The 121896-nt window shown below is 41.0% G+C and overlaps 3 protein-coding genes and 1 non-coding gene across 8 annotated transcripts; all 4 read left to right on the top strand.

The window, feature by feature from the left end:
* Positions 1-1367: 1367 nt before the first annotated feature.
* On the top strand, positions 1368-49223 carry dennd2b (DENN domain containing 2B). The gene is made up of 19 exons (XM_019358367.2): positions 1368-1634; positions 12681-12779; positions 19566-20846; positions 22190-22335; positions 27763-27884; positions 29160-29375; positions 29772-29868; positions 30045-30289; positions 31005-31114; positions 31624-31693; positions 33848-33925; positions 34831-34971; positions 35093-35241; positions 44690-44867; positions 45790-45831; positions 46673-46784; positions 47814-48053; positions 48351-48437; positions 48742-49223. The coding sequence occupies exons 2-19, from the start codon at positions 12706-12708 to the stop codon at positions 48774-48776; spliced, it is 3423 nt and encodes a 1140-aa protein (XP_019213912.1). The 5' UTR covers positions 1368-1634; positions 12681-12705; the 3' UTR covers positions 48777-49223.
* A 2024-nt stretch (positions 49224-51247) lies between these two features.
* On the top strand, positions 51248-68674 carry trim66 (tripartite motif containing 66). Of its 4 annotated transcripts, XM_025906189.1 has the most exons (20): positions 51294-51399; positions 54649-54864; positions 55114-55338; positions 56017-56230; positions 57522-57651; positions 57982-58098; positions 58207-58321; positions 58567-58713; positions 59827-59944; positions 60162-60988; positions 62293-62331; positions 62812-63021; positions 63871-63979; positions 64070-64151; positions 64246-64426; positions 64711-65570; positions 65669-65792; positions 66075-66149; positions 66802-66954; positions 67079-68674. In XM_025906189.1, exons 3-20 carry the CDS (start codon positions 55330-55332, stop codon positions 67313-67315), a joined length of 3747 nt encoding a protein of 1248 aa, XP_025761974.1. In that variant the 5' UTR covers positions 51294-51399; positions 54649-54864; positions 55114-55329; the 3' UTR covers positions 67316-68674. The 4 variants fall into 4 exon arrangements, with proteins under 4 accessions (XP_025761976.1, XP_025761973.1, XP_025761980.1 ...); XM_025906191.1 differs by lacking the exon at positions 54649-54864 and having other exon boundaries at positions 51248-51399; positions 63871-63976; XM_025906188.1 differs by lacking the exon at positions 54649-54864 and having other exon boundaries at positions 51248-51399.
* Positions 68675-71135: 2461 nt separating this feature from the next.
* On the top strand, positions 71136-71206 carry trnag-ccc (transfer RNA glycine (anticodon CCC)). The gene has a single exon. It is a non-coding gene; the product is annotated as a tRNA-Gly (tRNA).
* Positions 71207-75742: 4536 nt separating this feature from the next.
* On the top strand, positions 75743-90459 carry stk33 (serine/threonine kinase 33). 2 transcript variants are annotated; one of them, XM_005466990.3, is made up of 15 exons: positions 75743-75898; positions 79545-79677; positions 80616-80732; positions 81231-81344; positions 81471-81575; positions 81753-81891; positions 83947-84029; positions 84632-84719; positions 86441-86516; positions 86598-86710; positions 86843-86928; positions 87003-87075; positions 87438-87583; positions 88227-88322; positions 88679-90459. In XM_005466990.3, the coding sequence occupies exons 2-15, from the start codon at positions 79669-79671 to the stop codon at positions 88754-88756; spliced, it is 1323 nt and encodes a 440-aa protein (XP_005467047.1). In that variant the 5' UTR covers positions 75743-75898; positions 79545-79668; the 3' UTR covers positions 88757-90459. The 2 variants fall into 2 exon arrangements, with proteins under 2 accessions (XP_005467047.1, XP_025761954.1); XM_025906169.1 differs by lacking the exon at positions 75743-75898 and adding an exon at positions 76081-76586.
* Positions 90460-121896: the final 31437 nt, after the last annotated feature.

Below are 121896 nucleotides of genomic sequence, written 5' to 3'. Positions count from 1 at the left end.
GGGTTTTTTGTGTGTTTTTCTTTTAGAAAAGCACAGTTGTTTTCATCATGAGATGGTCAGAGATGGATGATTAATAGAATCAGTCATCACAAATCTGATGATTTTTTTTATAGGTCTGCATAAGGTTGAAAAAACACCCCATTTTTAGTAAACTGTAACTGCTCTGCTCCAGTAGCATATGGTGCTACCCGATAAGTAAAGCTTGTTAAGTTAAAAGTTGAATTTAACATGTTAGTGTAACTGAAAACTGTTGTTCTGATTAAAAGAAGCAGTAACTTTGGTCAGTTGAGTGTCTGAAGGGGGGACACGTTGGTGAGAAGGTCCCGGATCGGAGTCCAGTCTGGGGGCCTTTATGTGTGATGTTCCCATGGGTTCTGTCCAGCTACTCCAGCTTCCTCTAACAGTCCAAAGTCACATATAGAGTTACGTTAACTGGTGATTCTAAGTTGGATGTAGCTGTAAGTGTGAGTAGCTGTCTGTCTCTTTGTGTGGTAGACTGGCTATCCGGGGTGCACATCCTGCATCTCGCCCTATGATGGACAGGATAGGCTGCAGGGCCTCCTGCAACCCAGAATTTGATAAGCAGAAGAACAAGATGGGTGGATCTGTGCATTTCCTTTTAATGTGAAGGTGACTAAAAAGAGAGGATTTTTGTTCCAAGTCTCATTTCTTGGACATCGTTTCTTCTAAAAATTAGGATTTGACACCCTGGGGTGTACTGCTCCCTTCAGGGAACAGCAGAGTCCTGGTGCACAGAGGGCTTTAGAGGACAACACTGCAGGAACAGATGCCTGGCAGGCTTTATTAAACAGCACCTGTAAGAACCAGATTGTGCTTTGAGTCATCACGAAGCATTTTGAGCTACAAGTTAGAAAAGGTGTCTTAAAAATAAAGCGTGTTTGATTGACTTTGAATGCACTCTGGTGAAGCTGCTGGAGGACAAATGAATAACATGACGAGTCTTCATGTTTGTACGCACTTTAACAGTGAACATGTCATAAGGGATCTTTTTCTATCATTAATGAAACGCTATTATACGGCCAACATGCATTTGCACATGTGGGCAACACTCGGTCAGTGTTTCTCATTCACTTTGGACATATGAATGGCATCTTTGTGTGTGCTGTGAAGCATTTTTCTGCATGACAATGCCCAGCAGCCAGCTCTGGGAGCGCGGATTCGTCCCATCAGCAGCCCTCGGCTCCTGAATATTCATCCACGCTCCTCAACTCGTCCTGACAATAAACAAGAGGCCAGAGGCTTGAATGCCTGGGTGGGGAGGGGAGGAGGGCAAGGGGCAGAAGGAAGGGAGGGGGGCAAATCCCAGCAAAAGTGGGGGGCAAACAACCCGTTTCCAAGGTAACAAGTCCAGCCTCTGTACTGTGCAGCAGTCTGTGAGAGAAAGGAGAGGGGAGGCAGGAGGGCTTTTTCCTTTTTTCCTCCTTTTCGTTTTTTCTTTTTTTTTTCTGGTCGGTTTTAGTTGGAAAGACATGAGTCGCAGTTTATTGAGAAGGGCAGGTATCCGGCAGAGCCAGCCAAAGTTTTTCACCGTGTAGACGAACGGGATCTGTGCGTCGCAAAGGGATTATAATCTCAAAATACCAGCAGCCATGGATGTCAGGGGAAACTCGGAGGTAAAAGCGGTCTGCTTTTTTTTTTAAAACAAACAAAAAGTTACCGACGAGCTACGGCAGGAAGTTTAATTTGTCACAAAGCAGCTAGTGGGACAAAGCAGGGGTGGAAAATAACTTTTTAAAAAGTTGCAAGGTGCGTTAAAGTGTCTCCATGTGACCATATTTGGTCAATGGCATGCTGAACGATGAAGTGCAGTCATCGGCAGACTGCTTTGCTTTCACCCCCCCGACAGCTGACCCTTTGAATGAAGAAAAATGTCCCAGCGGATGCAGGCAGTAACTCTGCGGGCTTTGTAATTAGTTATTATCGGTCAAACATCCCTAAAGTCAAACCAGCAGATAAGTAAGAAAACAGCACAAGACTCCAGATCACACGACTCTGAACTGAGCACCCGGTGTCCTTTTTCCTGCTGGAGTTAAGGTTTATGGTGAGGGGTGTGACTTCTGTTGTTTTGGCCAGGGAATGGTAAAAACCCAAATACTTTTTAAAACATGTATTCTGCGTATTTTAACCTTTACACTCTTGTGCATGTGCAGTTTTATCTGTTAACACTTTTTGCGCCACACATTTGGAGATCATTTGCATGTTGTGTAATGTAATCTATGTAGCAGTCCTTACAAAGTGTCATTAATCACACCTCTGTGGGTTAAAATGATCATTTACATGTTTTCAGCTCTACTTCTTAGTTTGGTGCCTTTAATTTAACTTCGTCTGACCTGGCTTTGGCGCAGATGCAGGTCCAGGTTTGGTTTATTTATTTATTTTGTGATTCACTGAAACATGTGCATTTACTTACTTGGATAAAGGGGGAAAATCTGGCCCATGTATCACAATTGTTTCAGGCAATTTAAACTTCTAAAAGCACCTTTTTTTTTAGAACAACACTGGGAAAAGAGTGTTTTCACTACACTGAGTTTTGTGTAGGTTAAGTATGGAGAGCTGCGTGTCTGTCTTTCTTGAATGTTTTGGTTCCTGAATATGAGTTTTCTTAACAGATTACAGCCTAAATCCTTACGATCTTATCTCACTCACCATAATGCAAACCCTATGGCTGTGAGCGGTTTTCTTTAAGCTTTCTTTTTCCTCCCTTAAAAAAGCCTTTCCATTGTGCAGATCAAACAATGACCTTCCCCTCTCACTGGATGGGACTGTCAACACAAAGCTATTGAGGAAGTTCTTCTCTGTTCTCCATTCACTCTAACAGGAGTGCGTCTAGCCTAAATGGGCCGTTGTTCACTCGACATCACAATCAAGGGTTGTTTTTGTCTTCAGGATAGGTTCATTGGGATTTACTGAGGATTGCGAGGGTCTGAGGTTGTAGTTTTCCTCACCGTCATGCTAAAGGGATCCTCAACCACATTTCTTCAGATCTGGGGGGTGTATTTCTCCAACATGCGGTTTTGACAGATTTCCCAGTCATAAATCTGCAGATCACAAGACCATCTCCCTTAGCTTCCCTCAAACAGCCACAGAAGTCACAAAGCTTCTTTTGAAAGCAAGCTTTTCATTGCCTTTCATGAAAGCATTTAATCTTATGTGACTATATCTACGCAGAAAGGAGACATATGATGCCGGTGCCTTTGGCTCGCCTGTGGCTGATTCAGCTCTCACATTCACGTGGCTTAAAAACACAGCAGATGTCACACCTGTGGAGAGAGCACAGAACAATAATGTGTGTGTTACTTTCTAGGATTATAAACACTGATCTCATCGATCTGCTGTCGCTCAGCTAAGAAACTACATTAACCTTGCTTTACGCCGTGGGATTTTAGCAGTCTGATAAGTTCATTGAAGGTCATGCTATGCTGAATTAGATCTAAAAATCATAGGTAGAAGATTAACTTTCAGGCGTACAGTATTACCCACTGATTTAGGTCTAAGGCACACTCTTAGTCATACTGTTGGTCACCATGCTGCAGCCTCAGTGTGTTCCCATCGCAGTGTTTTACTTCAGTACATTTTACTTCCACCTTCCATCCTTGATATGAGTGTTTGAGAGCCTGCTTGACTTCTCATTAGCTCGTGAAGTAAATCAAAACATATCACTTTCCTTCTGTACCCAACAATAACCCGTGAATTGTGATGGCTCGTGAGTGGGATGAGCTGCTACGTCACTGGTGTTCTGGTTTTCACAAGTGTTGGTGTTAGGTTGTTCAGCACCTCATTTAATGCTCCATTCCTGGTGTTTTGTTAGTAGACTAAAGTCACAGCAGCAGCTCTGTTGTCAAAAATTTGTCTGGCTAACACTGATTGCAAGACCTTCAGAGCTGCCAGCTACGGACCTCTTTTACAGCGTAACGTAGTGGCACTCACCGTTCCAGGTGCCAAACCAAAGATGTCATTGTGATTCTTTTATATTAGTCGTCTTTCCTCTGGGGCTGCCCAGAATTGCACGGTGTAAAACTGCCTTAAGCTTAATCCCTTTTGCATTTACCAAAAGAAATCTACTGGTGTGTCTTAAGGTTTCCTGGGAAGTTTCTCAAGCTCTCTCCGGCTGCAGTGCCAACATGACTCCACTTCCTCTCACCCACTCACAGTGCCTCTGGTTCAATAGTGCTTTTTCTTTTTTCTTATTAAAGATGACAAGTGCAGGATTTCCATAAAGCTTTAGAAAGACTTTGGCTACAGCCTTTTTCTTTTTGTCTTTTAATAAAAATCCCAAATATTTTTCAAGCTATTTCATGTGAAGTAAAAATTAAGCTTCAAGCTACTGTGTAACTTAACCTCTATATGTAACTGTTTATAAGCTCCCCCTGGGCTGTATAGTTAATGGGTCGTAATGTTTTAATAGGCTTTTGCATGCCATGTCAGGGTAACAAAACATCATCATGTAGACGTTATCATGCCGTAAGACGTCCTGACTATTTATTCGAGGGGCTACATTTGTCATGTATCGTTGCGTGCTGAGATACGAGCAGCGCTCGGGTTGGATGTCTGGAGTACACACACTCTCAGCTGTGTTTTCATTTCTTAAACACTTGTCACAACCTGTTGATACTCAGAATAAATGGTGCAAGCGCTGCATTTACAAAGCCTCCTTATAAAGTAGACAGCCTATAATCTGTAATGAATTGCTAGTGAATTTGACTCGAAGCATAATTTTCCCAGTGCCATTAATCAGCACATATTGACTTGAGTTTCCAGATTATTGAACTCAACACAGCTAAAGCCGAGGAATTTCTTTATCTGTCTCAGTCATCACATGCGTAATGACTCCCCTAATGAGATCACGTCCAGTTATATCAATTAACTCACTGGCTACTTTAAGTCAAGAGTGCTAATGCCAGTGTAATCAATGGGAGCCCGGTTGTTTTCTTCAGGATTTGTTCATCAGTGAAGCCTGAAAAAAAAGGGGGTAATTTGATCCACATATTTTAAGTGCTCCACAAACAGCTCATATTTGTTCTGTTTCTAACTAAAACTGTGCGGTGAAGTTCGGGGAAACATCACATTTATGGCCAAAAGAATCCAGTGCCAGCTGTTCTTAAGTTTTTATAACTAGTGATGGGAAAAGAAAGTGTATGAACAGTGGAAACTGGTTATGAATAAGTGGTGATGCTGCTGGCCCTCGTCCAACATGGGAGAAAATAAAGAAATCCATAAAGCTTGTTATGAACGGTTTCATGTAGGAAGTGCTTTCTTTTGGCTGTCTGTTAGTAATTGGGTAACATTACGGTTCAGCCGAGGATGGGCGGCTGATTAGTGATTAGTGTCACGCTGTCACTAGACTGAGTCTCCCGTGGTGGGCAGATGAACATTTGCTCATGCAGAGTGTTAGCCTCGGTGGGTGTGTATTGGTAAAAAACAAGGTTTGTGGATTTATTGAGCAACAGGGCCGTGATTTCTGGAAAGAGACATTGCTGCAGAATATTTTAAATGTACTTTTTTGGTTCTTTGAGTACTACAAGGAAAGAACCCTTGACGTTATACATCTCTACAGCTGATAGCTCCAAAACTGCGCAACACCGTGAAACAGTCTTTAGAAAAATGAGATTTCTAGACTCAACTGTTCCTTTAATCTGCATAGAACTGATAGATTCTGAGAAATGACTCATAGGAGAACAAATGAACCACGCAGGTATTAGTAAAGCTAATCTCTTTCTCTGTTTACTTAAGCTTTAAGAATTTGGCAAACAAGAGCACATTTTGTGTCCTTGGAAAAGTCAAAGACTTTTCTGTCGGAGGTCAGCTTTGTGACAGATTCACCCCCCCACCTCCCCGCTGCAGCTCAGATGGACATAAGCCTGTTTTCCACATGCCTGCCTCTGCAGCTGTGCATGCTCATATCTAGGTTATACAGAAGGGGTTTTCATCTTTTCCACAAGGAGAAAATATGCCATGATTACCCTGAAAAAAAGAGAGATAAAAAAAAGATTCCAAGTATTGGTTCCACCTGGACAATCGAGCTACAGTGGCAGCATGGCAAAACATGTGGTAGTGTAATTATATAGGTATGGGTATGTGCAACTGCCTGTAGCACTGACCTTGGTGGTTTTCTTTTACATAGACAGATAGAGGCCGTCAGAGTCTCAAATGGGTCTCCAGAGAGTCACACTATGAACACAATGCACATATATACTTCAGGTTTTCAGTTTCAGATGGGAACTTTTGCTTTCCCATCATGGTTGGCTTATAAAATGCCTAAAAACAATCTTCATGTGTAGTGAAAATGATTTTATGTGGACCGTATTCACCCTGTTGAACATCAAACCCTGGATGCCCTTCTGAAAATATGTATCTGTACCTCAACTCCCACGCTGCTCTGCTGACATGATACGGCTCAAATTGGCTCAACGGACTTTGTCCGCTGGGGACAAAACTGGTCTTTCAGGAGGTACTGAAACAATGGTGTGGATCAGTGTGTGGGCTTATGCACTCAGGTCTGCCAGCAAGTTGTGACGTCTGGAAAGCGTTGAGAATTTGCAGAGATTTTCACCCTTCCTTTCCCCATTTGTTTTTGGCTGCCTGTGAGCTCTGCAGTGGTTTGAAAAACCTTGAAGTCAGGTTGCTGATCAGCAGAAATAGAGAACCGGGTCAACCAGAAAAGCAGAGAAACAAGAGGCAGGCAGCTCTGTTTATGAAAGCTGTTGTGTCTGCTGCTGCTGCTGCTGCATATTTTTAAAGTTTGCCAGTCTTGATAATAACATGAAAATGTTACGTAAAGTTAAGTGATTCTGTGAAGGTTGCTCATAGCCAGGTGGGTATTTGTGTAGCCTTACACTGAATGAGAACAAAGGTTTTGGCTTTGACTCCAGGTGTTTCTGCCCCTCTGCTGTGCTTCCTTTCACCCTCTGAGATCAGACTTTAATATTTTGAATGCAGCCAAGGTCTGACGGATAATGCAAATATTAGCACATTCCTGCAAGTTGCGGGGAGAACTATGTATCAGATAATATGTCAAAAGTGACAGTGCCAAGGACATGTGGACTCTCTTTAAAAGACACACACACACACATAGACTACAGACTGATAAAAGACTTAACTTTTTAACCATCTCTCTCTCTCAAGGACGCAGTGAGGACAAAGAGCTCTTTTATTCCAGGCCACACAGTCTAATGGAGACACTGTCATGGTCCCATTTCATCAATATGCTCCTGTTGCCGGGGGAACATATGCGTCACTGATATGCCTCTCATGTAATCACATAATACTTCTGGACATGAACATGACAGAACCAGGAAAAACCCTGAAATGGCAAAGCTAGCTAATTAAGATGATGGTGTTGAATATCCAAAAGTGACACGTTGCCTTACAGGATTTGTTTTTATGCCAGAGGCAAAAACATCCAGATAGTTTTTAATCTCTGCATTGAGGTTGAAGTAAAGGGATTAAGAAGTAGCGCTTAAAAAAGAAAATAAGGAAGCAAAACTTTTAACTGACTAAGTCTGGATGTTTTGCTAAGCTAAGATTTGAAAGAAGAGGAAGCAGGCCAGTTGCTTGGAAATGCGGATATGTGTTAGTTGACATGGTTAGGCGAGACAATAGAGTGTAAATAAAGGATGGATGTGCTAGCGACATTTTGGGTGTAGACAAAATGCCAAACTCATAGGACTCGTTTTTTTAAGCAGGACGTGACCATATATAGGATGAACCTGAGGAGTTAGCTTACACTAGCCTAACTAGCTAGAAGAGTGCATTGTGGGTTTAGTGTGTTGTAAAACAGGATGATAAGTTGGCTAGCGACAAACAGACAAAATGTATTGATCACAGAAACCGAACAATGTGACTTTGAGTGCAACCAAAAATTCAAATCAAAATCAATGGTAACTTTATTGTCCCCAATAGGGAAGCATGTCCACTCATTAAAAAAGCCCAAGTTTTATCAAAAGCTTATGGGTTAATGTTATTGAGCATAACAAGAGCAGTAGGTATAAAATAGACTCTATGTCTCTTGATCTTCACTGCAGGCACTATATACATGAAACGAAGAGAGGATGGCCTGAACATAACATGACAGAGGTTGCCTTCCGCAGCACCTGAACAAGCCCCAAACTATCCACCAGTTCAATGGCCATTTACTACTGTTAGTGACTGGAGTTTGTTAGTTTTCAGGGTGTTGATCTTCAAAAATGGCTGATCACACCAAGAAACAAACTCGCCCACAACAGGCCCGTGGGAGTACTCTTCACTATAAAGAAGACTTACAATGATCGTATCATCTGCATATTGGGGATCCAGATGTGGCTGGATAGAATTAAAAGATGAAAAAAAGTCAGTAAATAGGAGTAGAGCATGGGCTTAGGCCCTATCCAGACAACGATACAGGAAATTTAATAAACCATGGTTTCATCTTCAACGCCCCTACAAGGCCTGTATGCAAATTGCAGTGGATCAATACGCTCCATCTCCTGCAAACTCTCCTTTCTGTTGAGCTTTTCAAAAGACTTCTTCACTAGAGATGTTAAAGTCCAGTCCCTGAACTTTTATTAGTCTTAGTCAGTTTATATAATTTTCCACACATGCTTACTTAAGATGGAAAGTTGGCATTTTAAACTGGGAATTACCTAATTGAGGCCTAATATTAAATTAAAAAAAGAAAAAACGACACTGTAACGAGCCCATGATACAGTGTTACAGGAAGAAAAGGACTTCACATTGAAAAGCTGACTGGTAACTTGGTTACAAGTTTCAATTAAAATATTATTACTGTAAAAAAATCTATTTTAGTGGAATATAGCTTTTAAATGAACCTTTATCTTGTCAGTTGTCCAATGTGCACCGCTTCATAGGAAAAATTGGAAAAAAGATGAATAACAGTACAAACTATTGTCTAGTCATCCAGCTCAAGGCTATTTAGCTTAATGGTTAATGCTGCCTCTTACTGGGGTTTGTGAGATTGTTCGGTTTCCCCTCTGCAGAGAGCTCAATTGAGATAGTTTGCAGGCTGATTCAGGCCCATATGTGATCTTTAGACTGCTGCTTTATTCAGCAGTTTCATACTCTCCTTTTGCCTTATGTTTGACACCCCTGATGTAATGCTGTGTTCCAGATAACTCGGAATTCAGATGTTGGAGAACGTTCCAGAAAAGGCACGGGAAAACCGGATTTGTTTTAATTCTTAGCAAGACAGAGGCATTCAAGTGTCGTTAGCAATACAGCATAATACTTATTTTATTGAACTTAAAAAGCATATTAATGGATAGAGCCTGCTCAGTGCTCTGCGTATGGCTTATTTAGTGAGTCACGGATACAGAACAGTGCCATTAGAGAGAAGTTTTACCATTTTACTCCTGTTTACATTCAGTACCGTCATGTTGACTTGCTAACTTGAGATTGCTAGGGCTGCTCTGACGTTTCAGGTTGGAAATCCTAGTTGAGGGGACATTCCAGATTGAAATTCCCAATTGGAACTTGGAAATTCAGAGTTCCACTTATTCAGGAATGCACTATAAACGTCAGGGTTAGTCAAGTCAGCTTTGTTTTGTGTTACGTTGCTTAATGACAAATTTGCCCCATTTTCATTATCAGACTTCCTCCATCCTCTCATATCCAAGTTCCTCCTAACAAACCCTTTAGAAAGAAACATCTGAAAAAGCAAGACAGGGACGTGTGGGTGAAAAGAGTGGACATGGAGGGGAAAAGATGGAGACAGAAGAATTGTGTTTTTACAACAACAGGACAGCAACCTCGGGCTAAAGTGTGCCTTTTTGTGTCCTGCCTCCAAACCCCGTAAAACCCCAAAGATTTTAACACCCTGCGATGTCAAGTGTTTCGTCAGTTGTTGACCGTTAGCTTGCCCTTGGCTCTGACATCTCAAGAGAAAAGTTGTATTGAATGTGGTTGAATGCACTTTAAAGGTACTCTAGAGCTTTCTTAGAAGTGGTTGTTTACAGCCAGTAATTTTGTGTAGAGAGATGGTATCAGACCTCAGGAAGTCAGTTGGCTAACGCCTTGGTGTTTACACTGCAATGTCCATCTTGGGCCTCTGTGACCCATTTCTGTGATTATAGCTTTCTCAGTCCAAAAAAATGAAAACAATAAATTTACACAGATAAAAATTGATTCTAAGTTAGCTACATTAGGTAATCACGTTACTTCAAAGAAATTATTTCTGTGCTTCTTCAAGGTGTTAGAGATCAAATCAGAGAGAAGAGAGTGGAGTGAATATCATCTCCAAACTCACCATATTTTAATCAGGTATAAATCATATTTACACGGCTGCCAGTGTCTCTGGATTCATGTTTCCTAATTTAACTCAGTCAAATTTTGAATAAGATGAAAGATTTTATTTCTTAAGTTCTCCGAATGTTTTTCTCAACGTCCCTTTTTTCCCTGTCAAGCATGATTTGTTATCTTTTTATCGTTGTTTAGTCCATCGTGAGTCAGTCTAGATAGTTACACGCGTATTAGGATAGTCTTCGATGCCAGACATGTGATTTGTAGAAATCATTTGAGAATTTCTCTAATTTTAGATCAAACAGCATGTCGATTGATGACTCTGTCTCGCTCCGAGGCATGTGAGTGGATGCTTATGTTGAATCTTACGTAACTATCTGGATGACAGGAAATAGATGCAACTTTCTACATTTTCCCTCCTATTTTGGGACTAATGTTCTGTTTTTACTTTGAGCTCTGCGGTTCTTTGGTTCACAGAGGAGCAGCAGCACTGGCGGAGTCGTATGCAGGACAAGGCAAAATCGTTCTTTGTGTTGGATGAAAATAATGATGCATGCCTCGTCCTTCTAGCCCAGTCCACAGTCCACAGGAAATAGCTGACAGCAGGAATGCTCCCTCTCTCTTCTCATCTGTCTCTATAGGAATCAGCTCCACTACTGGTTGGCTGGCTTCTTCATACAACAGCTTCCTGTAAACAAGTCATGCTGCCAAGCACCCTCCTATCCTCCAACTCTGATCTCTAGGGATCTCCATTTGACCTCCTCATGCACCAGAACAATTGCTTTGAGCCTTTTTGAAAGGTTCATTGCTGCATTTTCAGGGGCACTGGCCCTCAGTTTGAAGGGAGGCTTTAACTAACTGCTAATTTGACAAACTTGAGTAAATGTTTTAGGAAGAACGACTTCACAGTTTCAGTGCTACATCAGCGTTTCATAGTGTTATAAAGAGAAGGTTGTTTCGCATGAAAACAATTACACGCTCAATAGTATTTTCATTGCTATGTTCTTTTCACTTATTTTAGACGTGAAAGGTGGTAAATATGTTTGTCTGATACCAGACATACTGCTTGAGTATGAGCCATTGATTACAATTAGGCAAAGCATGAAAAGCATAAGGAAAGATTAGGATGTGGGTTAAAATAGCAGACCCTGAATGTCTATTGTGTACTGTAGGTAATCCATAGCCCGAAAGACTATTGCAGAGGCCTTGGTTGGAATCTGCCCAGGCCTATCTGCCGTGTGGCTTCCTCTGCTCTCTCTCACAGCTTTCCTGTCCTAGCATAATAATAACTAAAGAGCCCCACTCCTTCCCCAAAATAGACCTATAGTATTGTGTGTACAATATGGTGAGTAAGCAATTAGCACTTTATTTGCTAAGAGGGTTTGCCTAGCCATCTATCCACCCTGACCTCCACCCTATGCACAAAAGATAGGTTTCAAGAGTTTAAGCATTATGAGAGTCTTTAAATATTAACTTTGTTTTATAAAAATCTGTATTCTTTACAAGTCTAGAAATAAGTAAGCTAAATTAGTTTTCTGGACTTCGCTTGAGTAGCACATGTGTATATATGTATATATATATATATATGTACATATATATGATTCATAATGTTTATAAAGAGCTTGCTAAATAGAGGTTTAGCTTTTTCTTTGGCAGCTCTGTATACCCGTATGCTTTGATCCCGAAAGGCAAATTTTCTAGGCGTAAAAACCCCCCCACAGCTGTGCCAGGAGTTCCGGGGCTTCTCCAGCACAATATTGTCTACATACTCTGTCAGTTATGCCACTTACGTTCAGTTTATTGAAAGTCATCTGCAGTGTTTACACTGGAGATTCAAGATGGCAGATGGGGTGAAATGGAAAACTCTGTAGGATTTCTTTATTAGCCCAAGCTGTGAAAAGTTGTCAGATGCAATAGTAGTAAAGCTACCATTGATGGGGGATAATAGTAACAGCTGCTGTTTCAAAACCCTACATTGACACATTGATACTACAGTTATATAGACTCATAACCACAACAGATGAAAGAACTGCTATGTTGTATCTGTTTATTCATTTATTTTTGGCTGCACATGTACATGAGAGGTGCTGTATCAGTAGAGTTAGTGTTGCCTTCTGTTAGCTTTGTGTTTTGTTATGTGGCTCCTTAGTGTAGTGGTTAATATGCTCACTTAGCAAAAGATCTCTGGCTTGAGACCGGCAGGGGACACAAGTCCCTGGGAGGGTTGCAGCAGGACCAGTACCCGGTATGAAAATTTGCAGAGTCGTCTGCTGTGGCGACTCCTTGCAAATGAGAAAGCAACTAAAATAAGCTTTGTAGCTTATTTATTTATTTTTTAGCTTCTAGCACGACAAATACAAACAATATTGAAATGGTTTAATATTCCGTATAAAACCCATGTTTAAATGTTTGATATCCCTGTGTTTTAGGTGAACGGGTGGTTTGCAGACGAACATGACTGCCAACAAGAGTTCAAAGGCTGCACCTCGTGCAGCAGGAGGTAAAGCTCCTCGGGACGTCCCTGACAGGTCAGTGACATGTTGGACAGCGTGGGCTTGCGTATGTGCATTTCAGGGAGCATTAAGTGGTTTCAAAGTGACCGACTGACTCGACTTGAAAGACAAACAAATCCACTGCTCAACTTTATCCATATTTTCCTGTTTGTTTCACTCATGGAAAAAAACAACTAATGATTGTCAATCATGATAAGGCTCCCAAAGCTTTTGCAAGTATGATCCTGTTTCCTGGACAAGTGCCCCATTCAGCCCTGAACTGAATACTGAGCTGAAACGTGTGTCAGCATGTCGAGAAGTGACAGTGACATACCGCGGGAAAACAAATTTACAAATGCTTTGTAAAATATAATTCTTTATGATCCTGTCAAATTTGTCAGAAGCCCCTCTGAGTCACAGGTTTTCATTCGCATTTCCTGTCACATTGAATAAAATGTGTCGTATTTAAATTGAAATTTCTAGAATTCTAATATTTTCAACATTGCAGCAAATAAATGGCTGCACATGCATACTTTTAACAAACCTAATAAATAATAAATCAGCTTTCTTATCTCCTGATTTGTTGCATTCTTATTTTTCTTCATGTGCTGAAGAGACTGAAGAAATAATATTTTATAAATGCCTTTAAAAATTCCAAAGCAGTAACACAAGTGACAAAAAACCACCACATTTGGTCTTTAAGTAAATGTACAAAAAGAGATAAAAAAAAAACTGTCATGTTGTCATGTCAAGTCATGATTTTTATATAATACTGTGGTATACATTTAAACATTAGAAAAAGAAATAAATTTTTAAGATATCCTGAAAAAATTGACATATTTGAAGAATGACCCTTTTGTCTTTGTTGAAGCTGTTACACGACTCTGCCATAGCTGATTTTAAACAGCAGGTTTTTTTAGCCGTGGTTTCTATTATTCTGATATAGTTAATTATTCCCAGGAATGTTGCTGATTTCTATTCCTTTTCTCATTTTTCATTCTGATGAAGCAAGACACACAGAAGAGAGCATTTCCTGCATGACAAAAAAATAAAATTATAATGTAGCTTACTGGAGCTGGTTTCTGTAGCTGCTCATGTAAATCAGGCCTAATGTAAATGGAAAACCACATAAAGCATAATTTGTGGTACTGCATTGAATCCCCGGTGTAGCGTGTGACATTCCTTATATTTATACTTTTGTGCTGATGTGGTTGCATCCTTAATTCATGGGTGAAACTGAGTAAGTCTTGGACAACAGAGAGGAGAACATTTGCAGACTTTTGAGTGTGAGCACAAATTAAAATGAGAGAAATATCATATGTCTGTACTGGTAAGCTAAATACATTCACAACAGAGGGATTATTCTTGTGCTAATCTAATATACTGAATGTTTATTACTATCAAACAAATCCAGCACAGTTGAGGCGGTGTTGCTGTGATTTCTATGAGGGTACAAGTCTCAGTGGGTACTTAGGATTTAAATCAGTGCCATAAATCTAGTATAACTAATTTTAGGTATTACTGTGTACACACTGTTCTCCATAGTAAACATTTGCAACTAGTCATTGTAAGTAAAACACTGATCGCAGTAGCACAAAGCTCATCATCCCCCTTGCACCCCATTTGTCCATTTAACCTGCGTCTCTTTTAATAAAAGTATTTGTTATTATTGGCAGCTGGTGGTCCTCAGGGACTCGTCTTACACAAGACTCTTTAAGATCATATTTAAAGCTCGTGAGATGCAGCCAGATGTTTTAACAGATGGAGAAGATTTATGTGCTATACAATGGATTCTCACCGACGTATGAAATTAACCAAGGATAAATTTCTAGGACAAATTATGCTTGTGCTTAACTGTGAAGCCCCAGGAGGGAAGCATTGTAATATGCAACAGCACATGGGCAAAGTCTCGATTAAAATGAGTTGAAATTTGAAACTTGTCCAAATACAGGATCTTCGTCTGATGTTGTACTCTGAATAGACATGGACCTCCAAGACTACAATGAAGACTACTACACTGTTTTCATTGATACACATTTGCCATATTTAGGTGTTACGCACCGATAATTGAGAGGGAGCTGGTAAAGTCGGCACATGCAGAGCTATAAGTTTAGGGAACAGGCTGCATTCTCCATCCTGGTCAGTAACGGGAAGTGGCTTGTGGTTGGAATGCCCTGGAAGCCTGAGTAAGAGCCAGAGGCCAGGTTGTGACTGGCATTCAGCTCTTTGTAGAGTACTGTATGTGTGGCCAGTCCATCTGAAGCTGACTAAACTGGGCTTATTTTTACAACTCTTAAAGCACCTAAAGCCTTGAATAGGCAAAAATCTGATAGAAAACATGAAGCTCAGCATAACGTTTTGTCTATCTAATTAAGAGGTCTTCAAAGTCAGACTACAGTTCAGCTGGTTTTCTAATATTATTCTTATACTCATATTATTTTATGTTTACAACTGAACTAATATGAAGCTGTCAAGTGGCGTGTGAAGACAGGAAGTTTTCACAGGATTCTGTGCAGACCTGTGAAAGCTAAGTACACCCTCACTGTTTTGATAGGAATGAAGAGAGTAAATAACAACCAGGTGCTGATAATCAAATGCACTTGAAAAACCGATCATCAGCAAGTGTGAACACCGTTATAAAAGCAGATGTTTCTGCAGCCTCCTGGTCTGGAGCGTCCGGGTGTGTGTTAACCACAATCTCTGGAACAATGTGCTTTGATCAGAAAAGACCAAAGTAGAGATGTTTAGCTATAACACACAGCACCATGTTTGGTGAAAATCCAAACAAAGCACGGTGGGGGATTGGTGATGATTTTGGCTCGTTCTGCAGAGACAGGACTTGGGCACCTTGCAGTCACTGAGTCGTCCATGAACTCCTGTACATACCAAATATGCTAGAGTTAAATGTGAAGCCATCTGTTGGACAGCTAAAGCTTGGCCCAAATTAAGTCATGCAACTGCACAATGATCCCAAACACAGCAGCAAATCGACAACAGAATTGCTGAAAAAGAATAAAATCAAGCGTTACAATGACCCAGTCAAAGTTCAGACCTCAGCCTGAATGAAATGCTCCGGGACCTTAAGAGAGCTGTGCATGCAATGCACACATGATTAATAGTGGGTCAACAAGCACCTCCTGGCACTAGGGTTTAAATACCTGGGACTCTCCACCTTTTCGTGTTAGAACTGAAAAAGCCTCTTGGATGAGGGGTGAAAGTCAGTTCAGACATGTCAGAGTGAAGATATAGCAGTGTGTGCACTTTGTATATATGAATGAAATTTTGCTGTGTTCTCTCATTAAGATGTTCTGAAAGCCCAGCATGAAGCCAGCGTGAGTGTTTTCTCCCAGATCATCTTGTTATTGCTTGTTTACTGTCACATTGTGGAATCATTGTTAGGCATGGAAACACAGCACTAATCCTTCCCAAAGTAAAACCCCAGGGAGAAAATTAATAGTGTCATGATTAAGTCAATAAACTGCACTGCTAGTGGTATTAGGATTGCATTGTTGAGTGTTTGGTCTGGTTGCTGCTAAAACATTCCAGTTGATATTTAGCTTCAGAGATGCTGTTCCCTCGCTAGGTTCCTGTGGCAGACGTAGTCCTTGGCAGAATTTATGATCGGAGTTTTGCCAGGAAAGCAGTAGGAATTTAATTTCCCAGACAAGTTCTTTTCAACAACTCCCCACTGAAACACCGCAACACATGCTGACTGCTGATTAACATCAGTGCTTTAAAAGGATTGTATTCATGAAACCATGGGGTCTATCTGGCTTTTCTTTTTTTGGTTTGGGAAATAGGTGCAGACATAATAGGTGCACAAATGTGCAAGCATACATGGGAATACAATATATATGACAAAAACAGAGATTTTATGTTTCCAACAATCTTGAAAGTCAGTGTTTGGTATGACAACTTTTATTCTTCAACGTAGCCAGACCTTTTTTAGGCAAGGTTTCTTGTAATTTCTTTCAGTTGTCTTCAGGAATAGTTCTCCAGGCTTCTTGAAGGACATTCAAAGCTCTTCTTTGTATTTTGGCTGCCTTTTTTTCTGTTCTCTGTCAAGATGACCCCACATTGCTTCATTAATGTAGAGGTCCGGGCTCTGGGGAGGCCAATTTATCCAGGTATTCTTATACTACACCGGCAGTGGGTTTGGGTTCATTGTCATGCTGAAAAATGGATCCTTTGCCAATCAGATGCTTCCATTTGGTGGCTCAAAATCTGATGGTACTTTTTAGCATTCATTATTCAATCAATTTTGACAAGATCCCCGACCAACACAAATTTGGATTCATCACTCTGTAAGACGTATGGCATACCTCAGCCTTTTCTTGCTGTTTACCTTCATTAAGAATGCTTTAATTGACGGCCATCCCTCCACTGAGACCATTTCTCAGTGGAGGGATGGCCTCCACTCAGGCTTTGCTGAACAGTAGATGAATCAACTGAAGGGCCAGATGTATCACTCAGGTCCTGTGTCAGGCCTTTGATGGATCTTTTCCTTATTTCTTCAGCACGTGACTTTGAGATACTGTTCATCTGTTGTTTTTTAGGACTGCTGCTTATTTTGTCCTCCTGTTGCCCAGTTTCCTCAATTTGTTTTAGGGAAATACAGCTTGCTGAGAAATGCAAGTTTGTGGCTAAAAGCTCTCTGGGAATCCCCTTGTTGGTGTATAAATACTATTTTATATTTGTCAAACTGTAATTGTTGGTATTTTTTGTTGACTCAACTAAAGAAATGGGAACAAATGATGTGTTTTTGTGACAGGCTGCTTGTAACAATGTGCCTAAAGACACAATATAAAATTGGTTCTTTACTAAGTTCTCTGTTAGGTGTAGTCACCATATTCCTTGAGTTAGGTGCGTTCTTTGTGCTTGAATGATTCACAGGTCAGTGTTAAGTAGCTTTACAAAATAAAAGCATTGGTCTGAAAGTTGTCAGGTACAAGGACTGGAAAAAAGTAACCAATGTCCACAGAAAAAATTAAAAAGACCTCAAGGAATCCTGGAGAACTATCACTTAAGACCACTTTAAAAGTTTCTAGAAGGTCTGGATCATTGGAAACAAAATATGAGGCAATAGGGGTGGCTCGAGACTTTTGCACAGCTTGTGGTTCCTAGAGTATTAAAAGTAGAATGGGAGGCAGAGCCTTCAGCTTTCAGGCCCCTCTTCTGTAGAACCAACTTCAAGTTTGGAGACACTACTCTCTACTTTTAAGATTAGGCTTAAAACTTTCCTTTTTGCTAAGGCATATAGTTAAGGCTGGACCAGGTGACCTTGAATCCTCCCTTAGTTATGCTGCAATAGGTGTAGGCTGCTGGGGGATTCCCATGATGCATTAAGTATTTCTTCTTCATTCACCGTTCCCACCCAGTATGTGTTAACAGACCTCTCTGCATTGAATCACACTTGTTATTAATCTGTGGCTCTCTTCCACAGCATGTCTTTTATCCTGTCTTCCTTCTCTCACCCCAACCGGTCGCAGCAGATGGCTCCGCCCCTCCTTGAGCCTGGTTCTGCCGGAGGTTTCTTCCTGTTAAAAGGGAGTTTTTCCTTCCCACTGTCGCCAATGTGCTTGCTCATAGGGGGTCGTACACAACCCCTGTTGTTGTGATTTTAAATAAAATGGAATTGAATTGAATTAAATTACATTGAATAGGGGCTGATTGTGCTCATATATTAAAACATGAGAATTACTGTAAATTGTGAAGGACCAGATGTCAGTGGGATCCTGCTTTTTAAGAACTAGAGAATCATATTTGGTCATATTTGTTTTGTCTCCACTGACATTTCAGCCTTATGATGAAAATAGTGTTAGTGTTATTAATCATTCAGTTTACTCCAGAGAAACTCTGGAAACTACCAATAAAACTCTGCAGATGTGAGGTCATGTCTTCGTTTCTCATACAGTACACCTTCAAAGCAAGTAAGACGAGATGCATCCTTCATGGCTTCAGCAGCCAGGGCCCCAGCTTTTGTATGAGTTTCTCCACCCTGGAGCAGGAAGAGTGAAACCAGGGATGGGCAGATAGGCGTGAAGCCGGATCTGTCCCAACCTGCATTGTTGGATCATAGTCCACAGCCCTCACCTTCCTCCTCCCATAGCTCTTGTTATTCTAACCATGGCTATGACATCAGATCTTCCCAACACTTCACTTTCACAAGAGTTAGTCACCTTCCAGCTCATGACAAAGCTCCCGATGTGCTATGAGTGGTAGGTTAACCTGAAGTTAGGTGGAAAATTTGGCACTCTGTGGAAATCTTAAAGTGGGTGAGCACCGTGAGAAAAGGTGTGTGTGTGTGATAGTGTGTGTGAGGTAAACGGTTGCAGAGTCTGCAGTAAGTGCGAGAACACAGTAGCACCTAGTACCACTTAGCTGCAGGGATCAGCAAAGGCTTTGCGCACCAGAGAGGAGCAGCGAGACTTTCACAGGTAAGATAAATCTCGCTTGGCATGCTCCTTTCTGTGTGAGGTCCACACTGATTCTCCTCAAGTTGTTTTGATTATGTGGAAAAATCCGCAGTGGCGTTTTAATGTAGTCTGTATTTCCTTTGGCCTTTATTTGAATCCCGCGCTGCCAGAGACAGAATACTTTCCTGTGGTTATTCTAAATACGTGGCTCAGGTTTTCATGCTGTCTTTGATCTCGGAAATGATTTCAAATCTTTCAGCTGATTCTTTACAGTTTTCTCCCATCTGTTCCACATTTGCACGCGGACTTGTTGGCACCTTTCATGACACTGGTTTGTTACTATCTGTCAGTCTGAAATATTTTTTAAATGTAAATTTTCTTCACACCTCTCTCCGCCTTGTTTCAGGTGCCAGTCTACATCACCGTGTCCTGCTCTCTCTGCCAGCCAGCGGCAGAGCCAGCAGCTGCTCCTCAGCGACAGTGAGAACTCTGGCAAGCAGAGCAGGTACGTCAGAACTGACGGCAGGTTTCTGCTACGTGGTGGATGGAATAACAAGACAGCTAGCCTGTGCAGCGGTGCATCTCTCACAAGCGAGCCTGACTGCCAGGGGCGTCTAACCAAGTCAAAGAGCATCAGCTGCCTGGAGAACAGGCTTTCCATCTATAAGCCTCCAGCTCAAACCAAGTCCTGTCAGGAAAGTCAGGGCGCCCAGGAGCAGAAGGAGAAACAAGGGGATCTCGCTCCAGGAGATGGACTTAATGGTAGGACACTGAGCTGGAGCACGCTCTCATTGGGACCTTCCTCTTACCAAGGCCACAAACGCGCCCTTTCTCTCACCTCTTCAGCAACAGGTGTCCCCCCTGCCACAATCCGCAAGAAGATCTCAGAATGGGAGTGCAGAAGGGTGTCTCTGCCTAGGATGAGCTTGTGTCTGGACAAAAGAGGAGGAGGAGAGCGCATAGGGAGTAGCGAGGGCTGCCCGAGCCTGCTGTCTTCTCCCTGCAGCGAGAAGACTTTTGACTTTAAGGGGGTTCGCAGGATGAGCACGGCATTCTCTGAATGCTCCTTCACAGAGACGGAGGAGGAGGAAGGATTTCCAGACAAAAATGGACGTTTCCAGAAAAGGATCGGCAAGACAGACTCTACGGGACCGTTCGTGCGCTCCCTGTCTACTCGCAAAGAGACGTCAGCGGTCCTCAACAGGATACAAAAGATCGAGCAAGCCCTGAAGGAGAATCCCAGCCCGCCCCCTCCACGTTACCTGAGTAACTGCTACGCGCCGGATAAGACGAGACAAAAGTCCTTTGTGATAGGGGACGACCTGGACAGCACATGTACCAGTAAGCGCAGCAGCATTTGTTCAGTGAACACTGAACCGGATACCGCTTTGGTCCCCGACAAGCTCTCTAAACTCAGACAAAGGTTTAGTGTGAGCTCAGCCAGGTCCGAGAGCCCAGAACCACCGAGCCAAAAGAACTCTGTTAGCACACCAGTCAACCCCTTACCTAAACCCAAACGCACTTTTGAATACGACGCCAATCGAGACCAGAAGGGTGCATCGTCGACCAATGGACTACCTCCAGACAGAGCCTCCGAGTCTCCGCCGCCGCTGCCCTCAACCCCTGCGCCCAGCACGACACGAACGGCAAAGACCGAAGGAAGCGCCCCCATCAGAATCCAGGACAGGTGAGGCAAAAATGAAACTTGTGATGGCCAGGTATTACATTACCACACAATACGATGCTTTATTATTACAGTCTGGAGTTTTCAGTGAACAGGACGAACCACTTTAAAACAGGAAGTTTTTGAAGGGCTAGGGAGAAAGTATGAAACCTGCATGCACTTACAGTGTAGTAACAACTTAATATTTTATGGATCTTGCTTATTTCAACTACATGCATACCACATGTAACATCCCCCAGAATATATAAAAAAGCCTCTTGGAGCTATACAGGTAGTTTGCAGGTTTTGAATTAACTGCATATTTACCATTCCCAGTCTTTGCACATTAATAAACTCTGCAAAATTGACAGTTTGAATGACAAAGCTTCAGTGTTATGTTATAATTTGGCATTGGACCTAGTTTCTGGCTTCATCTCCTTTAAGAGGATAACTCATCAAACATGTTTGACTGCCTTGTGAGAAATTAGGCTCGTTCATTATGGCTAATTGCTTCGCTGATGATGAAGCTCAACAGGCTTCTCATCAGTGTGTCCGTTTGCAAGGTTACTGCACGTCCTGAGTTTGTTTTAGCTCTTGAATCAACTGTTAAGGTTGCCACTGAAAAATAATACTTTGAAAGAGGATTTGGAATGCCAGATCCTATCCAGAAATTTATGCAGGCCCATAAAAAAGGTCTGCTCCTATAACTCTTTCATAATTCTCTTTATCAGAAGTCCTCAGTTGTTTTTTGTGAGGGTGGGGCCTGTCCAGATCATCCCCGTGTGTGAAATGGGCATGAAATTCTTAAACATTCATCCCTGTGACTCTGTGTTTAACATTCCTGTGGCTCTAGCAATTTCAGACCGAGCTTATAGCCACAAGCTGTCGATGGCGCGACTTGACCGTACTGTAGATCCCTGCGCCGATGTAGCTCCGCTAACAGTTTGTGCAGCGCCTCGACATGTGGCATGTGCTTTACACTGTGCAGACAACACGCAGGAATAGTAAGATATCTGCATGTTTACTTTGGACTTATCTAGAATTTTTCGGTGATCGGAGCACGATCCTTTTATTTGAACATTAATTCTTCTGATTTAGGGTTTTTTTAAAGGACAAACGCTGACTTTAATGCGCTTATCAGCACTAGGAGTGTTTTAACCACCTGTTTCTGTTCTTCCAGATGACAAGTAGTGCATTTTAGAAGTAGGGCCAGCTGTCTGGATTATATTTTAATACGACCTGCACTTTTTCTGTCCTCTATCACGTGTTGACATGCTCTGAGTAAGACACTGGCTCGTGTTGACTTGTCCTCCTTGTAATTTTGCCTCAGCACCTTGGTCTGTTTCAAATTGTTTATCTTCTTCTAGAGAGTCGTGTGAGTCGGAGGATGCTGCCAGCTTGCCGTCTTCATATCCGTCCTCGCCCACGGAGAATGGCGCACTGACCACAGACGCACGGAGCCGACCCAATTCCAAAAGCACTTTAGAGGAGAATGCCTATGAGGACATAGTAGGTAAGCACACTGGCTCAGTACACTGTAAACACGACAAGATTTAAACATTAACTGATCTTCAGATCGATGATCTGTAATTTCTATTACTGTATAAGTCACCTTTCAAAGTAAGACATACAACATTTTTTCTGGTTATTGCGTCTTGAATTTGCATTTATTTTTCATGTTTTCTATTCTTCTGTGATAGTGAACTGAATATTTTTGTATTTTGAACTTGGACTTTTGTGACAACAGAAGGCAATTTATATGCAATCTTGGGCTTTAGGGAAGTTGTTGATGGTAATTTTTTACAGCAGGTGTCCAATATGAAACACTGGTTACATATGAAATATTTAAAGGAAATACAAATTTGTTGTAAGAGTAATGTGACAGCTGAGGCATTAATTATAATCTTCAAATTGGTTTGCTCCAAACAAATATTGATACAGGTACTATAAAGGAAATTAAAGGCAAGGACACCCAAATCATGTGAAAAAGTTTTAGTTCCACTAGTTCCACTTGTTGGCCACTTTATTAGGTACACCTGCTTAACTGCTCATTTATGCGAATATCTAATCAGCCAATCACGTGAGAGCAACTCGATGCATTTAGATCTGTAGACACAGTCAAGACAATCTGCTCAAGTTCAAATTGAGCATCAGAATGGAGGTGAAAGTTGATTTAAGTGACTCTGAACGTGGCGCGGTTGTTGGTGCCAGACGGGCTGGTCTGAGTTTTTGACAAACTGCTGACCTACTGGGATTTTCCCATACAACCATCTCTATGGTTTACAGAGAGTGGTCCGAAAAAGACAAAAATATCCAGCGAGCAGCAGTTCTCTGTGTGAAAAGGCCTTCTTGATGCCAAAAATCGGAGAGACTATCCAGACTGTTTTAATTTGACAGGAAGCTAACAGAAATTCATATGTAACAGCCTCTCTGAATACACAGCACAATGAACCTTGAAGCAGATGGGCTACAGCAGCAGAAGACCAGGCTGGGAACCACTCCTGTCAGCTAATAACAGGAAACTAAGGATACAGTTGGCACAGGCTCACTAAAATTGGGCAATAGAAAAGTGGAAAAATGGTTCCTGGTATAATGATTCTCAATTTCTGCTGCAGCATTCAGATGGTAGGTTCACAATTTGGCATAAACAACATGAAAGCATGGATCCACCCTGCCTTGGATCAACACTTCAGGCTGCTTCTGGTGATGTAATGGTGTGGGGGATATTTTCTTGGCACACTTTGGACCTCTTAGTATCAACAGAGCAAGACAGTCTACTGGAGTATTGTTGCTGACCATGGTTGCTTCCAGCAGGATAACTCACCATGTCGCAAAACTCAGATCCCCTCAATCTGGTTTCTTGAATGGAAAAATGAGTTCACCGTACTCAAATTCCCCTCACACTCACCAGATCTCAATCCAAAAGAGCACCTTTGGGATGGGGTGGAACGGGAGATTCATGTGTAGCCGACAAATTTGCCGCAAATGTGTGACGGAATAAAATCTCAGAGAAATGTTTCCAGCACCTTGTTGACTCTATTACATGAAGAATTAAGGCAAGTCTGAAGGTGAAAGAGGCTCCAAACTCGTACTGGCAAGGTGTACCTAATAAAGTGGGTGTTGAATGCATATCATTAGTCTGATTGTAACAGAAGCCTTGGCAGACAAAGTCGGATGTTTTAGTGACTCTTAAAGATGTAATAAGACTGCGCTTTTGCTTCATGTAGAAATGTGTGAGGTGTGGAAAAAAAATCCCACTGTGGGAGCAGTCAGTGAGCACTGAGCCTGAAAATAAGATTAATGGATAACATGTGGCTGCATGGGTTGGATTTTATTGTAGAGATTGACTGGTTATCTGCATTTTTACTCTGTTATCCGGCATCAGCAGGGCGAAGAGGAGCAATGGAAACTCCCACAGTGAAACGCCTTTATTGATGCAGATAGATGTAATCAGTAATCAGTAAGTGGCAGTTCACCAAATGTTAGAATAAGGATGGAATTTTTTGTGTGGTCATAGATTTGCTTTTAAAAATTGCTGAGCATCATTTTCTTACATTTTCATGAAGCGTTTCTCGCCAGAGAGAAGTCAACTCAATAGTTTGTTGTCTGAGATAATTTGTGTATGAAATGCTGGACGTGTCGAGGAGCCAAAATTCCTTTCCACTAGCAAATGACCCCAGGCCCTTTGCCCAGTTCAGCTGCCAACTCCCTCGGTGCATATTTAATGCAGTGAAAATGTGTCAGTGCGATGTGCAAGCTCATGATGAAACGTGTGCAAAAAAAAAAAACCAACCAAACAAAAAAATCCCCAAACAGTTTACACACTCCGCAATATTTTTATTATAAACACTCAGAGATGACTAAATAAGGGTAGGATTTTTTAAATATACAAGCATAACGAGTCAGTGCACTTCTTCTTCTTCTTCTTCTGTTTTTTTTCTTTTTTTCTTTTTGGCTGAGGATGTGCAAGCGGTCTGAGATAGAGCGTCAAGGCATGACGGATTTTCATGTGACTCGCAACAAAGCTCCCATTGTTCATCCGGCACCGTGAGGGTGAGAGTTTGCAGTTTGGAGACGCACTTTTCCCGATCTTTGCTTGTTCTCGACAGAGACGTTGTCTTCGAGTTGAAGTGCTCAAACAAAAGCTTTAAAAATAAGGTTTCATTTGAGAAGCAGCCACGCTGGTAGGAAATGAGGGTTTTTGTGTATCTTATTACACGGTACAGCCATCTTTTACAAAGAACAACAAGCTCCCGTATATTTTCTGAACTCAACAAGGAAGCGTGTACGGAAAGAAATAGAAAAAAACCCCCTTTTGCTGATGTTTAGATTATATATTTGTAGTTTAGGTCTCCCATAATGTGTTTCATATTTACTCTTGACACGTTTTTCTCTTTGCAATTTTTAATTATAAAAATCAAATGCAAATAAAGCTGACATTAGAGCTGCTTTCAGACAAAACAATTTCTGGGGAGTACCTGTGGGTAAGTACCCACTGGGGATGTCCCTGTGTTCCAGATTCCTTCCAAGCCTTTATTCTGATTGCATTCGCCCCTCAAAGACAAACTCTTGAGGCTGATGTAATGCAGGCCAGTGGTTGGTAGTTCAGCGTCACCTCTTGTTGTGGTCAGCGTCTTCATTTTCTCCCCACATTGCTCCATGGGGTGGATGCCCACTAGGAAACCGAAGGGAACTGTGAGTGCAGAGTTTTATATTTAATCAAGATTGCATCTTATTTGCCTTTATTAAAGCCTGGACTCCGTCTCATCTTTAAGAGCTGCTTCCTAAATAGCTGCATTCAGATTTGTAGCCAATTACAGTATACCTGCATCACTCAAAGTTCCTCTTAACCTGAGGAAGTACCCTGGTAGCGGTGGCTAGAAAAAAGACCCAATAAAACAAAGTGCTGCGATGGTTCCCAGATGTGAGGTCTCTTTTTCATGTCGTATGAAAATACGTGAACACTGACTATGCAAGAAATGAAAAAAATTAAATAAATAAATAAATAAATGTTTTTCTTTCCCATGAGAACTTTGACTTCCTTGACTTTCTTGGAAGGACGCCCACTCACTTGTTGTCAGTTGGCACTTGTGCTTGATGTTAGGTGTTTATCTTAAGATTGCTGGCCTTTCTTGACCTGCGCTACAGTGTTACTATGGTTGCATGATGTATGGTGACATCAGGGAACCGTGTAAGTGCTTTTAACTAGCGTAGCTGATAAATGGTGTGCCGGTGATTGATCTGTTTACAAGCCGATGAATCACACCCTGTGCACCAATGACACCATGATTCAGCTGTCTGCTCTTACCCCACTGCGAATGAATCTGGGCGACTGTGTGCTACGTGTAATGAGCGATTAAACAGATGCACCTTAGACACATAAAGCAAGCTGTAATTTTGTTATGGTGCCTGAAATACTGTACATTCTGCCACAAAACGTCGCCAGCGTGGTCACGGGAGAGACTGTCTTTGTGACGGAGGCGCTGTACGGTTTGCGGTCCTGCCAGAGGTTCTTCTATAGCGTCCATCCCTGATGTAGTTTTGTTTCAGTGGTTGAGCATTGCTACAAGCTTGCCACTTTAGAGGGTAAACTGATCCTGACATTGTTGGTGTAGCTTGTTCTGAGCCTCGCCCTGCCCAGAGCGTCCATTGTGTATACGCAGAAATGTACAATCACAGTGTGCAGCTGAGGTGTGTCCCCTCCCTGCGTAATGCTGCGTGTCTGGGAGTGTGTTAGGGAGAGATCCTGATGTTTGTAATCAGAGGAGCAGATTAGTACCCTCCAGTACATGAGCAGCTATAGAGACATATGATTTTCCCAGCAGGCTCTCATTACAGTATAGCTTTGGTTTAATGGCACAGCGGCACAATGTGGGGTCAGACTGAGCCCTCTGATTCTGCCCCGCAGCTTTAATGATGCACATAAAAATAACTCCACTCAACTAATTGACTGCGTGACACAACATAACGCCCCGAAAGTCCCCATCCAGTGTACATTGTCTGTGCATGGGTGTGTGTGTGTGTGTGTACAGGTTAAATCATTAACCTAAAAATAGGTAACTGAACAAAGCTATGGAAGCATTTTTTTTAAGTTAGGTGCTTAAAAAACTCTCATTGTTGGAGGGTTCACCGGGGTTTTTCTTTCAAACACAGCTACCAGATGCACTTCTGTTGCCAGATAACACTGATTTTCTTTCTTTTAAAAGTTCCCTTCATGCATTTCGACGCCATCTGGCTCTGTTTTTTGTTCTTCGCCGTGGTTTCTTCTCTTTCTCACAACCTTTTTCAGACCCTGCCAAAAAGCTATTCTCAGAGCACATGTCTGAATAGACACGGACTGTGGTGTTACACAAGTTCTCTCTTTATTGAAGTTGGTCCCCTGCCAGGTGACATCAGCGAGAGCCATGCTATGCTCTGTAATGTTCATGCTCTTTGCTTTCCTGCCATCATTTAGTGACTGAAGTACAGCTATGGAGCGGTAGCAAAGTCTGTGCTTATTGCAGGCCTAAAATAATTTGACCAATGAGACCTGAACGCTTGTTTGTCAGCCTCTTTATCAGATTGTCTTATGCAAACAACAAACATATAAATATATACTTAGTGGATGTAAACTTGAAAGAACCAGTGGTTATTGGAAAGGTCATTGTATAACTCATTATCTACTCTTCTTTTGCTCTCTCACTACAGTTTATATATCTGGACAGTGACTCAGTTGGAAATTAACTTGGGTCGGCTGTGAATGTCCTTTGACTTACCTTTCATCACTCATCTCTTTTTGAAATAACCTAGGGAGGCCTTCTTGGACCTCTGACACCTTTAATCGCCCTCTATTTACCCTCTTTGACCCCTCGGCCTCATCTGTCCTCTCTCAGGAACGGCCTGCGTCCACAAACTGTTGCCAGCTGTACTTCTACAGTGAACACTCACTTTATTCCCACAGAGAAGGAGAATCCATATGAGGACGTCGACCTGAAGCGGCGGAGTTTGGGCCGGACGTCTCGTCTTTTGGAGAACAACCGCTCTTGGTCCGTCATGGACAGGAAGCTGAACTCTCCGCCTCAGGTAACCCAGGAGCGCAGATGTGTTTTCTTGTAGTAAATATAACACACATCCCCTTTCGGGGTGTCACGGATGAAACCTGGATAATGTCTTTTAAAGAATCTCACACCTCATTTGTGTCACTCCAGGAAACAGCTTGACGTGTTTAGACCTTGCGATGTTTACAGAAAGGGCCATCTGCTGATTTAGTCTGTTCGCTTCATTGCCAGGCACATGCCTCACACTATGTAAAGTAGGAGGCCGGGGAGAAAAGGGGTACATGTGGTAACAACAAGCACTGTTTAACACTGCTGTAAACACTGTTTGAACTGCTACTTTTGATAGAGAAGTCAATCAGAGAAGTCAGTCATTTCCAGAGTAGTGCTGAGAAGCTGAAGAACGTTTCAAGTTATCACATGTAAAGGAAAAACCCACGCTTTGAAGATGGACATGCTTTTTTGAGTTGTTCCTTTGACTGCCACTCCCTGTGACTGCTTCACAATAAACCTGTATTCTCCTGCTTAAATGCTTTAATGTTTTGTTTGCATTGACACTAACACATTAAAGCATTGTGGCCCACATACGGACCAGTGAAACTGACCTTTCTGTCAGTGCACAGCTATTAAACTACACATTTAAACCCTGGTATATTTTAATAAAAGAAAAATAAGTGCAATTTAAACAATACATGTTATTGTTAACTTATTGTGGGGTCTTCAACTTAAAATATAAAGTGCCTTGAGGGAACTGTTATTGTGATTTGGTGCTATATAAATAAAATTGAATTGAATTACTTGTCAGTTTTTCTACGTAATAAAGAAACGTTGTTATAGTAAATGAAAAAAATCAGTCAGCACCACACTTTGGGTTTAAATTGTAAGAAAACACTGTTAAAATTACAGAAAATGTTTTTGTAGCTCATTGCACAGACTGTCCTGTAATTATTAAACACAAAATAAAACAGAAAATATTTGTTAATTGACAGAATATGTCCTTTTTTTCCTTTTTCCTTTGAAACCACCATTAAAATGACAGATTTCTATGAAAAAAAATGGAAATTTCTGTCCTTGAAGTTCAAAATTCAGGCTCTCTTTCCAAAGCTGTCGAGCAGGCCATATTAGAGGCCAATTCTGGCCCCCGGGCCTTATGTTTGACACCTCTTTATGACAGGAAATGAAAAGCTAGGTAGGCAGATCACTACGCAGTGTAACTGAGATATAAAGATATTGCTTAAAGCTGAGTGTTATTACAAGTGAATGAAAGGTACCAAACCTGCTGCTTTCTTTTCTCTGTATCTAGCTGCCTTCCAAACCCAGTAGTCAGTCCCTTCACTTGCCTGCTCCGAGCGACAGGAAAAGCCATCGGATGTCGCAGCTGACCAAACGCTACAGCCACGACGAAATGCTGCTTCTCCCCCAGATAGGTGTATCACCTTCACCTTGCGGCCTGCTGGATGATAGCCTCTGTAGCACAACCGATACCCTGGCCTCACACAGGCACTGGAGGATCCCCAAGGTACACACTGCGAAACTGTACAAAAACACCTACACTAAGTCCTCGCAGAGCTCCAACCGTGTTCACTCTGTGTTCCTGCTTCACAGATCATCTCAGGTTTCAGTCAGAGTCAGTGGAGCTCTGGATCACTTGTAATTCCACAGTTTGGAATAGATGTTTTTAAGATAGAGTGCCTTGATGCGTGTAATCACTGTTGTAATCACTGTTTAAATTTGCCTTTTTCTCAAGAAGTCCCCTTAATGCCTTTCTGTTGTATTTCTCTGCACCCTTTAACACACATGTACTGTATTTCACACTGTTAGCTTTGGCCGTGCACGTCTCTGCTTCCTATACTTAGGCTCAAGAGAAACAAAACCTTAGGTTCCTGATAGAATTTCCTCCTTCCTCCATCTACAGCTGGTCCAGAGGATCAACTCCATTTACTGCACTAAACGTGGGAAGAAGAGGTTGAAGAAGCTTTCCATGTCCAATGTTGAGACTGCATCTCTGAGAGGTATTGCTTTTCTATATTCCCCTTCATCTTCTGGCCAGATAAGCGAGTAAATATTTGTATCTCAGCCACCCACGTAGCGTTCCCTCTGTGTCCGTTTTGCGACATAAACACATGTTTGTGAAGAAGCACCCTGACCCATAGAAAACCCTCTTCTCTGTGTAATATCTGTCTCTCAGATTTCATTCTCTACAAAAAACTGAAAATTTTGCGTGTATTATGTTTGCCCCGTTTCTCAGCTCACACCCAGAGGTTATTAAAGTTACAGTCCATCCTGCGACGAGCCCCGAGCTATCGAACACTGGAGCTGCAGCTCATCGAGTGGCAGGAGAGGGAACTTTTTGAGTACTTTGTGGTTGTTTCTCTGAAAAAGAAACCCAGCAAGAACTCCTACTCCCCAGAGGTCACCTACCAATTCCCCAAGGTAAAAGCCACAACTGGGTCCTGCTGCTGGTTGCCTCTGACAACTTTTACTTGGGGCGTAACAAGAATGCAGAGCCAGAATTGCTTTGAAACAAAGCAAACATGCAAAAAAAAAAAAAAAAAAGGCGACCATAAAATTCCTTAACCGACGTCACTAGGTTTTTAGAAATCACAAACTGTGCACAGATATGTCACCACTGAATGGTTTCCAAAGCATAAATAGTTCAGAACCTCCTGAGTGTTATTGTTACGTGACTTATAAAGCTGTTACTGCAATGATATTATTCTTACTATTAAAAGATCGTGTAGAGGGTTTCTAAAATTTCCCCCCATTTTGAGCCTTAAAACACTTCTTTCACATTTGACCCTGCAGGCTGTTTGAAGTTGTGTGGGTTATTACAGCTTATAAATTAAAGCCCTGTAGGTCTGTTTATAATTAAAAATAACCAGGATCCATTCACGCCACAGGAAAACCCCCGAAAGGGTATTTTTCTAATTACTGTTCAGCTGACGTGTACACTGGGAGAAGTTAATCTCAGACGGCCAGAGAGCACTCTCTGTGTAGTTGAATTAGAGAGGACATGAGGGAGTTTAACCTTGAACAGGAGAAAAGTTAGTCTGGTCATTTGTAGGTCATCCATGGGGGATTTTAATAAAGGATGACAGAGTTATGTGAAGGAGGATGAGCTGACTGGAATCCTCTCCTCACCTCACAGCTGGATAGGCCCACCAAGCAGATGAGGGAGGCAGAACAGAGGCTCAAAGCCATTCCCCAGTTCTGTTTCCCAGATGCCAAAGACTGGAGTCCGGTCTCAGAGTACAACAGGTACGTCCAGCAGTCTTCCACACAGTGTCAAATTCCTTTCCTTACCGGTCTGTTGGGCAACAGAAAAAAATAGAAACTATAGAAATTTCACATCTACCTCACCCTGTAAGGGTCACCTAAGGGCGACCCTTACAGGGTGAGGTTTAGGTTTTCCTCTGCTGAATAGATGCCAGCTTCTGAAATGACGTCTCATGCATGTTAAAAGTTTTTCCATTTGGCTCCGTTCTGTAAAAGGTGGATTTTTACTAAACCCAAATCCACAGCGGACATTATAACTGATAACAAATGATACTGTACTTTATTTAATCAATAACAATATACTAATGATGGTAATCTTTCACACACCTCCACCCTTTTATCTGTGCACTCCACCTGCTGCACCGTTTGAATGTATAACCATGCCAGGCCCAATACAATCGTGCTCTGTTTTATCACAAGTATCTGCTGTTGTGTTCACGACTGTGTCTTTGCGTTGCTCCTCATGTGCATATATTTGTTTTTGGCCTCAGCGAGACCTTCTCCTTCATGTTGACTGGGGAGGACGGCAGCAGGAGGTTTGGGTACTGCAGGCGCCTGCTGGTAAGCTGCTGTTCATCTCCCTGTCCGCACCCCGCTGAGCCCCTGTTTGTTGTGACAGACGCTTTTATTTGAACACTCGATGTAGTTTTCCTGTCGCGCTGCTGATGTGACCGTGTGCTGTGTCGGAAAAGGAAAGAAATCGCTAAGAATAATAATGTCAAAAAATAAAACATGAAAAACTAAACTGGGTGTGAAACGCTTGAAAAAATAGATGCGGACAAAGATTATCGCACTCACTGTTACAGCAGCTGAGCAGCGTGTGTGTGTGCCCAGTAAATACTTTAAATAGTGTTAGCAGAGCAACAAACACCCAAACTACACACGTGAGATTTCAGTGGCTACAAAATACATAAACTGAAAAAAAATATGTTTAATGAAATGTGCAGCTCTGTTGCATTTTAAATTGAATACACTTGGGAAGAAATATTGCCTTAAAAGATAGAACGCGGTCATAAAAAGCCCATAAAAATGTTGTAAAATATAATAATTGAAGATAAAAACCCAGTTAGGACTGACTCATTGAATTCAACAACGGTTTCTCGGGCGAGGCAAGACAAAAAGAAACCATGAAAAATCCAAACATTGTCATTCTGGAGCATTTCCTCTCCGTAATTAGGCTGGCGAATGCTTTGAAGTGTTTCGTTGAGCCTCCCATTTAGCTTGCGGGTGGAGAGCATGACTGTGTGGGATTCTGCTAATGTGCTGGCGATTTTTGTTTGCCGTTTGCCTTTGCAAAAAAAAAAAAGCGTGCACGCAGAATGCACGGTCTCAGACGCTTACCAGGAGCGTGTGTGCTGTTTAACAATCAGATTTCTTGGTATTCTTTAGATCAGCAAAGTGTTTTCTTATGCATGATCCGCTTTGTTGATCTGAGATTCTTTTTGATGGAAGCAGATTTTAATGACGGTAGACAGAGACAGATAGGGAGATGGGGAGAGAGGTGAGCTGCTCTCCTCCAGTAACTTTGTTTCCTCCCCGCTGTCTGTCCAGCAGTTGGCAGCAGCCGAACATTCCTGAGGACTTGAATCAAGCTCCACATAGTTGATTTAATCATCCATTTGGAAAGGCAGAGGAGAAACTAGAGGAGAAAATTGTATTCCTAATATGGACAAGTGGATTTGTCTGTGTGGCCTGTGTTCATTTGTGTCTGTGTTTTTAAGTGTCTGTGCCCCCGGTGTTTCTATTTGAGCGCACAAAGGACAGCAGATAGGATCAGACAGAGCAGATAAACCACCTATGTTTATCCGCATGAAAGACTTTCACCTCAGATGACAGATTGACTCAAAGACTTCACATTTAAGCATCTTATCTTCACGTTATCATCCGTGTAGTTTCATGGTCCCTTTATATATTTGTAATTATATACAATAGTGTTTGGAAGTCTTGAATCGCCCCTTGTTGGATTACTCTTCAATAACGTAGAGGTTCGTCCTCAGGGGAGGCCAATCGTGACTGATTGTGTTCAGTCGTGTGTTTTTTCTATCCAGGTATGCTTTTACTGCACGGGCAGCGTGTTTAGGATCATTGCTTGATAGATCAAAATCTGATGGTACTTTTCTGTACTTTTGTTAATAATTCCAACAACACCACTGGCTGAAGTGCAGCCCAAAACCATGACAGAGCCACGGCTGCTTTTTAAATTTAGTTATTTTTGGCATTTTCTTTAATAGAATGAACTAAAGAAATGTGAACAAATGATGTGTTTTTGTGACAGGCTGGTAGTAACAAAATGTCTAAAGTTGATTCTTTGTTTTCTATGTTGTGAGGATACAACACTGGTGCATCCCTTGAGTTTAGGTTCCTTGTTTATGCTTGAATGATTCATAGGTCAGTGTTAAGTGTCTTAACAAGCAAAAACAAATATTCCTGTGAAGATCATCAGGTACAAGGACTGGGCTGAAAATAAGCAAAATAACAGCCAAGAAACCCTCGAGAACTATTGCTCAAGACCACTTTAAAAAATTACAAAAAAATGTGTTTCCTTGGAAGTAAAATATAAAGAAAAGAGGTGTGACTCCAGACTTTTGGACAGCACTGGATATAGGGCTACCTTGTTAATCCCTTCCTTCAAGTGCATTTATAGTTATTATTTTTTTAAGGATATCTCTGAATGGGTCTCTTCTGGTAAAGAGTTTATTCTTTTTTCTCTTACAGCCGACTGGGAAAGGACCTCGCCTTCCTGAGGTGTACTGTGTCATCAGCAGGCTGGGCTGTTTTGACTTGTTCTCTACAGTGAGTTCAGTCTTGTCCTCTAGCCACACATACAGTCAATGCACACAGACACACACACACATAAAAAGCCAAATTTCTGCATGCGGTACTGTAGCTGTGGTTAACCTGTCTCACAGCTGAAGGAAAAGACTTTCAGCAGACCTTGTGCCGAACGCCTGTTCGTCAGTAAGGCTTGTTTCAGCTTCTTTTCCCTTTTTTTGTAACCCTCTGATTTCCCAGAGTAATTGTTTCTCTTGCTTTTTTCTCACTGGTGCTAACGCAGAACAGAGCAGTCACTCTGTGTGACTCTTTCAGCCTTATCTGATTCCTTTATTATTTCAGCCCAGACTGTTGAATGTTGAATGTTTTAAGGATATGGTGCATATAGATATAGAGACTGCAGTAACTGAGTAAAAGTAGAATAAGTTCCCCATATTGATGAAGTATTCACACACTGTCAGTATGGGTGTGTGCCTTTATTTGTACTGGTGTTTACTTCCTAGAACCAAACTAGTTTTGGATCCTGTGATATTTAAGCACCCTTAGCAGATGCCCAAAGAGAGCAAGAGAATGGCTGCGATGTTTCAAATGTAAATTAGATTTATAAAAAAAAAAAAAAAGCTATCATGATAAAGAAGGAGGTCAGTGTTTGATTTCAGAGGAAGCTGTATGTGTGTGAAGAGAGAGCAACAGGGGTGATATCATATGACCTCCAAAATGAGCAATTCCCCCAATCAACTTTCCAGACAGGAGGCAGCTCGGACCAAAACAGGCAGACAGGGACACTGGGTGGAATTTTCCTCACACAAAGGCATGGAAATAGATGCTTTTGCTATTTTTCAAAACAGAAACTGAGAGCTAGACAACTATGAGCGCTTAAAGCCACAACAGTATGTTTCCATTAATTGTCAACACCCTCTTTTCAGATCCTGGATGAGGTAGAGAGACGGAGAGGCATCTCAGCAGCTCTGGTCTATCCCTTCATGAGGAGTCTGATGGAGTCCCCCTTTCCCGCTCCAGGGAAGATCATCAAAGTAAAAACCTTCCTTCCCGGTGCAGGAAATGAGGTCAGAGCTACAGGCACAGGCACAACACAACACAACTGCTTTTTGTTTACGACCGTTAGCTCAGTACACTTTGGCAAAGTGCACTCAGTAAATCAGACTCACGCTTTCTGTGATCACTCAGGTCATTGAGTTGAGGCGGCCCACCGATTCCCGACTGGAGCACGTGGACTTTGAAAGTCTGTTCAAATGTCTCAGCGTGCGGCAGGTGATTCGCGTCTTTGCCTCGCTGCTGCTGGAGCGGAGAGTCATCTTTGTGGCTGATAAACTCAGGTAAGTGTTAGAGTTAAAAAATTGGTCTGCAAAGTTCACTGGTGCAACCATTTGTGCATACTTTATATTTGTATATCAAAAAAAATATCTCATTGGATACGTAATTTCAGACATTTTTTGTGATAAATTCTCCTGGGAATTTTTGAAAAGAACACCAAAATTTCAGACTTCAGCCTCAAGACTCAGACTTCAGCCTTCATTTTATATATAGATGCATCTCTGTGGGGTAGCGTTTAACAAATTTGCCTCACGCACACAAACATGATCCGTGGTTTGAGACCAGACACAAAGTTCTGATGAAAAATAAGGGAGCTGCTGAAAGAAGTTTTACTTATACTGTGATTATATTGGCAACTGAAATGGGAGCACACTTGTGTTCTTTCAGTGTGGGCTATAACAGGCATTTTCCCTCTGTGCCTTTACAAAAGGCTGTATATAAAAGAAAGAGTGCCTTAAACAAACAGCCGTCTGGGTACATTGAAATCTGTGGGAAAAGACAAGTCAGCTCCTGTGCTTCGTGACCTCAGCAAAAACTGTTCCTGAGTTTATGGTCTAGTTTCAAATCTTTTTTTATACAATATGATGCTTATTTTCCAAGTTGTTCTCCCTGTTAAAGTCAAAAGGGATATAGCAAGGTATGCTATATTGTGATTGATGGGTTGCTATCCACTACAGTAAAGTAGTGTGACCATATAGATAATAGAGGACATATTTAGATTTATTAATCTGGCTCAAGATGGACATGTGCATGGAGGGATAGTGGATATATTGGATAAAGGATGGAGCTGCCAGGCAGAAGGGAAAGTGGAAGACCACAGAGGAGGTTCATGGATGTAATGATGGAGGACATGCAGAGAGTTGGTGTGACAGAGGAGGATGCTAGGGACGAAATCATCCACTGTGGCGACCCCTAAAGGGGAGCAGCCGAAAGGAAAAAAGTTTGGCTTAAGAGGCCCTGACAGACTGGTTTGGTTTCCTACGCCTCCTTGTCATCTCAAATCAAAAAGTAGTTTAAGGATAGTTGGAAAGAAGCTTGCGTCCCTGAGTGCAGCGCACAACAAGAGATCACTTACATCAGCCGCGTGACCACTCAGTAAGCTGAGAATCTATATTAAATTAAATTCTCAATTTGTTCCAATCTGTGCGATGACACATCACACTCACTCTGTAGAGGAACTAGCAGGATAAGTGCTGTTTAGTGTCCAATCTGTTGTATCTAGAAAATTTCAGGGCTGCCTTAGTCTCATGCGGCCTATTGGAATCCCTCTTGTAAACACAGAGACGCGTAATAGCAGGGTTATGCTGTGGATTTGCCAACTGAAGCCTGACAGATGCATGTGTAACAGTTTCACTCTGATGTCTGATGTTTGGTAAGTATAAGAAAAAGTCAAGCAGCAGTGGAGTTTTGATATCAGAGGTGTAACGGGTCGCTTTCAAAGGAGAGGTAAAATGTGAAGTCTCCAAGGACTCAGTGTCCTCTTCTTACACAAAAGAGGGGGGTACTTTTAGAGCATTGGAGTCAAGGGTGGAGTGGGAGGAGATTTGAGTGGAGAAGTAATCTCTTCATGTATCAGAGCCCAGTTTAAACAAACATCAGTGGGGGCAGTGACTGTGAGGGGAAGGAATGCACTTCCTGTGTGTGCAACTCTGCCCTCTGTGATCTGTGGCTCAACTGTCACCATTTGACTTACGATGTCACGTTCACTCCCTACGTACAAGTGACCTCGCGCTCTGCGTCCCTGGAGAAAATTTGTCTGAGCTGCTCATTAGCAGAGCTGATAGCATCGAGGAGTCATAGGGTGGGAATCACAAAGTGACTCGAGATAGAGTATTATTATGATATGTTAGCAAATAGCAGCCAGTTCTGCACGGCACTCATTGTTGATAGATCTTTGTAATATCTAGCTCAAGTGATAAACAAAGCATACTGATGGCTTCCAGAGAATACAGTCTTATACCTTCTGGTGATCCTCAGACATTTCCAAACATCAAGTTTACATTTATAATTTTTGACAACTCTTAGATGGATTGTCATGAAATTTTTTGAAGCTGCTCTTGTCCCCTCAGGGTCATTTGAACTTTGGTGACCCCGTGTCTTTTTATTTACCACCGTCTTAAGTTTAAATTTCCAGATTTCTTCTTGTTTTTCTTTTTCTCACACTTATATGTTTCAGTTCATTAGACAAAGTTTAATATTAGTCAGCAATAACCAGATAAATACAAAATACAGTTTTTAAATCATGATTGAATTTATTAATGGAAAAAAAGCTATCCAAAACTACCTGGCCCTATATGTAAAAGTAATTACCCTACTAAATCTAATAACTGGTTGCGCCACCTTTGGCAGCAAGAACTGGCAATGAGTTTTACACACTGCTGTGGAGAAATTTTGGCCCACTCTTTTTTTGGACAATTGTTCTAATTCAGCCACATTGGAGGGATTTTGAGCATGAACGGCTTGTTTAAGGTCATACCGAAGCATGTAAATCCCAATAAAGTCGGGGTTTTGGAGTGACCACTCCAAAACCTTTGTTGTTGTTTTTTTGGGTTTTTTTTTGAGTCATTCAGAGGTGAACTTGCTGGTGTGTTTTAGATTATTGTTCTGCATAAACTGAGTGTGCTTGAGCTTCAAGACACAAACTGATGGCCGGACATTCTCCTTCAGGATTTTCTGTTAGAGCGCAGAATTCATGGTTCCATTAAAACGGAAAGTCGTCCAGGTCCTGAAGCAGCAAAGCGGCTCCATCACACTACCACCACCATGTTTGACTGTTGATAATCTTTTTATCAAGTGCTGTTGGTTTTACAGCAGATGTAATGCAATTCAAGATCATTGAGGATGATCCAGAAGATTTGTTTTTGAGACAAGTCTTTTCTTTTTCGGTCAGCAGTGGTTTTTACCTGGGAACTCTCTCATAGATGCCATTTTTGTCCAGTCTCTTTCTTATTGTTGAATCATGAACTCTGACCTTAACTGAAGCAAGTGAGGCCTGCAGTTCTTTAGATGTTCCTCTGGTTCTTTTGTGACCTCCTGGATGAGTCGTCAATGCGTTCTTGGACTAACTTCAGTAGGACAGCCGCTCCTGGGAAGGTTCATCTCTGTTCCAGGTTTTCTCCATTTGTGGATAATGGCTCTCACTGTGATTTGTTGGAAATCCCTTTTGTCTGATTTATTGCTTTTTGAGATCTTTTAGCTGCCTAAAAGATCTCTCAGTTATCAAGCCTGGACAAGGCAAGTGAAATTTAACTCAAACAAGGATGCAAAAAACTAAGAAAATAACTTTTATGACACTGTACCTAATTATTAAAAACTCTGAAATATAAACTGAAATATAATACCCGCTTCAGATTTAGTCCCAAATTTAAATAACTGAGAAGCAGAAGGTTAGTTAAAATGTAACGAAAGAAGACATAAAACTGAAAATCAAGTTCCACAAAACAAAAATAACATACACAACGTTTAAGGCAGCGTTCTCGACAGATACCTCTTAATGTTTGATCAGCTCAAACCAGTCCATGTTTAATGTCTATGGTTCTATGCATGTGTATATGCAGTACTGTCTTTTGATTTCATTTGAAAACATGATCTCTGTGCAGCTTTAATGACTCATGTGATAAAAGAGCTACTCCCTCTCCTTCTCTGGAACATAATCCATAGCAGACCGTGATATATGTTTCTTCCCCCTCAAATGTATACCCAACACCCGAAGGAACCGAGAGGAAAAGCTATTTTAGGCAATAGCTGCGTTCAATCAAGTCTCGTAAAAATGAACCGAGAGCTTTGCTGCTATTTCCAGAAGTTTTGCTGCTTCTACACAAAAGTCTGCAAAGACAAAGTCATTCACCCTCTGATGCCTGTAAAAACTAGTTGGATGTCTAATCACAGACACTCAGCATTAGCTGTACTGCTCTGTAATTGCTTTACTCAAGTGACCTGCAGATGTTGAATGAATTTTGTCAGTCCTGCAGGCTTATGTAAACAGTCACTGTCAGTCCTCAGGGTAGAGCTGAGAACGGTTACCAAATTAAATGTCTGGATTTATTGCTAAACATAAGCAGAGAAATACTCCTGCTGTATATTAGATTACCGATATTAATAATATGGTAATATGATTCTGTCCAACTGTGCATAAATATATTTAATTAAAATAGCTAACAATGCATTTTTGTGAAAATGAAAAAATTACATTAAACCTGCCAGCTTTAATCGCCAGTTTTTAGATACACCAGGCACGAATTTCTCTCCATGCACTGATAAAAAACATGAGGGCAAATTCCAAATCGTCCTTGTATCTTTTTAATTTGATTTATCACTTTATACACTTACCAGTGTATGTCTGAAAGAGCTGCGTAAGAGTGATTGAGTGGGCAACGAAGAAGAGAAAAGAATTTAATGAAATGTGAGAAGTCTGGCTTTTTGAGGAAAGAGTGAAAAGAGGAGGGAACTGTGAAGGGAAACAAAACAATAGCTGAAAGCCTTTCTCACAGCCATGGCGAATTAATCAAGCTCACTTTTCTGTGGTGCAGCAGGCTGTTTGTGTTTCTGCATAGAGCCGTTCCTGTGTCCTCTTATAGTAAAACTACATGATTGAAAAAAATATTAAAAAAGCACGTATGAGGCGTCGTGTTCTTGGTTTTGCACTAAATTGCCTAAAAGTGAACTGCAGCTGTGGAGCTCGCCAACATGTTTTGCAGCTGCAGATCTGCAATATTATGATCAATGTGGTGACTGTAGCGCTCAGACAGGTAGAATTATTGCTGTTGCTGTAGGCATTTTCAAATCAGCAGGTACTGCAGCGTGCTTGTTTCATTTAGTCCACGGTTGCTCTCAGACACTTTCTCTGGCGTGTTCTGCAGAGCTGGTACAAAGCCAAAACCACTTTTAGCAACTCATACACTTTCCCATGTGGTATTCAACTCATCGACCCGCTGTAAATATGTGAAATGTTTCAGTGGAGAAAGATGTGGCTATTACATGAGTCTGAGCAGCTGATTTTCACATCAGTGAGCATATGTAACGGTAGACACCTGCACACTTCCATTTGCTCTCCAGACAGCCTTGATTAAACTCGGACGTTATTGTGGTTTTAATAAGAACATGTATGGAGTTTTCCATCAGGGGGCCATTTCTCAGTGTAAAATAGTTTGTGCTGTTTGACTGAGACCCAGTGACTGGAGACCCTAATGCACAGGAAGTGAGGGAAAACCATTTGTGGGGCTAAAGGAGCAAGCAGAGAACATTCTGCTAAAAGGATAAAAATACACCACTGGGAGCTTTCCCTAGCTATACAGTTCTGCATGTACTCTGCTGCCACTTCGTGTGACTTCTAGGTGTTATTAGGGGCTTTGAAGGAGGCCCAACACTGAGGAGTGGTTTTGTGGATCAGCTGGCATGTGACAGCTGTGGTTTGGTCTTCTCTAGACCCGTCTGTGGAATTCGTCTTGCCAATCTAACCGTCCTAAGACTGGTTGATACAACACAGAGCTGCAAAGCATGTGATGATACAGCCTTGCCTCTCTTTTTCTTGAATACTGAAATTTATCCTACTCTTCTTCTGGGCTTCACAGACTAAGCCTCCCGATCCCATGTTTCCTGGAGTATCTGCCAATTCATCGTCACACGCATTAAACCAGGCCCAGCAGACCCATGAGAGCTAATATGTGAGGATTAGCTCCCAAACCTCAACACACAACAGCTCCGAACAGACGTCACCTCTGTTGAACTCTCAGGATCTTTGTTTTCTCTTCTTTTCTTGAGAGTGGCATCATAAATTGAAACATAGATGTATTCCATCAAATTAAATGAGTCAAATTAATTTCCGTGGTGTAGTTTTTTATTAGTAAAAAGGTATTAAAGCATTGAAACTCATGTATATTTACATATGTTTAAGTCAGCAAGTTTATTGACACACACTTTGTTGCTTAGGGTGTCATTGAATGGCAAAAACAGATTTTTTGTGCTCTTGTATCTACGTTAGGGTAACTCATTTAATTTCTAACATGTTCTCAATAATGATAAATACTAACATTTGCCATCTTACTTCGTACATAGCCTGCATATAAAAGCTGGACGTGCCTACTGTGATGTCACCCACGCGTTTCTGGACTGGAATCAAGGGTGGATCAGCAAAGCAAGCTAGCAAGCATGGTTAGGCCTCAGTCACCATATGGTAACGATCAGTCATGACAGAAAAAACAAGTGTGTCACAGTAAAATAGACCCCGTTTACACAGGCCTACAGAGTGGTCGGTTTCCCTAGCAACCAGTGAAGTGTGTATTCTGTCACTGGTTGGTGAGTGGTTTCTGGAGGTTGCTGGGAATCGCTGAGAGGGCTATGGTACTTCAGTGAAAAACCTCCTTGCAGTTACCTCGGTCACTAGCAGACTGCCCTTATTGCAGTTTGCATGGTAGATGCCAAATTGTCCGCAAACACTAGGAAACTATTTTCAAGCAAGAGTGAAACTGAATAGTGTTACACAAACCAGAAATGGTTAGTGTCCTGAGGGCGGCCAAGGCAAATTGTTTGCAACCAAATCTACCACAAGGAGGTTTTTGGTGCACCACGCTCCTTGTAACCAGTTTCACCTAGACTCAGCCTGAAGCCTCTAGCAGTCACTTACTGTCCGAGGCCTTAGAAAGCTGCATCTATAAACTGTAGAGATGAAACGCTAAGACACGGGTACTTGCTAGTTAGCGCTAACAGATAAATAAAATACTACAATTATACTCCTCAAAACTGAAGCACTAAACTTCTTGAATGATCTGGAATGAACACATAGTAGTATTAGTCATGATATTTAATTCAAAATGGTCCAAAAGTCACCTGCAACACAAACACGGGCAGGAAGTCCAGTTCAGTGACCCAAATTTGTGAGCGAAGCCTAGCAGGAGTGCTAGAGCTATATCGCCAGAGTATGATTCAAATAGGCTGCAACTAACTTTAACAAAGTCCAAATGGAGTACAGTTGTTATGAAGGGGAAAACTATCCACAGAGACCAAAAATATTTTTGTATAAAGCTGTAAAATTGCTTCTGAATGCAGTTTAGTTGGGGATTTTACCACAAGTGTCTATCACGACTTGTCTCAAGTGGCCACTCTAAGAACTGCAGTTTTTGTCACCTCCGACTTGGATTCTTTGTGAGTTGCTTTATTTTGATTTGTAGGGTTAAATTTCCCAATTAGCACTAGAAAGTACAGAAAGTACATCTAAGACAGAAGTACTGCTAGTTTTATAATTATGATGGTCACAAACCAAAGAATTTTAATTCATTCAGTGGTTTTGAAAAGATTTCCTCCTCTTCCCGATCTTCCTCCCCTCAACCCCAACCAGTCACAGCAGATGACTGAGGTTTTTTCCTGTTATAAGGGAGTTTTTCCTTCCCACTATCAACAAGTAGTTGCTCAAAGAGGGTTGTTTGTTTTCTCTCTATTATTGAAAGATGTTACCTTGACATGACTTTCTGTGATTTGGTGCCACATAAATGAAATTGAATTCAGTGGAATTTCACATTTAGAATAAAGTGGCACTGACTGACTTTGTGGCAATGTTGATGTCATGGCTAAAAAAAAGCCATATAATGGCCTATAATCCTTTCTGGTACCACCAATTTTGAGTGGCTAAAATCCAGCTTCTGTACTTATCTATACTGTACCAAGGAAAAAATATGGCTTTACCGTTTATTTAAAGTAACTCAAACGGTTTTATTTTAGTGTTTTACTGTTCTTTACCAATCAATGAATAAGGAGGCCAAAAAGCATTTTTCTTCTTATTTTATGACCTGTGTATGCCTGAAGCTTTGGTCTAGATCAAACGGGAATGTCCCACTCGCTCTCCAAAGTTGAGTGGCAACCTCTGGTAGTGCGGAGTGTTTTCGTTGCAAGTTCATTTTCTCCCAGGAGTATGCGGTCGGGGAGTGAGTGTAATTGATCCTTTTTGGTATCAGTGGTGTGCAGGGCTGTGTGTAGCCTGTGGCGAAGGTTTTCAGAGATCTGTGCCCCATCACTCCCTGTTGGAACTCGTCAAACCCAGGAGACGGGATCTGTTAGGAATTATCAAGCCCTCCTCAGGCAAATGGAAATCAGACTGGCCAAAGCAAAGCTGCAAGTGCTTCATGTTGTGAGTGAAATGTAAAAAAAAAAAGAAGGTTGTATGCTGTGGTTATTGTAGCCTTTGGGTTTCGCTGTTGTAATTTTATTTTACTCTGTCTAGAAAACATTTTAATCTTGTCAATTTGACTCATGGGAAGTTCAGAAAAAAAACTCTGGAAGACATGTAGCTGGACTGGATATTGTGGAAAAAAAAAGCTTTGGGAGTTTGTCAGTTTTCTCTGTATATTGGTCAGTAAAGTTCCTCTGCGCTGAAACAGAAATAGGTCACATAAAAGGGAGGAATTTTTGTTTGCTGTTCTGCTGTTGATGAAATGTATATATCTCAGATAACGTGCGTCATATACCATGTTTGATCCCTGGTCTCGGTCTTGAGCTATACTGATTTAGTGGTTTGTGTGTGTGTGTGTGTGTGTGTGTGTGTGTGTGTGTGTGTGTGTGTGTGTGAGAGAGAGAGATTGGACCCACAGTTTATTTTCACTCTCTTTGTGTACATGGACTGGACAGTATGTAGAAGACTGAGGGGAGTCTGGAGGGGGGGCGGGGTCAGCCACTGTCAACAAGCGACGGATCGTGAGAAAGACGTGCTGCTATTTGTGAGCTTCATGTTATACCACAGCTGTCGAAGTTAAACCGAGTTGCTGCTTTTTGTTATTGCGTCAACAAGACTCCAGCTTAACCATAGCAACATGTCAGAGTCACGCCACCCCTGCAGACAGAGTGGGGCAATCTCAAAATAATGCCGTTTATGGGGTTACGTTTCCTCGTTGTGGTCTATAGTAAATGGCGTTAACTGTTGGCACGAGAAGTGGAAGTGCAATAAATTAAGGCATTAATTTTTCCAGAAGCTGTGATAATAAGCTGCGATAACGTAAAAACTTTTGGGGGAAAGAAAAGAAAAACAAGTGTATTTGTGGAAGCTCAAGAACAGTCTGTTGGATCTGGCTGCACCTCAGATGAGCTGCAGGAAGAACAAAGAGTCCGAATACTTAGCTGTACTGTTATGGCTCATTTAAAGGCAACAGTTTCAGGGAAAAGAGGATCAAATAGTCATTTAACTTGGAGAATTGGAGTGTAGTGATGGAAATACATCGGCTGTGCTCCAATAGTTTGGAATGTGGCCCCAGTTAGTGATTTAGTAGTAATGATTTTCCAAACATTGCATTTTAAAGAAGAATATAACGTTCAACTTAGCATGACCGCAGCAGGTGGTGCTTTCTGAGTAAATGCTTGACTGCACAACCCTTTCAGTGTTTTTTTCTCCCTGTTTCAAGCTTGTCTGAATTAATCTGGTTAAACATGACTGATGTGTTTGCCTTCCTCTTTGTCTCCCATCATCAGCACCCTGTCCAGCTGCATGCATGCTGTGGTGGCGCTCCTCTACCCCTTCTCCTGGCAACACACCTTCATCCCGGTGCTGCCAGGGTCCATGCTGGATATCGTCTGCTGTCCCACTCCCTTCCTGGTGGGGCTGCTATCCAGCTCGATGCCTAAACTCAAAGAGCTGCCTGTAGAAGAGGCGAGTAGATTGTATTTAGACCATCAACTTTTCAATTTTCATGTTGATGTCAGCGATGTGTAAATGTTGCTGCGTAGAGTCCTGAATCTAAGGGATTTGGATGATAAGCTAAAACAGTGCAGATCCACAGTAATTCCATTATGACCTGGCAACTGTGGCTGTTTCTCTTTCTGCCTCTGTTTTTATTATACTAGGGAACTAGCCAGGTGACGTCCAAATGATAAAAAAAAAGGAAAACTGAGGTCTCATTTTTAGACCGCAGCTTTCAGACCTTATTAAACAACTTTGTGTGCCTGCTTCTCAAGTATGAATACTTTTTTTGACTTAAAATGAGTATTTAGGGTTTTTTGGGCATCTACCAGCTGAGCGAGATGTGCACTCCAGCCGGGGTAAATTAGTTGATCAGTAAAAATAATGGTTACAGGTTTAAGACCAAGTCTTTCTACAAAACAGAATCTGGGTGAAGTAAAGTGTAGCAAGACTTCACTACACTGGTCTGTATCACACATGGCTCAATGTGGATGGACGGATGGCATCTGTGCTCTCCATCTGATTCTTTCTTTCGTATAAAATAAATATTTTGGCAGGGGAAGCCGCGTGAAATGAAATGGCCATTAGTTTGTTACAAAAGTGTTACTACACCCAGTTTTTTTCCCAGCATTGGCTGCATTAATGTATCAAACTGAGAAGCGACCATGTTAATCAGAGTTAACACCGACCCAATAACGAGTTGTTCGCGATGCCAGAAACCTGTTTCTGTCACTCTTCCAGTTTGTGATTCATTCATTATGACATTTCCAAAGTATGTTTACATCTAACATTGAGCCATTTTATGCAGAGTGCACTTTAAAGTTATATAATTCACCAAAGAGTTCTCATGTGTGCTGATCAAATAATGATATCCTTCTTTTCTCTTTTTTAGGCTTTATTGGTCGACCTGGAAACTGACCGCTTCATTAGACAGGTTGGTCTATGCATTTAAAAAGAAAACCATTAGCATTAGCATGAGCAGTGACCACTGTGCCCCAAGTGGTAATGTAAAGATAATGGCAAATTTCCATGTTCTTCACTCTTTTGCTCAAAAACATTAATTGACATTTCTTTTATCTGGAACAATATATTAATAGGTAAAAGCAGCTTTAATTGTGACTTAACTCAGAAAAATTCAACAATTTTAAGTTCAAGTCCAAAACTCAGGATAGGAGTGTAATGACTAGATGAAGTAACGAAGCACACAGAGGTGATCTGGCCCAAGGGAAAAAGCCAATAAGGCATAGGTGAACTACATCAGACAACAACGAGGGTGGGAAAAGAACAAAGGCAGGAAGTAAAAATATAGCCACATTATGGAGAAAAAAAGCTACAAAATAACACAGGAAGTGACGGAAAGAAAGACATAGAACACACCTTCCTAGGCAAACAGGAAGACAGTGAGGAATGCAGAAAGCAGGAAAACAGTAAAGAAAAAGAGAAAAAAACCTAAGAGGAACCGCAGAGATCATTCCTGGGTGTCCTGGTTTTCTGTGGCAACATGTAATTGTGGTGTAACAGCTGTCACAGCAAAATGTCTCAATAATGTGTGTTACACAGCAGTAACTAACTAAAGTTAGCAGACAAGAGCGATCATGAGTAAGGAACAAAAACAAACAAACCAAAAAAACCTGACTGTATTAGGCCGAGTAGGAAGACTGAAACATTTCTTATTCCAAAAATTAGACAGTCATGCTCGTAAAAGGTTGCAGAGCATCTTCTCCACGTCATTGTTGTCGATCTGTAGTAACTCCAGCGCTTTCAACTGTCTGTAGATGGATGACGAGGCATCGCTGTTGCCGCGGAAACTTCAAGCAGCTCTCGAGCAAGCGCTGGAGCAGCGGAATGACATCATCAATCAGGACTCAGACAGTGAGTCAGACGAAGGTGAATAAGTGACTGAACATTCTCGGTAACACGGCAGATGTTCTTCTTGTTAATTAGGGCGACAGCGTGCGCGGTCTACAAGTCTGTGAAACTGGCTAGGAAATGACGTGTTCTGTTCTGCTGACAGTGAGTCATGAAAGGCTCATCTTTGAGATGAGCTAATGCTGTTTCTGGTGGTAGTAGTGTACATTTCAAGCTGACTGGAGCATAAGTGCAGTTGTTTCTAATTCGTCAATGTCTCTATGTGTAGTTCCCATGTGCCCTCGCAGTCAGGATTCCCAGTTTTCACCCAGGAGGCCAGGGTTTGACTCCTGGTGTGGAAATGAGGCTTTTATCAAGGAATCATGAATGGCTTACCTGTAATGGGCTGTCACAACATGCTTTACGGCACAGAAACAAAGAGAATTTTGACATAATAAGGCCAAATCATTTGTGTTTTTTTAAGGCTACTTCAGACAGTCTTATCTCTGCTTTCCAAATTCCCCTCCAAGACCAACAGCTAACACTCTGTGTGGTTATGTTACATGTGCCAAGTGCCACTCATAACCAGTTCTCACTAGTCCAGAAAGCCAACACACTTGTGCAACCCACAGTATAGTCCCATTGGACTGTAGGTGAAGGGAAAAATGAAACTACAACTACAACAATTAGCTTTCTTGTGCTAATATTAGTGGAAAGTAATAAAAAACAACAACAACATGATTAATCAAGAAAAGAAATAAGTAAAAAATATTGACCTGTGGTAAACTAGCCTTGGATGACAGTTGTAGCTCTGGGTGCTCTGATGGGCAGGATTTCAGGTTTTTCCTGCAGTGTCATTGTGCTTCACTTGACATCTTGTGACATGGGATAAACACAAAGCTGTCACATCATTACTGTTATGTCTCAATTTTGTGGTTAACATGACTGAGGTTTGGTCTTTATTCAACAACTTTACTTTGCAAGCACAGCAAAATTCTTGATCTTCAAGGTTTAACAAAAGCTGTGGGCACATTTTATCGATTAACGCCTTCGCTTTTATCCCCGCAGAGTATAACTCCCTGAACAGCCTGGTGTCAGAGGCGTTCATCCGCTTCTTCCTGGAGACCATTGGACATTACTCCCTGTTTATCACTCAGAATGAGCGCGGGGAGCGCATTTTCCAAAGAGAGGCCTTCCGCAAATCAGTGGCATCGAAGAGCATCCGCCGTTTCCTGGGAGTCTTCATGGAGTCTCAGATGTTTGCAGGGTTCATCCAAGACCGGGAGCTCAGAAAGACACGAGCTAAAGGTAGACTGTTGGTCTCTGAGTGTCAGCTGGGTCTATGAACGCTCTTTCTTCCTTAAAACATTTCATGAGAAAGCTGTTTGCTTTTCTTTGTGGATTTCCACCCCTGCATTCCTGGTGCTCTCTGTGCAGAAGAAAGCATTGCACTTGCACTGACCTCTAGTGGCTGAAAGTTTTTCATCAGCATGCTTTCTCACTGAATCACAGCAGCTCCCTGAAGTATTGATGTTTCATATTCTCGTTCTTTTTCCTTCCTTTTTCTTTTTTTTTGAAGAAAAATCTCTGCTGTTGTGTTGACAGGTCTGTTTGAGCAGCGGGTAGATCAATATTTGGAGGAGCTGCCAGACACAGAGCAGAGTGGAGTCAACAAGTTCCTCAGAGGCCTTGGTGAGTTCAGAAGCAGACATATTTTAGGAGCTGGAAAGTTATAAACAGAAATATCAAATATTTATTCTGCGTATGCTAATGTCATCTGAACAGGCAGAGCTACACAGCAGCTTTTACTAAACCTCTGCACACTTTCACTCTCACTTTTTATTGTAAATATCTCACATGACATGAGCTAGCTGTGATAGGCTTCACCAATAAGAACTTAAACATGGATGTTTGCCAGTAATCAGATTTTTGTTTATACTGAATATTCGTGGCTTCGTTTCACACCGCTTAATAGATTCATGTATTTTATTTCCAGGAAGTAAAATGAAGTTTCTCCACAAAAAGAACTGAGGAGAAGACCTGATCTTTCAAGTCTCTGCGTCAAGACGACTCCCATTTTCCTCCTTTGTTTTGTTTTAAATGTTCTAAAAGCATGTACATATTATTTCACTGTAAGCTGTGATACTCTTCAGCCTATGTTTATAGTATGAGATAGCAATAGCAGGACGGTACACAGCAAGTGAGTCGTAGAGTAACCACTGATGTCTAGTCGTGCTTGTGAAGAGTGTTATCGGAGTGTGTGAGTGTATGTGACTTGAAATGGGTTGCAGGTGGGCGTAGATGTACAGATATGTTTTACTTTTTGCATTATTTTACGACAGTGTTTTTCTCTGTTTGACCTAAAGCTTATTCAAAAACTGTACATGCAATACAATGAAGAAAATGGTTTGAACTCTTCCTGGAGATTTTTACAGTCTTTTATTAAAAGTGATCATTAAAATTGTTTCAGTGCCCGAGTGTAAGCGTTGAGCTTAAACTTTACTCTATTCTTTATTCTTATTAAGCTTTATTCATTCATTTTATTATCAAAACAAGGCCCAAAGCAGTACAGACTTCCCAGTCAGACACAGACATATATTTCACATTTTGCCTGATGATGAAAACTCACCTCCTTTTACCGCTGACATCTCAATGACAGCCGCTCCCAAAGCTGTGCATTAGGTTGGTAAGATCCCAAAAGGCGCAGTAGTCTAACACCGGCTACCACATGCTGCTGGTAACCTAATTACGTCTGTGCACATCACTCCGGTGGCTGTCGCTGCCACGCTGTTATTAGCTCTCCTAACTGAGCGGCTCGCTGTTGATTCCAGGTGCCATGGTGCTTTTCTCCTGCCAGTGTCTTTATCGCAGTTAAGAGTGACATTTGATGTGAAGTGGTCGTGCAGAGACTTTCGGATAAAGAACTGAGAAGAAGAATTTTTTTGCTTGAGCAAAAGTTGTGAAATCAAGTTATAATAACAGTGAACCTACAATTATGCTTTCAGAATGTAGTAAACACACACAAGTACTAGTATTTAATATTTTACTGTGGAATATTATCATTCATAGATGTAATAACTGAGAGTTTTACAATCCCCCAGTCCACCTGACATTACAGTGTCTCACCACTTTAACTTCCTGTGACCTGAGATTGTATTTTGATTTCTTCTAGTTATTTGTGATTAGAACCTCAGTATGTAAACCAAACTTCCTCTTTGAACAGGAAGTTTACGAAAAAAAAGAAAGAAGAAGAAGCATCTCCTCATATGAGGATATTGGTTTTCTTTTGCAGCGCAGCACAATAAAGTCAAAGCTGCTTAACACAGCATGCAACACTTAATAAACAGAATGAAACCCGAAATATCTTCATGTAACAACAAAGGGTGACAGGAAGTTAAATGTCGCAGCTGAATCCAACTCTTATGTTGGTGGCTCTGTTATTTAAACATATTTTTATTTTTAAACAGATTTTTTTTATATTCATCTGAAATATGTTTAGGAAAAAAGTAAAAAGTGCAATAATTCCCTTTAAAATTGATTGCAGCTACAGTGGCATAAAGACATACTCAAAAAGTATCTCATTTAAAAATTAAGTAAATGTAAGCTCCTAAAACCACCAACATACTGCTAAAATTATGGCTGTACTTTAACTTGTGGACTTGTGCGGATATGTGCTGCTACACAGCAGCAGGGCAAATGGGGTAAACTGGCCAAGTGGCTGCATTAAAACTGGTCCTGCAGATTATAGTATCAATAATTCAAGACCAGGAAAGGATGAGTGTGTAGAGTGAGGGCCTTAAATTGGGAATATTTACCTGCTACTTCTTTAATATGTCTAAGAAAATGTTTTAATGTTCTATTTGTGACCACTATGAACGACGGCTTCACTCGCTTGACTGATTTAAAAAAGAAATCTTTGAATGTTTTCACTGCTTTAATAATAAAGTATCCCATATCTTTATTTTATTTTAACTAGATGACACTTTTAAAGTCATACATGCTATTCATGTTGTTTGATTTGAGTGTTGAGATTTTAAATGGACCATTCACATGTCCGCTGAATTTCTGTACATTTAGTCAGGCACTAAAGTCATCTATGATTTTCAGATGCTTGCTTGATCAAGCAAGCATCTAAACATAATTTAAAAAACATAATTACAAAACGCTTTAGAGACCAAACACAGTTAAACTATGTATTTTAGCTAATCTCCGAAATTTAACAGGTGAAATGATGCTGCAGTAATAACTCGGCGATAAAATGCGTAATATTTTAACACTATGGCACTTTTTTTTTTTTACTCAGAAATTGATACATGATTCCCGTTTTCAGAAAAATGTGGAGTTTTAAATTTTGGTCACGTTGTTGAGTTGTTTGTAATTTTGTAACCACGTGTTTAAAATACATAATTTTGCATTTAAGTTTCGAAAGGTATTACACGTTAAGATTTTGTATCGCTCAGTGACGATAGGCTCTGATTGTAAACTTGCAGTCTTCTCGCCAAGTGTCACACTTCAGCCTTGAGAAACGTCAGAAGTATTGCAGGACTATAAAATCTCACGATTAACTGCGAGACTTGGAATCTCCAAAATTTTGTCCGGGCCAAAGAGCGACATCCGATGGGGGGGATCAACACTCGGAGATGCTCGGGTCAAGGTAAAGGAAAAAAAAAGAAAAAGAAAGGAAAAACTCTCTTTGTGCAGACGCAGGGCACAAGATGTGATGGGCAGGCTGACAGAAGCGGAGTTTCTCGGCAGACAGTCTCGTTTCCTCCGGACCAAAAACAACACTGTGACATCCTCACACGCGCGCACACTCATGTTTACCTGACAGGATGTTTTGCACGAGCCGTGCGCTTCGTGAGGGGATTTAATTTGTACACAGGCACAGTTTGTAGATGCTTAAATAGTGGAAAGTATCCGTGTGCTGACTTTGTGTTTGCGTGCTGTCTTTCTCTGTGTTGTGGATTGCACCATGATGCCATGATAGGGGCGGAATCTCATGCGCACTTTCTAAAAAATAATATCACGCTCAGTGATGCGCTGGCTGCTGATGCAGAGGCAGGCTGTGGATGAAGGGGCAGGTACTCTGCGATGTCTCTGACGTGCTCGTGGTTGGTATTTGAAGAAGCTTTAATAAGGTACTGACAGCACATCAATAAACAGATGGAACAGGTAGCCGAACGCGTAATACAGAAGGAAAATCACAGGAAATCCCGAATTCCCACAGCCTTATGCAGTGGGCCAATACAAAAACTACACATTAGTGTTCACACTTAATGTAAGTTTCCCACGAGGGGTGGTGTGATATTCAGATACGTATGTGCTGTTTTATATTGTTTACAGTTCAGTCATAATGTAGCCTAAACACTAAACAGATATTCATTGCAATAATTTGATGAACTTGTATTTATTATTAAGCTAAAGCTAATTTTTTAACGCCTCGATAAGATAAAAAGGGTAAAAATAGATTCTTTCGTAATTATACATCCCATGACTTAGTGGTGTGCAGAAACTTTTTGTTTGTTTAGTTTGTGACATGTGCTGTGACTTGACTCACATAAAATAACTCCTGCACGGCGCTGGATTTCATATAGGCCAATTTCGTGTTCAAGGCCACCCGCTGTGATGAACTTCTTGATATGTTTTTCCTCTTATTTATTGCGTGAATTGAGCTCCACCTATTCTGTAAGTTTTGCTATGAATATTATACTAATATTATACTTTTTTCAGTGAAGTTTCATTTCAAATGTTTTCTTTTGCTTCAATGTAAAGAAATGTAGTTTAATGTAAATCCAAATCAGCATTTGACTACTACACCCACTTAGTGTTGTTCCTTTTTAAGAAGCCTACCAGAGGACCGCAGCTCCCAGCATCCTTAGTGTTGCAGAGTAGCTGCAACCCTCTTAGCTAACAAATTGTAATAAAATATTGTTTTAGGTTTTGCATATATATTATTATATATTAATGTTGTAGCATGTACTACTATAAATGAAATGCAGTGGTTAACCTATCGTGCTGTGCAAAATTCTCAAGCTACCCTTCATTTCTTTATATTTTGGTGGGAAAATGGAAAATAGGTGCAATGATTTATTGAAACACATGCATCAGATGGTACTGCACGGTGGATCAAAATCTGATGGTACTTTTCTGCATTCGTAATCCCATCAAATCTGACAGAGCCTCCACTGTGTTTTACAGATGGCTGTAGACACTCACTGTAGTATGTCTCTCTTGATTTCCGCTATGCCTATTGACAGTATTTGGACTATAAATTTCAAATTTCATCACTCCATAAGACCTGATTTTCAGCACAATTTTGTAGAATTTGGTATACCTCAGTCTTTTCTCCCTGTTTTCCTTTCTTAAAAATGACATGCTTCCACTGAGCTTATTTCTGATGAGGCTTCGCTTTGCTGGATATTTTCCTGTTTCTTAAGGACATGACTTTCAGATACTGTTCATCTACTGTAGATTTTATGGTTTTTGCCAATTTTTCGGCTAATAGCTGTTTGAGAATCACCTTGTTGGTTCTTTGCTAAGTTGCCTGTTATGTAAACACAACACAGGTTCACCCCTTGAGGGGTGGTTCAGGAGTTTTGCACAGAACACTTAATTACAGACTACCCGTAATATCAACAGTATTGCCAGTGTAATGACTAACTGGGAATTTTTACTGTGCAGCTTTATGAGTCTTTTGCTAGTTCAGTGTTTTTGGATTTATGGCTTTCATGCTGAGGCTGAACCGATGTCAGTAATATTAAATTGAATATTAAATTGTGTTGTTGGCATATGTGGAAAGTAATTTATTAAGGAGGTAGCCATTGCAGCTTTAAAGAGCAATAATATGTGAGAGTTGTTCGTCTGCCTGCTAATTCCGCCCCCTGGTGACAAAAAAATTATAAACGCCCCTTTAAAATAAATAATACTGAAAATTAATGTCATGTTATTTTATAGCCTATCAGCTATACCGGTTCAACTACCCCACATTCAAAAGATAAACATGATGTGGAAAATATGTTTTTAAGACTTGTTTCTATCTTTAAATTAAATTGAGTAAGAAGGTCGGGATGTTTTTGTCACATGTGATGCCTTTCCTGAAGGAAGACTTTCCATTTGATTAATATCTGGTGAGTGAAATGTGAAGACGTTTCTTTCCTTTTCATGGATTTGGTAACAGTGAGTTGTTTGAGGGGAGGAATAGTAAAATAGCACGATAATTTCAGAGTGGTTGAAGATAATCCCGCTTTCTCTGTGACCTCATCACCTCAGTGTTAATAGATGTTACTTGGGAGGTGCTTTCAAGGGAGAGATCATAGCGCAGGTTTCTATAATTGTGACGTCTCCGGAGATGGTATGCGTATCTAGTGCCAGCTTAGCAGAGCAGGGAAGCTGGCGGGAGGTTTCAACGTGAGCGATAAACGCTGTGCAGGTTGCAGAGAAAGCGAGTGCGCAGTTTGAAAATGCTACAGAGCTGAGTGAACGAGACACAGGGTGCACTACGACTGGCTAATTGTGTTTCAAATTGGGTCTTTGAGTTCACAATGGGGAATGGGATTGCTCTGAGCTCCCCCGCTGAAGTATCCAAGGATGAGAAAGTTGTCAGATTTTTAGGTCAGGCTGTAAAGGGTTGTTGTTAGGCAGATTTTCTCATAGGTCCAGATGCCACATTGGTTTAATTCAAAGCTTCTGGGTATTTGACGTGGACTATTTTAAGTTTTGGTTGGTTTAAGCAGTAACCTCTTCTTTGGTTTCGTTTCTCGGCTTTTACACTATCTTGCAACTGTATCTTTGAAGGACATGCAAGTGTTATATTTATATTTATCTTTTCTGTGTTCACATCTGTACCTCTTTACTTTCATTGTACACTGCTATGTTCATTTTAACGTCCTGATTGATTTTGTAGTTTTAGAAGGAATAGCAGGAGTGTATCCTAGTCCCATCAGAGCCTGACCCCGTTTCCGTGAGCTACGTTAGAGTGGAGCCCCTCTGGGACTTGTCCCTTCCTCGTGCTGACGAAGGGAAGAAGGCCACAGCTGGCCCATCCTAGCCCAGCTCAACTTAGCCTGACAAAACCTCAGCCTTGCATCACCTAATCCTGCATGCTGCAAAGAACCTAAAGGTGCTTGCATTACAATTTCTCCTTCCCTGCTCATTGTAGGTCACTTGGTCTTCCTTCCTTTAATTTGGAAAGGCTTCCGGGGATATTTTGCCCTACAAAAAATAATTATGTTATCTCCCTAATTCCCAATTATTATGCACAGGCTTATTTAAGAAAAAGGATTAGATTTTCCCTCCCTTTTTTTTTTTGTTGGCTGCACCAGCGAGCAGTGAATGAATATGAACATGACACTTCTCTCCTCGTCTGCAGTGAGGGGTCCTACACTTGGATGAACTGGGGGAGGAGAGCACAGTGAGCCTGTCATGTAAGCCGCCTCCTCTGGGGCCACCTCTCGGTGCACACTGCTTCCTGCCTCAGGTAGACGCTTCAGTGTTTCTGCTGCTGAGGCGTCAGGCAGTTCTCTCTCTCTCTCCTCTTCACTCCCTCCCGCTGAGAAGGCAACACATCCCCTCGCAAAGCACGGAAATGGAGAAGGTAAGTTGTCGCATTTTTGCATCTTGTTTCCTATCTTTAATTTCTTTTTTGACACAACAGGAAATTATATTTCTTTCATGTGGCACTTTATGCACCGTGCACTTTCTGTATAAAGCTGGCATGTTTCTTATGTTTGTGTTGTCCTCTTCTCAACCCAAAAGTCTTGTTAGATGTTTGGAATACTGCTACTGTTGTCTCTGGACTAAACAGAGTTTCAAAAGTGGATTTTATCCCAGAGGTGCTGTTCACAGCTCCAAAATTAGGCAGGATCAACGATAGATGACAAATGTCTCGGCAAGGATAAATTAATAAAAGTGAAAGTGCTTTGTTCTTATAGCTTCTGTGCTTTTATTTTGAAACTAAAGATGATGTAAACAAGAGAGAGCATTTGAACATTTTATTGATGAAAACCAGCTTTTTTAGGTTTCAGTGTTAGATATTTTATTGTGTTAGATAAACTCTTGGTTGGTTACTTAGATTTATCCACACGAGTCGCTCTACAAAGACTCTCTGAGGCATTTGCAAGCATGCAAACGCATAACAGCTCCTTAAAGTGTGATTCCACCCGAAATGAAGTAGCAGCACAAATTTTTCTGACATGTGCCACCCCATCTTTTTAACACATTGTCATGTGTTTGTGTATTCGTTGTTTGACTTAAGGCAAAGTTTCTCTTTCAGAGCTGCTCAGAGTGCACAGAGCCGACTCTTGCACAGAGTCTGTGTACGCTCTGCAACAAGTGGTTGTGTTACCAGTGCACAGATGTGCACCAGCATCTGAGAACCCCCAACACTTCCCAGTACATGGAATCACACCAGCAACAGAGGCCCAGTGCCACCCAGTTCCCAGAACTGCACCAGAGGGGCTCCAGCTCCCTGCCTCCTACTGGACAAGGCAAGACATTAGCTTGATTTGCTCGCTTTACAGACTTGTATGACACATTATTATATAGTTAGCAGGGCTGATATCTCTTTGCAATGATTAATGCATGATAGCTGCATGTATTTTTATGCACCTGTCTTTAACACGTGTCTCAGTGCTCGGATGATTTCATTTTTGCTAATATTAGTGTTTTGCTATTTTAAGCCCATCGCGTATGTTTGGCAGCTTTGTTGCCAGCTGCTTTTGCACAAGTTGTCAAATCATAATGAGCACGTTCCAGACAGCATTATTGTGATGTGGGAGGGTTAGCGTTTGGTTTGTGTACTTGTGAGAAAAACCGTGTGACAGCGCTGATAGACAGGATGTGGTCAGTCAGATCAGGCTGATGCACACAAGGTGATGCTCAGCTCTCTACCACAGAGATCTCTGATGATCTGCAGGCAGGAGGGGGGTTGGCTGAGGTGAGCCGGCCAGCAGAGAGCAGTAGGGTACGTTTATTAGCATTATCCAGCTAATGTTAGATGGATTTCCTGTGCGCCAAAAAGCTTCTTTTATATAGAGAGAGATACAGGTGAGAAGCACTTTAGAGTGTGTGTATTAGAGGTGTGTGGTGGCTAATGGTACTTCAAAAGCCAGTTGGACAGCAGCTGAAACACTTACATCTTTGTCACTAAGCACTCTTTAACACATACCATTGCAACCTCAGCTTCCTTCGGGTGCCACAACTGTATGCTGTCATTATTTTGGTGTTAAAGTGTAGCGCTGGGTCAGCTTTAATAATGCTTGTCAACAACCCTGGTAACAGTTTTCTTCAGTTTCTTTTCAAGTATGTTTAATGCAACAGTAAGTGCACTGACTGACTTTCAACTTTGAAAAAAATAAAGAATCCAGGTAAAAGGTACAAGTAGAATTTACATTCAGACCATTAGCTAGCAGGAGAATAAACAACTTAAAGAACCGAGGCTTGGTCTGGTCAGCATGGCACTTTAGAGGCGACTTCTAAGGATTTGCAGCTCTTTAAGTATTTCACATCAGCATATCTGTCCTATACTGATGACATTAAAAGACACTTTGGAATAATGAAAAGTGTGCATAACTTATCAAGAAGACAGTTAGAGGCTATCATGTGATCCTGCATGCCATTTGAGCAAACTTTGAGCAAACAGGCTGATGACACTGCAAGTCTTTCTTTTCTTCTAATGCGTTTACTTTAATGCTGCGTGCTGTGGGCCTGACTGTGAACTGCCTGTTGACTGCTGCTCTGCCCCCCTCTCCCTCCCTCCCCTCTCTGTATGTCGTTCAGGCCCGGGGTCGTATCCTTGGTCCCTCCTCATGTGCCACTCTCACAGACAGGAGCCCTTGGAGCTTTTTTGCGAGTCATGTGACCTTCTGTGCTGTAGCAGCTGTCACCTGTCCTCCCACAAAAACCACAGGTCAGTCCTCAAATGCACAGCACAAGGACACTGCAGAGAAGGGCTAACCACAGGTTAAAAAAAACTTCCTGTGAGCAGTAACACTCTTTAACTGCCTTGTCAGTTTTATCATCTATATCTGCATACACTACCCTTGGCCAGCCTAACATTCATTAAGTATTCATACCTTTTTGTTTTCTGTGATGTTAGAAAGCAGGAGGTGCCGCGAAGGTCACCTGCATAATGCCTTGTCCTCGGGGGAAACAAAATCAATTCTGGTGTTCGTCATGCTCAAAGAATAAATTAGTGAACTTTCTGCCTGGTGGATGCTGTGGTCTCTCATGTGTTTAGGGTGGTGCAGATCGGAAAGGCCCTACAGGATCAGCAGTGGCTGTTTGAGAGTCTGATGGTTCAGGTGGAGGAGAAGAGGTCTGCAGTGGAGAACAGCGCTAAACAAATAGAGGAGAGGTTGGTTTTCACCCACACTGTCATTAAAGTCCAATTTCTGAGCAACTTTGGCCACAAATGGTGGGTTAGGGAGGGACTGAGACATTTGCCCCCTTTCTGTCTTTCCAGGCTTCACGGAGTGAAGATTACACACAGGAAGGCAGAGAACCAGATTAAAATGGCAAAGATGATTATGATGAACGAGCTTAACAAACGAGCCAACCTATTAATAGAGCAACTGGAGGTAATTACTTTCTCTTTCCATCTAATCATCTCGCCGGCCACGAATCTACACGCAAAGAATCTGTAACTGCCACGATGTCGTCGCTGGCTCGTGATAAGCTGTCGCAGCTGCTTAAACCAACATCCCAGCACCTACATCTGTCAAAAGCTGTCTGTTGATTAACCCGCAGTCCAAGCACAAGGCTTGCCTTCTGCAAGTAAGTACACAAAACTTCATGTTTACATTTGTTTTTTTATTTTCTACAGAAGATTGCAGAGGGCTTCCAGCAGCGTCTGGAGGACCAGCTGCAAGGGGCAATAGAGATATGTGGCCAGCTGGACCATATTCAGAAGTTCATCACCTGGGCCATGACCCATCACTGCACAAGCCCGGTGCTCTTCAGCAGAGCTCTGGTATGCATATGAGACAGTTAACAGACGTCGTCCCGCACACGCACATGCACACACACACACACACACACAAAGTCTAGTCCTGTGAGAGAGGTGATAATTAATTTCTTGCAAAGTAGAACAACAAGTGTGAAGTCTCTTTTTATCATCTTTGAAAAAGTAGCCACGCATTTACATTTAAAGGGGAACTCCAATTGTACTTGTGAAGGTCAGTTTGCTAGAGATTACTGCTCGGTCTGTGAAAACCGTTGTGCTGTACAATGCCCTCTGTGTTTTTGAAGGAGCAGCCTGAGAAAATTGCTGAAGTTGTGTTGCTGGCTTTAGTTCAGCATGAGAAAGAAAGAAGGCTCCGTGTGCTCTGTACTGACAGCCTGGAGTTTGACATTTACCCGTTAGGTGGGGTTTAAAAATAGAAAAGCTGCATGATAAGCAGTGCAGGATCCACTGTTTTGGGAGATTCGCCCATGGATGGAAGGTCTCTTTGTGGAAGTCCAAACCAAATCACTTAAGTGTTCTTTTAAACTTAAGTTACATCCATTTGTCTTTCTGGTCTCATGATTTGTATGGAGACACATCTGTCCACTGACTCTTTTGTGATGCAGTGGTGTAGTGGGCAGCTTGGGGCCTTGTGCGTGCCCACCACATCACTTTTTTGCATTTGTCCCAGTCCAAAAGCATGCTCTTTGGGTTAACTGGTACCTCTAAATCAGACAGCTCATGGATGTGAATCAACTGGAAATCTGTCTTGAGTGTACTCCACCTCTTGCCCTATGATAAAAACCTTTATATGAAGTCCACTTTAACAAGCATTTGTTGTCCCTTGTGTTTATTTAGTTTATTATAAAAAACTGAATGACATATTTTTAGTGAAAGGAACAAAGGAAATGCGTAATCATCTACAAATATATGCTGGAATTTTCTTCCTGTTAAAAGGGAGTTTTTTCTTCCCACTGTCGCCGAGTTCTTGCCCATAGCGGGTTGTCTGATTGTTGGGGTTTCCTCACTATCATTTAATGGTCTTTACAATATAAAGTGCCTTGAGGTGGCCGTTGTTGTGATTTGACCCTAAATGAATAAAATTGATCTTTCATCTTTTTCATATTTGCTTTCCTGCAGATTTCACTCCAGATGCAGCAGCTCCTTGAGGCTTCACACCACTCAGATTCTTGGAGTCCTGTGAAGATAAAATTCAACTGGGATGCCAGTTACTGGACGAAACAAATTTCCTGTTTAGGTAAAAATCAATACGTTAATGCAAGAAGACTTTTAAGAACATGTTTTTCTAGGAGAAACCTCCTCACTCAAAAAGAAGAAAAAAAGTGTTAAGTAGACACAAAAGGAACCGTAACCATGTATATCTGTGTGATAATTAATCAGCATTATTTTGATGCATGACATGTGAAGTACTATCTCTGAAACCGAGCTTTCACTGTGACTCTGTTACTCTGCAGGTCAGCTGACTGTTGAGGGGGGAAACTGCGCTTATCCCCCAGGGTTGGCCTGCTCCAGTATTATGAGACCCCAGCCCATTACCTGCTTGACTCTGCCACCAGTGTTTCACAGAGGACGAGAGCCGGGCTGTGGGTACCAAGCCTGCTGTGAGCCTCAGATGTGCTGCCTTCATGGCATTCATTCGCAGCCAGATCTTCCCAGTCTGGACAAAAGCCAGCTGGACACCACACTTTATAACTCCAGCTGTGCTCAGCCGGCTCATATTTCTGCTTCCCAGCACCAGAACCAGCAGATCCAGAGGTTCTGGGACCAGGAGAGTTCCTTGCAGCGTCCTCCCCCTGCATCACCTGTCCCAAACAGAAGGCACAATCAGCTCAGCCGCAGCCGAGCATCTGCATCTCAGCCACAAGCTGCTGACTCACAACCACATTCTCAGTCCTATCTTTCTCATCATCAACACCGCAAAGATGTTCTTCCAAATACCCAGGCCCGGCTAAGTGCAGAGCGTGGGAGACCAAGCCGGCGTCGGGGGAAGCTATCGACCAGCAGATCTCTGCAACAGGAGGTCAGCTACACTGTTCTGGAAAGGGATCCGATGAGTGAAGAGAGCCGGGTGGAAACGCATCGTGTGGAGGAGACCTGTGGACAAATAGCGGTGGCTGAAAGGAGGGAGATGTTGGATCAAGAGCTACAGCAGGGCAGGAGGGTGCAGAGTCCTGTCCAACAGCAGCAACAGCAGCAGCTGCTCCTGTGTTTATCAGGTGTGAGAAAAGAGCAGCAGAGGACCAACTCTGCACTGACCGTCAGAGACCACAGAGATGCCAGGGTGAGAAATTAAGCTAAAAATGGAACCTCACCAACAGAGGATATTGCAATATAATACATACCCATATGCACATGCATTAAAAAAAGAGCTGAAGCTACAGTATATTAAAAAAACAAGATGAAGAAGACAACAAACAAAAAATGCGTGCTAAAGCAAAAGCAAAAGATTATACAAATGAAACAGAAATCTCTTTGCTGTCGTGTCAGGAAGGGCGACCAGCATAAAAATCTGCCAAATCAAACATGGCGACACCTTGAGAATAACCGACCAGCTGAAAATAGCATTTTATATACACATGTATTCGTGTACGCTCCTCGTTGTAACAACAAAATTCTGCTTAAATCCAGCTTCATAAAGCGTCTTAAAAGCAGCAAAGTTGCGAACATTGTTTGACAGTTGGCCCTCAGATCAAAGTGAGCCATGCGGTGGGATTTTTGTGCACCTCAGCCTTCGGTTTTTCACTTCACACGTGGTTCTGCAAAGTTTCTAGAGGCTCAAGCGAAGTTTTTAACCCTGCTATGGTAAACCACACAAAGCTGTTTATATGTGCCTCTCAGAACCCGCTACTGTTTGGTCAAGCCTATTTCCTGTGAAAACAAAGACGTTCAAACACTTGCTTACACAAAGGCACCAAAGCCTGCATTAGAAATTGCTTAATGACGGGACGTTTAAGTCGAATGAAAAGCTCGGAGAGCCACGATTTACGCGTTTTGAAAGGGCTATTGTATATTTTTAAAATATTGACATGTAGACGAGTGTTGGAGCGTTTGAGGCGGCATTCAGTTTTAATTAATATCCATTAACAATTGAAACCAAAAGCAACACTTTATATTAATGCCAGAACGATCACTTCCCACAGCTGACAGCTAGCCTCAAAAACAGATGGCGCAACAGAAAGCTGCTCTTGCTTTCAAAAAGAAGGGATGATGGGAAAACAAAAGAGCTGCACTGACAGTTATAGCCGAGCACTTCAATGCATGCTTAAATCCAGGAGCTCGCTGTTCATCATAATCACTCGAGATGCCAGAGGTTTTAGCAGCTGCATAATCGCCCTTCTTTAAAAATTCTCAAGATGGGTGATTACTACCACAAAGATATGTTATTTTTACATTTTCAAGTCACAGCATCTGAAAGTGATATAAAGCCACTTGGGCACAGTCATTTGTGTACTTAACCTGTCATTAATGAGTCGCTGAGGGAATAGTGCGAGCTGCCAGTTTTTTAGCTCTGGTTTGCACCGAGATAAATTCCCATACCCCTCCGTGATTCCAGAGAGAAGGATTATAGTCTATTTTCCTCTACAGCCTGAATCCTGCATACGTTTCCCAGGGGGCATAGATCAGGTGAGTGTTTTAATCGCATGATACTAAGGAGCACGTGCTTGGTGTGAGCCTGGCCTGAAAATGTGTGATGGTGTACCGGAAAAAGAGACACAAACCGAAGTGTTTAAAAAAGCCTTTTGGAAGACTTGGATCAGGTAAACTGTAATATATGAGAGAAACTGTGAGAGTGGTGGCTTAATCAAAGGGCCACACTGTAGCTCTCGGGTTGAATTTACATATGATAATTGGTGTGATATCCAAAGCTTTCATTGCTCCAACAATAACACTAATATATTCAACATGTTTGTAAGGATTGAGGTGTTCCCTGAATAGGCTCTGAGTGATGTTTTTGTTCATTTGGTGTGTGCCCGTGTGTGTCCATCCACTTTTTTTTTGTCTCCTTTCAGTTTTTAATGGCATGAACAGGTGCACCTGTGCATGCAATGCTGCTTGAAACCCCAGCTCAGTTGTGTGTGTGTATATATTTATGTTTTTTGACAGAGATCCACATCCCTGGAGGTGTCAGTGACAGCCCACGAGTGTGTATCTGATGTGCAGCAGAGCAGCAGGCTGAGCCCTGGCTCGGTGTGTTCGAGGAGGAAGAGGCGCTCCCAGAGCATCCCGACAGAACTGGCAGCCCCGTCCGCCAACCCTTACGCCGAAAGGCCCACAGGATGGGCTCGTAGCCTAGAAGCGGGAGCTGCAAATAAGGTAACCCCGCATCAGAATATGATTGCACGTGGGGAGGCTGAGCTGTCAGAGAGAATAGGACTGATCACAGTTAGGAGGTACACTCGCCACATGTGTGTTCAGCACTGTCATCTCTGGTGATACACAGTTCCACAATAAAAACTGTAACTACAAAACTAACTAGAGGAGAAAACAATACCAAGATCCACTTTGCATCGATGGACTGAGATGCTCAGTTGTCACTAGGTTGCTGTTTTTCAAGCGCTTTTAAGAATTCATCTGCCACGTGAAGAAAGACCAAAGCCTTCTGGAGGTGCAGAAAGAGCAGAATAAAAGGAATGCAGAGTTAGAAAGACGTGAGCTTAGCACACCCGTGCACGTGTAAAGCCCACTTCTCATCTCTGCTTGAGCCTAGCAGCTTAGGCGAAATCAGCTGCTCGTGGCACGGCGTACCCACACCTCTGATCTGGTGCTATGCATATATTGGAGGTGCTCAATTTGATAAGGTGGAAGAATGAAAATGAGCGAGGGAGAAAGAATACAAAACGATGGTTCTGCTAAATCAGTTTTAATAGTTAAATTCCCAACGTCTGACAGAGAGTGCGATACTAAATCTGTGCAGTACTCTTGTAAAAAAGGAAAAAATAATAAAATCTGTGAGGCGTTTAGTTGAACAGTTTTCTCAGGAGATAAGCGAAGGAATGAGGAGCCCATTTTTCCAATCATTTTTGACAGTGTCTGTCATTTGAGAAATGGCATGCTTGTAGAAACCTGCAGGATCCTTTCAAGCCGTTATTTGGTTTAACTGCGTATTCTGCTGCTGGAGTTAGTGACTAAAAGAGTTTTACTTAATGCTTATTTTGATTTCAGTATTACGTGCTGGATCCCAGACAGAGGAGAGCATCAGATGGGGTGCTCTGTGTGGCCAAGGAAACTTCAACTGAACCTCCTTTAATGTCCTATAAGACAGAGCCAGGTGGTTGAAAACACTCTGAGATTTTTTTCTTACATAGTCAATTAAAAAAAATAAACACATTTTCAACTGCTTGACTTTCTTTGTACTTTTTAGATCACCCCATCACTTATGTAAATGAAGAGATTGGTTTTGATGCCAACAAGAAATGCAGCTTCTCAAGTAACAGCCACAGCAGGTACGTATTGTCTTTAAAAAAATGAAAGATCAGTCCATGCACAAATCATGAAAACAGATTGTTAACCTATTTTTACATCCCTCTAAATTAATAGTGACGTTCAGAACGACTCAGCAAGGCCCAGGGTTCCAGTGGTTTGCCTCGAGCGTCTCAAAATACTTGTGTCTCAGCTCCCACCGCACGGACGAAGACAGAGTGACCCTCTACCTGCCAGCGGGACGGATAAGAGCGAAACCCTCCCTCAGCAGAAAACCTGGCAGGATGTAATGCCCCAGGTTTGGTGCATTTGTTTCATACAGAACAAGAAGGGAGGTGTTTTAAAAGCACCATACCAGGCATATAATTAGCTGTCACCACACCATTTATTTCATTTGTTTACTTGGTTATGGCATGGAATAAACAAACCATAAAAAAGTGTGTTGGCTAGTAAGCTTTAGGGGTAATTTAGGATGACCCTGGCTAGCTGCTGTCCTCTGTAGTATTTATGCATGAGGGTTTTAAGAGATTAAACTATAATATGAAAAAAAATCCCTTCCTTTCTCTTCTCTTGTAAACACAGGGAATAACAGGAGAATCTGAGACTAGTGGGGCCACCCGTGTGCTTGCAGCACCACAGCGACAAACTTGTAATGAGTCCACCGCACAGTCAGACTGCAGCGACAGCAACATAGGGGTACCTGTTCCTCATAAAGAATCCACACTGCCCTCCGCTGACTCTGAATATGTGGCACCAAGTTTCTATGAACTGGATCTGGATTCTGACTCTGATCCCAGGTCAGTCTCAGAGGAAGCAGTCATCTCTCAGGCTGATTCAGACCCACAGCTTGACTCAGATGCATCACCAGATTCTGACCCGAATGCACCGTCTTCATCTGAGGCTGAACTGGAGTGTCTAGCTGAGCAGAAGTCTGGAGAGATGGGGCTGTGTGGCGACTCAGAGCCAAGTCTGGAGTATGAGGCAGATCCAGAATCAGATGCGGGACCAGACGGCCGAGGGTTGGATGCAGATACAGAATCAGGTGATGCTGAAACGGAGTCCGATATCCAGCCTGAATACGACCCCACTTTTCACGGCGAGACTGATTCTGACGTCGTCTCCGATCAGCCTCCAGAGTCTCAGGGCTCCGTGGCATCTGAGCTCAATGTAGACTCTGAACCCGAGCTGACCACGGATGACCCGCAACCGCTTCGCTCTGACCTGGATGAGGAGATCAGTCCAGGTCAGAGGCCGCTCCTGATTGCAAATCCCGTTGCTCCCGGAGACACAGAGGAAGTCCTGACTGAGCAAGACGGCACAGAGTTGGAGAGTGAGGATTTTTGTGCCGTTTGTCTGATCGGAGGAGACCTGCTGTGCTGCGATCGTTGTCCAAAAGTCTTCCACCTCTCTTGCCACATCCCCCCTTTGCCGACCTTCCCCTCGTAAGCTCACGTGAAATTTCAGCACAGTCCTCACACCTCCTGTTAAACAGTTTACATAAAGCTGGTATTGCTAACCTAATGTGTCTTCCCTCATTCAGAGGTGACTGGGTGTGCACCCTGTGCAGAGATGTTCTACAGCCAGATGTCGAATACAACGGTGACAATGAGAGAGCATCTGGAGAAAACGCATCAGCAAATGTGCTATCGCCATGTGACCAGAAAGTAGGTCAATTCATAAGAACAAACTTATTTACAGCAGTCAATTTAGTGTGTTATAGAGGGTAACACAGCGGTCACTCATATCACCTGAGGGGGTTCATCCAAATGTTAAAAAAATCTCCATAAATATCATGACTAACCAATGGTTACGTAATTTAACATATCAAAATGGCTATAAAAAATGTATGTGACAATGACTAATGTTTTTTTTTAGTTTTTCTTTAACTGTGATCCTTCTCTTTCTGTCACACCAGTTTTCATTCATGTTTGGTTGAATCTTTGCAGAAATGTGAGCGGCTGACACTTCTGATCCTCAGTAACATCCTGAGTGCGCCATTCCAAGAGCCCGTCAGTCCACTTGTAAGCTAATCAACATGTTCTTACAGTAAAGTTAATTTATTTTTGTAGAATATATTTATGTTTTCATTATACTTACAGACACATAGTAGTTAAGAGTTTTACTACCAGTCTAAAGTTTCCCTCATGGGTTTTATATGTAACACAGCTCTGCTCACATTCAGTTTTTGCCAAAGTGAGCGAGTCCTTAGGACCTTAAAATTGTGCTGAATGCATTTTCTTCTTCATAAAGTATTTACAAAGCTCATTTTATATGATATTTGAGGCATCCTATAATTGCCATTCATGCCTAAATTAGCTTACACTTATCTGTTTATGCAACATTTCATTGTGCATTGTGTTTAAGCTGTTTTGTAACCCATAAACAAAACTTCAACAGAGAAACAGGTTACCTCCATGTTACCATATGCTATCAAAGGTAACATGGGTCTTGAGTATCTAACTTAGTTTAAGACTGCAATGCAAGCATGCCCCCTGTGCACAGGTAGAAGCACGTCTGTCACAATGATACATAATGGAGCTCATGCAACATTAATGTGATGCATTTTGAAGAGCAGAGTGCTCCTGAGATAATTAAATTGGAATTGGTTTTAGAGAACTAAAGTGGCTGGGTGGATAATATAAGAGTCTTAAATGCCACTGCTTTCTCACACAGGCACGCCATTACTACCAGATCATCAAGAGGCCAATGGACCTGTCTGTGATCAGGGCCAAGCTCAGCAAGGGGAATACCCAGTGTTACAGCTCGCCCGATGAGTTTGTGGCCGACATGTATCTCATGTTCCACAACTGTGCAAAGTTCAATTACGTAAGTTAAAAATCTAAATTCTGCTTGTTTCTGTGTATATACGGTTTATCAGTCTCGACATCGACACTGGTCACTACTTCACTATAATTAGTGTAATGGCATTTCCCCCCCCCCCTCATTGCAGCCTGACTCTGAGGTGGCCCAAGCAGGCCGCAGCCTCGAGGCCTTCTTCACCTCCAACCTGAAGGAAGTTTTCCCTGGCAGAGTCTTCCCCATGGCTGAGGTGGATTCAGACAGCGATGAGTACGACGAGGCTTACAGGACCACTGAGAGTGGTTTCCCCTGGCCAGAAAGAAGAGAGCAGTGCCACAGGAAGAGGAAGAGGAGGCAGTCTCTCAAGTCGAGGAGGCATCATTTCTAATTAGAGCTTAATAGTGCGCAACCATGGCAGCAAACATGTTATTTCTGTTTATAAATGTGCTGTTTTTTTCATTTAGCAGCCAGAAGGGAATGTACCAGTGTTTCTAAAAGCAAGCCGACCTTGTGGTTTGCAGTGATATGGCAGTGCTGCCATCTGATGGCAGTTAAACATGCGAAAATAGGATTGAGAGTAGTAACTAATGCAGGAGTCATTATTATCCATGCAACTCATCGGAGGAGCTGAGTGCGAAAATGGAAATAAGTGAAGGTCACATTGTATAGGTTACGCAGTCGTACCTCTGTGGATCTCGGTTTGTTGCTTCTACAGCCATGTAGTGAGGTGATGCTGTAATACTTCCTTTATCATGTCATATTTTACCAGCTAAGCATTTGCTCCTGATACACTGCACTGCTTGCTATTTTCTGCTAACATAAAATACCTTACATATCTTTCATCACATGCTTTTTTGTACAGAGGATGCTGTAGTTGAATGCTTATTAATCGCACTTTGCATCTTTATTAAGTGGACTTTTTCAGGTCATCATAGCCCTGATTATACGGGGTACTCTGAAACTTTGTCGGTAAATTCTGTACTTACCATATTCACGAGTTTCCAACACATTTATACACGTGTGACTGTATAAACTTTTATTTTACTATATGAATGATTGCAGGCAATTAACATAGGTTTGATTATTGTTATAATTATGTGTGTCGGTAGCTTTTTTTGAAAAGCAGCAGCAAATTGTTTAGATTAGAGGAAGACGGGATGTGAGAGATCGTGGGCACCGTAAGCACTGTTAGAGCTCACCGGGGCATTTTTATTGTTAGAGGATTTAATATCTGGAGCAAACAGTTCATGAAATGTAAAATTTCACATTTAGCTATCAGATACGTTTGTGTATGTATATTGCATATTATTTCTGTTGGAGCAAAATCTTCCACTCTTCTCTTATCAGGATGTCTCAGGCTTACTGAAAGTCTAAGGTGTTGTTATCTTTGATTACTGATGAGTATAAAAATGTACTTGCTGCTGTGTGTAGAGAATTACTGTCGAAAGGAAATGCGTAATTTTATAAAAACGCTGTAGCACATTTCCTGTTTTTAACTATGCTGTACTTGGTTCCTGCAGCTTAATATACGCTTTGTGTGACTCATGGCGATGGATGTACAAAAGTAGCGAATGTACAGTATATGTAATGCTATTCCTTTTGACATCAGTAGATCTAATAGGCGTAAGGGAAAACTGCCATAGTTGCTGTCACTCTTTCAAGAGAAATGTTTTCTTTTTTTCTTTTTTTTTACTGTAATTATAAATGCACAAATATTAATATCAATAAAAAGCATTCATGAAAAAAAGCATGTTAGCATTCTTATTTAAGATACAGTGCTGCAGAAAAGTCTGCAGTCATTTCTTTATATTTTGCTTCCAAGGAGCCTGACTTTCTTGTAACTCTTATGGTGGTCTTGAGAAATAGTTCTTTTTTGGACACTGGCCGCTTTCCCCCTCATTTTGGATGATTGCTAAGCCACTTAAAACTGACCTATGAATCATTTAAGCATAAAAAGGCACCTAACTCAAGGGTTAATCAGTGTTGTGTCTACACATAACAGATAAAACCCATTTAAATTGTATATTTAAGCACTTTGTTACTAGCAGCCTGTCAGAAAAACACATTTCCCCCCTAATTTTATTTAGTTTGAGCTATAAAAGCAAAAAATAACACAATTTAAAAGGCACAAAATATTACTTTTGCAACAGCAAGGTGATTTCCAAAAACGTTAATAGGCAAAAAATGGGAAAGTGGAGGAAAAAAACATCTACAGCAGATGAAAGTCATGTTGTTAAGAAAAAATCCAGACACGAGACCTGTCTCATCTGAAACAGTCTCAGTCAAGACGCGGTTCTTAAGAAAGGGGAACAGGGAGAAAAGACGTATACAGGGAGTGGACACATTACAAACTGCAAAGCAGGTTAAATGCTGGATCAAAATGAAGCAACGTTAACTTTATATCAAAATCCCGTCACTACCATGTCACATACAGTCTGAGGTTATGGGTATGTTATAGCTTCATTAATGGTGTGTGGAAGGGTGGTAGGATTGCTCAGAATTACACAGCTGAAACTGCAAAAATATTCAGAAAAGACTCTTTTATTACTTCTAAAACCTTCGTGACATTTAAAAAAAAATATTTGGTTTTATTATCTCTCAAAGTGCTTTGATGCAACATAAAGTAGAGAGACTTTTTTTGTGAGCGGACAGAAGTTTTAAGAATTAATCAGATGAGACTAAAGAACTAAACCTTGTGTAATTAGTCACACTTATTTCCTTGAGATTTGACAGCCTTTTTGCTCTGAAGTAGTTTTTTTTTTTAAAGCAGCTACTACCATCAGCCTGTACCTATGATTTTAACCCAAACCTTCAGTGCAATCTGTCAAATGTAAGAAAGCAATCAGTCTAAAGGTTAGCAGCTCCTGGAAGCCCGCGAGCAGGGCAAAATGCACATCAAGATGAGTTTTACGAGTTTCTTTTCACATTTGTTTTTAATATTTAGTCATAAATCAACCAGCATGCATCATTTGAAGTTTTAGCTTTTAGTTTTATGTAATGAAATGCTTCTTAAAGCCCATCGCTTCTTTGCCCTGATGTATGTAGAAGTGAGTCATGCAGACAGCACCACCCACGTAGTCTGCACGGTTCTTAAAAGGCTTTTTCATGGCCACTTCAAACAGAACACCATCAGAACACATCCCATAACATGTAATAATGAATCTGATTGTCTGGAGAGCATTAAAGAGAGAGAGGGAGAAGTAACTTGCTGGACTCTTTCGGCAGCACAGACGTGATGTAACCCTTCTACGTGGCCCAGGAGACATCGCCGGCTCCTGCCTCACGTCACACATGAGAAACTGTGGAGAAAAAAAAGTTTCGATGTTTTAATTGCATGTGAAAAAAAACATTTAAAAAAGTTAAAAACAAAACAAAACAATCCTCATATTTAAAAGTAGAAGTTCAAGAGTTCTAAGTGTCATAAAATTCACTCAACATAGGATTTTCTGCATCCGGATATTTGTTTTAGTTTCAATCAGACAATGGAAGGCGAGATTCATCGTAGGGATTTTAAGGGTTTCCTGGAGAGAGAAGGACATTTAACAGAAGCCCCCTGGTGATGCATTAAAGTGTTAGCGTTGTAAAAATAAAATAACAGCCCCCCTCTTGGTGCAAGTTGCAGTTTGACTTCTGTGACTTTTGGAGTTTGCTGCAAAAAGCCTGTGCTTTAAGAACAAAGAAGAAAATTCTGTTTTTACATTACACTGCTTATCTTCCTCTCGAGATCAGTCTGTTTTCTTATTTTTAACCAACACACACACACAGCAATAATTGTTATATGTACACTATTTTGGTCAGGAGGCCTCTTGCTATGTTTTATTTGTGAACAAGGCTTGTGACCTTTCAGTCTTCAGTCTTCAAGTAAAACATCACATGATAATAATGAGACACTTCTGTGACCTTTGGTGAACAATGAAAAGGGCAGACAGAAATGCAGTGAGAGAAAAACGCGAGCCGGAAAGTGACGCAGGGAAGTTTGGAGTCTTTTAGTGCTGCAGGGGGCAGAGAGGGGATCTAAATTGTGTGCCTCGCTGAGGTTAACTGGCACGTTACACCTGGAAACATCTGCTGACATTTTATAGTCTTGGTAACGTGTCTGTGTGTGTGATAGCCATAGATTCTGTTTATGAGAACTCTGAAATTCAGAGCTGACACTTGCACAGACCTCACATCTACCTTAAGGAGTCTTTAAGGTCGGTGCATCACGAGCATCGCTGGTGTAGTGGTATCATGCAAGATTCCCATTCTTGCGAGCTGGGTTCGATTCCCGGGCGATGCATTTTAAGGATGGCGGTAGCTCAGTTGGCAGAGTGAGTTGTGTACCAATTGGAAAATAAGATCGATCAGTTCTCAACTCCTTTTCTTCATGCTGAAGTATCCTTGGGTAAGATATCGAACTCTAAGCATCCCCTGATGCGTGCGTGTGCATTCACAAGAGTTTCGGAAAACTTGAGGTCGAGGTCACAGAGATTTGAACTCATGTGAGTGTTTTAGTAGCACCTATGGTATTAATTTGAAAATCCTACGTCAGCTTGTTCTTGAGGTAATGTGTTCACAAACCCCTGGGTAAGGGGTCTGGGTAAGGGGTAAAAAGGCGCTTCACGAGAGGCGATGATAGATGTTTCTGAATGGGACGAAGCATAATTACATGTGGTTTTATTGTGTGACACAAGCACATTTATCAAATCAACTGTTGTGCATAATAATCTTAGAGGTATAAATGTCCTTCCTTTGTTTTAGGCTGCTTGTCAGTATTGTGTTTCTTGACTTTTTTGCCAAATCCTTAAATTTTAGCACTAACTGAAGAGTGGTAGAGATTTTCACTGAGTTTTCACAGGGGACACGGTGTTTGTGAGACAACTCACAGCATGTCTGAGCAGCTGGCACAGTGATAGGCTGTGTACACTGGAGAGAGGATGAGGGACAGTTTTAACAGCTCACTTAGCTCTTGTAACATCATCAAGTTGGCTCCGCTGAGGAACAACGGGCCTTAAAAAGCAGATGAGCAAACACCGATCTCAACCTTTCTTTTCTGGAAAATTACTACATCTTTGTGCATTTATCTAATCTATCTGATATGCTTCCCATCACAGATTAAATATATGTAATGAAATATAAATACTGGGAGAGGGGTTTTAGAGCACAGTGATGTGAGAATTATTTAGCCCTCTCTGGAATTAACAGAAAGAGTCTCACCTTCAACTAACAAGAAATGACATTCATGCTTTTGACCGCAAAACCAGCTGCCGTCATTCTATTCTAGAAAAAAGAATAGGAAACAGTCAGTAAGCCTTGAGCTATTTCTTCTACTTCTTCTTCTTCTTTTTGTTTTATAATGAGATATCATACTGTTAAAAAAAGAAAAAAGCGAAATTGTAATCCTTCTGTGAAAAAAACACATGTACACCCACTGCTACTTCATTTTGATCTCGCTAAATCTTGCTAGTATTGGGTTGGACTGACTTTTTGGGTCTTCGTGATATAGATTCAACCAGGTGCTCAAACATTCCTCAGAGATGTTGGTCCATGCTGATATGACAGCATCACGCAGTTGCTGCTCATTTGTCGGCTGTACATTCACGATGCGAATCTCTCGATGCACCACATCCCAAAGGTGCTCTACTGGACTGAAGTATGGCAACTGTGGAGGCCACTTGACCAGACTTTAATAGATGTATACACTATACATGGTCAGCAACAATACCCATGTATGATGTGCTGTTTTAAAAAAACTAGTTCTAAGATGGCCAAAGTGTGTCCTTACACTTTTTACGACAGGACAGACCCATGCTTTCATGTTGCTTCTGACTCAGCCATCTGAATGTCACAGCAGAAGTTTGACTCATCAGAACAGGCAACAATTTTCCAACAACCGTGCCACATTTAGAGTCTCAGGCCTTGTGAAGCAGGGAAATACTGGCTCCCTCTCTCTTGCCATCGTATTCTCCCCAGCTGTTCTACTGTGATTCTCCAACATTTTATTGGAGAGTGTGCTTCCATTGTCGTTATGTAAATATACTCATTAAACCAGTAATATTGTTATAGCATACAAAGATATATAATATATGACTCTCATGGGTTTTCCATATTGTTTCTGTTGGCCCTAAACTAAATACACTATATCAGTTTAATGTGACTCAAGAAAACCTCCTTTACAGTCTGTTTCATATGGGTTTGGAATCAGTGATGTGCACATTTTACCACCACTCAGTGTTTATCTTACAGGCTGTAATAGAATGATGGTTTGCAGAAGGGTATAAAATTTCAATCTTCTTCTCTTCTGGCCTAAATTAATTAGCTTGTTTGCCCTCTCTGAGAAACCATGCACAGTAAATATAGTAATCTTTGTTCCATAATTTGACTAAGCTGGCATCATGCTGTGTTCACTGCCTCTCAGAGAGCTTTTTCATTTACTTTGCTTCACCCTCCACTTGTATTTATGCTACTGGCTAAGATTTGATTACTTTTAAAACAAACACTCATATTTTCGACTTGTTTTTGTTGTAGATTATACTATGAAACAATGGTCACCGCGAGACAGTCTCCATCCAGTCACTTTGCCAAATGATTTACCGAGTTTCTCAGCAGTTTTCACAATTTTTGCAGTTTGTGGACAATAAAGAAATCCATGCTTCTAAAGATTCATCATTTTTGTAGTCAGATCAGTTGGTAGATGATATACTACATTTGATCTCCATGCCTTCTTTTGATGTGTCAAAGAGGAAGCTGCAGGTGTATCCCGAGGGAACCTGTGAAGTGACCAAATGTCCTTCCTGTATGCCAAGAGTGCCCTGTGGCAGATCAGTGAGGCCCAAGAGGAAAGCAGCACTGGGTCAGTGACCATACATGTAGTTGTTGGTGTTAGCTGTTACTGAAGCTGAGCTGGATGACTTACTTTCATGAACTAATGAGCCCCATTTTTTAAATCAGCCCATCAGTGTGAGGATCCATGTGTTATGCTGTCAGCTATGGTCTGCATTCCAACACACTGATTTGGAGATTCCCTGCACAAAGTTCAGTTATGTTTGTGGCCAGAAAGAGTAAATCTGAGCAGGAGCACAGGGATGAAGACACTTCTGACTCATACTGGATCTTAAAGCACTCCATTAACTGGGTAAATCAAATAACCTCTGTGTGCTTCCTTGCTTGTTTATGTAAATTGTAAATGGATAAAGTAAACATATTGGGAATTTTATTTTACTGAATTATTTTGTAAGTTTGCAACAGTTCAGTATATTACACATTTTAAACATCATAGAGGCAGTAAAAAAATAAAACAAAACTGTGAATGTGGACGTACTCAGTCACCTTAAGTGCCTGGGTCACTGGTTACTGTGTAACTGCTTTATTCTTCTGTGGCAGATTAATGGGCGTTCCAGTCTTCTCAGCGAGCAGAACCGCTCAGCAGATATGCACAGGCTCAGAAAGAGTGCTGCCACTTCCAGGAGGTGTTTGGAGCATAGAACTAGTTGGAGATATCCAAGCTTTTTACAAAGCTCATTTATCATGTGATGGTCCTTAAGCTCTGTGTAGACTGCAGAGAATACAGTGGCTCCAAGTCCAAAATGATCAATAATGCCTTAGATAAAAGGCAGAAGTCTGTCTAACGAAGGAAGTCAGTGGTTACTAATTACATGTTACCAAACAAAACTGCTTATTGGATACTTCAAGCCTTTTGCACTCATCACCAGATATGTGGAACTCATCTGCTAAGCATTTCAGAATACCAGCTTTATTCAAACATTTTAAATGACATTTTAAATGTAGGAGAGTTTGTTAAATTTGAGTAAAATTTAAATTTTTAATTATTATTTCCAAACAGGAACAGTATGTGATAGAACTATGATTCCCTATCTTGGTTTGTATTACAGCTGGATGTTAGGGGTATACACACTATTATTTTCTAACTTCTTGTAGCGATATCCTATCAAATACATTATTTCTGTGGGTAGAAAATAGCTGAATTACATCAACATTCTTATATTTCTAAATGCAAGATAAAGTGGGTGAACTTGGATCCAGCACAACTACAAATTATGAGCCTCACAAAGCCATTTGAGATTTCAGTGTAAAAGGAAATTTACACAAACAAACAAACTTCAAATAACATTTAAAAGAGTCAAATGAAAATCAACCGACACCAAAGGAAATGTCAAAAAATAAAACATGACTATAGCTCTGAGTTTGGAGTAGATCTTTCTTTTTTTTCTGATGTGACAGGAACTCTGGCTCTATATATTAGTGTAGAAACCACATTGTGGTTGCAAGGCTGCACTAGTGTCAGGTTGTTGTGCTCGTGTTAACATCTGACTGAGTTAACAAGTCTCACAGTGTAAGAAAAAGAAGTCTGTCTAAAGTTCGCTTTACTCACCACTTGTGTCTTTTAGGATCTTACTCCAAACAATAATTCAAATAAATGTTTTCTAACTTATCTAAAATGATAAAGATAATATGAGATCATTTTCCCAGGGGGCCACACCAATACACCGAACTCAGTTCTGCTCAATTTTATTTCTTTATAAGCCTATTGGTGCGGCCCTCTACAACAGTTCCAGTTTCTCATGCGGCCCCCTGGGAAACATTAATTGCCCATCCCTGAATATTTTTTCCAAAAAGAATCTAAAACTCAAAACCACCATTCTAGACAAACTCTCCATGTGTCCACTAGATGGAGACTAAGAACCAAGAAAAATTCAAGATGCCGCAAAGAAAAAACATGTCTCCTTATGCTTAAATATCCGGGTATGAATTGTTCTTTTGTTCTGTCAGCTTCATTATTAATCGGGTTCTCTTTAAGCATCAGGTTAAAAAAACACACTACAAGCCCCTGAAGCAGTCGCTATTCACTCAGTGGATTTTTAAACACCCTTTCTGTCCCTCTTGGCTTCCCGTAGTCGTTCGCCTGAAAAAAAAAAAAAAAGTTTTCGCGTGAAGCCCAACCTGCTGAATGAAAAATGTCTCATTCCAACAGGTAAGAAACTTTTGGTGAATTTTACAGCCGCAACACTGTACACACGGTACAGCCGTACGTGTATGAGTGGGGTCGCCTTTATTTAACGCTGTCTTCTCAAGAGGAAACGTTTTTGCAACCTCACGTTTCGTTGCCATGACAACGTGTACCGTGGGAGACCTTACGTTATTAAAAAAAGTCACTTTTTTAAGCTTTCTGCGCTGTTTTTATGCTAGAAGTAGCTGATTTTTATTTTACATTACTAGATACCGAATGTCTTCCTGCCGTTTCTGGGATATCACAGTTATTATTATTATTGTTGTAATTATTGTTATTGTAGATTTCAACTAGCTATTGTTATTACCTAACTAGCACAGGTGGTTACAAGCGTCTAGTGTTAGGATTGAGGCTCTGTGTTAGATTAACTGGCAGTATAATGACAGAGGTTACACACCGAGCAGGACAATAATTTAATATTCATTTTAATGACCCGGTTATTCAATACTTTAGGGTAGTCGATGTTGAATGCGTGTTTCGTGCGGTTATAGTGACTATGTTTCTTGGCTCTTAACATTGTCCTCTTATTTTAAACCACCCGGCATTCCCTTTTAACTGCAGCCATTTTGACATGAAATAGTCTTGTGTGCCAAAAAGTGATTACAGACGTTTCTGTATGTTTTTTTTTTTAAATGTCTAATGTCTATTATTGGTAAGTAGTAGTAGTAAACAGCATTTATGAATGGGTTCCATATAAAATAAAGAAGTGTCATGTTTTGTAAGTATCAAGGGCTGCTTAAAATATATTTATAGAACTTTTATGTTATATTTGTTGCAATTTCTGCTGCACTTTTGGTCAGCTCTCTCTTTTAAAAAAGACTTTTTTCGTGTCAACGAGATTTTTAGCTGGATATATAAAGGTCACTTTGCAGTTTCTACCCGGCATCATCCATGTAAATGACCTGCTGAATTCTAATCAAAGAACAATTTAAATGCTAGTACTTTTTTAGCAGGTGACCTGAAACATAGATGCTACTAATAACAAAAGCGGTGCTTTAAATGATGTGATTAATAACACTTGTGTACTATTGTTGTCAAACTGACTTATGTGAAACAGTCTATTGAAAAGGGAGTAGTTTTAAGTGTCCTAAAACTTTATTTGGCCACAAAGAGGCCCACTGCTTCTTTTTTTTTTTTTTTTTGAAACAGATGAATACTGTAGAAGCTGTTATGACATTAGTATTTGACAGGTGGGGCCATTTGTGTATTCCGATATGAATGTGACTTTTCTCTGGCTTCTCATCGATGTAAATTTGAGCTGTTCTTGTTTCTGCACTGGCCTACATTTTCCTACACGTCTGCCACCCTAGCTTCCCAAGGCTGAACCCAGCAAGGGCAGAGATTAGCTTTAACCAGGATTAAACCAATGAGAAAATTTGAATTTGTTGGCCCTTATCTCCTAGCAACATGTGGAGAGCCCTGAGCAAATGGCAGAATTTGATCTTTTGCTTCCTTTTGGCAAAGCGTGTTTTCTTGCCAATAGACACTTATCAAACATGACCATTGAACACAGCAGGATTTTTTTTTGGAGGGGGGGGCTTTAAAATGATTTGTTTATAGGAAAGCTGCATGCATTTCTTGTTTGCAATGTGGGAGCAGCAACTTAGTTGCACCTCCATTTTATTTGTCAGTCTTGTTGTCCATCAGCTGCCAGGTACAGTGTAATTTTACTGCTCTTTAGTTAGTCTGTTGTGTGCTTTAATGGCTTAATGTTGTTGGTGTAGTGCATTTAGACCAGAAGCTTTGATTATCTCTGCATAATATTAGGATTCACTCCATAACTTAGTAGATGGGATATTCGCATTCTAAACATGCAATTTCTTGCCTCATCAGGTAATGTAATTCCACGCTTCATTAGGACTGTGAAGTTTATCATTTGTCATCAAAGCCAAGCTGTCAATAAATGATTAAGTTTCACATGAGTAAAATGTAATATTGGGGCCCGAGCAAAACGGATGGCAGTGTACATTTTAATTGCAGTTAGGAAGATTTTGTTTTTGTTTGATTTTCAGGCGATATTTAAGCAGCTGCTCGTTACAGCTAGAGGCAGTCCCGCAGAGCTTGAGTCCAACTTATTCCTACAGTTTATGCAATTAAAGAAACATGAACTTCTAAAGGCCCAAAACAATAATTGAAATGTGTAATATGTTATTGGTCTGGGCAAACAGAGAGGGCTTTTTGTTTTTCTGTGTGCTTACCAACATTTTTACATGCAATCTAATCAACCTTTAGTATGCTGCAGCTAATCTATACCAACTATTTCCAATATTGACTGACTCCAGTTAATAGATAACAAATGACTAATTCTGTTGTTTAGTCTATAAGATCACAAAAATCATGATGTATATCATTTCCCACAGCAAGGGGCTATTCTTGCTTTTTGTGTTGAGCAGAGTCCTTGCTGCATATGATTGACACTGATGGGGTTAGAAAAACTACATGTACATGATCATGAATAAATGAAAGAAGAGCTGTTTTAAGTAGAGAAAAGTAGGAAAAGGTTTTAAATGAACCCTTATGTGTCTTTTCTCTTTGCTTGTTATAGCATGCTTATATTTGGAAAACATTTGTATATTTAGTTAGTTAGCCATGTAAATAAGCTGAAATTGCTGTCTGACAGAATGATGGAGAGGTGGGACAAGTTCGGGCTTGACCCGGGGCTCTAATTACTACCTCCAGAACCTGGAGATGAGACCAAATTCAATGTAAAAGGGTGTACTGATGTTTGCTCACCCGTCAGTGTGTCTGTGGTTGAAAACAGACTTGTTATTTGTGCCATCACTGCAATTCCTTCCTCACTGGCTCTAGTTAATAATTATGTGTATTTTCTTGGGTCAGTGCTATAGAGATTGGAAAGAAGATCCATACATAGATTTTGGTGGTACTCCAGCACTTTCTTAATCAAGTCAAGAAAAGGAAAATAAGGAGTCTAGCCTTCAGGGAGGTTTCAAAATTTCGCATTTTGTAAGTACTGATGTAGGGGTAGCTGGAAGGAAGACGTGGCCTTAATGGAAAACATTTTAGGTACACAGGTGGCACAGGGGCACACTTCTTCCCCACCACTGCAGAGTGGTTCAAATCCCAATTGTATTTCCAGCAATTTGGTCATGCAACAAACACAAGTGGCCATGCTTTGCAAGCCACTAAATGACCATGTCTTTGCCACTCCATTAGCAATTCTTCAGTGTTGTCAGTGGCTGTTTCACCAAAGAGCCCAACCTCTCAGTGAATTTCCTCAATGGAGGCAATTTGTAGCTTTTGTCAGATGCATTTATGTTTTACATTTAAAAAAAATCTTGATGGGAGAGGTGGCGGTACAGTGCTTATCTTTACTTTAATTCTCTTCTCTTCTTTTCTTTTCTCCTTTAAGGCCTCAGTTTAGGTTTGTGGTGGGGCACAAGCTGAAGAGTAGAATTGTTTTTGTCTTTAAGTTTAAAAAAATAAACAGATTTAAGTAAGTCATGTATTTCAATTGAATTGTTAGAATCACAGGTCTAGATAGGTACACCGGGCTTAAAGCAATTTAAGACCTGTGTCTGTGACCCTTTTAAGGTCAGACCTCTCACCTTAACCTGAACATGAACTTGATATCCTATTTCCTTTGCATCAGAGATCTGGGGCCAAGGACCAGTCACCTCTGTCTGGGAGATACCTGAGGAGCTGAGACCCTCCTCCAGTCTCCTCAAGTCCTCAGTGATACACTCATCACATGCCGCTGTCTCCACAAATGAGCTATGATTGAGGTGATTGGAATTTCCAGAGGCTGTCACAATCATTTTGATTGGAAAATAGACAGGAGAAAATGGGAGAGACAGGCCTGTTATGAGAGCCCTGTCAGGGCTAAAATAATGCATCAGAGTGAAGAGGTTAAAGACACCACTTCCTTGTTAATAATTAATTGCTGTGCGTGTGGTGGATCCACTTCATCGCTCCCAGTCATCACTTGATAATTGCTTTACATTTAATTTGGCTTTAGAGACTGTTTTTCAAGCTGGGTAAATTGTGCTTAAAGTGAATATGGGCTCAGACAGAGACAAGAGTTTGGTCATAACCATAAACCAGAAAAAAAAAGACGACAACTTAGACTGGGAGAAGTAAAGTTTTAGTAATTCTGTACACTATTTGAACACCAGACTTTTGGAATTAAAGTCATTAGGAAACTTTAAAAAATGTCTACAGCATTAGTAGATGAAGCTTAAAAAATAAACGTAATCGTTGACACTTGCTTGAAACTAGCAGTGATAATTTCTTGCATTAGAGAATATTTGTGTCTCTCAGCATTTCCTTATTTTTAAGCCTTCTTACCACGACACATGTAATGCCTTAGGGTTTTAGAAACATGGTTGCCAAGGATTGATTGGGCTGTAATGATTAGGAATGATGGCAAACTGGATCATGAAGGAAAGCTATTACTTTTCTTGACTGACTAGAAGATGAAAAATAATCTTGTTATAATGTTGGGATTTTAAGATAAAACAATATAAAAACCACTTTGCTTTTTTATTTTTTTTAAAAAAACCTGCTGTAATAGCAAAATTTGACAAATTTGACAGATTTTGGTATTTAAAAAAAAAAAATTGATTATCCAAAGGACTACAGGTACTTGTCAGTTAAGAATGAATTTTGTTATACACATGCCAATTCAAGAAAGATTATGACTGCCTTCTCCTTCCTTCTGTAGATGACAAAAGCAGATGTTAGTGGACTAGACATGAACCTGAAGTCTGTGCGGACCAGTAGATGCACGTCGGAGAGGAATGTGCTAGATATACGGCTGAAAAATGATACAGACATCAGGGTATGTTGATCCTCTATGCACGATCCCACTGACAAAGTGTAGTCTTTGATGACGTCTGTTTTACACACTATGTGCAGCATTAGAAGACCAGACTCCACTTTGCTGCTGTATAGCCTCCTTCATTGGTTAATTTCACTGCTCACTTTTCTAAATCCAAAGCAGCCAGTGCTCAGTCTTGCGTGCACACAGATAACAATCAAGTTAATTAGACCTGAGATTGAGCGAACTGCAGCAGCAACTTAATCATTTGTAACTTGATTAAAAATACTATATTCTGTGGCTCCAGAGACTGGTGTGTTTTTTTTTTTTCTTCATAGGGCTTCGCAACTTTGCAATTCAGGTCTTAAGTTAGGACATAATGTTTTTGAAAAACAACAGTGAAATGATCCTGAGGTCTTCAACACCTGCTCGGGGGAAATCCTCTGCTGTATATGACTGACGGTGAACAGATGGATATTACAAATGTATTAATGTTTTCTCGTATTTTTGTGCCCATAGGAAATTTATAAATTTGAAAATAAATTGGGTCAAGGTGCCTTTGGAGTTGTTTATGAAGCCACCCACATAGAGACACAGACAAAATGGGCCATTAAGACGTTTTGCAGACCAGCGGTGAGTGTGTTTGGCATCCCTCGAGGAAGCCTGTTTTTTAATGTGTTTAAAAAGTTGCACTAATAAGGGAAGTTTATGTTTGGAGGGTAACAAATCCAGCTGTGATTTGACTTTCTGTCGCATCAGGCAGGAAGTTCGAAAGTAGAGATGGTGGATAACGAAATAAACCTTCTCAAACAAATGAATCATGCGCACATAATACATCTTGAGGCAGTCTACCGCTCGACCACGGTAAGCGTTGCTATCCTTTAAATCACAAACTCAAAATTAGCATAATTAAGTGAGTGGGTGAATGTAATGCATGTAACATATCACTGTGTCTATTACTGCATGCCGCTCTGCATAAATATTACTGATGAACACACAAATTGACTGTATAGTAAGATGCATTTATCTTCTCATTTCTAGATGATTTATTTGGTTACTGAGCTGTGCAAAGGGGGTGATGTGAGGGAGCTGTTGCAGCGGAAAAAGTTCTTCACAGAGGACGAGACAAGGGATGTAATCTGTAGTTTAGCCGATGCTGTTGTGTACCTTCATAAAAGAGGTAACGTCATTTTCTAGATTGATCTAATCTATGCTAATTATACTGTCGAAAATGTAGTTCAGCCTGTGTTTTGAATGAATTGTGCTTCAGTTAATTTATACTGGTGCTATAATGCCATTATTGTATTCAAATTGTTTTTGCTCTCAATGATGTGATATTCCTTGCCATTAGGGCTTTCAGTCACTGTAGCAAGGTGTCTTATTTTGATAAAATGGCAGTAATGCCCAGCTGCCAGGAAATAAACATTTTAATTAAATCGTTTATTTGGAAATGCTGTTTCCCCTTTGGTAAAATCTGAGGTTAGAGGTAATTTAGGACAGTGCTTGGTAATGAGGCATCATTTCATGTGGCTAATGACTAATGTAGAACAAACTAGGGAACAATACTAATTAACAGGAGTTTTTCACATGGAAAGTCCTTTTGTGGTGGTGTTCTTCGGCTTCATTGTTATTAATGATAGTAATGAGAAAGTGCTTGAATGAGCTCTCCAGAAACCTTTCTTTGTCAAATGACAAGTCGCATAACTTGTCTTAAATTTGTAGATCACATTTTTTCTGACCTTTGTCAGTACCATCGGCACATTAAGGGACGTCCACACAGGAAGTGATTCGCTTGTTGCTAGCGGACATACCAGGCTCTGATTGTCTAGGAAACAATCTAATGCAGGGGTGGGCAATGAGAAACTGGGACTGTTGTGGAGGGCCACGCCAATAAGCTTCTGAAGATTTAAAGTTAATACTGAGCCGAGTTTAGTTCATCTGTCCAAAACAGTCCCTGTTTCTCATGTTGCCCCTTGGAAAAAGTAATTGCCCACTGCCTCCTCGAATGAATTTACCCCTCATATGTCAGTCAGTGGTATGCTTCTCTCTTATTGGTAGTCTGTCAATCGCTCGCTTTGAAGCTGAGAAAATTTAAAAAAAAATAAGCTGCCCACTTCACCTCAGCAGTGGTCTCTGGTTCCCGCATCACTGGTAGTTGCTTGCTGTGTGGATCTGTGAACTGTATTGTTCCTTATTGTTCTTATTCCTTAGTGGAATTAAATGCCCCAAACCTTATGCTGTGTAGTTTATAGTTCTGAATTAATTTCTTTTCATTAGTATTTCATTAAGTAACTAGAAAAAAAAGCAGAACTAAGTAGTGTATTTAACAACTGGTACTTCTGTTTTAGTGTGTGTATAATTGTTACGTAAATGAAAAAAGAAATTGAGAGTTCAGGTGACAGAAAGCACTTTAAAGAAAAATAATTACAATACCAAAAAAAAAGGTTAAATAGACAAAAGAAAAAAAAAACATTTTCAGGTGTTTGTTTCGGGCACATCATTTGTTCTAACTTACCTTTCACACACCATCAGCACTGTTGCATTGTATAATTGGTTGCTTCAAATAGTGCACTGAAAAGGAGTGCCCAGGGCAAATTGTATTTTTCCTCCTGCCTTCCCTCTCTGTGCTAAGTTAACAAGGCCCTTCAGCCTGGTCTGCTGTAAGCAAGAAAAACATAACTGTGTTAGCATGTATGGAACATGCAATTTATTCTAGTGACTGACCATAAAATTATACCTTGATGAAAGGCTACATATGTATTTTTCTCTTGTTCGCTTCTTCAATTCTTGGCTTATAATTCAACACAAGAAGTCAAAATATTAACATAAAGGTTTTGTCATGTTCCACTGGCCCAGCCCATGAATCTGCTTAGTTAAATTAGTATTTATAACCCCCTTTGGGGACATTTGCCCCCTGCTTTACTAGCATTAACTACTTAGAAAAACCTCCAAAATGCAGCCATCTTTTTGTTTCTGCCTTTTGCACAGGTAATATTACAATAATAGGTTGTTTTTATGTTGGGATTGATGTTTTATTTATGACTCATGAAAAGTTAAATAGTTATCACTGGTCTCATCATTAAGCAACCACTGGTCTACTTCTAATTTAAAAAAAAAAAAGATTGAAATATTTATTGCAGCACCTAATCCTGTAAATATAATCCTGTAAATATATATAAAAATATTTGAAGCTTTTATGTCCGTGTAAAATTTCCTGTTTCTTCACATCCTACAGATATTGTGCACAGGGACTTGAAACTTGAGAACATTCTTGTGAAAAATTCTCCCGATGAGGATGGTGGCAAAATCGATGTCAAGGTAAAATGTTGAACCAAACTGAGAGCTTTCCATCAATGCATCTTATCCATTCTCTGCCACACTGAGAAAAAGCCTCAAATAGGCACCTTCTCCTCGCCCACTGTCTCCTCTATAGTTAGTAAAGGCTTTAAATACTATCTCATTATGATAGTCTCCCTCTGGTCTTCCTTTATAGTCCACCTTTACAAATGGAGTCTAAACTGCGTCTTTAAACAGATTACATGCTGAGCACAGCATGTTGCTTGCATTGATGGCGAGCCAGACAAAGCAGATACCTGGTGTATGAGTTAAAACAAGGCCAGGATTGTCTTTGTCTTTTGCTGCACATACACTAACACACACTTATAGTACATGTTGTTAGAAAGTTTTGTCATGGCAGAGCATAAATTGTTTTTCAGAGTAGTTTCTTTTTTTAAAACTTTGCAATTATTGTGATTTGTTTTTCCTCTAGAAAAATTCTGTATAGTGTCGGCCTGTATTGATGTTACTTGCCTAGCTCCTTACTGAAGCACCTTTAACAAAGAATCTAATATGGATTTTGTCAGCATGACTGAATCATGTTTATTTGTGACACCTTTTCTTAAGTGCTATTCTCCACCTAGGTGGCAGACTTTGGATTATCGGTGAAGACAGGTGGTGTCGGGATCGAAAACATAATGACACACGCCTGTGGGACCCTTATCTATATGGGTAAGATATCTGGATCTCCTGCAGCATGCTAGTTCGGATGAACAGAGTAGCAGAAATCACTCCTGTTTTTGATTCTACCACTGAGGGCGCCAAAGTATTTTTATGACATTTTTAATTTTAAATACAGACTGCAAAGTTCATAAAAGGACTGTAAAATGCTGTTTTTGTTTTTATATAAAAAGTATATTGTTAAATGATATGACTACTACTTATATCTACAATGCAGTGTAAAAGCTATAAGCCCTTGTGAAAAAAACAGTAAAGTGGTAATGCTTTCAAAAATAATATTTATCTTTTAACTTAACGAGATATAAACTGTGGTAACCCTATGCCTTTAAAAAGTACCGATTCTTCTAAACACAGATTTTCACTTTAACTGTTTGTAAAGTTGGAATAAAGTTATTGCCAGTCTTTCAGTGAATTTATGCTTCCTCAGCTGCCACTTTCTGTTTGGTAATCCTTGACTGACTCTGTGATACTAAGATCAGCATTTTCTGGGATTGTGGCCCTTTATTCCTTTTATTATCAAAGATATTAGGAGGATTTTTATCTTTAGAACTTTGGTTGTACATTTGAGGTACTCAGTCTGGGACAAATTAAATTTATTCTTGATGATGTGTAATGCCAGGACTTCTCAGGTCCTTGTTAACACTCAGACGACTAAACCGCCTCCTGTTGGAGCCAAATATTTCAGGTTATGACTTGTCCCAAAGCACCTGCTCTTCCATTTCTGCACTCCACATCTCGTGTTTTTCTGCATACGTGAGTTAACTTGGCTTTGTCTTTACATCAGAGGATTGGCTATTTGGCTGGAAGTCTTCCATGACGGCAATGCTGGAAAATCCTCAGATTTTAATGTTAACTTAATGCATCAGTTGTTTGCTGCACTCTATTTCCTTGGCTTGCCTCTTTGTTTTGAACCGTAACCGTTTCTGTGTGGTTCTACAGATGATCTTGGACTACACGTCCAGAAAAACCTGTTTGCCACAAAATGTCGGCCTGTGACAGACCAAGCATTGCAGGCTGACCACCTTCTGTCTTCCTGCTGTGCTCATTTTGTTTCACGGTTAAAGATTTTTAGCTCTAACTGTCACTGCTTCAGAATCCTTACCTTTTTATTATGTCAGGGTATCACCCACTTTAATCCTTCCTACACAGCTGTTTCTGTTACAGTTAATGGTTTTGGTTTAGCCACGTTAATGATTTGATTCATTAGCACCTGTTTAGTATAATTGTTCAATTATGTGCTGGGCTATATGCCTGCAAATTCCTTCTGTTATTTTGTTACTTTCTCAGCATATAAATATGTCACTGGAGTGTTTCATGGTTGCACAAGGGATGTTTTGTAGATCCAGAATATAATTTAAAATACATTACAAAAGATATATATCATTATATATTAAAAATATATAATAATATACTCAAAAGATGAGCCTCCTCCACTTTTATTTGTTCATCTCTAACTTCTATGGCTCATTACTACCTCTAACTGTGGTTGTGCACTTTCACCTTGTGTGTCACTCAGCTTGCATGTGTATGTGTCCTTGCAAATATGGTGACAAAACATAACACACACATTACTATAGTGTTAACTTATTGAAATGGGGCTCAGCAGCGCTGCTAGTGCTAAAAAACATCATTTAACAAAGTGTTTTTCCCCCACAAATTTCTGTAGCTCATGCAGACCAAGTCATACATTTGTGCATTTGTGTTGTTTCCAGCCCCTGAAATGATGAGCGGTCGAGGTTATACCCAGTGGTGCGACGTGTGGAGCATAGGAGTCGTTATGTATATGTTGTAAGTAGGCGCACACATACTATTTTTATACATGTACACGCAATTCAGGAGTGGACATGTCTGAGGTATGTGTCCCTGTAGACTGTGTGGAGAACCTCCATTTGTCTCCAAAACAAGGAAAAACCTACTTAAGAAGATAATGAACACTGGAGTCAAATTTTCTCAACCCATCTGGGCCTCAGTCAGTGATGCAGGTAACACTTCATGATCTTAATCACATTCTTATGGTAATATAAAGTAGCAGTGCAAATGCTTCATATGTGCAGTTTTACTGGGCAGATTGGTATTACGAACACTCACTGATCGTCTTGAGTCTGTCTCAACAGCTAAAAATCTTTTGACTTGCCTACTGAAGGTGGACCCCGCCTACCGAATGTCTGCTAATCAGCTACTAGAGAACCCCTGGATTACAGTAAGGCACTTTCAGCATTCATGAACTTCAGATAAGTCGCATGAAGAGCTCTTATAGTGTGCTTTGTCCAACAGGGTGACTCTACTATGCCTGTTGTACCACCCAATGTGCTGGAGATGATGCGTCAGTACCTGGAGCAGGAGGAAAGTAATAATGAAGATTAAATTAAATCTCCCAAGTCATCACTTGATCATTTTGATTTTGATTTGATCACTTTATTATTACTGTTGCTATGATTTGATAAGCTGTAGTTTAATATGCTGATTACTATATTTAAGTTCTCCTGATATGTAACTGAGCAGACACGCAGGCCACAGTACAAATGGACCTGGAAAAGTTGCCAAATAAGGCCAAGGCAGCGATATTGACTTAGTAATGTAATATTTAAATGTGAGGCATTTGTTTTCATTTAGCATAGAGTATAAAGAAACAGATGATCAGAGACAGTGATAAACCAAAGGCATGTGAATCTACCTAATGTAGATGTTGCTAAAAAATGTCCAAAACAGGAAATAAGACTTCAGAAGTTTCACCCTTCATCACTTCTGAGGCAAACCTGGAATCAGTCCCGGTCCACCCGGCATTTTCAGCAGAAACTAACAGCAACTGCATGAGACACAGCAGCTGTGACATATCTTCCACATCCACCAAACTGGTAATGTGTTTCTCTTTAGCACAGCTCTCCCAACATTTTCACATTACTTGCCTATGTGTGTGTTTTAGGACCCCAAATGTGTGTTTCTTAAGGTCTCTTATTATCTACTTAAGTGCTATATGTGATTAATGTAGGTTTTGTATCACTCACTATTAAACACCCCACTTTCCCCATTTGGTAATTATCGGGTTTTATCTTGCGTCATCACTGTAGGTTTATGATCAGCACAACAGAGTTACAGAGTTGTTAGATTTCATCTGTATTATATCATATTGGCTGGTGTGATGTGTTTGTCACATGCTTGCTTTACTCTGATTCAACACCCAAAAAAATTTCCCTGGTTCCTTAAAAGCTTTATGTTTTCTTTTAAATATAAAAACATTTTAGAAGCACTCATACACAGTTTTAAAAGTTACTGTAATGTTGTCAGTGTCTTGATTTCTTTTTATTCCTGTTAGCAATTAATACTGCTAATAATTCACTTAAATTGAGTCTCAGTGTGTGTGTGTGTGTGTGTCAAAGGTTTAAAATGAAACAAGACAAACCTGCATTTTCCTTTAAACTACCTCTTTATAGGTCAGCCTTTGTGTGTTATGTGTGGTCATGAAGTCCATGTTTCGTGTTTTCCCTGTGGTTATCATAGGACGGTGGAATAAAGACTAAAGAAAGCAGTGGCAGTCTTCAGCAGGACAAGCAAATAAACAGCTCTGACACCCCAGCACAGCCAGCAACCACACAGGTCTGTTGAACCTCCTACATCCGATCTTTTTTGGTTAATTTAAAATTTTCTTTAGTGTGTATTTTCAGAAGCATACATGTCTGATCTAAAATGTCAGTTTACAAATGTCTACTGATTTACCGTTTGGATTTAAAAAACTGGTTTTCTTTATAGCTGCATTTGTGTATATTGGCTTTTATGTTTAACAACCACTAGATGGTGCCAGATTCACCTCCTAAAGATGTTAGAAGATGTTAATAAAGGTGTAGCCATGCAGCTGTTTTTTTTTATATGGATGTCATAGTTAATTCTGTTATGTAAGATTAATATGAGTCTTATGCCTGCAGTCTCATGCTCTTTTTAAACTCTCCACACAGCCGAGTGCAAAGCAGCGCAGGCCTACAGACAAGAAGGACCTCAGTTCAGGACAGAAACAATCCCCCAAACCCAAGTAAGGCAGACGACCAGAGACTTTCTACCCCCAGTAAAGTACAACTGGTCCCTGCAAACCACCAGCTAGCTCCAAGACTGAAAATCATTTAGAATAAAACTAAAAAATGAGCTATATCCCATTATAAAACATGAAGAGAGAGAGAAAAACAAAAGCAAACCTGACCTTTTGTGGCTGTATTGGACATACATTTATTGTTTTGTTTTTCATTCTGTTATTTAATTGAGATCTCTTATTTAGCAGTAATGTGAATGTAAATACTATGAATGGTGCAGCCTTTTTGTGATGGCCGGACGCTAAGCAGCAAACACAGTGTCACGTAACTCTGAAAATAGTACAAAGAGGCCCAAAACCACTGCAGCTGATTCAGCTTCAGTTTCAGCTTCAGGACTGCCATGTGCCAAAAGAAAGAGACTCCGTCTGAGATAATCTCCCACATGGGGAGAAACTGCTGGAGAAATTCTTTGTATTAAATAGCCAATTGTTTTAGAACATCAAACAGCTAACATAAAGACTCATGCGTTTCTATAGTTGCTGCCAAATGTGGAGGCTGAATGAGTCTGATGTGTAACACTGATACTTTTAGCTTACAGCAACAAGAAGGTTACTTAAGATTTTGATGTTTTATCTTGACATCTTTCTCTTCCCTAAGTCTTCACTTTAGCTGCTGTAAACTGTTTAGGTATATATTTTTGTCTTTTTTTTTTTAATTTGTCACTTTTCTTTTAGGTTATTTGCTTTATGAATAGCTGCTAAATAGGAGAGAAAATACTTGTGCAGATTACTGGATATTATTTAAAAAAACAACAACAACAACAACAACAACAACAAAAAACAAAAAAACGAGTGAGCAATAGGGATTTTCTTTCTTTCTGTTCTGACCTCTCAATTCCAAAACGTCCGATATGCAGTGACTGCACCCTCTCAGTGTCAAAACAGAAAAACTGTCACACAGGCTGGTTACGCTCCATCTGAATGCAGAGGATTGGGACTGGGGGCAGCCACGGGTCTAATCTCGTTTGGAGGCCATTGAAAGCAGTAGGAGCTACTTTGAGGGCACTGCCATTCAAGCACAGGTTTTTCCGCTGCAGAGAGAATAATCCCCAGCATAGATACAACATTAAAGTATCCAAGCATAACACACAGAGGGTGAATTTCAAATCCACCCATTTGCATCTTGAAGTGAATGAGTGCCAACAATGGGGCCCCGTTTTCATGCACAGGCTCTGTGTTTTAGTGTGTATGTGTAAATGTAGTTTGCACTTTTTCTTGAATGAGTGGACTTTTTTTTTCAAATCAAATTTTATCCAGGCAGACATTCTACAGTAATCTCAGGTGATGTTTCCTAACATAGTGAGTAGATATGCAAATGAGATGTGAATTATTTTTGATTAAAGCTGCTTGCCAAAAGGACTGCGTGATTCCTGAAAACATGATTTTGGTTTACTCAGACTGCTTTGAACAGCAGATGGTAGCTGGTAGTGAGTTGTTGAATTGATTCTGAAATAATTCCCTGAAGTTAATCTGACACAGGGTGTCGTCCCTGAAGCTACCTAGTTTTGTGCATGAAGCTCTGTAATTAGAATTGATTGCTTGAGCCACTGCCCATTAAAACTGTGACACCCATGTGATGTGGCACTAATTAATATGTTGTATGCTTATATCTGCGTGGTCCATACAGGAAAAATAAATAAAATGTTGACTTCCTTTTGGGTTCTGCCTTATGATTGTGGCGATAAGTTGAGAAAAACAGAGACAGCAGTGGGGTGTAGATATTTGACGTACAGCAAGATATAGGAGTTCTTATATGTGTCTCCGGTTGGGACAAATTCTAACAGAGTGAAACTCATGAAGGACGCATGGAAGAGTCATAACTATGTTACTAAAGTCAGATGTTGTTAAAACACTGTCATGGTGTTTCAAGCAAACAGCAGCCTCCAGTTTCACTCCTTTTGCCAAAACAACAGAGCAAAGAGGTGGGAGAGGAGGGGACAGAATGAGAGGCTGTATGGTGGATAGGTTAGGGGCGTGAATTTGGGACAAAGCATGGAAGCAAAGGAAATTAGAAAATTCGTCGGGATGGAACGAGGGATGCGCCCCATCCCCCCCCCCCTCATTCCCTCCAATCCTCCCCCACCCCTTTTTCCTCCAGCAGTGCTCCCGACAGATGGAAGTAAGGGTGGGTGGGTTGATGGGCTGGAGGGATTAAAACTCTGAAGCCCCATTTTTTGGGGGGTGGGAAACAGTGTCACTCCTGCAAAGGTGGGGTGCATAAGAGGCACTTGTGGCGAGTAGTTGTGTGACGTGTGAAGTGGATGCACGCTGGCTAATGTCAAAAGAGGCAAGGATTCTTCAAACACCCCTCCCCACCCTCTTCTTCATCCACCTTTCTCCACTGAGGAGTGTAGAGGGAGTTGCTCAGGGAGAGGAGGGGAGGGTTCATTTCAATAACCTTAATAGAGCTCCCTTTAATTAATCAGCTCATCTGCAGAAGCCCGATACCTGCTGCTGACCCCCCCCACTCCCCACTCCCCAACACACACACACACACACACACACACACACACACACACACACACACACACCCTTCCATCCTCACCCCAACCCAACATCCTCACAATGCTGCTATGACATTGTGGTAATGAGGGAACACAGCTACAATGTCATGGAAATGTTGCAGAGACGTTATCTGCGGGAGCTCATCACACATGCCGATGTTCTCGATCCCCTTCAGTGTTTGCGATGTGTGCGGAGATGCGGCTGTATTGCACCGCAGCGTACCTCCCCTCGTAAAATAACAGATACATATGGCCTGGATGGCGGGAGGATGCCATGATGCCTCTATTTCCACAGAAGAAGAGGGGAGGGGAAGTGCCAGCGTCAAGTAAACATTTGAAACAGATGGCAATTTCAAAGCATGCCTCATCAATCTTTGTTGACACTACCCCCTTTTTAAAACTACTCTTATTTGGGATATTTGCAATTATAATGCATACTGTAAGCTCATTTGAATATCAAATTAATTACTGAACACACTGGAGTAAATACCTCTTTTATAAGTCCTTGTTAAAAGTGAAAAGTTCTTCACTACGGTTGGATGGTGTGTTAATTTACAGTGATATCTAATCCCAAGTTACTTCACATAAAAGGCATTACTATACATATTTTAATGGGGAGGTGGTTGTTTTCCAAGCAATTTTCTGCTAGAGTACATTTTTAATTTATTCATATTTAATTTATTGGTCTCTGCATAACCGCTCAGTAAAACTAATCAACGCCATGTATGGCCCTCTTAAAGCCACATCTCTCTTTGGCAGGCAGACAGGCAAGCCTCTGCATTTGGATAAGCTCCCTTCTCTTGTGCACAGAGCTCGGTGAAATGCCCCGCATTCAGTCAAGCAGGCGGATGCCACCTCCAAGGAGACTCTTGGGTTCTCACAAACAACCTTTTAATCAGAAGGAAAAAAAAGAGTGGAAAATGAAATATGTGCCCAGCCTTGAATGATCCAAAACACTGCAATTTCTGTGGATAGTGACCATCGTCTGCTGTCAGAATACAGTCCGCTGGGGACAATGCCTTTCCCCCTCTCTTTCTGTTACTTGTTGCCCTCAAACTCATCTGCCCTTGAATTGGTTTTATGGAGCTTTGGCAGTCATTTAGCACAGTATGACTGGAGTTCTTATCACCTGACTCCACTATACACTCCAAATATCTATCGACCCATTGACACACCTTGAGGAGGGATTCACACAACCTAACACATGGAAATGATTTCAATTAATTACCATTCCCCTTTGACAAGGCAGATGGGGGTGGGGGGTGGGGGTGGGGGGACAAAGGAGCCCCAGACAACAGGAGCATTTCTCTGGTGTAATGTGGACCATGTGTAATGAGCAGCGGAAAGGTCATTTGACACATTTCTGCCAGAATGAATTCATTTATTTCAAGCACTTAATTCTGTAGTCACCTCATTGGTGCACGGCTTGGCAGTGCACTGAGAGGGTGCATTACCACAAGTGGAGGCTTAGCTTCCTCCCAACTGCTAGCGGTGACCACAGGTCTGTGGGAATGCCTGAAGAGCAGAGAGATAGTGAAATGGAGTGTGGGAGATCCAATCACCTCTTCCATCATACGAAAATCGCCTCCATCACCTTCAGCGTAATTGGAACATTCATTACAGTTCAGTAAAAATGCAGGTCGCCATTAGATGAGCAATTTAAAAGAAGGCTCCTGGAGAATGAGAGACTTCAAGGGTCACGTTACAGGGTCACAGTCAAGTAAATAATGGGAATTGGTCCCATGAGGCTTGAAAAACCACAAAGCTCATGGTCACGCACCAAAATACAACTCGGGAAAGGAGGCAGAAATTCAATCATCGGACGGAAAATAAAATGCCCCCTGCGCCCTCACAGCATTAAATAAATTACAATTAGAAAGGCAGACCGTAATTTGCTGTCTTAAATGCACTCTAACCTGAGGAGTTATGCGGCTGTGATGCTTGTGTGACAGCTGGCAGTGTGTTAATCACAAAGCACCCATTGAAGAGGTACAGTGATGGGAAAATTAGTTGTATTTTGTACATACAAGGTATAAAAGGCTAGACTATAAAAGTTCAGAAGATTAACCAATTCAACAACTGCCGTTAACCTTTAACTAATGAAGTCATACTGAAAGTTTAAGAGAAGTTTTACTGGCGAGGATGTTACCTTCAGCTGCCACTAGAGGCCTCAGTCTGGCTGAAAGCACTACCACTGTGCTTTTTTACATTTCTCTAAAGGGAAATGGTTCACTGTAAGCAACAGCAGATACACTAGCCTGATCAAAGGAAGCATATTTAATATGTTTAGGTTTTAAAACGGACTTGTTATTTATGTTCTGAAGGTTATTTTTTAAAACTTTGCTCTAAACAAAGAAATCACAACAATAGCTCACCGGATTACGGGCAGCGGTGCTTCACTAGCCGCAAACACGCCTAAAGTCACAACTGATAGCATCATTTTAGATTCTCTTTGAGAAATTTAAACCCTCTCACAACAAATCTGCTTATTTATTTCTTTGCAGAGCTCCCGCTAATGACCGTGTTTTTGCAGGAGAAAATGCTTCTACATTAAATATGAATAAACACATCATGATGAAACAATTAGGCAATGGTCCTAAGTGTTGCTGGTTTAAGTATCTGCATCACTGGAAAAAAAAAGAAATGGTAATAACAAAAACAAAGCTGTGGAGTTGTATTCACTAATTAGCCTTACTTCTCTGGGAAAGAGGAAGTAATTAGTGAGTTTTGCATTGAGAAATCTCACACAGGCCCCCCTCTCGTTAAGATGGAACCTTTGTGATTGATGAAATAAGATAATAATCGGTAGCGTGATCGCCTTTCGGAAAGGGGTGGCCACAGGTTCATGATAAGATGACACACGGCCTCAGAGTCAGGAGCGCTCACGCAGCATATGGGCTGTGCTTTCCTCTCAGCCCTTTTACCACTTAGGAGGCAGATTGGACTTCTCACTCTCAGCTACTCCGCATTATTGTCCATTATCACACAGTGGTCCATGTGTAAGGTGACAGTGGTGCTCTGATGGAGAGGCGACGGGGGGACCTAGACTGCAATAACATATTATTAGCTTTTTTCACAGCTCCACTGGGCTGGATTTACACTGGATATCCAGAGACCTCTGAGGGCAGCTCACTGTCACAGCGGTGTCCACCAGCGGAGCAATTGCCAGAGCTACACAGGTGTGTGCGGACCAAATAGCCATGCACCCACGCAGGGCACAGATGGGCAATGTGTACACACGCGCGCGCACAAACACACACGCAAGCGGTGTGCATTAGTGTGTCTATAATCAGTGACAGGCCCTTTCCAATTAGCCTCGGTGTGCTGTCTTTCTTGCTGTTGCAAATAGTAGATGTTCTCCTTTTGTTCTGTAAACTGTAAACACATCTGCCATCACTGTAGTGAGTCAATGCATAGATAGATAGCCACACCTTGTAGATAGATAAATAAATCAATGTATTTAAATTGATATGAGGGAGAGTGGCCCTCCCTATGAGGTGCTCTTGTCCTTGGTGATGCTAACAGTCTCCCTTGTGACTGATGCCTCTTGTCCCAGCCCTGTTTATAAAACAGCCAGAACTTCGTTAAGGGACAATAACATCAGCCGAGCTCAATTATGGTGACATTTTGCTGACATGCAGATTGCCTCCCCTCAATCTTTTTTTTTATGTAAAATACTGGTGTGCCAGTCACATATGGATGGATGAACTTTGGGAGAGTCGATGGTATCGATGAATCATAGATCATACAAGTCAACAAGAGTGACACCAGGAAAGTGAATTCATCGCACACGGAAAGTCAATGTGAAATAGTAATCATAATCAGACAAAATGAGTTATGTGTAATCAATAGCACAATTATGATAGTAAGTACGACCTGTCCTTAGCAATACAGACAATATGTGCATTCAAAGAGGCTGTGTTCATTATAGCATTAACTTGTGCAGTGTGGACTTAAACTGGCATCTGTTTAGTTGTCAGGAGTGAGATTTATGCTATCTGCAGACTATCTCATGCACCATTTATGATCATATCAGTCCTAATCAATATATCAGGGGCTCTTTGTGTAGTGTAAGGGAAGAAGAATTATATTGTCATGAATTGCTGGTGAGTATGGAAGTTACCAATTTTGAAATATCATAGAAGGAGTTTGTGCAGAGGGAGTACAATAAGGCTGCTAAATCCAGTGAGATGATGGTATTTGCCTGTCCTTTGGCGTGCCCTTAAATATTGGAAGGACTGCAAGGTGTTTCATGAGAGTGGCACACGGCGGCTCCATCTGACGTCGGTGGTCAAACAGTAATAAAAATAAGTTAAAAACCCCCCCACACATAATTAGTTTTTTAAAACTAGATTCTCTGTATATTTGGTTTGCTGTTTTTTTTTCTGCACACACTAAACACCTGGCCCAGGCCACAGGAACAGCTTCAAATATTCACAATGTATGCATCAAATCTGGGAATGACATAGACCGATAGAGCAGATATATATATATAGCATTAGAAGGTGATTTGGTGCACCTTTTGAGATTCAGCAATTAACATATATATATCAACATAAAAAAAGCTACAGCCATTAATAGCCCATAGAAATTGGGCCAGGGTACAGCCTAGACAAGTCACCCCTCTATCACAGGACTAACCCAGAGAGACAGACAACTATTCATGCTCACATTCACACCTACAGCTAATTTAGAATTGCCAGTTAACCTAACCCCATGCATGTGTTTGGACCAGGGGAGTAAGCCAGACTATTCAGAGAGAACTCACCCCCAGTCAGCTGGTGGATTCAATACATTCAATGGTGGATCGCCACGACCTTCTTGCTGTGAGGTGACAATGCCGTCCACAGTTTAATTTCACATAGAATAATATAAGGCCATTTAATGTAGTTTGACACCAGAACCAGAGAGGTACACAAACATTCAGGTTGAATGTGGCTAGATCAGTCAGCCTCGGGAAGTCATACTGGATGTAACAAGCAAAGGAATATACAAGATGCAATCTATCGACTAAAGCTGCTGCGAGCACAAAAATCCAGTAGATGTTCTGCAGAAGCTGATTGTTAGTCACCTTCAGCACCTCCAATCAAGATTTAAAGGAAAAAGGCAACACAGGTGGCCGGGGCATAAAAGTTTCCCGCTGTACATTTCATAGCATGTGATGATGTTTACATATGATTGCATGAATAGGCTTTCACTCCTTCCGCCGCAGCTAGTGTGATTTCTTCATGGTGTTTGCAAAGACACTCCTGCCGGTGAGCAGCTGAGCAGAGTGTTTCAAACTTAGGGTCAGCCATCTCAGCGTTACCTCTTGTTGTACAAAGTGGTGTTTGAACCGGCGAGGAGGCCATTTCAAGCCGACCCACTCCCTTTACTATACAAATTCAGCTCAAGAGCAAAGCCCTCTAGCTACCAAAACTTCTGGTCAGATGAAATTCATTTTTCTAAGGAAGCTGAAGAGCAGAAAACAACCTTCTTTCCACTCCGGCATGAAGTTAACGGATGGCCTTTTCAGCCTGGTTCTGTTGCAATTTCCCTCTTTACATTTAATTTGAATTTTTAATCAAGTTTGAATTTGGTGTTTTCTTGGTTTAATACCACTTGGAGTCAATGGGAGAATATCTCTTTTTCTGCTTTTGGAGACTGTATACGTTAAACCTTAAACTATTTGGGATCTTAGCCTTATGTCAAGCTGTTGCTTTCCTGTCAGTGTTGAAGAAATGTATCGTTTAGTTTTCCCCAAGAATGAAATACTCAGCACTACCACCTGTATGTTAACTTCCTACATGATCTGACCATGTGGCACACAGAGCTCTGCTATCTGACCCAAACTCAGAAGGTCCTGACAAAGTTGCAGATCTAGTGGTGTTTTGCTCATTTTGAAATGTAATTCATGAAGAAATTTCTCCTCTGTTCTTGCTGACTGTGCCAATTTTCTGCATCCATCTTGTGTCATGTGATGCAATTCAATATGCAAATACCCAGTGCGACAAGCAGAGAGACAGAGTGTAGTCAATATGATGCATTAGCCCGTTAGGTTAACAGTCAGTAATGGATGAAATGAAGCAAAAAGTAGCATAAAGCCTGAGGTATGCGGCAGTATAAGAAAAGTTAAATGCAAGTACGTGACACTGACTCGATGTTTCCAAATCTTCAAACTTTCTTTGCTTAAACGCGATAACGTGTAGGTACGTGTAGGTGGTATTTCAAACCCCTTTCATCATTGTAATCAAACAAAAATACATTATAATAAAAATGATGTTGATTTAGAGCAAATCGTATGATTTACTGCACCCATAACCCATAAAAACATAGTGTACATGTTTGCAGAATCATACTCCCTCGCTTTCTCCCTCCCTCACATGCATACAGTACACAACCAAAAACAAACACACAAAGGTTTATGCAACTCAAAGAGATACTAATGTATTTTCAAGCTCTCCCTTCCTCTCTTGCAACAATAAAACGCATTACATATGACTCACATGATGCGACGCCCCACTTTTTTCCCCCTTCTAATAAATTCTCTGGAGAATAAGGCGGCCTCTGTCATCTTCATTAGAGGATGGCAGCTTTTCTTCCATCAAAAAGCTCATCTTAAGGATGTGTAAGCGCTTTGAATCACAAGCTGTAATTGCTGACCGATGGAAATACTCAAGGCTGTGCACAAACAGTCTTCACAGAGGCCTCATTTTCCATTATGTCGACTGGATTTGGCTACAAGGTTCAGTAATTTCACAAATCTGAGAGGTGTACACACTAAAATTCATCCTCCTCTCTTTTAGAAACTTTTTTCTTCATAATTTCCACTTTATTACTGATGGTTTCGAGGCCAGAGAGTCCGCGTTCCACCGTTGTTCAGTGTGTAACCCACTATTAGAGGGACAAAACATGAGCTCGACTGCATTAAATGAATGTAGTATCTATTAGATAAAAGGTGTGTAATGCTGAAGACCTGGACCTTAGCTGCCCTCCATTAGACACCCCTTTGCCCTTCACTTTGTTGTCTTTCATTCACTGGCTTTTGTTGATTAACCACGATGAGGTGACTTACTATAGTCCCCCAGTTTATCCTCTTCACCCCTCCCTCCTCCTTAGTGAAGTGGTACAGATAAAAAAGTCCATTCAGGCAGCCATCATAGGGGGTCAGCACAAATCAGATGGAGGGGCTTTCTTGTGTCTGGCAGCCGACACTTTCAAATGTTAATGGATGGGGGCGAACAAAGTTGAAGTGGGTCTGAAAATGCTAATTGTCCCTAATTCATGTAAATAGGTTCCTTAATGGAGGAATTAAGCATTTTAAATATGCAATTGGAGGCAATCAGTCCTTTCATTTGGTGGGGTGGCACAGGTGTAGTGGATTGAAATTCATCTTTCACACAGGGTGGCTCATTTTTCATTTGGCTGTGCTCAGGCATGGATGACGGGGACTGGAAGAGAGGTCCTTGTGCACTGTTATGTACAGATATCAGCGAGTGAAACACGTTGCAAAACCTATAATTGCGTTCTTGTTGTTGACTGTATCAAGATAGAGGGAAAAGCAATTAACGGAGACTGCAATCAATACTGGTAAATACAGCCAGTGCAAAAAATATAATTAGTTCTTGTGGCTTAAATAAGTCATATTAAATGTGTAGTGTTATTATTCACATTTGTTTATCTTCACTATGTATACAGTATATACAAAATTCATGTATACCCCATTTGAAATGATAATTAGAGCGATATATATCTGTGATGTTTAGGTAGAAAAATACGAGTGTGGCACGGAACAAAGGAGCGAGGCCTACCTGCATATTACAGACAGAAGAGAAGCGAATAGACAGCTCTGACTTATTATTCTGATCATCTCAAACAGACAATAAACCAGGAGGTCATGCTTCAACATGTAATAACATGGTGTAGCAGCAGGACCAGAGACAGAGGAAACTCACACACACAGTGTGTATAGGCTATGAATCAAATGGGCAATGCATTGTCTCAGAAAATGACTTATTAGTCAATATAAAGGGGATACTGTGTCTTTGAGGTGTAAATAGCCACAGCTCTGCTGCAGAGAAGTGGAGCCAGCCCTGGTTAATGAACGAGACAAGAAAAACCTTGCTTAAAAGGACAAATCAGATCACAAGATTTTAAACCCATTAGCTGCTACTCACATGGAATGATAATAATGATAAAGGATGGTAGGGCCTTTTGATTTCAGAGTAGCAAAGTGTGTTGTCTTGGGAAAAATCTTTTCCTGGAGGAGAATCAAAGAGCAGTTCATTTTCACACTGACCTTCAGGGCTCAAGGCGGCCAGACAAGGGCACAAACAGATTGAGAATTAATTGGTGCAATTAACATTTTGTGATTATAAGGACTTCAGATCAATACCCTATGCAAATAGCAGTATTGATGTGCAGCAGAAACCTTGTTAATTGTGTTTGGCGAACAAACAGGCCCCTGTGTTACTATTCCATAATGGAACAGGAGGCACGGACAGGTTCAAACTGCTGACCACTTTAGATGCACGAGGACATGCGGTAGTTTCTCCTTCCCCCCCGCCCTCCATCCCCCGGTCCACCCCCTTCACCCTCCACTCTGCTCAAGACTCTTAAGAAAAGTTGCAGAGTTTGATGATCTCGGTTGCTTTTAAGCCAGCCTTTTAGTGGCTCTTTGAAGAGCCTCTTAAAAGCTGGATGAAGATTCCTCAGTGGCTCTGTGATCACCATGTTCGTGTCAGGCGGCGGCAGATTACACAAATGGCCTTCTGCCGCCTTTCTTTTACAGTTTTAAACAGTAAGAATGGGCATGCGAGGAAGAATGGAAACACTCTGTGCCGACAGCCATTGAAATGAATTAGTTTCAGCTTTATTGCTATGGACTGGATTTTCCACTCTCGTTATTAAACTGCGTTAAAAATGCACTTTCATTTCAGATAAGTACCAGTAATCCTGTTTGCGGACCACAGCAGATGAAGTTAAATATAATTTAAGCAGAAACGGAAACGGGAGGAACAATGTAATCACTGAAAGTGAGATTGAAGTGATGCTATTCTTATCATTATTATTATTTTCATTACTGTCTGTGTGAGGAAAGACGCTGGCGAGGGCAGCGACAACGGCAAGCAGCAGGTGACAAAGGCGAAAAAAAATACTCCATTCAATAACTATCACAGCCAGTAAATCCCTGCTCACTACTACCCGTCTCACTTTTTCGGTGTGTGACAATTGGCTTGCAGATTGTTGCATGGCTTACATCCTGTGGCCTTGAAGAAGCACGCAGAGCTGGCAACGTACAAAAAGCATGAAGCTACTGTTAATTAGCTGAGTTTACAGGCTGACGGGACCGTTTGCAGGGTCTTTTATGTGCTGTACTGCCTGCTGGGGTTGTGGTGTCGGTGTAATGATGCTGAGCTTGATGTGGTGGGCTTACCTATCGTTAGGTGCTGTGCCGCACTTGCTAAAGGATGCAACAAGAAGGTTGAAGACCCTGGCAAGAGTAGAGCTGTGACAGAAGAAATGCTTCTTTTTAACCCTGCGTTTTTAATTTTACTAAATTAAAATGATTTTTTTTTTTTTTATTAAAATAACCCTCAACCTCATTTCAGCATAACTTAAAATGAGATTCTCAAGGGTACGATTACAGGTTATATAATAAAAATATAACAATTGCCACCGTATTAGCCATTTGTCAGTGTGCTAATTAGAGTTAATTCTTTTCAATTTTGGGCTGTGCTCCTTTAGGCATTAGCTTTAATCTCCCTGGTGATGAAGTTGCCATATTAAATGGAAAGCAGTAGAACAAGGGGACAGTGGACATGGAATTAAACCATCACACATATAACTATGTTCAACAAACACCACCAGTTATTAGGTGGATAATAACTTGAATCAAAACAGCTTCACAAGTTGTGACTTAATTCTAAATACCTCTGCGTTTGTGAAGGAGCGTCTTATTATATCCAATTAAATGAAACAAATACAGTGAAGTGGAAGTTTCAAGCTCAAGGTCATCGTTCAAGAAGACAAATTTATGGAAAGGATAATTTAACACAGTACTGTGCAAAAGTCTTGAGCCACCCCCTTTATGTATCTCTTTAGATTTTGCTTCCAAGGAGCCAGAGTTTCTTATAACTTTTTGAAACCATCTTAAGAAATAGTTCTTCAGTCTTTCTGAGGCTCTTTTGAAAATGTTCTTTGGAAATTGGCTGTTTTTTAACTCATTTTCACTCCTTGTACATGAACATTTCTACCTGAACATATTCTTTTGTTTGTTCCACTTCAGACTGACCTATGAATCATTCAAGCAACTCAAGGGATGAATCAGTGTTGTCTACACATAAAAGACAATTAGCAAAGAACCAATTTTACAAAGTATTTGGGCAACCTGTTTCAAAAACACTTATTTATTCCAATTTATGTAGTTGAATCTACAAAAATGCCAATGATAACACAGTTTGGCATATATACACCAACCAGGTGATTCCCAAAGATCCATTACCCCAAAACTTGGCATACTTGGCATTGTGTCCAGTGTGTCATTAAAACATTTAAGGAAACTGGACAAGTTGAGTACTATTGAAGTCATTTCCTTAAGAAATAGGAAAAAAATCCAGCAAAGGCCTAAAACAGGATCTGAGAATTACATCTGGCCATCTGTAAAACGTGGTGGAGGCTCTGTCATGGTCTAGGGTTGCATTTCAGCCGTGGTGTTGGAGATCCTGGAGATCCTGATAGAACTATAGACTCAGAAAAGTACCGTCAAATTTGCTTCCACCATGCAGTACCATCTGGAAAGTGTTTGTTGGGCAAACACTGTTCATTTTTCAGCATAACAAAGATCCCAAACAAACTGCCTGTGCAGTAAAAGCATAGCTGGACAGAAAAACACACAAGGGATCTCTATCATTCTTGGATTGGCCTCCCCAGAGCGTGGACCTCAGCGTTATTAAAGCAGTGTGGGATCATCTTGACAGCAGAAGGAAAGTCAGCCAACATCCAAAGAAGAGCTTTGAATGCCCTTCAAGAAGCCTGGAGAAATATCCCTGAAGATTACTTTAAAGGAAATTACAAGAAAGTTTGTACAATTTCTGCATTTCTGCACCTCTTTCCTATTTTCTTTGCAAAACATAAATTAAGGGTGGCTCAAGACTTTTGCACAGTACGGTGCATGGAGATAAAAAAAAGGGCAGAAATTGGAAAATTATAGCATTATCAGTAAGGACACTATAAGCTGTGTGTGTGTGTCTGTTTTCACAGGTTGATGCAGTTGCTGTTTGATGAACTTCCTCTTTCACCTGATCAATTATTGTAGAAAGTCATGAATTTAAAAAGTAAGATTCAACAGAACTGCAAATATGTGAGGATGAAGATCAATCCACGAGCAAACATCAATGAAAGAGGTGCTGTAGGTGGAAGATGAAGCTCACAGTAAAGTAAACACTGCAGGGATGAAGAAGATGATGGTGCTGATGATGACACTGATTGCACCTGTTATAAAATTGACTGACTTTCTGCTCTGGGAGAGATGAGATGGGTTGTTCTACCTAAGCAATCAACATACAAAAGATATACAATGATGACATGTGAACCATTTCCCAAACACTGTTATAGAGAGAAAAATAAAGCAGATAGTTAATCTTAAAACCGGCAATCGAAATGCCCCTCTACGGTCAGACTGTGGCGAGCAGGTGAAAAACACACAATGGCATTGCATTTTTAGACATGGCTCAAAAAGACCTTGTCAAGATTGATGTTCCTCCTGTAGCTATAGTTAATAGTAAGAGAACACTCCTGAAATTAGAATCCACTTCTTTCTAAATGCAGCTCCTGTGAATCGAGGACATTTGAGAAAAAATGGAAGGGTAGATGTCATTTCTATAGGTTTCCGAGACACAGGGAACGGACAACAGCCAATCTGTGTGGCGTAATGGATATGTCAAGAATTGCTAAATCATAGGTGTCCAAGGCAGAAAGACAACTAACCTAAACATAATGCCATTCCAGAGGCAGGGACGGAGGCAAGCCGGAGAAAGAAGAGAAGAGGAAACAACACGGGCGCATGAAGTGTTGAATTTAAATTTGGGGACCCATCATTGAGAACAAATATTAACTGTTTATTTTCCTGCATGCTGTTCTTTATTATTACCTATTTGGCATCTCTGTCTGGGTGCATTATGTAAATGAAGTAATGCTACTTTGCTTAACAATAACACACTGACTTTGAATCCTCTTACTTAAGGTTTGATTGCTTCTTGACGGTGGTTTTAAATGAATTGTGTTGAGGAGTGATAAAGAGCTTATTGCCAGGAATAAAAGCCCAGAGCAATGAAGAAAAGCTACACATGGAGTGGCTAGGCGATACAGGCTATTACGGTGAGGGAATGGTGTCCTTGACTGCCAGGACGGCTTAGAATTTTATTTCATCTTGTTTTGCTGGCTGCTGACAATGATGCGTGACTCTGGCACCGGAGGAAGAGGGCAAGCATGAGAGCCATTTTAGATCTCATTTGCATATAGTGTGTCTACAACAGCATGAAAATAACTGCACTGGCATGCGTGTGCATGTGTACATGAACGCACCATGTGCATGCTTCATGCGCGCATTCATAGGTATCAGTACAGTATATGTGTACGTTCAGGTGTAATTCTGCATCCGAGCAATTTAAAAGTTTCTGAATGGAGTGGCGTTTTAGGGGAAGTTTTCGTTCACCTTGTGTTGCGTGTGTTTGTGGATACACACTTGCTCTGACCTCTATCACTCGCATGTGCCGAAGCCCCCAAACCTCATGTAAATTCGGACAATGGAGGACTAGGGGACTCTGGGAATTGTTGTTTATCAGTGCAGTGAAGAGAACGGTTGAGCTGTAATGGCTCTCCTGTGGCTTCAGTATGCAAACTTCTCTGTGCAGCAGCAGTTTGAGTCGTCCCCTCTGAGTTGCACATCTCCATGTTATATTGGTTGAATGCTTGATTTGTTTGGGAACAGTTCATTTGGCGATTATTGCCGCTTTGTCAAGGTGAGTGAGTGTGCCTTTTGTTGCATACAGTGGCTCAGATGAACGTGGAACTACATTTAATTTGTTTTTCATTTTTGACTCTAAACTTTCAGTTTAAAAACTTCCAAGTTTGCAACTTTTTTGTGACATCATGACATTCAATAACCGTGTTAATATTACCTGCTTTTTACCAGCAGATCACTACATCTGCCGTCTGTGACGCTACATCACAAGACTCGTAATTAACTTGCCACTGAAAACATCCTGCCCACTTGACTGTCTGCGAGGCTCTGCACTCATTAACTTCCCATTCTCGTATGGCACACATGCAGTTTACGGTTTTTAAAATGATTTATCACTTATTATTCTAAGTAATTATTCAGCAGACAAAAATAGGCTTCAGATAGTGAATCTGACATCTGTAACCAGCAGGTGTTACTTGTTGCTAACTAGCTAATTAAGCTAACACGCAAACCTGAAAATAAAAACAAAGAATTTGTATTTATTTGCTTTTTTGAGTAACACAAACTGAATAATTTGAAATACAGGCATCATGGGTCCAGGTTGATTTGAATATTTAATATGTCAATATGTGTGACTATACAGTAAGTTAGCTGTAGTATAATGGCTGGGGCATTAAGAGATCTGTGCTTGTGGTGGGATTTACAATCACACATGAACACTTTGCGTATAGTGTGAGGACACCCTCAAAATGTAACATGTAACTACTGTTAAATGTAGCTAATGTAGTTAGTCAGTGAGGCACTTCTCGTTCTTCTTTAACTGGCTTCACTTTTCAGACCTGGAAGCTGCAGTATTGTGCAAAATTTACGAGCCTTCTCTCATTTATTTATATTTTGTAAAGAAAATGGCAAAGATGTGCACTGATTTATTGAAACATGCAAAGATACAAATGCAAATCCAGTGTAAAAGGGAAAAACTGAGTTTCAACAAGTCTAACAAGCTTGAAAGTTAATATTCTGTATCACCATCTGTATCCTTCAGCAGCAGCCTGAACTCTTTTAGGCAAACTTTCTTGTAATTTGTGTAAGTAGTTTTCAGGAATAGTTCTCCAGACTTCTTGAAGGACATTCAGAGCTCTTCTTTGGATGTTAGCTGTCTTTTGTTCTGTTCTCTGTTAAGATGATCCCACACTGCTTCAATAATGTTGAGGTCCAGGCTCTGAGGCCAGTCTATGACTGACTGCGTTGCATTGTGTGTTTTTCTATCCAAGTATGCTTTGTACCATATCAACAAAGTGTTTGAGACCATGCTGAAAAATGAACTGGTGTGACACACTCACATTTAAACCGCTCAACTCTGTCTTCTCTTATTGTTTGTCTGTAAGTACCTTGATCTAATATCCTGAATTCACATGTTATCGACCCACACAGCCGTGTACATGCATAATTTTCATATCATGTTACGATTAGGTCATGCACACTGTTTCAGCATGTGGAGAGCTGATTGGACTGTGGTTGGTTGGTATTAGTCAGCAATTGTTTCAAAGCAGGTAGCTATTTGCTAATAAAATTTGCTATTTGCTCATCAATATTTGGAGGATCTTAGAGCTAAACTACTAAACTCTATATTTTCCTTTGCACTGTTGCCTCACAGCAAGAAGGACGTGTAAATGTGAGTGTGAATGGTTGTCTGTCTCTCTGTGTCAGCTCTGCTACATTCTGGCGTGTAGTCCAGGATGTACCCTGCCTCTTGTCCCATGACAGCTGGGATAGGCTCCCGCGGCCCTGAAATGGATAAGACAGACAGATGGAAATGGTAGTTGTCTGACTGAGTTAGAATTGTAATAATGTTGGTTATTTGGTCCAACTGGATTTTTTTTATAGAAATTAAAATGAAGTGTGTACACTTGCACAGACAAACAAGCATACAGGGATGAAGATAACAATGCGCAAGTGCATTATAAGCAACAATCTGCACACTCTGACTTGTGAGTCAGACATGCCAAAAGCTGTTACTCTTTAAGTAAGATATGTCCAGTAATTATCTCATATGATGCAGTATGTTTCCAGGCATACAGAAAATAATGATGGTGTGCCACAAAGTGGTGAAACCTCTCCCTCTGATAGGTTTAGGCATTTCAGACGTTCTTTTCCAAAGAGATTTGGTCAGAGCTGTTCCTCTGCTTAAACACAGAAACACTGAGGATCAATTTGTGGGATTAGTGGACACTGCTTAGATAAAGTTGGTGCCGAAGAAGCCCACACGGCTGCTGTCCCCCCAGTGTCCAGCTAAAGTCCTCTTAGCTCCATTCCTGGCTGCAGACTAAAACCATTCAAACCCCAAATGCAATCACAACCCCGGCTCAGGCGGGCCCCTCAGAATGATCATCTCCAACAAGACAGGCCTAGATTGCAGCTCTGTCCCTGATCTGCAGCCCTCCCTGCTTCGTCTCCTCCCAGAAATTTATTTAATGAGCGAAGTTTTGTGGTGGGTGTTCGGGGGTCTCACACCAAGTCAGGAGCAATGCAGAAGGCACTTTCATAAACCACGGGCGAACAAATGGGATTTAACACACAAGAGGCTCTGATGGCCTATTAATTCTGCTTTGGCTGGAATCCAGAATGAGCCCAGCCTCTCTCCTAATTCATGGCTAATTTCTATCAGAGGTATCTGGAGACGTTTTTTTTCCTCTGTGCAGGATGCATCCACATAACTTTAATGGATTCATTCAAGGGCTATGGCACGCAGACATTGATTAGATTGCCTCTGAGGCCCTGCTGCTGGTCGCTTGACATAGGCAGCAAATGAAATGTGACCTCTGGTAAAAGGCCTGAACCAGCCAGCCCCAGTCTAATCCATTAGCTCAGAACCTTTCCCAATCCCATTTAATTAATGAAGTGATTTGAAAAAGGGTGAACATTTACCAATCCCTGGAACTGGAAAATAGTGGGCATATAAAGTAAGTGAAACAACACAAACAGCAACAGCAGCAGTTATAAAACACACACGCACACACAAAGTAAAAGCACGAGAGTTGGGTTGCGGAGTAATTGTTTGGATTGAGATGGGATATTATTTGAGCCCTGAGACAAGATGATCCAACCACAAAACACATACAGATGTGAAGTAATGAGTTGGGTTAAAGAAAATTGCCTTTCTTTGGCTGGTTTGCTTAAATATTTGTCAGCAAGAGAAAAACTCAATTTATTCATATTCATCAAAGCCAAACAGTTACAACAGAGGAGGAGGGGGGAGTTAATCAGAGAAAACATAAAAAAAAAAAGAAAAATATTTTCCACTTTTGTCTGCTGAAAGAATTTACTAGCATGTTCATCTCGGCAAAGCGGCTGTGATCCGCAATCGTCAGCACTGCCTCAAATCTTCTTTCTGGAGTTCACATTTTGTTCAGTCATTCCCTTTCAACAATAACTTTTTTCATTTGTTTTATGACGAGCTTTTGATGCGGACAATTGAAAAAGGAGCCGCGGCACTTTGTTTATCTGAAGCCAGAGAGAAAAAAACAAAACCCCTCAATGTCAAAAGAAAGACGAACACGAGATCTCTGCCGGCGCATATGTTACATTACTTACTTTTCTAATTGAATTCATTTATTTATCTACAATTAATAATTTATGATGCAACACACAGCGGTATGCAAATGAACAGTTTAAATTTAATGAGTTTTTAATGACCAAACAAATAATTAGCAGAGCCTGGTGTGGAGTGCATGTAATTTGAAAAGGCATGAATTTGAGGGTTTTGTTCGGTGTTTGAGTGCAGACAGCCTAAGCTAACTTACTTATAGAGAAGCTTATGCAGCAAAAGAGCTGTGCGGTATATACAAAAGCACTGTAAAGTCATTACCTCAAGGTCATTAGGAAGTCTCCAAAAGGCCAGTTGTGGACATGTAATGCTCAAGAAGTAATGCGAACCATTATATTCCACTACAATCACAGCAAACAGCAAAATAGAGGCACATGCTCTGAATATAACTCACATGCTGACAACGGAAAAATCCACTATGGATATCCTAAATATTCTAACTATTCCCATCGGTGTGGGAGAAAAAGGCAGAAGGCTACATGCCACTGGAGCCAAATGGCATTTGATAATGGCTTTTTTTTTTCTCCGGCAAACCTAAAAGACATTGTTAAGATTTACATTTTCAAATATATGCTGACCTTTTTTCCCTCCTCTCCTCTGTTCGCCTGTCATCAGCACTGTAATTGAATCAATATATTTCCTGATCAGCCCAGAGATTGAATAAGGTCACAGGAAGCCATGTGTGGACATTAAAAATCATTATTCTACTCAAATTGAGCAGAGATGGCATAGACCATTCAGGGTTCAAAATGAAATTATATTAGAGTCTATTACACTTTTACAATTATAGAGACGTCCCAATATTACAACGGGAAATGAAGTCATAATAAAAAGCCCAGGGGTGTATTACAAAGAAATGACCCAACTATTTTTTTTCCACTTTCACACTGTTATTGAATTGATGAAGAGAACTTGGTGACATTACATTCACTGATAAGTGACCTTATTCATGAAAAATAGAGGAACCTGTTTCAGTTGTTCCATTTTCTTACCTCAAGTTTGCTGTGGAGCCATTTTCCACCCAGAAGACCACAAGGCAGTACTAGCGTGTGCGCATTTACTCTCCTCACAGACACTTTCCGGGACAAGTGGTACTAATGTAGCTGCTAAAGCAGTTACTGCTTTAATTGCCTTTAAGCATACATTTATTTTAATTATTCATTTATTTTCTGGGATATGGAGTATGGGGTTTTGCTTTATGCACATGTCTGAGCAGCAAAATGGCTAATTAAATAGCCCAATGGAGTTGTGCAATTGGAAGACAAAGTTTCAATCCTTTTAATCCAATACTCTGGAAAGAAAGTGTAAAATTAAATTAAACCACACTATTAACTGAGAGTTTTCAGTCTAAATTCTTTCAAATTATGTCTAACTATCAAATTAGATAAAACTGTCTTTTTAATTGGCTTGCTCACTGTAATGAATAACACTTATCAGCAATCAACTTATCAGGGCTGCATGAAATAAAAAACTTTCCTTCTGGCTTTACAGTTATTCTTGTGGTCCACTTTCCCAAGGTTTTCACATTTACAGATCAAGCTCACACTGTATCCCAAATTAGACAATTATAGGGCTTCACAGTTATAAAGTGGCGACCTGAGATTGCTCTGTGCGGTCACATACATCTACAGAGGAGGAGGAGATTCATTTCTTCAGGTATTCTACTTGTCTTTTCACTTAAAGGCACAGTCCCGCTGGTCAATTAGGTGTGTTGGCCACAGTTTCCGCAAAGCTCTAGCAGTATGCTTCTTAGAGCCTGGCAAATGACAGCGAGCTGGGAAACCCGGTCGCCTGGAAACGATGCCAGCTCCCACAGCCATCGCCATCACCATCACCATCATCATCATCATCATCATCGCTGGATGTAAATAGCCTTTCATCTCAGGTGGAACAGAGCCATTGAGTGAGCACATCTATGTTGCCCTGTTTAAACTCTGGCATGCAGCGGGATGAATGGTAATGAAAGGACCATTTACATTGTCTATTCCACCTCCACCTCCCCAGATTTTTTGAATATAAAACCTCAGAGTGGAACGTTTATGAAACACATAATGGCAATCTAAATCAGTGGGCGGCATCACTCTATAAGGATTAGTGGGCTTGATGTAGTTCAACACACGAAGGCATACTTGTCGCCTTATTACTGTAAGCTTCAGAAGTCCTCCCTGAAGGAGTGAGTGCATGAGGGAGGGGGAACACTCAAGTATGCCACAGATCTCTGGCAGCAAATTAGGGACTGTGTTATACATTCAGTATGGAACGAAGAAAGAGACTTGGCCTGTAACATTTTTCAGGTAGAGGGAAAAAAACCTCTACTGTAGATTTTCACATTGATTAAATGCCCAGGACCTTAATGGCTCAACATGGCAAAGAAACTCCTCTACGAGAACTGACGACTGTGTACACTGTGTATGCAGGAATGGGATGTTTTGATGTCTGTCTGTTCTGATTTTATTGTACCAGTTGTTTGCATAAAAAGTGTATGTTACACTCCTGCTGGTTTAACCACTTTTTGTCACAGCTTGTGTTGGGATAGAAAATTTGGATCATACAACGCCATGTTAGGCCAGTCTCTTCAGAATTGTAAAAAAAGTAAGTTTTTCACAGGAATGTATGCAATGTATACACCATAAATATACACTTACTGTTTCTAAAGAAATTAGGACCAGGTGCTGATAATCCAAAGCTTTTGATTAACTGATCATCAGCAATTGTGAGTACCTGTATAGAAACTGCTGGTCTGGGGCATTCAGGTGTGTGTTAACAAAATACCACAATCTTCTCAGGAGTGGGTGTCCCAGCAAATCTCTTGTATCTTGCCAAATATTTGTCTTTGTGTAAGTCTCTGTCATTTCACTTCCTGTTATATTTTCAGTTGTTTGTTTCTTGTGCATTGTTTTCAGTGTTTCTTCCCCGTGATTCATTTTCTGATCTGGTTCAGCTGTGTTTTGTTCCCCAAGTGTTTCCACTCTACCTTGATTACTTTCTGTGTATATATGGTTGTAGTCTTCAGATCATCTGTGTCTCAAGCCCGTGCAACAAGGCTGTTTACTGCTCCCATTAGTCTCTAGCCTGTTTATCATGTGTGGATTTGTGCCCCTAGAGCTCAGGGAATTTTTGAACTCATTGTTTTGATTTTTTTACTTCCTCCATCTAAATATAAATGTGTATTTTATTTGGTTTAATTGCATTTTGCCTTGAGAGTCCAGCTTCTGTCATACACGTGACACCTCCAAGTGTCAAGCACAGTGGTGGAGGAGTGATGATTTGTGCTTGTTTAAAAGCCACAGGCAAACATAAACTCCTTTTTATACTAAAGAATCTTAAAGTAAAATAAATGTAAGGCTGTCTGAATGACAGCTATATTTTGGGTGAAATTGGGTCATGCAACAGGACAATGATGCTAGGGACAACAGCAAATCTACAACAGAATGGCTGAAAAAGAAAAGAATCAAGATGCTGTAATGGCTTCAGCCTGATGGAATGCTGTGGTGGGACCTTAAGAGAGCTGTGAATAAATGAATGCCTGAAAACATCACTGAAGTAAAGTAATTAATGACAAGTTTTGACACCTCAGTATATATCAGCAATGATGTGCTTTGATGACCATTAGGATATTTTTTTCAAGTTTTTCCAAAGGTAGCTGCAGGCAGAGCCCACCTGACTAACTTCTGATGCAAACCCAGTCATTTTGTTTAATAAGCAGGTCTGACATATGACAAAACCCACTCATTTCAGAAAAGAGCTTCAAGGGTTACTCTTAATAGTTTTTCAAGGCGTAAAGAGTTAAAAGATGACTGATTGTGATGGGCGCTGTACTGAATATCTCTAAATATCAGTGATTTTGCAGCCTTTATGCACATATTATTATTACTTGACACCATGTTGGTGTATGAAGATAAGGATGGAATAAATGAGGGGAAATAGATGGGGGAACATGTTGTTGAAGGCTATGGGGCTTTGATGTTATTGACTCAAAAGTGAGACAATTATTGATTATACTCAAAGGACACGATGCACAAATGAAATGACAGCACATAAACACACAATTTCATCCCTAAGTTCACACAAGGTGCTGTAGCTGTGGTGCTCTGCAGTCTGATCATCTCCTCTCGCAGCCAAACTAGCTGGCTCGCTCTGTCACCCTGGTTTGTCGGAGGCCCGATGGTGATGAATGTCTTTTCCTTTTTGTGAAGTCCCCTTTACTGCTACAGCATGCCAAGCAGAATAAAAAACAGATTAAAGAGGCAGGAAACCAACACAGAGAGGATGTTTGGCTGGTGGCTATTGAGTTATCAGCCCTTTTCACACCTAATGAAACAACTTTCAGCACTGCAGCTTATTAAATATCCCCCAGTCACTGGGCAGAGCTGCAGAGTTTCCAGGCCCTGAGAAAGCTACATTACATTTTAATTAAAAACAAACAAATTACCCAGAGCTCAATGCATCCAGGAAATTTAACTCCATCCAAATAGGACCCAACTTTTCACCATGGAAGGATTCCTGTGAGAGGTCTACAGGTATACATAAATAGTGGTTAATGCGGGGAGAGGGGAGTAAACACATCAAAGGCCTTTTATAGATCAAAAAAACATGCAAATTTAATATGATAAGATGGCAGGGAGACAGGGTCCAAACATCAACAAATACATCATGTGAGGCCGGAAAATCACTGGCTGATTTATTATTTGATAATCAACCTAATCTCTTTAACCTTCACTTTGGACACTTCTGTGCATCCTCAATGAGTCTGAAAATCACATTGAAAGGTTAATAATCAAAATGTCGTATCATACAGTAGCACTATGAGTATAAGAGAAGTGTATAGTTACATTATACTTGTTTGTGTTTAAAAAATATGCTGACTGTGGTTCAAAGTGTGCAAATTCAAATTTTGTTTGAATTTTTGGGGGCAGTGTGTGAAACAGATTCAGCTGATTATTTAAATATATATGCAGAAATGAGCTATTGTATGAACAACTACATTAACGTTCTTTTGTGGCTGCATTGTGAGTCCATCATGAGACAAATGAAGACAGCTTGGAGGGAATCGGCTGCGAGGCTGAAGTGCTTCTGTCCCAGACAGCTAAACCGGTGTGAACTACTTCCCGTTCCTCTCAGTGTCGCCGCTTTTCTCCCCTTTTTCTCCCTCTGGATTTCTGCTGTCCTCCAAGTGCACACATAACTGGCTTGTTCCTTTCATTTGGATTTGACCCCTGCTTACTTTACTTCCGACTGGGCTTCATTAAATGTCTTTCTGGCTCTTTCAGGGCCTTCCTTCTCTTGCTCTCTCTCTCTTTCCACTAAGTGGGAGAACCGTAACAAAAGGAAAGCCTCCAATGTGCAATTCTCAGTGGAAGGGGCTGACCCTAACTTTAGGGAGAAAAAGAACCTGAGGATAATAGCAAATGAAGCCAAGGGCTGCGTTAATGGGCAGACACGGCACAGCGAGTTCCTTGTGCTGCCTTAACTGACAGACATGTATATTAATACTCAGCACTTTTTTTTTTATTGAAGTGAAAGAAATATGAATATTCATCCTCATTTATATTTCAAGGCATTTCCATTCCTGTGGGGGACTTGGTAGGTTTTGACCAATTTCCATCCCCATTACGAAAATGACAGCTCTCACTCTTGGGCTCTGACAGAGGTCTGCCCAATGCACAGGAGGTCCGACGAGGAGGGAGCCCGCGCTCATTCCCAGCTGTCCACAAACACTCATTAACAGAGGAAAATATCCAACGGAATCTCTGTGAGAATTTTTAATCACACAAAGGCCCTGCTAATTAGGCAGCTGATGGGGCATGGAGAGCACAAGGACGAATTCTTTAAACAAAGGACTAGAAACTTTAGGAGCCTTAATTACTTGGGCAAAGAGTTCATTCCAGAATGGCAGAGCACATCATTCCACTAATGAGACCAAGTGGCAGCACATATTAGTGAGAAATAATGTGGAAAGTTCAATTATATTGTGCTTTTGGAGCCTTTTCCCTCTTTCCCTTCCTGCTATTATGCACACATATAAGACAAAGCCCGGGCCAGCGCAGGAAGGAGGCAGGGGTGGAGGACACGTAATCACTGGCACCGGCACACCGTTCCTCACGTGTATCTTGGCAGGCTTGATCATCTTAATTGCCCATTAGAATGTTCTCCTGTTTGAAAATGAATATCATTATGGCACCCAGCTCTGGCCTTTGCTGGATAAAAGACTTGCTGCAGTTTTGCCATTAAGTACCACATGTGTCTTGAATTCCAACCACACAATTGACTATCAATTTGCAGTAACCAAAACCTTTAGAAATATTATGAATTAAAAGGGTGCCGGTAGAGTTAATTAGCAGGATGTAAGTAACTCCTTTTTTCTTGCTACACGGACAAATAATCTTAAAAGAACATGTTGTATGCGGCCCTTTTGTTGTTGCCAATTCTGTTGCTACTGTGTCTTTAGGGAGAAGCGTCTCAGTGTGTTGCCTTTTACTACAAGTCTGCTTTTGCTGAGATTTAAACAGCGGTGTCTTTTGTTGAAACCATCCTGCTTTTTTCTAGAAAAAAAAGGTTTTCAGCATTAGGATCGCCGTTGTGGAGCGTTTGAAAAAAAAAAGTAATAACATTAGCCATAATCTCCAGGTTTGTTTCACAAAATATAAGTGTAAATAATTGTGAATGGCAATCAAATACTGTGCAAGTAAAGTAAAAGGGTAATATATGCGCATTCCCACCTGTGTAAAAGATTGTATTAAAAATCCTAATGCCCACATCAGGAGGTGCGTACATACCAATTACAGCAAGCAGGAAGTAAATTTCCCGTGAAATAAAACTGCTAATGGGAAACAGGCAGCATTCCTTATTGCCCACTAAGCTGGAACAAGAAAAAGAGGCATGCAGAGGAGAATGTCCACAACTGTCCTGGTTTTACCCACTCTGCAGCCAAATACATCAAATGGGATAACGGAAATAGGACGATTAAGTGCGTTTGCCCCCTCAAGATGATGTCATGTGTTCTTCTATATTCAGCGAAGGCTCTAAACTCATGGCTTAATTGTCGATGCTTTATGATGTGATCTGGTTATAATTTCATTCATCACTGAAAACAATCTGCTGGCACAGAGCTCACACATTTAACACAGACAGGGAGATGGCAAATAAACCAAGATCTTGTGCCCCAATTAGATCCATGATGTTATGATTGTGACACAAGACTAAAAAGCATCATCTTTTTTTCCCACTTGGATGGGATTACGAGGAAGAAAATACCAACCAAGGAAGGTGTACTGATTAGCGCGGTCGCCTCACAGCAAGAAGGTCCTGGGTTCAAATTTAGCAGTGAGAGGCCTTTTCTGTTTGGAGTTTGTGTGGGTTCCCTCCAGGTACTTTAGCTTCCTCCCACAGTCCAAATACATATGTGTTAGGTTAATTCCAGGTGAGGTGAGGTTAGGTTAATGTGTGCTGGCAATTCTGAACTGGACGTAGGTGTGAATGGTTGTCTGTGTTAGCCCTGGTTAGACTAGCGACCCTAAACTAGGGGGTTGTTATGAGCTGTTTGGAAATTGGATGGAAGGATGCATGGGGTTACAGAGGTCAGACACAAGAGGGATCCAGCAGAGTTCACTTACCAGAGGAGCCTCACTTGTAAGAATGTAATGATCTGTTGTCTGTCTGGACACACCAAGGACCGACTGCACAGCGCTTCTTTTCTCAGTTTAGGTGAAAAACTGTGCATAGTTCATACATCTCTCCCTTGTACGACCTGCCACAGTGTCTTGTGTTCAGAAAGTCACATGTGGAGAGGACAACACAACGCTCAGGCACTTTGGGTTTATGGCTTGCAGTGCTGAATATGGACTTTCAGCAACTGCTTTTTCCATCACCCATGAAAAAGAAAAAGTCAATCATTTTTTAGCCTGTATATCTGTTTTTCTACCTCTGTCTTGTCATGCACTGACTGAGTGACATCATTTGCAAATATTAAATATCAATGAGCAGCAGCACAAAATCTCCTATCTCTTCTTTATATACAGTGTTGTTTTTGCTGTATGGGGCCTGAAGAAACTTTTTAGTTCATTGAAAAAGTTCTTGGGATACCATAGACTGTAAATAAAAGATGGACAAAGTAATTTGATCTGTTTTTTCGAGGGTTAGCGTTTTTAATTTAGTACAGTGGTTCTCAAACTTTTTTCTGGCATGCCTCAGTCCAGAAGCTGAAAAAGTTCAGTCCACACACTGTGCAGTTTTTAAAAAAAAAAAATCAATCATTAACAATAAAAAAGGGTTGACGGATAGAATTTTACTTTAAGGTCTGTTCACTGTTTGTATTTATAGCTTTACTATATATATTTCACCATGTTATTTTCACCGTACCTGCAGTTGCTATGTAATATTAGTAGAGAGTTTTACACAACCAAGTATCTTAGAGTTACAGTAATGCAACACAGTGTCTTTAAATGATTGACCTACTCTAAGAAAAATGAACTGAGTTGTTTGAGTAACTGCTTCAAACTCAAACAAGCATTTTCACAACTATTTTCACAGATCATGCTGCTCAGAAACTGATTGATATTTGAAATCGGTCATGCGTTCCTCTAAAATATAAGCATAGAATCACACAAGCCCCTCTGAAAACTCACAGTAACATTTGTGCGATAAACCCAGAACCGTACAACTCTGCAGTCTTCTCCGGCAGCTGTGTGGGTTAAATGCACACGAGCTGCATTCACAGTGAAGTCCTATTATAAAAGAAATTTGGAAATCAAGAGAATGTTGGCTGTGTGCTTCCTCCCGTCTGCAGAAAGTCAAACCCAGAGAGAATAGTCTGACCAGAGAAGACCCACCAGTGAGGGAACCTATTGATTTTTTTTTTCTCCCCATCCCTCTGCCAGGGTTGTTTGTTTCTTTTTGCCCATTGCCCCTGTTTTATTTACAGGGAGGTGGATCAATAGAGACACTTCCTCACTTGGCTGTTTTCAGCTTTATGAAAACATATCTTTCAGACTTTTTAAGCGCATTGGTAGATCTACATCATTTCTCCGGTAGTTCAAAAATTTCATTTCAATTGATTGACAAGTGTAATTGTATAAGAAGGCGGCTTAAAGAATAAAAAGAAATGCTGCGGCACTGAGATGAAGTCTGCATATATATTTGTTTAGCTCTCTTCTGAGCCACCATGAAATAGAGAAAAAAACACATCCTGTATAATGACCTTTGCAGCCACCGTTTCATAAGCGCTTTGATTTTTTAATTTCAGAAAGTCGTAACAATTAGAAAACCTTGTAAAAAAGATTGACTGAGACCATTATTTCTCTGGCTAATGGCAGCAAATATAAATGAAACATCCTGCTTTCTAAAGCAACAACGAAATAATTAAGATGGGTTAAAATCAGACTCACCAAACAGCATCAGTCATTATGTCAGCATCATGTTCCGAAATATGGGTTCAGACATTATAAATTGTCTTTTGAGCTCGGGGTTGATGAATAGGTCAACAAAATATAGGTTTTCAGTTGACAAGCAGCATCATAATAATCAACGTGTTCTCATCCCAGGGCGTCAAATTCTTCAGATAAATGCTGTTTCGTCTGAGGAAGCTGTCGCCAAGAGATTTACTCATGAGGTGCCCTTTGGCATCAATGCCTCGCCACAACAGCTTAGTGGTTTTGAATGCTGACCATTAACAGTTCTGTTAGAAAGTCCAACTAAGTCAATATAAGGAGGCAAGAAGGTTGGCAAGGCATAAATTACACGCTTGTTTCCAGTTTGGTGGTCTTATGTCTTTTATTTTGTTTGCTTTCTTTTCATTCTCTAATTTTAAGGTACCAAACCTCTTTGGTTAGGTTTCGGTAATGATCATGCTTTTTTGTTAAATAGTCATTTATATTGATTCGCCACACTGTAAACATTAAACCAGTTTGAAGCTATTAGCCATTTCCAAAGACTCCTTCAGTTCCCAAAAAGAAACACTGAGGCTCCGCTGGGAGTTAAAAACAGTCCAAATTCTTTAAATTCAGATAAAATGATCAGTGTGGCTGTTCTACCTGCTGTTACAATAAAGTACAGAAAGAAAGTTAGCTTGCTACCTTCCTTTTCTGATTGCTTTTTTTTGTTTTAGTAATTTTATATTTGGCTAGGGTCACTGTCACTTGTGGTAGCATGGGGCAATACATGGACCCTCCTCCAGGTGTCAGAAGGTTTGTGTGTCTCCAAGCACAAGAGAGCTAAACAGGACTGTAGAACCCTTAACCCTAAACAGGACCCTAACCCATTAGCACGAGGACAAGGGTGAGCACTGCCAGAGGCCTAAAAGTGACCTCGAATGTATGAATGTCTCTGATCAAACAGACTTCATGAGGGTGACCTGAGGGCCCAGTGTCCTCTAGTGGGCCTTCTACTCACTGACCGGCACCGTGTAGCTCGATTGGTATTTGCCATAGAATACCTGAATATTCAGGTCCACCACTATTGCCCAGTGCCTTTCACAGATAACGGCAGGTTCATCCTGAGCATGTATGATAGATGGAAAAGTGTCTGAAGAAGCCGTGGACAACATTATGTTGTCTGTAACATCGTTTAGCATGACCGCTTTGGTGGTGGGTCATCGATGGTGCGGCGTATCCATGAAGGGAGGCACAAACCTCTACAGGCTAGCCAGCGGCACCCTGGCTGCTATTAGGTATGACCTTGATCCAACAGTGCACCTCTGGGACTTCGTGTTTCAGTTCATCCTAAGGCACCAGGCTGCACCTCAGACTGTTCAGGAGCTCAGTAATGCCCCGGGAGGACATCCACCAGGACACCAGTTGTCTCATTAAGAGTATGCCCCAATGCTATGAGGCATGCATACAAGCACGTGGGGGCCATACAAACTACTGAGTACCATTGTTAGTTGCTGCAGTGAAATTTCGTCAAAATGGAATTGTCTGCTGCATCATTTTTTCACTTTGATTTTCCAGCCATCTTTGAATTTAGCAGTCTGTAGGATAATAAATCTAATTTCCATGAAAAGATGTGGCATCCTCTGATTCTTAACACATTACCCAGTCCATATCAGTATAGAAATCCAGCATGACTTTTTTTTCTATTGAAATCTGATGTGTTTTTAAATTCTTCCTTTAATTTTTGTAACTATTTTTAACCTTGGGTTTAAAAAACCTAACTTAAAGACGTGACATCAACAGTGCTAATAAACACATTTCTTTGTAATGCCAGGTTTCCTACAAAATAGCAGCATTTAATCCACTACATTTAAAACCCATCTATAATAACCAACTGGTTTTTAGAAGGGAAGTCGAATCATGAGTGATGATTTCTTGCAGATGTGATGGTAAAATAAGTAGTAGAGTACAGGACAAATCTGGCCTTCACTTGAACATTTACAAGCTGAACAACCCACCCCATTTCGTATGTCTCTAAAGTCCTGGGAGAACTGTCATTTGTATTTCTGGCTCTCCTCTCCCACCTCCTGTTGACTGGCAGGCTGTTCCTGCCCTGATGCACAATGCTTACACACTCATTTTGGTGCAGAGGGTGCTACACATTGAATTAAAAGAGTTCTGATTGATAAGGTAGTTGAAGGCAAATCTGCTCCCACTAATTGTCTTTCAAATGCCCTCATTAATCAAAGCGGAGCCAGCGTGGTGACGGGCGGTCCTGTCAGCCGCTCTGCTACAGGCTCTCCTCCGGCCGCTCACCTCCCAGCATGATGCCTGCTTCCCCTCTGTCAGGCGCCACTGTCCGAGGACTACTGGAGCACAGGCCATCCGTCCGTCCGCTGCACACCTGCCTTCTGCCAGACAGGATCTGACCGCCCCCTGCCACTAGGACAGCCCCAGAGACCAATTTAGCAGCCACTTAATGATTCATGACTTCAAGTGGTGGAAATGAGGGCAGCATATGATAACAGGAATAAACACATTTAATTAGCTCCTCATATACATTATTTATTTATTTACCTGCACTCTGATTAATTTATATATTTTGTGTTGCAGGGGTTTTTTGGTATTCACAGCATCTGGCAGACAGCCTTTGTTGTGTGGTTGAGAGAGTGCTTTCTCCTTCTCATCTTTGTGTGTGTGTGTGTCTGTGTGTGCACGCACAAGCGGGTTGGGGGTTAGCAGTGTACCTCCTTCTTATCGGGTACCACCTCTTTATCGGGGGACCTTTTGCTTGGGTGGGGTATCAGCAGGGATTTGGCAAGCCCCCCACAATGAAACGAAACGAAATATTAGACTTTAAAATATACAGTTCCCCATGCTCTAAGTAGCCTTGTTTGTGGATTTCCTGACAGGTAGTTACTCCCCCAGTTTTCTTTGAGCATAGGGCATACATTTTCATGGAGGCACTAATCAAAGCGGTGCTGTGGCAAACAGCACAGCCACAGTAGGCCCAATCAAAGCCGCGTACCTGGCACTCTTCCATAAGGTGCTGGGAACGCTGATGACAACTCTTACCCTAGCATCTGCCATCGCATCCATCACAGGTTGACTTCTTTCACTCTCGCTCTCACTCATAGACTCATGAGCACAGGCTGCTCTGTGAGCTCTCGCTCGACAGTCGAAACTTGTTTGTGAACACGTTCCTTGAGAAAGTTATATCATTGGGTTTAAAGCACTAAATGAGACTGTCAAAATTGCCTAGCGATATTATAGTGAGGTGTCAGATTTACGTGTCAAATACTCAGTAATTGTCATTTCTGCCGGAATCTCTCAGATTTGTGCTAAGACTGTGCTCAGGAAGAGGTGCGTATAAGCAAAGAGAGAAAAAGCTTTAGACACTGTCACTGATATCCTCTTAATTAGCTGTTGCTGCGAAAAATAAACTCCAATTGTGCACATGGCACCAAATTAAAATGTCTGGGGTAAAACAAGCAGAGAAACACAATGTGGGAGTGACCTCGAGTATTGTGTCCCTAAGGCCTGCTTTATTTGTCACTTTTGTGGAAGGAAATCACTGAGAGAAGAGGGAGATGAGGGAGGTGAGAGGGGGCCTGCGTCCAAAGTAGCAGACACAGGGATTCCCACCGCTCGCTCTCCTCCTCTTCTCTTTTTTCCGTCTCTGTGTCCGCCCTCTAATCCCTGGCCGTTGAAGACCTCCAGACGTCCTCCTCACATAATGACACAGCTATCAAACCCAATTGCTGTGGCTCAGACCCAAGGCAGTGCATTAAACCCCTTAGAGTCTGATTGCTTCTCCAGAGTCAAGTGGTTGCGTCCTCCCTGTCATTTCCCAGGCCACCGCCATCACTGCGCCGGCTGCTTAGAGCTGCTGAGACTAGAGCCCTCACACAGGCCTGGCTGACCCACTTACTCAGTCACACTGACCTCATAAATGCAACGAGACAAGGGCCTGCACAAAAACACACAGAGGAGTTGTGATTGCATAATAAGCTGCCAGGATTATTTTGAAGATTAATACTTACTTTTGGAGAAATGAGCTGGGATGTTTTGTAATATTCAGTGAACTGTGTGAGCAAGGAAGCAAAGTTAAAAATGTATTGATTGTACTTTAAAAGCGAGTCCTCAGTAAAGGTTTAGTAAAGTTAACAGTAAAGTTATAGACTACTTATAATAAAGTTATAAGTAATACATACAATAGTGTTCTTTTCTCTCATTTAAATAAAAGTACTCCTAACAGTAAACATATACTTTTTATGCTGAAAAGAATTACCAACTCGTATTTTTATATTCAACAGTTATGCTCTGTAATTCGAAGCCGTCTTTTGAGGAGAGCATTTAACTCTCATACAAACTTTTAGTTTAATGTTTACATTTTGAGAGCGAAATGGCTAATTCATTAATACAATATTATGATGATGAATTAGCTCTGATAATTGACTACACTAAAATACAAACATCACCACATCACAAAAAGTCAATGCAAAAAAGTTATTGTGCTTCACAAATAGCATATATACAACTTAAATGACTATTATTATCTATAATAGACTTTATGAGCATTATGAACAAAAGTCACCTAAACATTATGGGAGTTGCTCAGCCATAGAAGCCCATGCCATGAAGCTCCCAGCACACAGTTTTCAAGCTGATGTT

The sequence above is a fragment of the Oreochromis niloticus genome, linkage group LG1, assembly GCF_001858045.2.
Source record: "Oreochromis niloticus isolate F11D_XX linkage group LG1, O_niloticus_UMD_NMBU, whole genome shotgun sequence".
Taxonomy (NCBI): Eukaryota; Metazoa; Chordata; class Actinopteri; order Cichliformes; family Cichlidae; genus Oreochromis; species Oreochromis niloticus.
This window is presented reverse-complemented; position numbering and strand designations above follow the sequence as displayed.

What these genes read in the sequence shown, in the direction of transcription:
- dennd2b (XM_019358367.2), top strand. Translation starts at nt 12,706, where the DNA reads ATGACTGCCAACAAGAGTTCAAAGGCTGCACCTCGTGCAGCAGGAGGT. An exon ending in GGTACTGCAGGCGCCTGCTG is followed by an intron (nt 31,694 to 33,847) that starts GTAAGCTGCTGT and finishes TTTCTCTTACAG; the next exon opens with CCGACTGGGAAAGGACCTCG. An exon ending in AGACAGTGAGTCAGACGAAG is followed by an intron (nt 46,785 to 47,813) that starts GTGAATAAGTGA and finishes TTATCCCCGCAG; the next exon opens with AGTATAACTCCCTGAACAGC.
- trim66 (XM_025906188.1), top strand. An exon ending in CCTTTGCCGACCTTCCCCTC is followed by an intron (nt 65,571 to 65,668) that starts GTAAGCTCACGT and finishes TCCCTCATTCAG; the next exon opens with AGGTGACTGGGTGTGCACCC. An exon ending in ACTGTGCAAAGTTCAATTAC is followed by an intron (nt 66,955 to 67,078) that starts GTAAGTTAAAAA and finishes CCCTCATTGCAG; the next exon opens with CCTGACTCTGAGGTGGCCCA.
- stk33 (XM_005466990.3), top strand. An exon ending in AGACGTTTTGCAGACCAGCG is followed by an intron (nt 81,345 to 81,470) that starts GTGAGTGTGTTT and finishes CTGTCGCATCAG; the next exon opens with GCAGGAAGTTCGAAAGTAGA. An exon ending in TGGGACCCTTATCTATATGG is followed by an intron (nt 84,720 to 86,440) that starts GTAAGATATCTG and finishes TGTTGTTTCCAG; the next exon opens with CCCCTGAAATGATGAGCGGT.